Below are 144179 nucleotides of genomic sequence, written 5' to 3' on the forward strand. Positions count from 1 at the left end.
ATACGTAACAACTTTGATTATAGATATTTTAACAGTAGATATAAAAACAGTTCAATAATATTCATAATATTAACTTATCTCTAAAAATTCGACAATGGTGAATTTGATTTCTTTGCTCAAATTTTGTCGAAAAAAAGTCTGACAAAATCACAATAGAGCTCACAATATTTAGTTATTAAAAACTTATACAGACATTGGTAATACGAACTAAACAGCCTACGTTTTATATAGTGGTTCCAACGGATATTTTAAATATAATTCAGAAAAATATTAGGGCTTAATTCAAAATCATTTGTTTTTTTATTCACATTTTTCATTTGGATATCATATTTTCGTTTCATAGCCGGAAATAACGATTTATTAAAAATTGTCAGTATTTACTAGAATGGGCATTTTGACAACCGATTTGGTCAAATGTCGTACCATCGTTTTTCATGTTTTTTATTCTAAATATCCAACCAATGTCAATTTTGAGTTGCCAGTTGATAAAATTGTTTTTTGGCAAGGAATAACTGTATATTTCGAGTTGCATGACCCAGCAATATATTAGTAATTCGATTTTTGCTGGTTAGCGACGAATTCTAATTTAGTCAAAAAAAGCGTTAAGACTTTTCAGACTTGTATAAAGAATAAATATTCCATAGATATTCGGAAATTTGATTTTATTTTATAATAATATCATTTTTTTATAATTAAATCTTCCTTTTACTCGTTTAAAAGATATTTATCAACCATTTGACGCAAAATATAATTCTAGTTTTCAAACAGCAAGCTTAATTTCGTATATGTACATCGAAATAAAGAATTTCAGTTCAATTAATTACAATTGTCAAAAAGTCAATGAGATTTAAGATCTTCCTCTCCGTTTTCACAAAGATTATATCGATATTCTTACCAAACGATTATTTTTAAAAATTACATTTAGTCAATAAGCAACATTCAAGGTTAGGACAATCAAATCCAAATCCAACCGATTTCACTTGCTTGTTTTTACCATTGCCAATATGTTGTCGTTATTGGCGATTTCTTTTGGAATACAATGTAACTTGAAGTCAGCATTACGCTGTAATTAAAATTTTTCATTGTATTATTTTCAAATTGTTTTCGGATTTAGCCGTTATTCTTTTAAAATTTCAAAGTACATTCGATACTGCCGAGATGAAATTTAAGAAATCCGCTTAAATGTTATTATTCCACTGTTAAATTTCGCCAATACAATTCTGTCTCCAATAGACTTAGATCTCTCGACGATAACAACTAAATAAAATGGTGACTAATAAGGAAAGGGAGTTAAATGTGATACGTATCTTTGTGATTTCGTTAGCAGATTTTCTTTGTCCCGTTGTAGTTGTTATTGTTGTTCTTGTCAGCCAGCAATCATAAAAGTTTATCAAATCGAACGATAAAAAAAATGAATTTCATCTCTAAGAATACAAAACACGCCGATAGAAATACAAAAACATGTATAAGCATGGCCGAGCCATCGACAGTGTCGGTGAGCCATTCGTATTGAAAATCCCCGCACCACAATTGTTTTCCTTTTTTATTTTCTTGATGGTTGAAAATCCGTTTTTGTTTATGGAAAAATATTTATTACATTCAGAAGAAAGGGCGTCAAGTTTCCTTTGTGGCTGGCACCCACACCCTTCAATCGTTTTAAGAAATTCGACTGTTACTGGATGTTGTCATTCCGATGTACATAAATTATGTCATTATGGCGTTTATTTATAATTGACAGTAAAAAACAAAGTCATAAAATATGAACGGTCACCATGTCTAACCCAAAAGAGATGGGAATTGTAACAATAATAGAAACAATGGAAATGGAAATATTAAAAATATTTTTATGTATTTGTAATGACTTTTTCAATATTATTCGTATAAAGTTTGAGATTACATAAATAGAAGAAAGCTTTAACTTTGTTTTCTGTTCAATGTTGTTGCAAAGAATGTGAAGGGCAATTTTTTTTAGATCTTATATATTACCAATATGAGTTTTCCAGGTATCCATGATTTATTCGATTGCTGCAAGCAAGGCAACTTTTGTCATAAGTTATTACAATATTTAAATGCGAAACTTGAAGAAAAATCCGTTTATAATGTAGCTAAAATCATCAAAATACCGAATATAGGGGGTACCGTTATATGGGGGCTATACGAAGGCGTGGACCTACATGGCCCATTTTCTGTTTTATGCTGCAGCATCCATTACGAACTTCACATGCGAAATTTGAAACAATCCCGGTAAATAATGTCGCTAAAATCATCAAAATACGGAAAATGGGGGGCGTATAAGGGGGCTATACGAAGACGTGGACCTACATGGCCCATTTTCTGTTTTATGCTGCAGTATCTATTACGAACTTTAAATACCAAATTTGGAACGATTCCGTTTTATAATGTCGCTAAAATCATCAAGATACCGAATATGGGGGGGTACCGTTATATCGGGGCTATATGAAGACGTGGACCTACATGGCTCATTTTTTGACTTAGGATGTAGTATCCATTACGAACTTCAAATACCAAATTTGAAACGATTCGGGTAAATAATGTCGTTAAAATCATCAAAATACCGAATATCGGGGGGTACCGTTATATTGTGGCTATACGAAGACGTGGACCTGTACAGATAATTTTCTGTCTTGGGCTGTAGTATCCATTACGAACTTCAAATGCCAAATTGGAAACAATTCCGTTGAATAATGTCGCTAAAATCATCAAAATACCGAATATTGGGAGGTACCGTTATATGGGGGATATATGATAACTTGGACCTACATGGCCCATTTACGAACTTAACCTGCCTACTGGCAAAATTTGCATGTGTGCAAAATTTTAGCCTTCTATCTCAATTTATTCGAAAGATAGCGTGATTTAAACAGACAGACAGACAGACACACAGAAAGACAGACGGACATGGCTAAATCGTCTTAGAATTTTACGCTGATCAAGAATATATATACTTTGTTGTGTCTGACTTGAGTATTTCGAGGAGTTACAAACGGAATGACAAAATTAACAAACACAGGGTGGGCCGACTTTATTATACCCAATCCCTAAAGCTAGCTGTAACAAATGAACGTTGATATTCGAAATTTATGTGAATCAAAATACCAACTATAAATGTTATTGATTGTGTTTCGGTTTTAGGGCTCTTTAAATTGGCATCGAAAAGAACCAACATATGAAACTTATATCTTAATTGTTTTTCTCTAAATTTGACAGAGTTTTTTATGTATGTGACCTCTCGTGCTAGATATAGCTGTTATGGAGTCATTTCAAGAGCTGTGACATAACTATCGGAGTTTTTCGAACCCTTTTTACTAAATTTAATGTACTTTCTTCTGGGTTCAAATTGGTCGTATGTGCCAAAATTCATGCATTTTAGGCTGATATTACATTTGGTATACAACAAAATTCAAATCGGCTTTGTTAAATTTGGTGAAATTTTTTTTAGAGATAACTTCCAAATACATGCTTCATACGATTTTATATTATCCACCAAATGTAAATTAGGCGCAATCGGTTCAGGCTATAACTTTAATATATATTGTAAATTGGGATCAATTAAAAGACCAAACGTCTTTTCCGTTTGAGCGTTTGTAAGACACTGAATTTATTTATTAAAAACATTTCTTAAGAACTAGTTGTGATAATATGACTTAACCTAAATTATAACTAAGTGTAAATGAGAGAGAGAGAGAGATAGATACCAACCGTACACATGCATATGCACCATGCCACCATAAACCTTAGGGGGAGGTCATACACACGCATAGCTATCTCACATGTGGCAAGCAAACATGCTGCACTTGCTTATCAGTCTGAGTAAAGATTACATCCCATAATCTAACTCCACCATAACACATGCAGCAATTGAAAATTCTGTATTATTTATTTCTAACTCGAAGGTCTGCTCACCACATTTTCTTATCTTATTTCATGTGGACTGTATTAAGAAGATCCCAGTTTAACAAATCCCTCTCATCTACACTAGGTAGCCCCGCTATTCTCTTTTATTATAAAAACATGTTCACTTATCCGTGAACATTCTTGGCAGGGGCAAAAATACATATAAAATATAAAAATTACAAATATGAACAATAAAATAGATCTAATAGAAGTGACATTTTAAGAGAAAAGAAGTTAAGTTATAACACCCAAGTAACTCCTCCATCTTTCCAGCCTGTCTCTCTTGAACATCCCACCTCCTTTATCTGCCGGCTTCAATTTCCAAGCCGAATCCTTTTTATCTGTCGTCTTCTTTCTGTAGCCAAAGTTTCCATCCTTCTCTGGAAGCGACGTCTCACCGACCTTGGACAGTTTATCGTTCCAGCGTTCATAATTTTCTGTCACCTCGGCTTGTATTTTATTCGCTGCACCACTTCCACTAGGCATCTTCATCACAACTTGACCGTCTTCCAGCATTTTATTATTCCAGCGACGCATATTGCTTTTCTTCTTAGTTTTCATCTCGCTGGCAAACAGTTTATCTTCGACTTCTTCCAATCTCCCTGTGTCCAGTTTTCCAGAGAGCTGTTCATCTACCTTTTCCATAGTTGATTCCTTTTTGGCAATTGGGTCTTCCATATAAACCTCTTCAACCATCATTTCTTCGTTGATATTGACCACTAATTTTGCAGCCAATTCATCAGCCTCGATTTTGGATGTTTTCTGCGATATGAGCAACTCTTCCTTAAGTTGCAATATTTCAGCCTCCAGCAGAAATATCCTTCTTTCTTTTTCTTGACCAGCTTCTAAATTTGCAGCCAACCCGTCACGTTCGGTTGCAGCTGCAAGCCGTTCTCTTTTTGCACAAGACAACTCATCACTAAGTTGTCTTATTACCGTCTTCAACGCCTTGCCCTCGCGTTCTGCCTCCTGGTTAGCAGCTCGTAATTTGTCCTTAGTATCCTCGGCTACACACACAGCATTTTCAACTTCCTCCTTCAATTTGGAGACAAGTTTGAGGGCATCTTCTTTTTCATCTTTCTGTGAAATCAAGGCAAATTCCATTTCCTTAATATCACCTTCCATTTTTCTCATTACGGCTACCGCTGCTTCGCGCCCCTCTCGCTCGACGTCCAATTTGGATGTTATGCAGGCCACTTGTTTCTTCAAGCCAAGGACTTGCTCTTTGGTCTCCACATTAAGATCCTGCGTGACTTTAAGGATGATCTTAACATCTTCCAAATACAGCCTCGCTGTCCCATTCGGCTGACTTGCTCTGACAGCAGCGGCTAGTTTGGACTTCTTTAGAAGCATCTCTAAAAAGCGCCTATGAACGCATGGATGCAATATTACGTCTCTTGCCGCGTCCATAATTTTTTCTTTGGCGAAGTCAAATACGCCTTCTATGGCTTCTTCTGTCTTTAAGGTACTCATTATTTCCATAATTGTACCCATCATTTCGAGAAGAGTGGCAGCCTCTTCCTTTATTTTCATCATTGGCGGCCGTTTCACCGATTCGTCCTCCTGGGCATATGCATCACCCCTTCTGTCTGAAGATTTCAAATATGAGGCACCCTCGGTGTGCACCGCCACCACAGTCTTCTGTGCTGAAGTTTCCTTCTGACTCAGCATCCTTTTATTTGGCTTATAAATTTCTTCTGTATGGGAACAATTCCAGCTGTAGTTTTAGCTCGGTAATTTTCCACTCTTGAAGACCAATTTTAGCCTGACAGAATTTCCTCGATGTTAAGGCAAATTCTTCAACATTTATCCTCTACCGATCCGGCTCGGTGGACCAATGTAGACTGGGATCAATTAAAAGACCAAACGTCTTTTCCGTTTGAGCGTTTGTAAGACACTGAATTTATTTATTAAAAACATTTCTTAAGAACTAGTTGTGATAATATGACTTAACCTAAATTATAACTAAGTGTAAATGAGAGAGAGAGAGAGAGATAGATACCAACCGTACACATGCATATGCACCATGCCACCATAAACCTTAGGGGGAGGTCATACACACGCATAGCTATCTCACATGTGGCAAGCAAACATGCTGCACTTCCTTATCAGTCTGAGTAAAGATTACATCCCATAATCTAACTCCACCATAACACATGCAGCAATTGAAAATTCTGTATTATTTATTTCTAACTCGAAGGTCTGCTCACCACATTTTCTTATCTTATTTCATGTGGACTGTATTAAGAAGATCCCAGTTTAACAAATCCCTCTCATCTACACTAGGTAGCCCCGCTATTCTCTTTTATTATAAAAACATGTTCACTTATCCGTGAACATATATGTTAATCGCAGTTGTAATTAAGTCTTATCAAAGTCGAACTCGTACCAATGATATTTGAAACGAAAAGTCACATACTAAGTAAAAAACGAAAAAGTTAAAAAGTATCAGCCGGTTCTGCCAACAGACGCATACACTCATCCAATGTTCGATTGTTTAAATATATTTTGACTTCTGTTATGATTATTCAAACTCTTGACCCTCTATGGAGTGGATTCTGAAGGGATGGGTCAATATCGTCCATTTCATATCGGACCTAAATAAATTCGATTCGTGCCAGGTTTGGTCTGTCTGTTTGCTGGTGCGCACGATAACTCTCGAAATGAGTATCCGATTTAGTCCAAACATGGTACATCGTCATATTTTTGTCAAACATTAGTTCACTCCTTCTGGTACCTCCCCCACAAAAGTGTCATAGAACATCATTTACCACATAAGAAGAGAACGGATAATCCGATTTTGTTCAAACTTTTCCAATCGTGATGTTTGCATTGCCGCAAGATCGGGTGCGAGAATGGACAAGATCGGACTACTCCTTCTAGTACCTCCTTCACAAAGGGCCAAAATTTTGAATAACCAAAACGCTCATAAAATGCGAAATAAGTATCCGATTATTTGTGAAGATGGGATATATCGAACCTTCACCACTAAGGGTCTAAATTTTGTAGTATCTAAAATGCTCAGAAAATGCGAAATATGCATCAGATTCTCTTTAAATTTCACACATCCCAATATGTTAACCATTACAAGATAGGTCGGCCAACTCCTTCTAATACCTCCTCTACAACGGGTCAACATTTTGAATAATAATAACTATTATAAAACGTGAAATAATTGTCTTCAAAGTTTGCACATACCAATATTTCTACCAATACAAAATCAGGAATGAGGAACAGATAAAACGAATATTACCGCCTGATACCTCCCTCACAACGGATCTATATTTTGTATAAACAAACATGTGACAACTTGAAACAACTTAATGCTACACAAGATCTACTATGGGTCCTTTATATATCGGTCCTTTCATTCTGATACCTCCCCCACAAGGAGTCAAATTTTTGAATAATTATAACTCTCATAACATGCGAAATATGACAACGATTTCCTTCAAACCCTGTATATTTAAAATATTAAAAAAAAAAAACAAAATCTGATCTGAATATGAAATTTATGGTTCCACTTCCCCACTTTTTTACATCATGAATAATTATAAACCAAAGTGGGGTATGCTGACCCACTCTTTCTGTTAACTTCCCAAAAAAGTTGAGTATTTTCAAAAAGGATATACATATTATCCAACCCTTTCCCCTCCAATTATTATATGAGGCTAAGGCCAAAAGAGAAATGGAAATCCGATTTCATGTTTGAAACGCTCTAAAGCAGTAATACTCTTTCAATAACACTCATAATCGTTATGATTTTCTCTACATATATTTAAATTCTAAACTTTAATAGTAGCTTTAAAATAATATATTTGTTTTACTAATAATTGATTCAAAAGAATATCTTAATAATTGTCATTTTGGCATGAATTCAGCATTTATCAGTAAAGTTTATTGTTAATTTTATACATTTCCAAAGTTTGCAATTTTGACGGAAAGATGTTCAATTACTTGAATATCAGTGATTAATATTTTATTCGTAAACCAATAATTCATAAGACCTTGCATTGAACTTTATTTATTAATTTCCAACTTTTTGTAAGTACTACTGCTGAAGGTACGTTTATTTCATCTTAAGTTAATGAATTGGTTTAAATATCGCCTAGTATATGTAACTTCATTGAATAGTTTGTAGCTTTTGCAAACTCATTTTACAAATTTATTTATGAATCTACGCTATTTCCATCGTTTTCAAATTAATGTTTCAATAATTGTCTTCCTCATAAAAATTTAATACCACAATTTCAGAGAAATGTAATTATAATAATTATGTTCATATAAACAATAAAGTTCCCATCAGTAATGTATGGATAGTCTTGTAGTGATTTATCAATTACCAAAACTACTAATTAAAATTTATTGATCATTAAGATTAATTCAAACTAAAAGCAAGGAAAATGAAATTGTTATTACCGAAAAAGCCATCAAATGTTACGCACTCTGAATTAAACATGGGAAGTCAGTTGTGCTCAAAATAGATGTTATTCAATTTCTCAACCCCATATACTCTGATCCAGTGTCCTTTATTGAGAATAAATGTGAACGTAAGTTAAAACAAGTAAGCAAAGGGACCGACCATGTGATACCCTACAACACTATAATCTGTTGAAAGGCCCCTTATGTACAAATCCATTTTTGAAGATTTCGTTTTTAATATGATGTTTTAGAGCCCTATCTTGAGCATTTTGGCAAGAATATTTACGCACTTCGCGGTGTTTTTAGGTTTTCAAAACAATTTCATTGGATTATATTTACAGCTAAATATAATCGCATGGTCATCCAAAATGCTAGACTTCTTCCCAGTACTTAACTCTCTTCTCATTCAAAATTCCGTGTCGATTGGTTTTTAATTCTGACCTGTGACCCAAGAAAATTTTTATTTTTTGTCCATCCGAATTCTAATCCTAACATCATGCAAAATTTCGTGAGCATCGCACGTTAATTGGGACCTGAACGCCATAATTTCTTCATTTTTTTAATTTTATTGAAAGAAAGCAAAAAATGTCGAAAATAGAATCTCATTTTAGACTAAGTTTAGATTTGTTCGAATTGGAACCTTTGACACGAATTATGGCCTTCAAACGGCCAATGAAACCGTCATACGTTGCCCCAATGTTGCTCTGCGGTATTTTGGCCCATTTCCGGCGAAGCGCTTGCTTGAGGAGATCGACACTTTGGTATTTTTTTTTCCAACCTTGCTCTTCAAAATACTCCAGACACAATAGTCCAACGGATTGATATACGGAGATTTTGGTGGCCATTGTGCGCTGGGAATGAAGCGAGTAACCTCATTTTGTAACCATTCTTAGGTGGCGCGTGCTGAGTGCGATGGTGCTGAGTCCTATTGGAATGTCCAAAGTCTGCGGCCGAAATGTTTGCGTGCCCAAAGCTTTAATACACCCTTCAGAATATTTTCGCTATAATATTCGGGATTTATTCTGATGCCACCGTCGATTAATACGAGCGGAGAGCGACCATCGGCTGTTATGGCGGCCCACACCATCACCATGGCCGGCGCTTGAGTTCTGGTGGCCAACCGATGGTGCACATTTTCAGCTGACTTCTTTGGCAGGTAAACACGATCATTTCGTTTGTTTCCAAACTGCTGAACAACGAATGTTTTCTCATCGGAGAAAACCAAATTCGGCAGTTCACCAGTTTCGGCCAAGCGAAGCAACTCTTTAGCTCTTTTGAGTCTATTTTCTTTCTGTTGCGCTGTAAGTTCTTGCACTTTTTGGAATTTGTTGTGGTGGTGGTTTTTCCAGTCAGAAATCACACCATCAGACTTGAATTCCATCAAGAATTACTTTTTTTCTGGAAAATTCTCACCAGAATGCTTTATACGCTTGTAAACAATATCATGAGCTGTCACTGGAATAATTTTAACAGCAGTCGGACGAGTGGCTTAGAAATTACAGCAATCTGAAGTTGAATGCAATTTTGTTACCTCACCTTGTATAATGCGCTCAACTCATAGTGTTGCAGGGTGTAGAAATACTTTAGAAAATGTACAATTCAAAATTGTAAGTCAAATTTAAAAAAAATCGCATGCGATTCAAAATATGACAAAAATTTAAAAAATGTTAGAAAAAATATTCACTTTTTTATTGTCAATTTTTCTTAGATATTATCCTTTTCTGGCAAGAGACCATTCTGAACTGATGATAATTGTGAAAATTTGTCCAGCTGTTCTTGACTTTTAAGGAGAATAACTAAGATCTATTTACTTTACAAATATGTTGTAAATATGTTGCTACATATTCGATATGTTAGTTATTAATATTACTATGCTGGTCAGAGGTGAGCTTTTAATGTATTTGGGATTTGGCTGGGATTAAAAATATTCACGGTTTAGTGGAAGTTTTCGTATTTTTTGACATAAAAGTTATAGTTTATTTTACCCGCTAAAAATTGTCCGATTACCATCCAAATTTGTTATTATCATCTGTTCAGCCCTGGACTATGACTCCATGCAAATTTCCGCGTCGATTGGTTGACAAGCCTATAGAGCAACTGCAAAACCATTTCAATCCCTAAATATTGTGCGATCATCTCCAAAACAATAGGCTTCTATTATGACCCTAACCCCACCTCCATTTTCAATTTCTTAAGGGTCTGGCTATAATTGCGCCCTGTTGTGTGATTACAAATTAGCATCGACAGACGGACGGACGGATGGACAGCTTCACGAGATAGGAAGATCCATATATAGTTTCCTATGTGGGAAACCATTACTTCGAGGTGTTACATAACTGTTGCCCCACTCAAACTTATAATACCTCCAAACTCATAGTGTTGTAGGGTATAAACATTACCTTCAGTTTGTATCCCAGAACTTTTCTAATGTACATTAAAGTATAACTAGTGCAATTCAATGCCTACATATTCTCATACATATTTTATCCAAACAAAACATATCGATGGTTTCTTGGCACAGTTTCTTGTAACACGATGTTGTTTTTTTTTAACTTAAAAAAATTTAAGGAACCCAGAAAACTATAAATTTGATAATGTGACATGTATCGGGTAGTAATATTTAAATTTAAAATAGCTAACCAAATAAGTCTGAATTTTATCAGATGACTATTGTCGTCTAGTGTATACAGCTGGTAAAAGTGATATCTGGCTAAATTCATTAATATATTTGAGAATCGATTTGTATTCAATTTGACACATTTTATTCTACTCTAAATTTGAAAGCAAATTTCGGAAATTACTATTAATTGCGTAAAGGTATATTCGTAAATATTAAAGGTACATTTAGACCAATTGTGTAACTTTTCTGAAAGTTTTTAACTCAATTACAAAATTGTTTATGAACTTCACAATACATCGAATAGTGCGATATGGTTAGTTTCAGATTTTCGCTATTTTGAATCTTATGAACCTTCTTATAGCTGAATGCAAAAAACTTCATATTTTTATGGGCAAAGAATTATATTTTGAAAATATTTAGAAATTTGGCTGGTAATTTAGCTTTCTTATTTGAATTAGACCAAAGCCATATCTACTACTTTTCGGATATGGCGAAAAAATGGACATATTTAGAATTAATTTTGAAAATATTTTTAGAGCACTGTAGTCAATATTTACTATTTAAAATGATCGCTTTTGATAAAAAGAAAAGAAAATAATTACACTTCAAAAAACCAAGAGAAGTTTTTCCTTCTTCTTGCGAATAAGTGGGACATTTCTTAATTTTAGCATTGTGTAATTAGAAAACTAAATAATGTATTACTTTGAAATTTCCAGAACTGCAGTAGAAGTTTGTTTTCTATAATAGTTTGAAAACAGTTATTTCAATATTTATTGTTTTTCTTTTGTGTTTTCACGCCTCTATGCGACGTAATAAAATACATCAATTTCGGTTGTGACTAAATTTCTTAAAATACTAGTGTCTTGCCAAGATTTTTTATGAGTTCTACGACGTTATTTTATGGCCTTTCTATCCGTTAATTCGAATTATATCTTTCGGTGATGCTTTTATGTTGCTATTTTTTCCTAGGTAACACTTAATTTATTTATTTTTTTAATTGATTTATTTTACATTCTTTCTTAACCGTTTCTTTTTTTATGTTTTAAAATTATTGGAAAATAAAGTACACCCATTTTTTGTTACACGATCTTCTCCATTCAAATAATTTGTCAGAGCATATTCCAAGGCATATAGTTGCAAATTAATAAAAATAATAGACAAACGAAAATAGAATAAAAACAGAAATTGAATATTTAAATATCGAAATGAAATTGATTTGTATTGTGTATGGATATCGTTGTCGTTGTGGCATGACAACGAATACCGATGAACATTTATTTTTTCAGATGCTATTGCTTTCGGCAATATCGTCACTATTTTCATTTGAAATCATTATTTATGCATTTTTATTTACAATGCCGTAATTGGAATTACTGAGCTGATAATCTACAAGTGTGTAAGTAACAACTGCATCTCGGAATATGAACATACATATGCACATGCATATGCGAAAGTGGGTGTGTCATGCAAGGATGTGAGCGATATCTGATACAGACGCAAGCAAATTATTTTTCTAGATAATGGGTTTCAATTACAAATATGTTGCAAACACTCTCGAAGAAGCTTCAAATAACAAAATAAATGAAATTCTATTTTTTCACTTTCGCCTTTCTTTCTCTCTTTCATTCCATATGGCTTCGCCCGTTCGTTCACTGGATGGCTGGCTGGTTGGCAATTGTGAATTCTGTCATGGATAAATGAATGGTTGTGTGTAAATGTGGCCGCTTCTCACTAATTACATCATTTGTCACATCGAATGCATCGACGCTTTTGCTGGTGCTGCTGCTGCTGTTGTCTTCCGTGCACTGAAACTTCGTAACGATGATGCCATTATGGCAAAACAAACATCCGGTGTTTGCCTTGCACATATCTGGCTGAATGGCTTGTGGGTGTGTGATAATAATGCATGCTATGAAATAATCTGAAAATTACGTTCTTCTCCATCTCAACGCCTTCGGAATCATGCAATCATGCCATACCAAAACAAATGGTCTTTATCCTTGTCTCCGCCACATTAACATGATCGCTGACATCCCTGCTGCTGGATGCCTGATGCCTGGCTCTACCCAACAACGAACATGCTGGGGCTGTTGGGCTGATATCCCGTTGCATTCCATCATTATGCCATGGTTTATGCTGCGGTGATTACAACAACTGGCAACTTTGTCTGCACGAAAATCATCAACACCCACACATACACACACAAACATATATCCATATTTCGGTTTTAATGGGGAATAAATACAATGCGGCATGTGGATGCTTCATGAACTCATCGCTCGTTTATAATCACCGACTTTGACCTGATTTGTATGCTGCCTTTTGTCTGTCTCTTGCTTTTGGCAAATTTCTTTCTTCTCTGCATACTGATGGCAATGATGTCAAATATTGGCTATGCTGGGGCATTTTGCCTTACCACCTACCTTGGGCCACACATCCTCAATCTTGACTGACACACCTGTAACCAATCCAATGGGGAAAATGTTGTTTGTGTGCATGAATAATCCTGCATATGCATTGTGCCCACACACACTTGCATACACGTCCTTTGTTCAACGCATACGATTAAATGTCATCATCGTCTTCCGTATCGAACGACCTGACATGCTTGCTTCATTTGGAATTCACGGTCGTCGCAAATGTCGTAAACACATGGAACCGGATGTGATGTGACGTATGACAACATAAAACAGCCCTTCTGTCAGCCACACTGCGCACATATCAAAAGGCCGCCTGTGACACAGATCAAGTTGTAATTGCATGTCCACGTGGCACCAGCATATCGATTGAGTTTGCACAATATAATAAATTTATAGCCAAAGGTAAGTCTGACCACCGGAACATATGGACGGACGGACGGACGAACTGACGGGCACACTTGCACATGTATGTGTTGTGTATTTACGCGCAAATATGTTGACTGACGCTCATCCAGAGCACATACAATATTTACTACTTTTAATGCAAATAATCCAATTTCCTTTCGGTAATCGAAATTCACATTAACCGCAAAGCCGACCACTGCCCTCGGTGGATAATTCAGGGAAATCAAATTTTCAATAAAAAAAGTTTAGCGTCCAAAAGTGTAACATAAAAAACCTCAACCAATTAAACACATACACATGTACATATGATATTGTAAATATGTACAAAGGAAATGAGAAAATATGATTAGTGGCATATGCAATTTTAATGTCAGGCAACGTAAACATTTAAAGCATTTTAATTGGCTTAAAAAACGGTTCATTTGCGCAATAACATTTTTATTTGTATTTATTATTTTGTTACAAATTTAATTCATAACATATTACATTAGGACATGCTTTCTTTGGATCACTTCGAGAAAAGGCATTCAATGGAATTTAATTGTTATGGTATTGTTCAACAAAATTTAAAAAATTGGAAGATGTCTTTTGGCGTTGAAAGCGCTTGGTATGTTTATTAAAAACCTAAATTTGTAACAATTCTAACAGCAAAGAATCCTTTATGCGGAGCATATTATAAAATATTCTTTTGTAAAGCCGATTTTTTGAGCTGGATAATAAAAAACAAACAAAATTACTTGACTAAGTATATATTTTAATAAGATCAGGTAATGGATTTGTCTAATCACAAATTTAAAACATGTATATCTTAACTGGTTTTTTAATCTCAACCCATTTCCAGTAAATTTGACGGAGGTATTTTTATGGTACCAAATATAACTGCTATTGAGTGCATGTTATGCCTTTGATAAGATATAAACAAGTAAAAAACATTTTATACCCTCTACCTTAGGGTAATGGAAACATTAGAACCAATTATGACCCACAAATACCAATTTTTATACATATTCGTGGGAAAATGTGGCAAAATCATCAAAATACCGAACATCCGGAGGTGCCGCTATATGGGGGCTATACCAAAACTTGAACTTATGCATCTAATGTTTCGCCACCGGAGCTAGAACACATTGTGACCAACTTTGGTATTTGTTGGTCAAATTTAGACAAATCCACAAATAAATGTGGCAAAAATCATCAAAATACTGAATATCGGGAGGTACCGTTATATGGGGACTATACCAAAACATGGACCGATATATGTCATTTTCAATACCAACCATCCTAGATACAATACAAATTATTGTGCTAAATTTTGACGCTCTACGTCAAACAATGTGGCCTATATCGTGATTTCAACAGACAGACAGACAGACGGACATCGTTAAATCGACTTATTTTATGCTGATTATGAATACATATACATTATGGGGTCTACGACGAATATTTAGACATGTTACAAACGGAATGAAAAAGTCAATTTACCCTCCTTTTCAAGGTGGAGGGTATAACTAGAGTTTTCTGAAGCACATGTGGCTTCTACACTAAATTGGGTCGTATGTGCCAATACGCAACATTCGATGAAGATTCTTGAATAAATTCAGTTGCATTTACATTTATACATAATGGAGACCATTAAATTGAACTATGGGTACATCTCGTTTCTTTCTGCATTTTACAAACAATTACACAAAGAAATAATACGCTCAAAGATATTGTGGTATAGGATAGAGTTGAAGTTTGGTAAGGTAACTTTATTTTTATTTATTTATTTATTTTCAATTAGTACAGAAACCTAGCCAACAGGGCCATGGACGGTTCAAAAAACTTCTATACATGACTACTCTAAAATTATTATAATATCCTTAATCCTAAAAGAATTACTTAAAATTAAACACTAAAACAAATTAACAAAAAATGAATAAAATTAACAATTGATTGATGGTTCCAAGAACTCCTATACATGACTACTCAAAACTATTCATAACATCCTTAATCTTAAAAATAACATTAAAAAAATAACAAAAAAAAAGATAAGCAGAAATCACAATTCATTGAAGATTTAGATAAATCAACTATGCAAGGAAAAAAACAAATTAACACAAGAAAACTATATATTTTAAACAATATTGAAATGAGCATATAATTTACGCCTATAACATTTTAGGGAAGAATTGAATGTCTTAAGATTAGGTGGCAGATTGTTGAAAATGCGAGCAATTCTTACATAGAAGAATTTTTCCAACAGAGGAGTCAAGCGTGGTATAACAATTTGCAGGTTCCTTACAGATCTCGAAAACTTAAAAAGGTCCAAAAGAGTAGAAGATGTCCTCAATTTAAAATGTTTGTAGAAGAACAACATTGACCTTAAATTCACAAAACACTCAAACGAACAACCAAGAAACTCTTTCACAGAAGGAGATATATGATCACGACGTTTGACACAAAAAACATATCGCATTACTCTATGAAACAATAGTTTTAACTTACGAAAAACAAAACCGTAGCTACGCCCAAAAATCTCAATACAATATAAAAAGTGAGGCATTATTAATGCATGTACCAACTGAATTCTAATCTTCTTAGGCAAAACTATGTCCAAGCAGTACAACTTCTTTAAAATAAAGTTAACTTTGGACACTAAAGAATTCACATGCACATCAAACACCAAACCAGAATCAAGAAACAAACCAAGACATTTCATCGAGCTTACAACATTTATAGGCGTCCTATAAATGGAAACTCTAATTGAATCCTCTTGCAAGTTCCCAAAAAACATAACTTTAGATTTTTGAGTATTTATTGAGAGACCGTTACAGGACAACCAAGTTACCAACATATTAATATTAAAATCAATTGACGACTGCAACACATCCATAAACACATATTCTCCTTTAAACAAAATTTGAATGTCATCAGCAAATGCAAACGACATACAGTTCCTACCATTAATACAACTCAGCAAATCATTAACATACATAACGAACAATAGAGGGCCAAGAACAGATCCCTGTGGCACACCACTACTCACTGGAAGAAGATTGGAAACAACATTTTTACCAGAGACATACTGTTTTCTCCCGAACAAGTAAGAAAACATTAACTTACATGCCGAGGACGAAAAATTGAAGAGACGATGTAACTTACTAATTAAATTGGCATGATTAATCCTGTCAAATGCCTTCTCCAAATCAAGTGATAATAAAACACAGCAATCACTAGCACTGACAGAATTTCTTATATTGTCAGTCAATCCAACCAGAAGAGATGTTGTGCTACGATTACTTCTAAATCCATATTGACTCTGGTGTAATAGTGAATGCTCATTTATATATTCTAACATTTGATCTTTCAATACATATTCAACCATTTTAGAAAGAATTGGCATTATTGATATGGGTCTGTACTCATCAGAATCACCACTTTTATGAATAGGCACTATTTTAGCAATTTTCCAGAGCTCAGGAAACACAGACACTGTCAAAATCGTATTCACAACATGAAGCACAAAAGGACCAACAAATGGAAAAACAAGTTTAAGAAATTTAAGTTTAAAGCCATCGTAACCTACTGCTTTTGACTTAATTTTATTAAAGGCACTAATAACTTCATCATAACCAATGGCACGAAACGAAAAACCATCATAAGCACCTACAGGAACACAAGAAATATCACAGACATCCATAGATTGATTGGAGACAAAACAAGAATTCAATATCTCAACATCCACATTTTCAACTTCACATTCCTCATCACTCAAACCATTCTTATTTAATATCGACCACACTTCCTTTGTGGTTTTATTCATAAACAATTCCTTGTGAGCAATATACTTCAACCTCCTTATGACTTTCTTAGCACGGTTCCGACAACGACAAAAATTCCTCCATTTATCTAAAGTCCTATTTTGAAGATACGCCTTATATGCAGAATCCCTAAGGGAAACATATAACGGATGTCAGAAGATTTAAACCAATCACTATTATTCTTCTTATAAAATCTTCTTCTTATCGGAACAACTGTATGCAAACATTGAAGACCACAATTTAGTATATTTACCTGTGAATCAACATCTGTCACTGTAAACACTTCTTCAAAGTTGCATAAATCCAAAGCATCCGAAATCGCTACTGGGTCAACAGAACTGTAGTCCGCATATTCATAAAACAGACGACTACGACAAGTAGGAACATTGAGAGACAAAAATATAAACGAATGGTCAGAAATGCCAGGACAAGAGAATTGATTTGAACATGCTAACAAACTCAAATTCGACACAAAAAAATAATCCAACAAAGTAGTAGAATTGTGCGCAACATCGACATGTGTTGGCATTGAATTATGAACAACAGATAAATTCAAACGACTACAAACATCACGCACTAATACACTTCGGTTCAAATCAAACATGTTATTGTTAAAGTCCCCCATAATGATGACATTGGAATACTTTACCACAAGGTCAGAAATTTCATCTTCCAAAGCCAATATATTACCATGAGGCAAATAAACAACCCCAATTAAGAAAACAATATTATTAACAATAACCTCACAAAAAACATATTCAACATCACCATAAGAATTACCTCTACACACAAGTTTATGACTCATATCCTGTGCAACATACAAAACAACACCACCTCCTCTGCTACCAGGTCTATCACTTCTGTAAGAAATGTAATCTGGTATTCTTATGGCTTCGTTCGAAATTGTAGGTTTTAACCAAGATTCTGTCACGCCAAAAATATTAAGACCTTTCCCCTCTAAAATATTTCTCAATTCATGGATTTTAAATGAATTTTTACTTAAGTTAAAACTTCTAACATTTACATGTCCAACATTAAAATTTTCCCTAAAATTGCATAGCTGATTTAACAAAAAACTATTGTCGCTAAAAACTTCGCCTAAATTGGTTGAAAAACTCATAACGACAATGTAGCGCAAACGATCAAAAATAATGTAAAAGATAACAAAATATAACAAATACCAAGAAAATATAAAAATCAAATAAATAATGTTACATACATTACAGTACATTAAACTACTCAACAAGCACCACTTACGACCGCACATTAACATTCAGCTGTGAAACAGGAACAGCAGCATCAACACCTCCAACAAGTGCATCATCAGCTGATGAAATACCATCACCATTTAGCATGCTGACACACCGGGCAATATCAAATTCTTCCTCCCGTCCATCTGGGAGCAAAACCAGTGCCTTAGGGTTGTCCTCACTTTTTAACTTAAATCTTCGGATCTTGTTGTTTCTCCATAATTTTCGACAAAGATACATTAATTTAGAGGCTGCACGGTTATGGTGATCATTCAAGTAAACTCTACTTCTTACACCTACCCCGGTAATATCACTAAGCAACAGCGAATTACAGCGCTTTTGGTAATTAGCCATAAGTGTGTCTCTCACAAGTACAGAATTAAACTTTACAAGCACAGATTTGCCTTTCGAAATGTAACAACAGTGGTTGACATCACAAGGTTGTACATCAACACCGCACAAGGCTGCTATTCTTAGCACAGGGTCTCTTAATTGTTTAATGCCATCAGGCAAGCCACTAATAATTTTATTGGATCGATTGAGACGCCTTGTAAGAACATCACTTTCGCTTACGCTTAACAGCATCTTGGCACCGTCGGACTGACTCCTCAACTTTATGAATTTTATCATCAACCTCCGACCGTATTGTTTTCACAACCTCCTTAATTTTAAGCATAAAGCTCTCAAATTGCTTCTCAAGGCATAGCTTATATGATTCGAACTCCTTCTGCATTGTTCCAATAACATCGGCACCTATTTCCATACTGCTAGCAATCTCCATACAACCAACCGCTGAAGAAGAGGTATTTGCCTTATCATCAGAGCTCTTCTTAATACACGTAGGACACTTAAACATGAACATCAGTGACTTCCTATGTTTGTACAAAAAACTATGCTGCTCTCTTGACACATCGACACATTTTATGTGGAAAAACATTCCACAAATACCACAGCCGACACTGTTCTGGTTGCCCTTAACAACAACTGCACAGATAGGGCATGTATACGTTCTTGTCTCAGCGGGCATGACCAAAGATACAGATACCACAACAGTTTACAACAACAAGCACAGTAAAGACTTATTGTACAGAGATCATTAAACACAGCAAACACAGGAGCAAAGCACATACAGCAACTCCACCAGATCACTTCTATTGTTTACAAACAAAAGCACACAAACACAGGAACCAAAAACGCCAACCAATTTGTAAGTCTCAGTACAAGAACAGCCTTCGATGCAACAGCAATGCGCGGCAATTTTTTTTTATTTTTTATTCTTCTTCTTCCTGCTCGCGTATTTATCTTAACAGATATGGATCCAAAATAGACTACTCCAATAACGTCCGATGGCCAAGGCACAAGCTTTATTTTCAGCAACAAAACAAGACAAATAGGACTGCTTACCAGTGTTGCCGTTTTGGGCGTTTCCGTCCAAATTTGGGCGGAAAAAAGATAAATTTTGTGGTTTGGGCGGACTTTGGGCGGATTTTTTCCATATTTTTCCATATTGGGTACAAATTTATTTTTCAATGTTTATTTTTTCATATTAACTTTATTTTGGCTTAAGGTCAATTGAAAAACATCAGTGTTTTATTTTTATAATTATGATTTTTATTTTCCGATTTAGTTTATTTTTAAGTCATTTAATTTGTTTATTTCTAACTGAATTATTGGCTCGGTCCACTTTACAACGGATTATTCGCATTGATTTGCATTTGTTCCCGTACAAAATTCAATTGACGCAAAGAATGTTGCCTGCGGACAAGCCTCGTCGATTGGAATGGGCCCAAAGAGTCATGGGTCCGTCGAATATGGGCAACCCAGCATTTTGACCATGGACATTTTCCCAATATTTATGCACTCCGTCGTGCTTTTAGTTTTTGTGGTCCATTTTGCGGCTATATATATTCCAATGGTCATCCAAAATGCCAGAATTCTTCGCTGTGCTTACCTATCTTCTCAGCCGTGTCGATTGGCTTCAATTGTGTGATTAGGAATTTTTTTTCTGTTTTTGGTTCATTTAAGCCCCTAAATATTTTGCGATCATCTCCAAAAGCAAGAGGCCCCTCTGTGTCTCCAAATTTAGACTCATCTATATGATTTGCTTGTCTACGATATTTGGCTATATTCGTCAACGAAATCAGCATAACAAAGCCAGAAGTTCGCCTATTGTGTATCGCCTGTAAGTAATGTTGGCATTTATTTACACAAAAGTATTGGTCTACCCGCTGTCCTAAGCTCTAACTTCATGCGAGATTTCGTGTCCTTAGGTTTATATTTGGGATCTTTATAACGGCTGCAAAATCAGGAACATTTTGAGTTGCTGGTCCATTTCAACCCCTAAACATATTGCGGACATCTTTGAAATCAATAGGCTAAGCCCTTCTGAGCCTAACCCTTTGTGAAAAATTTCGTGAGGATCGAACGATAATTGCAATCTGTATATAAAACATAACCCTAACCTGTGTTGTAAAGTGAAAAAATATTTCAAAATAAATACTTCAATATTATAAGTCAATTTGAAAAAATCGCATGCGATAAAATATATAAGAAAAAAAAATGTCACAAAATACTACAAAATCTATAAGAATATCATTATTGGTATCTTTTTATTCGATTTTTAGTATTTATACTTTAATGCCACAAGGGCTTTCTAAATTGACAAAATTTGTTCAAATCGCTCCAGCCCTTCTGAAGATATAAGCATTCTAGCTGACATCCCCTTCCTTTGTATATATACATTGTATATATTTCGCTATATATATCCGATATTTTTACTATCGGCATCTACGTAACGGTCAGAATTGACCTGTTCGTCTATTTGTGATTTCGCCGGGATTAAAAATATTCGCGGTTCAATGGAAAATTTGACTTTTATTTAACACAAATGTTGTGGCCTATTTCACCCACTAAATATTACCCGATGACCATCAAAATTGGAAGGCTTCTGCCAAGCCCTAAGCTCTAGCCGCATGCTAACTTCCGCTTTGATTGGTCTATAATTGCGACCTGTAGAGCAACTGCAATATCAGGAATTTTTTCAGTTTTTGGTCCATTTCAACCCCTAAATATTATGCAATCATCTCCAAAAGAAATAGGGTTCTATTCTAACCTTAGCCCCACCTCCATTCTAAATTTCGTGAAGATCGGGCCATAATTGCGACCTGTAGAGTGATTACAAATTAATATGGACAGACGGACAGACGGACGGACGGACATACATAGCTAGATCGACTCAGCTCGGCGAGATAGGAAGATCCATATATACTTTCCTCTGTGGGAAACTAATATTTCGAGGTGTTACATAATTTTTGGCCCAATCAAACTTATAATACCCCTAACACATAGTGCTGTAGTGTATAAAAACCTGAATAATATTAATGACTTTAATGTATTTAATACATTGAATTTTTGTATTATGTTACTTTTTCAAATATATATATAATATATATAAAAAAACAAGTATATAAAAAAACTTGAACAACAATCAAATTTTTATTTTCTCTAATGTATTTAATATATTGAATGTAATAAAACTTGAGTACCTTTTTTATGTATAGTGTAAAATTTTCAATAAAATTTACTTGAATACAAACTACATATAAATTATTCAACTTTTTACAGTTTGGGCGGATATGGTCGATTTTGGGCGGTTTTTAGAAAAAAATTGGGCTGAAATAAAAATTTCAAACGGCAACACTGCTGCTTACATAAATTATTTATTTGATTTTATAATTTTCCAGGAACCAAAAAAATTTAATGACACATCGCTGTAGGGCTCTATAGATTGATTCAAGTAAACATGATTAAAGCTTTACAAAGTATTTGATGTTATTTGAAGGTTCCACTTTACTAATAAGTTTTCCAAAGGAAACCGAAAATTATGCAAAAATGAAGCTAAAAATCTTTAACGTAGAGAAAACCGTTTGGTAATATTATATTCCAAATTAGTGGTTTCTAATAAAACAATTAAATTGGCACTAAGGACACAAGATACCAATTTATACCTATTCAAATGACAAGCTTATATGAAAACAAGTAAAAAAGCAGTAAGTTCGGCCGGGCCGAACTTTGAATACCCTCCACCATTTGGAACGAATTAGAATATTTTCAAAAAAATTAAATCCAATAAAAATTCTTTTAAAATCTTTAAAATATCTAATATAGGAAGGTGCAGATATATGGGGGGATATACGATATTGTGGACCTATAAAGACAAATCTTTGTCTGCGTGTAAAGTACTCACAAGGAACTTCTTGTATGGATTTTCAGATAATTCCATTGAAAAATGTGGCAAAAATCATCAAAATACCGAATACCGTGGGGGTACCGTTATATGGGGGATATACGATATCGTGGACCTATAAAGATAATTCTCTGCCGAGGTATAAAGTAACCACAAGGAACTCCTTATGTGGATTTTCAGACAATTCCATTGAAAAATGTGGGTAAAATCATCAAAATACCGAATATCGGAGGGTACCGTTATATGGGGGCTATACGATATTGTGGACCTATACAGATAATTCTCTGCCGAGGTATAAAGTACCCACAAGGAACTCCTTGTGTGGATTTTTAGACAATTCCGTTGAAAAATGTGGGTAAAATCATCAAAATACTGAATATCGGGGGGTACCGTTATATGGGGGATATACGATATCGTGGACCTATATAGACAATTCTTTTTGAGGAGGTAAAATGCCCACAAGGGACTCCTTTTGTGGAATTTCAGACAATTCCATTGAACAATGTGGCAAAAATCATCAAAATACCGAATACCGTGGGGGTACCGTTACATGGGGGCTATACGATATCGTGGACCTGTATGGACAATTCTCTACCGAGGTATAAAGTACCCACAAGGTACTCCTTGTGTGGATTTTCAGACAATTCTGTTGAAAAATGTGGGTAAAATCATCAACATACCGAATATCGGGGGTACCGTTATATGGGGGATGTACGATATCGTGGACCTGTATAGACAATTCTCTCTCAGGGGGTAAATTACTCGCAAGGAACTACTTGTGTGGGTTTTAAGACAATTCCATTGAAAATGTGGCTAAAATCATCAAAATACCGAATATTGGGGGGTACCGTTATATGGAGGCTATACGATATTGTGGACCTATATAGATAATTCTCTGCCGAGGTATAAAGTACCCACAAGGAACTACTTGTGTGGATTTTCAGACAATTCCATTGAAAAATGTGGCTAACATCATCAAAATACCGAATATCGGGGGTACCGTTATATGGGGGCTATACGATATCGTGGACCGATATAGACCATCTTCGAACTTGACCTGCCTGCAGACAAAAGAGAGACCTGTGCAAAATTTTAGCTTCCTATCTTAATTCGTTTAGACTGTAGCGTGATTACAACAGACGGACAGACGGACGGACAGGGCTAAATCGTCTTAGAATTTTACGCTGATCAAGAATATATATACTTTGTTGGATCTAAAATGATTATTTCGATGAGTTACAAACGGAATGACGAACTTAATATACCCTCCATACCTTTTTTGGTGGAGGGTATAAAAATAGGAAAATTGAAATATGCTGTCAGTGCTAGGAATAAATTGTTTAACCATTATCAGAATTGCACCCACAAGAGGTTTTCATGCCGTAAAGGAATTTTCAACCCACCATCATATTTGAAAACAATCTGCATCAAATTTCAACTTTTTGCAAGAATCTCCGATAATGAAAGAAAATCTAACAAGTTAAAAAGCAGTAAGTTCGGCCGGGCCGAACTTTGGATACCCTTCACAATTTGGAACGAATTTGGAAATTTTCAATAAATAAAATCCGTTAAAATTCTGTTAAAATCTTAAAAATGCCGAATATAGCCGGTATATTGGGGTCTATCATTGTTTCTCATAAGCCATTACCATATTCAAATTCGAGACGTGAAATAAACGGTATATTGGGAGATACCGTTATATCGGAGCTTTACGAAGACCTGGACGTGCATATACAATTCACTGTCACAGGCTGTAGCATCCATTACAAACTTCAAATACGACATCTTAAACAATTTCGGTGCGCCTAAAATTGTCAAAATAGCGAATATAGGAAGGTATTGATATATGGGGCCTGTGCGAAGACCTGGACCTGCATAGAAAATGTTCTGTCACAGGCTGTGGTTCCCATTACGAACTCTAAATACGTAATTTGAAACTACTCCGGTGAATAATGGCGCTAAAATCATCAAAATACCGAATATTGGGAGGTACCGTTATATGGGGGCTATACGAAGACGTGGACCTGCACAAACAATTTTCTGTCTTAGGCTGTAGCATCCATTTGGATCTTCAAATAACAAATTTGAAACAATTCCGGTGAATAATGTCGCTGAAATAATCAAAATACCGAATATCGGGAGGTACCGTTATATGGGAGCTATATAAAAACGTGGACCCACATGGCCCATTTATGGACATAACCTGCCTACTGTCAAAATAAACATGTGGGCAAAATTGTAGTATTCTATTTCAATTCATTCGAAAGATAGCGTGATTACAACAGACAGACGGACATCGCTAAATCGACTTAGAATTTTACGCTGATCAAGAATATATATACTTTGTTGGATCTGACACGAGTAATTCGAGGAGTTAAAAACGTAATGACAAGGTTAATATACCCTCCATAGTATGGTGGAGGGTATAAAAATGTGCAAGTCTTAAGCAGCGTTCGAAAATAAAAAGTATGGTACTGTACCGTAGTATTCTGTACCGTACTGAGGTGAAGTGGACACTACGATAATGTACCGTACCGGTACACAACGCTTAACAAATATTTTATTTTAATATTTTATTTTTTTAAAATCGTAGTAAAATTAGAAACAATTTCGGACCGACATGGCCCATTTACCATTTACAAAATACACATGTGTGCCTTCTATTTAAATTCGTTCCAAAGATTACAACAGACAGACAGACATTACTATACATTGCTACATCGACCTAGAATTTTACGCCATTCCACCATAGGGTATATTAAGTTCAGCCTTCTGTAAAATTTTAGTTTTTGCTCCCAATATGTTGGAAATAGTATCCATTAAAATTCAAACACCAAATTTGAAACCATTCCGGTGAATAATGTCGCTAAATTCATCAAATTACTGAATATCGGCAGGTACTGTTATATGGGAGCTATACCAAAACGTGGACCTACATGCCCCATTTGCTGTACCAAAAGTCCTGCAGACCTAATACACATTTGAGTAAAATGTTATCAACCTATTTTATTTCGTTCGGAAGCTAGAGCTGATTTCCACAGACTGAAGCTTTTTGGGGTGTGAAATGTATCTTTCGAGGTGTTACAAATGGAATGACAAACTTTATATACCCTCCATAGTATGGTTGCGGAACATTGTATGTATAGGTCAACGTTTATGTATATTCGATATTCGCAATTGTGGTGATGTCCAACCTTGTCACAGAATAATAATAATCACGCTTACATAAGAAAATGGTATGGTGAAAATAATAATGTCCTTTATAAAATTGAAAATTCCCTACCGAATATTTCTTTCAATATGAGAGCCGGTGTATAGATGGGATACGTCGGTCGCCTCTTTTTGTACTTCCATGAGAAAATGTTTAAAAAAATCGTATGTAAAGCGAACAGAGTCCACCACCAAACTCCGAACTTTGCACATCGCTCTATCTATATTAAATTGTTGTTATAATTAAATTGTTATAACTCGAAAATCATAATATTTTATATATTTTGTCTATACTAGATCCGATATTGCGTTAAATGTCATTAGTCATAAAAAAAACAGTAGTGTGAAAAGTCACACTTCTCGTAGTTATTTCCACTATCTTGTTATTGCGCTTATGGGGTCTAAAGATTTGAGACCTTCATGTCAAACAATTTTTTTTGGTATTTGATGGTACCCACCGATATTTGTCAAAGACTATTGTTTTTATAAGAAAAGCTACAACTTTGCCTCCAATAGAAAATCAATATTCTTACCTGTTTGAAAGACATGAGCCTGAAAAAATGTTTTTAAATCTCATAATTAGGAAAGTAGAAGTGAAGGGTAAAACGATGGAAAACGTGTTATCATATTTTGTTTTTATTTCATGCTGCGGAGGTGGCATGTCGTTTTATATGGTTTTTGTGTGCGGTGTTATGTTGCACAATATCGTGTTTGAAGATGAAGTGAATATGTTTCTTTCTTCCAAATCCCAAAATTAAAATAGTTTGTAAATGTCGCATTAATTTCAGAGACATAAACGTTTTTATTTGGCAGTGTATTGACCTAATATGCGGATGGTAAATATCTGTTGCCAAATAAATTCATCATTTCAAACTTGTTCAATTCATATGTAGCATTTTTATCAAGGATTTTGTTAAAATTTGTCATTTGAAGTTCGTAAAGAGCAGCAGTTCCTATACAGAAAGTTACTATTACTTTCCCATATTTGATAGTTATCACAACATTTTTTATTAAATCTACCAAAACTTCTTGGGACATATTCTCTATATTTTCGGTTATAAGTGAATAGCTTTATTTCTTCTCATAAACAATGTTTAACATTCAAATACCCGTCAAACTAAACAAGTAAATGCAGTACAGGTCGGTGGCGGTGCAAAATGATGATACCCTCCACCCAAATAGTGGAGGACTGCATTTTACTTGTTTACTTTTTAAGTTATTTAATTTGCGCAATATATCAATGTACATCCAAACAAATGCTTCGTGCTTCTAGAGCTTTGTGTTTTATTTGAATTTTAAAATAGTTTTCCATTTTCTATTTTTCTCTATTTCAATAGATGGCATAAGTATCGAGGAGTTGTGTCCTGCCAACAGCGAAGGAACCAGTGAAAATCGTTCTAAAGCTAAACACCTCCTACGTGGCTCTACGTTTGGCTCGCCAACCCAAAAGGTACCCGCAAATCGTTATGTTAATGGCGCACATTTATCTGAATTCACGGGCGCAAGTGGCACCACAGGCAGTCTAGGTGCTTCCACGAGCACGGATGATGCTTCAGCATCCACAGCAACAACAACAAGCAGTGACAACGATGACAATACACCAGACAATTGTATGTGGCCGAATGCTTTGCAGGTATGTAGCCACTCATCGTTCATACACAATGACATTGTTGTACAGTTTACACGGTGACACAACACATGCTTGTTCACATCGACAAACATGGAATTACACATTTACATCGATCGCAGCCTTCCATCAATAACCAATCAGCAAACGTTCAGAAGAACCCTGCCGCTGTCATTCGAAATTATCGAAACACAATTTAAATCCTTTTCACTTTTGCTCAAAATGCAAATCAAGTTGCTCCCGAACACAATGTACGACATCTGTGCCGTGACTAGGGATGACAAAAACGACCAGTTTTACAAATCCCCAGATTTCGAGAGTTAAGCACCACGAAATAAATTCAAACAAACAAGCAAGCAAAAAAAAAAAAAAAACACGCTCGCAGATGATTGTAGCAACCGCAACTAAAGCGTCGAATGATGGACCATTTCATTTTTATGGACAAATTGGGATAAATAACAAAGACAAAGGAACTTAAAGGTCGGCATTTTATGATAATTTATTATTTATTCAAATCAAACGAATCCGAAATGATACACCAAATGCTGGTAGCCCTTGGGGCATTGCTCCATTTTATTTTATTTTAAACCCTAAATTATTTACATATAAATTGAAGGTAAACTCTTTTAGAATAGAACCCAACTCAGATTATTGTTTCGGCTAAGTGATTGCGTATAATTTTTGCAAGGCAGAAAATTTATTACAACCAAGCGTTTGCTGTGTGACTATTGCAGATTTAAGAACAAAAAGAAACATCACTTAACGGGGTTTTAACTTTTTGTATGCTAATATCTATTTGCTGAATCATGGGCACTATGGGTTTGAGCTTAAAAAAGAACGACGTATATATTATTAAAGAGATGCGGGATATAGAAATACTTTCTGCAATGACGTTATTTTAATCACTTGGCTCTTAACGATTCTCTAAGGACCTACCTTTTTCGAGTGGCATGGATTTATGGGTTAAAATGCGATTTGTAATAATGTTTTTTTTTTCTGAGTGGACTACCGAAATGCACTGGCGAGTTCGATTATAATCTCGCCAGAAAAGTGTATTTTGCAAAGGTTTAATAAATCAAGGAAAATTATCAGTTACGACAAGTCTTTGTAAAAGCTACAACATATCAAGTTTCAGGTTTAACGGCTTGTTAATCTAAATATGATTCATTACTTATGGCAATAGGTATGTCTGATTACTTTCCCATAAAGTTTTACTGAGGAACTTCTTGAAGCGAAGTAAGAATATTCCACAAAGTAAACAGTCGACGTTTAGTAAGAATTGACAAGAATATTTCATGTGCATATTTTATTAATGTGTATTGTTATATTAATAACATTAATAAGGTTTTGGTTGAAGAAGAAAGCTAAACTTTGTAAAATAGGGCAACATTTCAATTCCATACTTAAACAAAATTTATTTAAAAAACAAGTTAAAAAGTAAGTTCGGCCGGGACGAACTTTGAATACCCTCCACCATTTGGAATGAATTAGGAAAATTTCATAAAAATAAAATCCGTTAAAAATTATTTTAAAATCTTAAAAATACTAAATAGAGCCGTTACATTGGGGTCTCTACGACGTGAACCTATGCTTTGTTTGTCCTAAGCTATTACCATATTCAAATTCAAAAGAAATAAACGGTGAATAATGAGTTAAAAGCATCAAAATACCATATATAGGGAGGTACCGTTATATCGGAGCTATACGAAGACCTGGACCAGCATAGACAATTTTCTGTAACAGGCTGTAGCATCCATAACGAACTTCAAATGCGATATCTCAAACAATGTCGGTAAGTATTGTACCTAAAATCGTCAAAATACCAAATATAGGGAGGTACTGATATATGGGGCCTATACGAAGACCTGGACCTGAATACACAATTTTCTGTCACAGACTGTAGTTTCCATAACGAACTACAAATACCAAATTTGAAACAATTCCGGTGAATAATGTCGCTTAAATTATCAAAATACCGAATATAGCGAGGTACCGTTCTATGGGGGCTATATGAAGACGTGGACCTGCTCATCCATTTTGAACTTCAAATACCAAATTTGAAACTCTTCCGGTGAATATAGTCGCCAAATTCAAATAAACAAAATCGCTATATGGGGGCTATATAAAAACGTGGACCTACATATCCCATTTACGAACATAACCTGCCTACTGGCAAAATAAACATGTGTGCAACAGACAGACATCGTGATTACAACAGACAGACGGACATCGCTAAATCGACTTAGAATTTTACTCTGATCATGAATATATATATACTTTTTGGGTCTGACATGAGTATTTCGAGGAGTTACAAACGGAATGACAAAGTTAATATACCCTCAATAGTATGATGGAGGGTATAATAAAACAAGCCCCCTGAGTTTGAACAAATATCTCCAGAGAAATCCAGGAACTCTCTCTCTCTTTTTCCGGACTTTTGTGTATACACCAGGGATGCTAAAAACTAAAAATGAATGTGTATTGATGCGAGAGAGTGAACCTCCACTCAAAGAAATTTCAGTTAGTATTCATGAGTTGTTGGCGCCTATTAATGCTATTATTATTACAGTGTACTACCATATTATAGGGGCAAATGTTTTGTTTTGTATGAATAAAAATATATGAATTTAATTTTAATCCAACTAAAAACATAAATAAAAAATTAAATTAAAGGTAAAAAAACAATTCACTGGTTAATTTAAAAATAATCGATACAAAAGTAGTAAAATTAAAAAAGGGGATTTAAGGCTTTTAAAGCAAGGAACACATAATAAAAATATTAATATTTACATTTAAAAAATTGTTAAAATGACGTCTCAATACGTCATACCTTTTATGCATAAATACACACAACACAGACAAACCTAATGGAACCTTAAATTCGACCAAAAATTAAAGATTTTTTAAGTTTTCTCCGATCATACTCAATACGGAAGGCCCATAACTTTACCGTCCAACACGGCTTATTTTTAGAGGATTTAGTCGACTTTTCCAATATTTATGTAGTAAGTATTCAAAAGGGTACACATACAAAAAAAAAAAAAAAAAACTATTACGAATGCTCTGATTTCTGCATATTCCGAACCAAGTTTGTTAAACTGAAAACTCTACTTTCTTTTAAGATAATGAATAAAAAAGTTTAAGTTTGGATGCTATAAAAATATGACCTTTCATATTTGATTTCTTCTACTGCGAGAGAAATGTTGACTTTTGCGAGTCAGGAAATTACTAAATGTTATTGGAGAAAAAATGTCTAGTAAAATGTTATGCCTTTGATTTTATGCTGCCTTTGATTTGAGCTGCAGGGGTTTATATTATATTTTACTTAATTCACCCTTTTTCATGCGAACGTGAGAAACCTATCCTATTCTCCAAAAGCTCTTACTGGAAAATTAGAGAGAAAGACGTGTCTGTTATTTATGTTATGTTTATATTTTTATACCCTCCACCATACATACTATGGAGGGTATATTAAGTTCGTCATTCCGTTTGTAACTCATCGAAATAGTAATTTTAGACCCACCAAAGTGTTTATATTCTTGATCAGCGTAAAATTAGCGTAATCGCGCTAGAGTCAAAACGAATTGAAATAGGAAGCTAAAAATTTGCACAGATCAATCTTTTGTGTGTAGGCATGTCAATATCGGTTCACGATATCGTATAGCCCCCATATAACGGTACCCCCGATATTCAGTCTTTTGGTGATTTTAGCCACATTTTCCAATGGAATTGTCTGAAAATTCCCACAAATACCGTTTGAGTACTATCCCCCAGAAGGGAATTATTTATATAGATAACGGTACACCATATAATAGCCCCAATAATGTGAAAAATCTATATATATTTTATGCAATAATGCCGATAAAAATACCGCCTGTATACAAAAGATACTCCGCATTGGCATCTCTTTTATTCAACTTGCCTATCCCATTTCAATTTATATTAAGCTCAACTTTTTTATCGTTGTACATTTTCTCACGTTTCTTATTTAATTTACCGCTTTCGTTTGGGTAATTGAATTTATAGAATGTAAGCAAACTTCTATATTCATTTACAGTCGCTTTTACTTGTTTTTAGAAATTTCCACCTTTACCAACAATCTTTAAGAACATCAATCAGTAAAGTGGTATGATTTAATTTGGAAAACATTTTCAGAAAGATAAGTACCCAATTGTTGTTCTTCTGTTTGTTATATGTATGGTTATTATATTTATACCCCACAAAAAAATTATAAATCTCATATACAGTGAAGGGAGTATTTGAATTACGAATTTGCACATCATAATTATTATCACATTCGAATATCAAAAGCATGGGCACACTCTATGTGGTACTTCCTTCACGAGTGGTCAAAATTGTATATGTTCATAATTAAAAAAAACAGTAAAGAAAGTCTTTAAGTCGGGCGGGCCGACTTTATGATACCCTACACCACTATATTAAACTAAATGTTTTTATGGGAGAATTCAATCATACACGCTATTATTATGTATATATGCCGAAGAATTTGTATCTTTTAAATTCGGACTTGTATTGCCCATTTGGTGCACAATTAATTTGAAATCGGATAAAGATATATATGGGAGCTATATCCAAATCGGAACCGATCTCCATAAAATTTCGCAAAGATATTTCTGAGCTGTATTTGATACATATTTCCCTGAATATCGTTGTTACGGAGTGCATATTACGCCTGTGGGTAACAAATATAACAAATCGGATGAACAGTATATATGGGAGCTATAGCTATATTTGAACCGATCTTCACCAAATTTGACATACTAGCTTCTATAATTCGGTCCTAAGTGCTAAATTCCATCCCATTTGGTGCACAATATAAGGTAAATCGGACGAAGTTATATATAGGAGCTATATCCAAATCTGAACCGATCTCGATAAAATTTGGCACATGTATTTCAGGGCTGTATTTGATATATTTCCCCAAATACTGTTGTAAAAGAGTGCATATTACGGCTGCGAAGGACAAAAACAACAAATCGGATTAATAATATATATGGGAGCTATTGCTATATCTGAACCGATTTCGATCAAATTTGGCATACTTATTTTCATACCTAATTTGGTTGTATATGCAAAATGTCAAAAGGCAAATCGGGCGAAGATATATATATGGGAGCTATATTTAAATTTTGACCGATTATCTCCAATTTCAATAGGGTTCGTCCTTGGGCCAAACAAATGATTTGTGCAAAATTTCATCTGGATCGGGCAATAATTGCGAACTGTACTTTGTTTACAAAAATACATGGACAGACGGACGGACGGACATGCATAAATCGACTCAGAATGTGATTCTATGCAGATCATCAAAAGGAACTATGGGTTTATCTCGTTTCCGTTTGCCTGTTACAAACAAATGCACAAAGACATAATACGGCCGGGCCTAACTTGTAATACCTCACCAAAAGCAACATTTTATATAAAAGCAAAGCAACATTTTATATAAAAGTATCTGGATTCAAGGTATTCCACTTCAAACTACAAATACCAGTAAGACCGTTTGGATAATGGAATTAAACTTTTGAAAAAATAAATAAAGTGGCTGAAGCCGTCATATGGCTGCCATACCAAAACGGGAATCTATATAGGCAATTTTATACTACAAGGATTATTATTTATAGCGAGTCTTAAATACAAAACTTGAAACAATTTCGTGGGTAAATGTGTTTAGAATGATCTAAATACCGAATATCGGTGGGTGCCGTTGTATGTGCGCTATAGGAAAACGTGGACCTAGATATTCAATGTTCTGCCTCCGGAACCAGAACCCATTATAAACTACAGAGACAAATTTATAGAACCCATTACGAACTATAAATACCAATTTTTAGACAAATCCATGCAAAAATGTCGCAAAAATCCTCAAAATACCTAATAGCGGGTATTACTTAATATGGGGCTATACGAAGACGTGGTCATAAGTATACAGTGTTCCGCCATCGGCCATTACGAACTAAAAATACAATTTTTTAGACAAAACCGTAAAAAAATGTGGTGAAAATCATCAATATACTTAATATTGGGAGGTACCGTTTTATGGGGGCTATTCGAAAACGTGGACGATATATATCATTTTCTATACCAACCATCCTAGACACAATGCAAATTTTGAAGCTCTACTTCAAATAATATGGACTGTATGGTGATTTCAACAGCCAGACGGACATCGTTAAATGAACTTATACTATACCCTCCTTTGAGGGTGAAGGGCATAAAACACAAACATATTTCCCGATATTCCCCGTATAACTTACGTAATCTCAATATTTCAACTCATATTACATACAGTTTGAATATGACAGAGATCAATATTTTAAAATTTATAAGCTACATATAAATTAAGAGGGCACCACGATTTAGTGAAAACTGTGCACTTAGCAATGCCAGCAACCGTATGCTGATGTCATATATATGTCGGCTAACAGACTGATAAGTTCAAACTTCGTAGGCATGAAATTTATTAGCACAAAAATCGACACATTCCAATCGCTTAAAAAAGTCTCAAAAATATTAAAACCACAAAAAATATTCCCAAAACATATCAGCGTTTTTAGTGGCTTCGTTAGTTAGTTTAGCGATATTTGAGTTGGATACAATAATAATTAGATTTTTATGTTGGGTGCTGAGTTTTAATAATTATTAAACTGAAAATGTTTGTGCCAACAGTATCTAAAATACCGATTTTACCCAACTTACTCCTTTCTAAAAGCTGGCAAATATGCACAGCAACCGTAACAATCTATCCTCATTGAATGAGGTTTTGTCAGTACATGTTAGAATATTTAATTATATCATAATTTGATTCGAAATTCAATAAACACGAGTAATTTTTAAAACTATTTACAACATAGAATTTTATTTGGTGCCGGAGGTTGGTGTGCATCAGTGTTATAATTATTTTATGTTTCGATTTATTAAATTGGAATACCTAACCGTGAGCAAAACGCAATCCATCAGCATAAAAATATGATTTAATTCAGTTTACAAACCTGGCATGTTTTCGATGTCCATGTTGTGTGGTTTGCGATTTTCAATTCGTGATGTGTTACATCAACCTATTTCTGGTCATACGTCCTGCACAGGCAAAGAGTTGGCTTGTAAGGGAAATTATTCGGGGTTTCAAATTCAAAAACAATGTGTGTGAACGTCGTTGATCTCATGATATACATAGCTACAACTTTACAAAGCCCCAAAAGCCCTCAGCAACGATAGAATATATTGAGATTCTGTTCAATTTTACGGTCCCTGTTAGCGTGTATATTGTAAATGACTTTACTGAATTTTAAGTGAATTGCAATTTAATTTTGTAAATTCGTATTTTGGATAACCAATGTAACGTAATGTAATGAAAAATATTCTGAATATTGTCTACGGTTAATTTCATACCAATTAACAGCTTGAGTTAAAGGATTGCTGAGCCATTTATTTGCTGAAAATTGTTCAATTGGCCATAATTTTCCATACAAAATAAAATCAAAAGGAACTATGGGTCTATCTCGTTTCCTTTTGCCTGTTACAAACAAATACACAAATACATAATACGCTGACCACCTTGTGGTGTAGGATATAAAAAGACACAGGTTAAAAACAACATAGAACTTTAAAGTTTAACGATTTGTATCTCGAGATATCGAAATATTCACACATAATGTGAAACCAATTGTATACCATCCACCATACTATGGAGGTTATATTAACATTGTCATTCCGTTTGTAACTCCTCGAAACACTCATGTCAGACCCAACAAAGTATATATATTCTTGATCAGAATATATCGTCGAATTAATTTAGAAGACTAAAATTTTGCAGACATGTTCATTTTGCCTGTAGGCAGCTTAAGTTCGTTTTCATATAGCCCCTCATATAACGGTACCCCCTATATTCGGTATTTTTACGATTTTAGCGATATTATTCACCGGAATATAGCTCCCAAATAACGGTATTTCCCGATATTCGGTATTTTGATGATTTTAGCGATATTATTCACCGGAATTATTTAAAATTTGATATTTGAAGTTCGTAATAAATACTACAGCCCATGACAGAAAATTGTCATAGGCTGGGAACTATAGTCTGTGATAGTCTGTGACCGAAAATTGTCTATGCAGGTGCAGGTCTTCGCATCGGCCCTCCCTATATTCGGCATTTTCGCGATTTTAGGTACAATACTCACCGAAATTGGGTGAGATGTCGTATTTGAAGTTCGTTGTGGAAGCTACAGCCTGTGATGGAAAATTGTCTATGCAAGTCCAGGTCTTCGTATAGCTCGGGTACTTCCCTATATACGGTATTTTGATGATTTTGGCTACATTATTCACCGTTTATTTCAAGTTTCGAATTTGAATATGGTAATTGCTTATGACAAACAAAGCCTATGTAGGTTCACGTCATATAGACCCCAATATAACGGCTGTATTCGGTATTTTTAAGATTTAAACAGATTTTTTAACGGATTTTATTTTTTAAAAATGTCATAGTTCGTTCCAAGTGGTGGATGGTACTCAAAGTTCGGACCGGACGAACTTACTGCTTTTAACTAGTTCATTTCATTTTCTCAATAGTAAGAATAGTTTTTTTTTAAGAATTATATATAACAAGCTTCTGCAGCTTTAAAGTTTTTTTTTTTAAGTTTGCAGATGCATTTGCTATATAGGTCTCCGTTTTGGTATGACCCCCATATAACGGCCTCATCGTTGTTTTGAAAAGTTTAACAGCATTATCCAAAAGGGTGTCAGTGGTATTTGTAGTTTAAAGTGGAACTCATTTGAATTCAGAAACTTTTATATAAAAATGTCGTCGTTGCCCAATGGTGGAGGGTATTGTTTTTATTACTTTTTGTTATTTTAGTCACATTTTCTAACAAAGTGTTTTGAGAGTTGGTATTTAACGTTATTAGTTGATACCATACTCCCAGATGGTACAATGTATATATAGCTCCACGTTTTCCTTTAGCCCCTAATAACGGTACCTTAAGATATTCGGCATTTTTTCGACGCAAATTGGAATTTAAAACTCGCAATAGATTAAAACCGTTTGGCAAAAAATTATTATGGATTCACGTTTCGTATAGTCCTCATATAACCGTACCTATGGTATTTTGAGGGATGATTCGAATATTTAATACCCATACTGTTAAGTTTAATGATTTTTTTTTTCACAACATAAACTAGCTTATTCCCTTTCAAAGGTATTTTATTACTTAATGTTTTGAAAAATAGTAGGCGGAGCAATACGTGCTGTAATAATACATATTGCGGCTTGTAATTATGTGTATATAAATATACCATGTAGTTCTTATTAAAACTTAAATTCGAAGTATGTTATTAATATATAATAAACTGCATAGCTTTCTTAAAAACAAATTTTGTTCAGCCCCATTTAAATTTCTTTGAAAACTATATAATTAAAACTAGCAAGATGCAATGAATATTTATTTCCCATTGGCTTTTTTTTGCTTTATTAATTAGGTCACTTTTGTGCTCTCCCGTACCCTCGCTGAATGTATTTGTTTGACAAGTGGCGAGCATTTAAATCGGCTGTCAGTTAATAAAATTTAACTTTAAAATGTATTTAAATTGAATTATATTCACAAACAGAGAGCCTATAAAAAAAACTATGACATTTGCGTCAGCCTGTATGAGTGTGCACTGAATAACTTTGCCAACAATAAATACACTTTCATATGGTTAAATATGAATTGGGGCGGGTGGGTGTGTGGATCTGGGTAAAACAATAAAAAACACACGGCCAAACAAACAATCGGACCACACATGTGAATATTGTCTCGATTTGCAAATAAAAAACACAATCGCACTCATACACACTCACATGCATGCAGACGTATACGTACTGAACATACATGAAAGTTTTTGAAGTTGTTGTATTCATTTGCGTTTAAACAAACATTACTACCACCATGAATATGTAATGTGTCCGAGCATGTGTTTACATTCGAAACAGGGCAAAAGCAAAGATACTGTCAACAGTTTTCCCAAGGACACACACACATATATACATATACGTACAGATGTTCGAACGTTACTACCGCACAACCAAGCTGACTGACTGACTGACTGACGATTGTCATACGAATTCTATGACTTGCATCGCACAGCCGGCATTCGACGAGAAACAAGAGACCATGGCTCTTAACATTAATTGTTGTTCTTTTAATTTTTATCGTTTCATAACACACTCTTCGCCACAATCAAAGTATTCGTTGCTGCAGACCGTTGTCGAAGCATGCCAGAAGAAGAAGCATTGCAAATTCAATGCTCGGCCACAGTTCTATGGGCTGGGCGCCAGTGGCGTCGGCGAGAGTAGTGGCTCCTCCAGCACATATCACAGTACGACAGTCAGCACGAACATCATCAGCATGGATCCCTGTCCGAAGAGAAGGAAAATTGTGGAAATCGCATACAAATGCCGTCCATGTAAGTACACCAACATGCACACTCCAACACACAAACACCCCAACTAGGCTAGTTTGAAGAATTTATTATGTTCCATTCATTCGTTTTGCTTCTTATACAACAAAAGCATACACGAACGTTGCAACCCAACCAAAAGATTTCCCACACACACACACACATGCATACTACTTGCCTCATGTAACTATAACAATATTATAACCATTTTAAAGTGCCATTGGAACAGCAAGACTCATAAAAAGTTTTACTAAACAAAATATCAACTTAATTTTATACTCAACTAGTGTTGCCACTAAACACACATCGACACGGCTACGAGGAAACTTCACGCTGGCAATAGCTGTATTGTGTGGCAGCTGTAGCTGTAGCAGCAACAACAACAATTATAACAAACATAATAGAGTGCTTTATAAAATATTCTTTTGTGCAACTACTCTGAAGAACACAAACGGCAACAACATTAACAATTTATTAAGGAACATTGTTATTTGTTCCCTTAGCACCTAAATGTGTAATCTATGGAGTTGAGAAAACATAGAAGTTTTTTAAAATCCTTTTGGCCCGATGTATATTTTAAGTTTATAATGGAAAAGTTAAAAGCAAGCGCTTTAAGATAAAAACTGAATGAACAATTGGTGCATAAATACAGCTTACTGATCTAAAAGTAGTCGATTTTATATGAGGTATTTTAAAAAGCAATTCCTTTTTATTCGCTAGAGAGAGATAAAGACACATAATTCCATTTGATGATCATCATATAATCATATGTTTTGTTTTGGGTTCTGATGCAAGCTTCTTGATCAAAGTACTAAGAGTTTGTTATATAATTGTATATATCTTCGTCCGATTTGTCTTTTATTGTACCCTAAATGTGTAATACTTGACCAAATCGGATAGCATTTGCGACATTAAGCCTGGAAAGAAGTATGTCAAATTTATCAAGTCAAACGCCATAATTGTTATTTTTTTCAATTTATTGAATGAAAGCAAATAATGTCAAAAATAACATCAAATTTAAGAATAAATTTAGATTTGTTCGAATTGGTCATCTTTGGCACGAACTATGGCCTTCAAAGGTCTATGAAACAGTCACACGCCGCCCGCATATTTCTCTGAGGTATTTTAGTCAATTCCCGGCGAAGTGCTTGCTTGAGGAGATAGACAATTTAATATTTTTAGTGCCAACCCTGCTTTCCAAAATATTCACAATGGCCACCAAAATCTCCGGATTGGTATCTTGAGATTTTGGTGGCCATTGTGCGCTGGAAGTTAAGCGAGGAATCTTATTTTGTAACCATTCTTGGGTGGTGCGTGCTGAGTGCGATGGTGCTGAGTCCTGTTGGAATGTCCAAGGTCTGCGGCAAAAATGTTTGCGTGACCAAGGCCTTGGCATTTATTCTAACGAAGAGCGAAGAGCGACCATCGGTTTTTATGGCGGCCCACACCATCACCATGGCCGGCGCTTGAGTTCTGGTGGCCAACCGAATGTGCACATTTTCAGCTGACCTCTTTGGCAAGTAAACACGATCATCTTGTTTGTTAACAAACTACTGGACAACGAATGTTTTCTCATCGGAGGAACCCAAATTCAGAGTTCAGCACTTTCGTCCAAGCGAAGAAACTCTTTAGCTCTTTTGAGTCTATTTTCTTTCTGTTGCGGTGTAAGTTCTTGCACTTTTTGGAATTTCACACGAGCTCATTTTCAGTATTTGCGGAATGGAATATTGCGATATGTTCAGATCACGAGCCATTTTTCGGCCACTGGGACGCGGGTTTCGATCAAGTCGCTTCTTTACTTTTCGAACCATTTTTGCTGATGTTGCTGTTTTCTTCCGACCATGAGACATGGTACGATGGTACGAAACACAAAAGATTTATTCACACTTAAACAATGGAGTGCTCTAACGATAGCCACTTGTTTTTCCAGCCAGAGAAATCGCACTATCACGGTTGATTTCCATCACGAATAACTTTTTTTCTGGAAAATTTTCACCAAAATGCTTTTGTACGCTTGTAAACAATATAATGAGCTGTCACTGAAATAATTTGAACAGCTGTCGGAAGACAGGAAATGACAGCAGTCTAAATTTGGTTGCAGTTTTTTCATCTCACCCCATATATTGTTCATCTAATTTGTTATTTTTGTCCGCTACGGTCGTAATATGCACTCCGCAACCACGATATTCGGAAAAGATATCAAGTTAGCTCAGAAATACCTTTGCTCAATTTTATCCATATCCCTTCAACTCCTATATATATTTTTTTCCCCCATTTTCAAATTTGTTGTGCACAAAATTGTTAAAGTAAACTTAACTAAGTGGATTTTATTTAATTGATATAGGTAAATCGATTTCCACTAATTTAGACGGATGTAGTTTTTCTATTGTATGTAAACTCTTGAAACAAATATTATTGCTATAGAGTGCATGTGACTTTAAGAAGGCTCATATAAAAATCTAGTGGAACATATATGTGGAAGCTATAGCTACGTATGAATCGATTGATCCAAACTTGGCAGACTTTATTCTATTTGAATTTTGATAGCATGATCAAAAATTTTAAAAGATAGGGTGTCTCAACTAAAAGACAAAACTGGGAACAACTGATGCCCTCCACATTAAATTCTTCAATTCCAATCAAGAAAAACCTGACTATCATTTCACGATACTGTTTGCCCTTGAGCTGCTACATTTTCATAAAAAAGGTTCAATGATTCCTTCAGCCCAATACTTCACCACAGAGTGACACATTGAGGATGCACTCTACGATTTTTCACACTCCAAATGCGACAATTCTGTGTATCGACGAAACCATCAAGATGAAAATGAGCCTCGCCACTAAAGATGATTTTTATTGGCAAAATCAGCATTTTCATATTATTTCTTCAGTACCCAATAAATGAACTTTCCTTAAATTTCATAAACTGCTAGGCAAGTTAACAAGTTACGTCACTCTCGGTTGGCCAAAAATTTTTCTTGGGAGCATAAAAATCAGGTAAAGTTATAAAATGTTAGTAGTTCGCATTTTATATTTAGATTAATTTACTGTTCCCTTTTCCATACTATGGAGCGTATACAACGTCGGAGCGCTTCATTCCCAATATAGTGATTTTTCTTTCGCAATATTTTAGAAAATTGTGTGTAAACCCAAAAACGCTTTTTGTTCACCAAAATAATTTTTATCGCCTTTTTTAGTGATTTAAGTAAAGTTTCATGTAAATAAAGAATAAAAAACAAATTCTTTCCCAAGGGCAGGTTCCTTTCATCAGCAGCAATGTAATTAAAATGAAACTGTTGGATTATAATGGACAATTCCCATATCTCAACACAAGTTCACCAGATTAGCTCTTGCCCGTTTCTATATGTATTTGCATACACACACACATAAGCACATGTGTGTCTAATAGTTAGTTAAAAGTAACGATGAAAAGTGATTATCACAATTTATGCATCTAAACGAGCGCCAGAGGATTTTATTTAAAAGTTTAACGCACACACACATATACATGCACACTCGTTGTGAGTATTTCCTACAACAGATGAATTATGGGGGTCAGTCGGTAAATATGGGAGTTTGCTTTGATGGCCAAATGCCAAAAAAAGTACCCAACAAAAGTTTTCATTTATAAGACTTATAATATTATTTGAGTTAATGTCTTATTTAAAGACTTTTTAATAGCAATTATTTTTCAAAAAATATGTTACCAGTGCTGTATATATATATATAGACGGTTAACTGAAATTGATTTTATAATAATTTTAAAGCACACTATTTTAAAATATACAAGCACCCGCTTTTTGTAAGCGAAAAGTATACATTAATAAGAAACGGGCATTAATTGATTTTAATATTGGATATTTAATTGACCAATTTGTAGACTCCAGTAACACCCGTCCTATTTATTTATTTGGTGGTGTCTATCATTTCAATTAAATACAGAATTTTATCTTGGAAAGGAAGCTGTATTAAATTTATGATTCAGTTTTTAAGACCCGTAATTGTTCATCGGAGACCCCATAAAGTATATATATTCATGATGGGCATAACATTCTAAGTCGATTAAACAATATCCGTCTGTCTGCCTGTTGAAATCACAACATAGACTACATTATTGACGTAGAGATTTGAAAATTGACACAATAGATTTTGTCTAGGATGATACTAATCAAGTGAGGTATATTGGACTATATAAGCTACATTTTCTAATGGATTTAACAAAAATGTTGAATTTGTAGTACATAATGAGTTCCATCTCCGGTGGCAGAACGTTACACATATAGGCTCAAGTTTTCCTCTAGCAACCATATAACGGTACCTCCAGATTAAAATTCGGTTTTGTACTTCATAATGGGTTCTACAGCCGGTATCAAAACATTGTTCAAATTGGTCCACGCTTTACCGATAACCATCGATATTCGGTATATTAATGATTCTGCAACAATCCTTGTTTATATAGATTCCTGTTTTGGTATGACCCCCTATAATAGTTCCACCCGCTTTATTGTGTTTTGAAAACTCTAACTTTACTCACTGGTATTTGTGCAGTTTAAAGTGGAACACGTTTGAATATAGATACTTTTCTGCAAAAAAAAGTGCCTAATGGTCCTATTTTTTATACCCTCCTTCATACCAAAGTATGTATAATGAGTTTGTCATTTCATTTGTAACTTCATGTTAGACCGTACAATAAACGGTCCACACATTTTCGTACATCCTCCATATAACTGTATGGATATGACAGAATATCATATATATAGCACTACTTTTGGTTGGGTATAGCCGATCATGTTGTGATGATTTAAGCCACATTTTCTACCGGTATTGTTTTAAATTCGGTTTAAGTACATGATGATTTTAGCAATATTTTACCATTGTTGATTCTGTTTTTTAATTTTGAATTTGAAGTTTGATGTTTTGGTATTTTTTTTTTTTTTAAATTAAATTAAATTATTAAAATACTAGCTGGCCCTGACCGCGTTGTCGGTCCGTACCTTTAGTCTATAATGCATATTTTTTGAAACACATAAAATAACAGATCTGACTTTTCGTCAAAATTTAATTTAAGTTTTAATAACCCATAATAGCCGCATGTGAAAACTTGTAAAATTTGTAAAGAGCTTAGCAACATTTTCCATTTAAATTAGCTGTAATTTGGAATTTGTATTTCCAACTTTTAGAATGTTGTGCTAAGTTTTTTTTTTTCCATGAATGATTTCAGAATAGTCAAAGATAATAATAAATTGTGCGTTGGAGAACCATATTTTTCATCATAGTATAATTCAAACAAATGTTCGATCCCGTGTTACTTTCTTATATTCTTATTTTTTTATTCAGGTTTCTGCCACAATTTCCGACTGAATGAGTCCCAGTTTGACATTTCGGCGTTTATTTCATATAGACGTACATCCCAAAATCTACGTTCCTAACCAATATTCTCTTGAGGGTTACAATTTCAATAGAATACAAAATTTAGGAAAGTGAACTTGGGGTACACTTATGTGGGGACTTAAATAAATGCCTATGTGGACAATTACCTGTAAGATGGTTCTCTATCCCAGAATAGCTTAAATACAATCTTTTAGCCAAATCAATTGATGAATGTGGAAGACCATGATAGGCCCTACTCCGAAAATTAAAAATTGTATGCGAAGAGGAATTCTATGCCCTTAGAAACAAAGATGGCAAATAAGGGATAAAAAATGAAAAAGGTGGCCAAGACCCCGAAAATAGCTTAAACTATATGATGGTTATACCAAAGCGTGATCAGTTTTTGCAAGGATGGTTTAACGTAACGTTTTGTGGTCATTTTTGTTTGTTTAAATTCGCATCTTCCAGTTGAAGCACGATGTAGGTTCCGGAGTTGATGCCAATTAAAAAATAATCGTACATTATATAAAATTGACAGAAAAGAAAAACGAATTGAAAAAAATCTTTAACTCGTTCGCTGGTTTTTACAGCAAATGTTTAAAGGTCCTTACGAAGTTTATCGATAGACATATCAGATATGTGGTACCAAATATTAGTTTTATGGAGTGCATATTACGAATGTGAAGGACTTAAATTTCAAATCTGATAAAAAATAAATATGGGAGCTATAGCTATATCTGAACCGATTTTCACCAAATTTGATGTATTTGCTTATAGACTGAATTCGGTGGGCTGTACCAATATTCAGGTCATTAGGATTTATATTGGCCATTTGGTGCACAATTAACCCGAGATCGGTTGAAGATAAAGGGTGAGATGAAAAAACTGTAACACTCGTCCGACAGCTGTTAAAATTATTCCAGTGACAGCTCATTTTATTGTTTAAAAGCGTACAAAAACATTTTGGTGAGAATTTTCCAGAAAAAAGTTATTCGTGATGGATTTCAAGCGTGATAGTGTGATTTCTTTATATTTGGCTGGAAACCCACAAGTGGCTATCGTTAGAGCACTCCAGCATTTAAATATGAATAAATCTTTTATGTCTCGTACCATCGCTGATTACTGTGATACATGTAGCGTAGCCGGATGTCAAGGAAGTGGACGAAAACAAACAGCAACTTCAGCAGGAATGGTTCGGAAAGTAAAGAAGCGACTTGATCGAAACCTGCCATTGAAATTGCAACAAGTAAAAAAGCAGTAAGTTCGGCCGGGCCGAACTTTACTACCCTCCACCATTTGGAACGAATTAGAAAATTTTCGAAAAAATAAAATCCATTAAAAATTCTTTTAAAATCTTTAAAATATCTAATATAGGAAGGTGCCGATATATGGGGGGATATACGATATTGTGGACCTATAAAAACAAATCTATGTCTGCGTGTAAAGAACTCACAAGGAACTCCTTGTGTGGATTTTCAGATAATTCCATTGGAAAAAGTGGCTAAAATCATCAAAATCCCGAATAAAGGGGAGCACCGTTATATGGGGGATATACGATATTGTGGACCTATATAGACAATTCCGTTTCAGGGGTAAAGTGCTCACAAAGAACTCCGTGTGTGGATTTTCAGACAATGCGATTGGAAAATGTGGCTTAAATCATCAAAATACCGAATATCGGGGGTACCGTTATACGTTATCGTTAACCTATATAGAGAATTCTCTGTCGGGGGGTAAAGTGCTCACAAAGAACCCCTTGTGTACAAAGAACCCCTTGTGACCATTCCGTTGAAAAAAATGGCTAAAAACATCAAAATACCGAATAAAGGGGAGCACCGTTATATGGAGGATATACGATATTGTGGACCTATATAGACAATTCTCTTTCAGGGGGTAAAGTACTCACAAGGAACTACTTGTGCGGATTTTAAGACAATTCCATTGAAAAATGTGGTTAACATCATCAAAATACCGAATATCGGGGGGTACAGTTATATGGGGGCTATACGATATTGTGGACCTATATAGAGAATTCTTTTGAGGGGGTAAAATGCCCACAAGGGACTCCTTTCGTGGAATTTCAGACAATTCCATTGAAAAATGTGGCTAAAATCATCAAAATACCGAATACCGTGGGGGTACCGTTATATAGGGGCTATACGATATTGTGGACCTATATAGATAATTCTCTGCCGAGGTATAAAGTACCCACAAGGAACTACTTGTGTGGATTTTCAGACAATTTCATTGAAAAATTTGGCTAACATCATCAAAATACCGAATATCGTGGGTACCGTTATATGGGGGCTATACGATATCGTGGACCGATATAGCCCATCTTCGAACTTGACCTGCATGCAGACAAAAGAGAGATCTGTGCAAAATTTTAGCTTCCTATCTTTATTCGATTAGACTGTAGCGTGATTACAACAGACGGACAGACGGAGGGTCAGGGCTAAATCGTCTTAGAATTTTACGCTGATCAAGAATATATATACTTTGTTGGGTCTAAAATGATTATTTCGATGAGTTACAAACGGAATGACGAACTTAATATACCCTCCATACTTTTTTTGGTGGAGGGTATAAAAAGTGCAAGAACTTACACCACAACAGAAAGAAAATAGACTCAAAAGAGATAAATAGTTGCTTCGCTTGGCCGAAAGTGGTGAACTGCCGAATTTGTGTTTCTCCGATGAGAAAACATTTGTTGTCCAGCAGTTTGTAAACAAACAAAATGATCATGTTTACTTGCCAAAGAGGTCACCTGAAAATGTGCACCTTCGGTTGTCCACCAGAACTCAAGCGGCGGCCATGGTGATGGTGTGGACCGTCATAACAGCCGATGGTCGCTCTCCGGTCGTATTAATCGAGCATGGCATCAGAATAAATGCCGAATGTTATAGCGAAAATATTCTGGAGGATGTATTTAAGCCTTGGGCACGCAAACATTTTGGCCGCAGACCTTGACCATACCAACAGCGCTCAGCACCATTACCAATTTCAATAGGGTTCGTCCCTGGGCTAAACAAATAATTTTTGGAAATTTTTATCTCAATCGAATAATAAATGCGACCGGACAGACGCACTGACATGCATAAATTGACTCAGAAAGCGATTCTATGAAGATCCTCAATCGTAACTATGGGTCTATCTCGCTTCCTTTCTCCCTAACATTGTTCAAAAATTAATTATTCAATGCAAATATGCACTGTAATTATATTTATTTTTTGAAAGAAATACTTTTCAGTGGAAGTGTTTTCTAATAATAAAAGATGAAATTCGTTATTTCAAAAATATAATATTTATGCTCCTTTGTAACAAGCTCTATGATATTTTATATGAATATTTGTTTTTCTATTTATAGATGAATTTCGTAGTAAGGTGGCTTGCCATAACGATGTGGCCCAACTGGAATGTAACCCTTATTCACGAATTGCCGTTTATAGTGCAAGTTTCGGACGGACGGAATATGAAAGCATTCAGTGCCCCCAACCACAGGGCGTTCGAGAAGAAAGTAAGTTATTGTAAAATATATTTTTTTAAACTGAGTTGTTAATCGTTATCGATTTAACTTCCAATGAATGATATTTCATTTAGAGGTCATACGACAATAATATATTTGTCTTCGATCTAACATTTTTTCGTAATTTTTCAATTTTATGTAAATTTCTTGTTTTGTTTTTGTAGCAAAAGAGAAAACATGTTCCATACATTTCATTATTTTTTATTTGAACCCCACTTGAAAAACTGTGAACACAAAATAATTCACTATAAAGTGTACAGGAAAATTAATTACCTTCCACCTATCTATGACGAATTGTGTGTTTCGCTACAGTTAGTTTACACAAAAACAAGGGTGGTTAGCCCACGGCAAACCAGCCATAACCATTGATCAATTTAATTAATTCAAAATTCTTTTTTCCTTTTGTCTTTCGTTTCTTTATGCTCTTTCTAACACTCTGTTTTTCCGATGTTCAAACATTGGCATTTACTGAATCGATCGAACCGTTCAGCTTGCTTGGCGTCGTATGCCACCGAAACCGTTATGCAAATATGCCATGGACGTCGTAGATGCAATCTGGCCGCAGATGCCAATACATTCGGTTCGCCATGTCAACCCAATTCACGGATGTATCTGAAAGTTGTTTACACTTGTGGTAAGTAAATCGTGACTTGTGCCACCGAGCACCAGTTGGGACCGCTTTATGCCACACATCATGAAGTCGTCCTTGGTCCGTGGTCTGCTTGCTTATTGCTCAGCCAACATGTACGCCAACACAAATGAAACTAAAAAGGAGTTCAAGAGAATACAAGCGATACACATGTATACATGTGTTTGTTTGGATGTATAAATGTTTTTCCTGCTTGCAGTACACGCTTTAATCCATTCGAAATGAAAACACACGCACACATCCACAGACACAGGCTTGTGCATATTTTGTGCGTGAGCTATGAAGCAACGTTCAATTATACTTGAACGCTACGCACACCATCGAGAGTTGTTGCCAATGTGCCGGGCAAATCGCATGGGCCCAAAAACCGAACAAAGCAATTACGCATAACCTTGAAAGGTCATACCGTCTGATGTGAGGCGCACGGATAATACGATTTACGCCTGTTAGTCGAATCGTAGACAACTCTGAGGCGGCCCCAAACAACAAATGAACTAACATTTGAATTTAAAATAAAGGTAGTCCCATTAAGGATGATGTGAATTCATTTGGGAGGGTAGAGGCGGAGATGGTTTTATTGGTGGGATTTATTGCGCCAATAAGAAATGGTTTAAGAAATTGGTTAAAACGAATGTGGATTTTTCATTTTTGTTGGCATCAAGACCAAAGAACATTTACATTAATATGCTTGCAAGAATGGCAGAGCGTAATTTCCAATAATATTTGTTTACTTGTGTGGAATGGGAAATAGCCAAATCCGTTTGCATATTGTATGTTCCCATGATACTAATTACATTACATTGCGTGGCAAATTATGTTGCTTAATTTTGAAATTTACAAAATGTACAATTTTTCCACTCAATTAAATTTGCTGTAACTTTCAATTTGGTCTTAAAATTTATATTTTAAAATAATTTTATATTTCAAAGCTTGAGTTTCGATCTTTCCGCTTTCCATATGTTTTCATATGCTTAATAACCATTCGCATTCTCAAACACCAATATACAATACTAAGTAGTATTAGTATTTTATGATTAACCTGCCGAACGGACCAGCTTTCCTTGGCCCACCGTTTATTTACGATTTCTTTATAGCTAACTTGGTTCCTTATCGAAATCCGGCAGTATGATCTTTTCAATGAAAAACTTAATTTCTCAAACTACACTACAGATTTTATTGATAAATCCATTAGGAAAACTTAAAAATTTATACTCTTTTATCTAATATTGATTTATACAAACGCCTAATGTAAACAAACTCAGATTTCGTAATTAAGCATTTTATTTTGCCTGTATTTAGCAAAAACTTGGGATTCAAAAAATAATGAAACAATCCTTTAAAATTTTCAAAGCAATATATCTTACATTCCTCAATGCCGAGTAATGAATGAAGTCATGGGTTTGTAGGTTGATTTGTAAGTAGTTACGACGAACTATCCTTTAAAACTTACAAACAAAATAGCTTAACTTCCTCATTACCGAATAATTAAGGAAGTCATAGGTTTTGTAGGTTGATTTGTAAGCATTTACGATTGCAGTTAGCAAATTCTACTTTAAGTGCGGATATAAATCACACTGACATTTAAGGTATTTTACAAGCAGTGGCATACACTTTTCATATACAAAAATTTTCTTGGTCTAGCCGATATTTTTTAACTTCTGTGTATGGTATATATTTTTAGTTTTTGTAGAAAATTTTAAAACACTATTTACACAACCCCCGATAAACAAATTTTACAAATTTCCTATTTTCAGGGTAGAATTAAACAGTTTACCTTGAGCACTCATATGTTTTCAATTTTCACAGCCGCTTCCTTGACATTGTCTCTCATTGTGAAAATCATGAAACATAAATATTTAATACGCAAGAAAAACGAAAGTTTTCGATAAAAATGCAATACATTTTGAAGTGATCACTTTCACTGGAAGCCATAGAAACAACCCGCTTTCGTAACATGCATATCCTGCGAAAAATGAACCACTATTTATTTATTTATTTTTTTGGCATTCCATCGCCAAAAATGCCAAAACAAGAGATATGCAATAATACCCATTGCCTGTCAGTTTTCCAATAAAGCCTTTCGAGAGACCAACCTCCCGGTTATAAATGAAGCTCCTGCTTTTAATACTTCCAAATAGACAGATATTTAAGGGAATTAAGGAAATCTTTTACAACGTTTGTGATTTCCTTCAATAGAGGTACAATTAATAAGTCGAAGGAAACTGCAGGTCTCGATGTTTTTATACATAGTATGCAGGGTATTTACCGTTCGTCATTCCGTTTGTAATTCATCGAAATAATCATTTTAGACCCAAACAAAGTATATATATTCTTGATGAGCATAAAATTCTAAGACGATTTAGCCCTGTCAGTCCGTCCTTCTGTTGTAATCACGCTAGAGTCAAAACGAATTAAGATAGGAAGCTAAATTTTGCACAGATAAGTCTTTTGTCTGCAGGCAGGTCAAGTTCGAAGATTGGCTATATCGGTTCACGATATCGTATATCCCCGATTTTAGGGACATTATTCACCGGAATTGTTTAAAATTTCGTTTTAGAAGTTCCTGTGATAGTGACAGAAATTTTTATATACAGGTCCAGGTCTTCGTATAGCCCCGATATAACTGTACCTCCCTATATTCGGTATTTTGATGGTTTTAGCTACAGTACAGTAGTACAATCATTCAATGCAGCTGTATTTCACCAATGAATATTGACTTATTGGTGTAACATTTATCTTTGACGGCACCCTACAAATAATAGTTAAATGTCGCCATTGAAACAGTCACTCCTTGCTCATTATCGAAGAAAATTGCCCAATTATCCCTTTGGACCAAAATCCGCCGCAAACAGTGACTCGTTTTAGGTGCATCGGCTTATCAATTTATGCATATTTTGTAGTTTTTTTTTTGTATTTCTACAGAGGGCGGACAAAAATTAATGTTTTCTTATTAAATATAGAGTCTAAAACCAGAGCATCTCCTCCAAAGTTTAAATCAACACCCACTCAAAACTATGACAATCACACTTTTCGGTGATTCTATAAATAATATTTATAATATTTCAGTTTGCTGTCACTTTTTGAACGACGAAATAAATAGTTTAGTAAACTATGAGGACTAACAGAGCTATGCTTATTTACACAAATACTTATTTGCAGCAACATTCATTGACGCCATTCAAACTTCCACATAATTTCACAAAATTAATGAATACATTTCTAGGAAAATAGAGTGGGGTCTTCGTCAATTAGATTTCTTCTTCTACTTGAGGAGAATCGCATCAAGACGCAAAACTCTCAAGTGTTTTTCAAGTGACGCTTAATTGCCAACACATTTGAATGAAGTCTTTTAAAAGTGAGTTTCGAAGCGATTCATTGTTTCGAGAGGAATCGTAAATCTTTCCCTATGTGTATATATATCTTAGAATGCAAGCAAACAAACATAGCTTTTGAACTTTGAGCATTAAGCAGACCCGACCGCCCGCCTGCCACTCACCATTGCGACGGAGTGACAAACGACATTGGGAAATTTTCAACTGTATTTCTTGTATTTCATTTCAGTGCCGAAACAAGTGCTCATGGATCGCTACGAAACAGAAATTGAAGCAGATGAACCAGAAGACTTCGAGGGCGATGTTAATGATTTGTACGATGATGAATTGTTCTACAAGGAGTCGGAGGCAATTCCGAAGCTGTACAGTAACACCACAGTTCCGGCGGCACGCAACAATGCCAGCACAACGCTGAATGGAACCTACAATGCAGTGACAAGTGTTAATAGAGCCAATAATGCCACACTGGGCATGTTCGAGGGTGATATGGGTGGCGTTAATCCCGTAATGACACACAGTGCCGACATGACTCTGGAAGGTAATTAAACTCGGCTACTGTCCCTCAATAATGAATGGGACGGATAGTGGTGGTGGTGGTGTTGTTATTGTTGTAGAAGTACAAATACAAAACAGAACAGAAGAACAGCAGTGCAGAGTGGCAACCTGCCACCAGCCATGGCTGAACTTAACAAATGGTATTGCAATTAAGTAAAGGATTTATTGCTTTGTCCTTTCTTGCTTAGCAATTGCTTGGTATAAAATCTGAACTCTTGGGGTTCCCAGAAGGAGTATTGAGCAAAAAAGATTCTCATAACAAAAAAGCCAAAAAAACAAACAAACAAACAAAAAAGTTTGTGGTCATATTTCTTGCCATATTTTGTCTTGAACTTGCGAGCGTTTGTGTGTTAGTTCTATTTATTTCATGTCTTTTGTGTGTTTTCTGTTCTCTTTCTTTTTACCACTGGTTACTGGGCCCATATGCAGACGACCAGGAACGATTGTTTGTTTATCTTTTGACTGCTGGTTCTTTGGGTGTCATACTCTGCATAGTTGCGATTGCGGTTAGGCTGGTGGTTCTCAAACGCCATGATAGTGCAACTGACACTCATTCGACGTCGTCGGGCAAAGGAGGTCCGGTCACTGGGGCCTGCTCCGGGGGCATGGCGGGTGTTGAAGGAGTCGCCGAGACTACAATACCGAACGGTTTCAACGACACCATTTCCGAAGTAGATGCTGACATCGATTTGCAAACGCCAATTCCGGTGCCAAGTGTGTCAAAGAATGAGGTAAGCAAGTGACCAGTCAACCAACTGTGGTCATACTTTTACGTGCGTTCGTATGTATGTGCATATATACGGTCGGTTTTATTATTTGTGTTCCATTATGTTGTTTGTGTTTTCTTTTGTTTGTCGTACTTTTATGAGTTTGTCCGACATAAATTTCTTCGGTTCGATGTTAGTTTCGTAGACTTTGCGGTTGCCATAAATTTCATGAATTTTTTGGTACTTTTCTCTACATTTGTTTCTTCGTGTTCAGAATTACATTAGCTATGCGCCCACCACAAATCTTTACGGTACACTAGGACCGGGGAGTACTTTGCTGACGCACACTAACACCACGGGCACCATGGTACCCGGCATGATGAGCAATACAACAATAATGTGTGGACCACGCCAGTCACCCGATATTTTAGGCATAGCTGCTCAATCGTATGCACCCACAAGCTGTACAAATACCGGGTCAACAACTATTGGCGGCATACTTACGCCGGCAATTGTTATAGGAGCTGGCGGAGCGACAGTCGTCAGTTCCGGTAGTAATGTGATAGGTAAGTTTTATATTTGTATTTCATGCATTTTACCTAAAATGTAGAAAAAAATATATATTTTAGAAATATATCGGAATAAATTTAGATATCCGTTGAGAATAGTATAATGTCGGAAAGGCAGCATTCAGTAATGTTTATTATTATTTTCTTGTTTCAAAATAGTCTTGCTTGGGGCAAACCATGGCATTTGGTAAATGATGGCCTCCCATATAAGATGATGGGAATGTTTAAGTTGTCATTCCGACACCTAGACACCACCTAGACACCATAAAATTTATATATTTGTTCCGATTTTCGATATTTCAAAGGGTTTGGTCCCAATTGTCGACGCTTTAAGGTCCCCTCCCCAATACTACACCAAAACAGCTACAATTGGACGTTTCGTTGGGTAGTTCTACTTCCTCTGCATAATGGAACATTCACATTTTTGGGATTTATAAAATAAGCAAAGAGCTAATAATAAGTTCAGCCGAACTTAACGTATTTTTAATTTCACTTTTTTTAAAAAATCAACATGCCTAACGGATATAAAAAAAAAAATAATAATATTGAAACAATAAAATACTTGCGGTTTCTGGAAAATATCTAAATAATTGAATAATTTATATTGCTCAAGGCTTTTTCACCGGAATTATTTAAAATTTAGTATTTGGAGTTCGTAATAGGTACTACTTCCTATGATAGAAGATTTCCTTAACAGATCCACGCCTTCGTATAGCCCCCATGTAATTGTACCTCCCAATTTTCGATATTTTGATGATTTTAGCTACATTTTCCTCCGGAATTGTATAAAACTGGTTTTGAGTTCGTAAAAGAAACCATATTCTCTGGAAAAAAATTGGAAGTAAAGGTCCAGGTTTTTGTATAACTTCAACAACTGTAAAATTACAGTGACATTTTTAAACGGATTTTATTTACATATTGCTAGTTCATTTTAAATGGTGGAGGGTATTTAATGTTTGGACCTGTAGAGATTAAAATCTTTTTTAATTGTTTATATTTTTCAAGAATTAACATCTATTTCAAATGAGTACTCATTTTGGTACGATTGAAATCTTTTTGATTTATGTGTTTGTTTTCTCTTTTTGGTTACAAATTTTCGAAATGTCCTTCAATTTTAAGTTCCTCGAGCAATACAAGTAATAGTTTAAAAGAAAATCAAGATTTTATGTTCTCAAAAACGGATGGCACCAAAGATATTGCCATTTATTACCCAGTATGTATTGTTTTAAGTAAAAAATTATTAACCACATTCCGAAACAACGATATGAAAAAAAAAAACTGAGAGGGGCATGATACGCGTTTCGCCGCTTTTCTCTATATCATCAACGCTATTAGGCCCCAACCTTTGGGACCTCGATATCCATGACTCATATCTTGCAAACAGTTTAGAATTTTGATTTTCTCTCTGAGACAAAGTTATAGCTATTCTCATACAGAAAAAGAAAGTGTGAACACATAAAATCAATAAAATGTCAGTTCCAAAGCCATATGAGTAAAAGGCAGCTATTATAAATTTTTCTCCGGTTCATGTCTAAATATATACATTATAATAAATGACCAACTTGGAAATAAACGTAATATCTCAATAAACCACTCTCAAGGATATATACATTTTCTAGGAAGGGTTCTCAATGGTCAAATAGTAAAAGAATAAGTACACAAACTCTACATTTTCATCCATTTTTAGCGGTTCTGGTCTTTTGTTCAACTAGTTCCATTATCGTGTTCATCGTATTTCTGATCGGATAAAAAGTGACTTTTATAGTTTTATTGCAACTTTAACTTTTAAGGACTTTTCCTAGAAGGTTGCTTATTGAGATCTCGGATAAACTATAGTAGTTGGCAGTTTGCTTAAATTTGTATCAGACACTGAGAAAAACTTTAAAATATTTAATGTCAGACAATTTTGACCTTGAATTTGACGTTCAGTTTATTTTATTTGTTCACATTTGTTGTGTTGTATGACAATAACTATGACTTTATTTCAGACAAAAAATGTCCCAAAGGTCTCAAAACTTTGGGGCCCACAACAGTAAAAGTTAAGTCGGTAACATAGAAAAAAACAGTAAAGAAGGTCTTAAAGTCGGGCTGGCCTACTTTATGATACCCTACACCACTATGCACATTTAGTAGAGCTTCACATATCAATTAAAAGTTTTTATTAGAGAATTAAATCATACAAGCTATGATTATAATTTAAAGTTAAAAGGACTAAATATGCCGAAGTATGTGTATCTTTTCAATTCGAGCTTGTATTCCCAATTTGGTGCAAAATTAACTTGAAATCGGATAAAGATATATATGGGAGCTACATCCAAATCACGAACAGGCGGACAGATTCACGGACGGACATGCATAAATCGACTCAGAATGTGATTCTATGCAGATCATCAAAAGGAACTATGGGTCTATCTCGTTTCCTTTTGCTTGTTACAAACAAATGCACAAAGACATAATACCTGACCACCGTAAGGTGTAGAGTATAAAAACGGCGTTGACTTTTGGAATTCTATCATACTGCGGATTCAGAACATAGTTATCAATTTTCGTATTGCAAATATAAAGTAAAAATTCCCAAAATTAACTCCTGATTGCAACATACTCACGAATAACGAATCCAATACTAAAATAATAACAGCAATTTAAAAATTTATTATAATTTCGGTAATTAACGAAATAGGTCGGTAAGATAGCGTCAGAATATAAAGTAGACGCTAAGACCTATCGATAGAAACAATGTTGTTGTGTTCAATAGATACCGGCTTTTGTCGGTAACGACAAAAACAATTAGGAAATTCCACTACAGTTCAATCAATACAGAATTATAATATTTAGCATCATTTCAATGTCCCGTTACTGTTATATTTTCGAAACGATCCCCTTTCCGATTTCCAAATTCCATTGAATTTCTAAAACTTCTTTACGCGGTCAATTTCAAAGATATATTTTTAACCTAATATTCTATAGCAATAGTGAATTTTGCGGATCTCTCTTGGACTTTTTTTAAAATACTTAGCCCTACCGCACCTCTACATATAAATAGTGCCAAAATTCCAAATTTTGAAATGAGGCGATGTAACGCATTCATTTAAGACCATATAATAATATTAAGTACTTCGTACCATAAATCTCGGTGTTCATCCGTTCGTTATACCACCGTGAAAAACTTTATCTGCACATTAACATTAGCCTTATACCTTCTTGAAATACTGATACCCTTCTCTTTTCAAGAATTCTATCTTTACAATTCAGATGTCAGATTCTATTTTTACAATTTCCTGAGTATCATGCATCAGTTTTCTTTTTGTTCTGTTCTCTGCTGTCCCGCATTTTCTGAAATTGTGCCGTATAACACCTCTACACACCAAAGGTGACTGAGAGTGGCTAGGTCAATCAGTCCGCAATATATAAATATTGTCGTCCAAAATTGTAACAAGCAAACAAATTACAATTCGGTAGAGCGACTATAATATCAAACAAGTTCCGTTGGACATGGTTTGGAGAAACTTGTTAAAGTCGTAAAAATGTTATAAAGTGGATGGGACTGTTGTATGGGCATCTTACCAAAACATGAGCCTATACAAATGCCCTTCTACAGGCGTTGGTATCGTAATAGGTTGCTTTGGTTTGGACGCTATCCGTTTTTTATACCCTCCACCATACTATGGAGGGTATATTAACTTTGTCATTCCGTTTGTAACTCCTCGAAATACTCATGTAAGACCCAAAAAAGTATATATATTCCTGATTAGCGTAAAATTATATAATAAAATTCTATTTCGAATTAGCGATGTCCTTCTGTTTGTCTGTCTGTCCATCTGTCTGTTGTAATCACGCTATCTTTCGAACGAATCGAGATAGAAGGCTAAAATTTCGCAGACATATTTATTTTGCCAGTAGACAGGTTAAGTTCGTAAATGGCCATGTAGGTCCACGTTTTCATATAGCTCCCATATAAGGTACCTCCTGATATTCGGTATTTTGATGATTTTAACGATATTATTCACCGGAATTGTTTAAAATTTGGTATTTGAAGTTCCAAAGGAATACTACAGCCTAAGACAGAAAATTCTCTGTGCAGGTCCACGTCTTCGTATAGCCCCCATATAACGGTAACTCCCAATCACCGAAATTGTTTGAGATGTCGTATTTGAAGTTCGTAATGCATGCTCCAGACTGTAACAGAAAATTGTCTATGCAAGTATGTACGGTATTTTGAAGATTTCAGCTGCATTATTCACCGTTTATTTCACGTTTCGAATTTGAATATGGTAATGGCTTATGACAACAATGAAGGCCCACGTCGTATAAACCCAAATATAAGAGCTATATTCGGTATTTTTAAGATTTTAACAGAATTTTTTACAGTTTTTATTTTTTGAAAATTTCTAAATTCGTTGAAAAGTTTGGCCCGGCCGAACTAACTGCTTTTAAACTTGTTTTTCTTCAGCAAGAATTTAGCTTGAATACCATAATGTTCTTTAAAATACACACCTTGAAATGAATCACAAATGAGTTTCGAGTAAATTGAAAAACACACTATTCTGCATGCTATTTTAATTATTTCTGTGGAATGTTTCAATTTATTCCAGAAAATCACTGAAATTAATTAAATTCTCATATTTTATTTTTCATTAAATTAGATTTTTTTGTTTTGCAAATCATGGATTAATTAATTACTCGTTTTTGTTTGTCTAATGAACTAACTTCCAAGAAAATACTGTATTTTATTTTTAAAAAAAAGATTCATTTACATTTGAACTCAATAATTTATTCATATTTCCTAATTTGTTTTGCCAAAATTTTGTTTTACAATCTCAAGAAGGTATTTTTGTTGTGTTTTGAATAAATTTAAATGTGTGAGAAATTCTAGCGAAAAACAAATAAAAAAGCAGTTAGTTCGGCCGGGCCGAACTTTGAATATCCACCATTTGAAAATTTTCGAAAAAGATAACATTAGCCAAAAATTCTGTTAACATTTTAAAAATACGGAATATAGCAGTTATATTAGGGCCTGTACGACGTGCACCTACATAGGCATTGTTTGTCACAAGCCATTACCATATTCAAATTCGAAAATTGAAATAAACGGTGAATAATGCAGCCAAATGTGGACCTGCATAGGCAATTTTCTGTCACAGACTATAGTTCCCATTACGAACTCTAAATACGTAATTTGAAACTACTACGGTGAATAATGACGCTAAAATCATCAAAATACCGAATATAGGTACCTTTATATGGGGGCCATACAAAGACGTGGACTGGCACAGACGCTTGCACAGACGCTGATCAAGAATATCATTTTTTCAATGAGTTACAAACAGAATGACAAAATGAATATACCCTCCATAGTATCGTGGAGGGTATAAAAAAGAAAATTTATACATGTTACTCTTTACTATTACTGTTTGAATACGATTTTCTATATTTCTGTTTGAAATATGCATCACTTAATTTCTTAAAAATTGAAATTAAAGATGTCAATTTTAAGAACTCTCAATGATTTCGTTGGAAGGAGCTTTCTGGTGAAATCAATTAGAGATTGCATATTACCATAGCATGGTCTGTAATGTTATATGGATACAGCACCAAAACGAGAAACTACATAGGCAATTTTCTGCTATAGAAGTTTTTTTTTTTTGTATATTTCGAATTCCAAATACAAAATTTCAAACAATTTTGTAGAAATATGTGGTCATATGGGATATATAAGAAAACAATTCCCAATTCCGGCAAACTACTGCCTAAGGAAATTGATCTAAACTAAAACTCTAGGTAACGGATATTGACAATATTCTGACAGAGAATGTAGAATCCATTACGACCTCTAAGTACCGAGTTTGATAACCTTCAGTTTGGCCATATTTTTCAGCTACAATCCCTTCAGTTTGATACTTAGAAACATTGTAGGCATAGCACATCTATCAAAATAATATAATATCTGTTGATAACACTTAGTCAAAAAAGATATAAAAAAGACCTGAAATTTTACAAAATCTCCCGCAAGCTGAATTGTGGTATGAAGCTAAATTTTACCATTACTAACAAATTATCCAAAATTCCCATAAAAGCCATTTACAGCTTAATTATCTCGAAAACTTTGTTTGAACAAAAGTTGTAGCTCTTAAAATTTTCATAGCAACTAAACAGTTGATATTCCTAAGAAATCGCAAGTCACACAATACATAATATGCTCATATTTATAATATCGCTCATATTTAATCTGCTTTCCATACAGATATATTTTATCTATTGTTCTGACAAGTCTAACAGAATTTAATGGAACGAAAAACATTAAGTTATTATTTTTGTTGGCTATTATATTGATTTCACGCGATATATACAAAATAATCCGACTTTTATGATGAGACAACATGTTTAGAAAACTTGGCTTTTTTGACCCCGAATAACATTTTTGCACTCATATAATTTATGGGGACTTTTAACACTTTGTTTGTAATGATAAAATCTTGCTCCACTTCAGCTTTGTTAGAATTTAAGCAATTTTAAGCCTTTTTTGACTGAACAAAGTCCTTGTGTAAGAACTCATTTATTAGTATTGTAAGGTACATAAAAACATTTTCCAATGGGCTGTTATTTAGAAATTTGAATTAGTTTTTATACATTTTAGTATGTTTTCCTGATAGGAATTAAACTCCACATCGATTATATTACTTAGACGGCGATATATTTATGATTTGTCTTTGAAACTTAACACAGACCTTTATATTATTCCTGGGGTAAATGGTATTATATATTGGTAAACGTTTGGGTATAGATTATAAACAATGTTATCTGGTAAAATTCTTCGACCAAATGAGTCCTATTTGATATTGTCGAGAATTGGGCTCTCGTGGTACAAAGGATGTAGGTTTACGATTCGATATAAGCATCATATGACTGTACCGGCTGTTATAGTTACTTTGAATGTCTTAATGACTTCTTTCAACTAAAGAGACTAAAATTCATATTCTTATTGTAGGTCTAGGTGTTGAACTCAATTCTTGCCACAATTTAGGAAAGAACACAATTTCAGATTAAAGTCTCAACTAACTTCATACTGTGTCCTCATTTGATTTTGCACACTATTTTAATAAAAAATCAAGGTTAGTGAGAGATCCTTCTGACTTGGTGTGAGTTTTCCAGCCGTTCTTTGTGTACAACTTCTAAAATTGAATATAACATTTTTACTTAATTTCATTTATAATTAAAACTGCTGCAAATTTAAACTGCACACCTCATCAGATCTTAGATATAAATCATGGAAGGGTTAGTTTATCCAACAGATTTTTTTTTTCAAAAGAAATCCATTCCAATTAGTTTATTGCTTTTAAAGGCCTTAACTTTAGCCAATCAATAGCTAAACCCTTTTCGCATCGTTTATATTTTCTAGTTCGAATAAAGAATACAGAGCTTAAAGAATATTGTAGTAGTGGCGAATAACACATTTCCCTCGATTGAACACGTTCACACAATACGCCCTACAGCAACCACATCCATCCAAGCCATATTCCTTGTGTTTACACTTCTGCTGCTAAACGACGGCATAATGGTCGCTTTAGGGGCGCACTCCCCACCCGCCACATTTGATTTCAAAACAATTAAGTTAATAACTCCCGTTTAACGGTTCCCAGCTGTAAAATATGGCGCTAGTCCATTGTTGTTCTATAGTTTACCCTTGAATGCTTTTCAGGAGTCAGCGGTTTCACTTTTTTGTTCGCACTATTTATGCCTCTGCACTGTATTTGTGTAATCAACACATTTTCTTTTAATTATTTTTGTTTGTTCTTTTGTTTCTCTTACAGGCACCGTGGTTCCCATAACTTCACTGGCACAGTATACAACTGCCCCAACATTCCGTTCGGGTTATATCCTGAACAGCGACAATGTGCTGCAGAGACCAGCCAACATTGCGACACCACCAACGTCGTTAGCAGGTGGCGAACCAACATACCTAGGACATCAGTATCAGCAACAACAACAACAGCAGCCTCCATTGTCAATGCAAACAACCAGTGGTAGTGTTCTAACGCCAGCGACAGCCACACTGAGACGAATGAAACAAACAACGCCTGCAGCTGCGGCCACCGCCTCACCTCCGCATGTCCTCCAACAAGCTATGGTCTCTGGCTCAATATCAACGTACGATGGCATCCCACCCCGTACCCTCTCGACCGGAATGGCAGTGAATTCACAATTCTATTACGAATGACAGAACGACCTAGAACAACCAAACGAAAACAACAGCTCCGAGTATACCACCACCGCCAGCAGCAGCACCAACAGTAACACGAACACATCTGGGGCGAAGACATCATCTACAGCCTCAGCGGAGACCAGCTCCACCCCGACTACCAAAAGCAAAACATCAGAGCCATTGTAAAAGACGGCGAGATTGTGAAAACCATGCATAGCAATAAAATGTCGATTGAATTGATAATGGAGTGGTGCGGACACGACGAACAAACCTATCTAAAATTCTTACGAACTGAACGGGACTGTTGTTTTAGTTAATGGAGCAGTGGAGTGTGGACTGTAAGCATGAAGAGACAATATTTTGAAATTACAAAGTAAGCAAGAAGTAAGTCAATCGAACCCGCACCGATGTGTCCTGTTTTCATCGTCTTCCACACAAATCAACTACAAAAGCAGTCGCACACTACGAAGCAATGGGGCCCGACAAATGCCCATTGGAAAGTACATCCTTTGCTGGCTGGCGTCGGGATGCTCTGCGAGATGTTAACAATTTGAGAGTGAACATATTGCTTTCCAATAAGGACGAGCTTCCGGTAATGTAAATAGATATCAAGTCAGCTACTTCTAAGTAAATACAACCAATAGAGAGGCCAACACAAAGCCAAAAGCACAAACAGAATAATATACAGTGAACTGAAATAGAAAAACATTCATATGTACATACATAAATGAATAGGTGGATACGTACACATGCAGAATGCAACGTGAATAAATGGTAGACGTTTCAGACATTTATTCTGTTCTAAATTCGTATTGATTTGATGAATGCAAACAACAATAGTTGAAACAATTATGTGTAGTTGTTAAATCATTAAAATATATATGTATATATTTAATTTCATTAACATAATGTGGATTCTTGCCGGTCATACATTCTAGGAGTGCATATTATCGATTACAGCAAAATCTATTGGAAATATTTAAGACATTTGTTCAATATCCACCACAAGATGGAGGGTAGGTGCACACGATAACTTCTTAGTTGAAAATAAGTCAGTAGCTTGAACTGAGAGAATTTTCTACTTCACGTTTTTGAACAATATTCAGTAAAATCCTGATTTTTTACAAAATTCACGAGAAAACAAAACCAATATTACAAGTTTTTTTGTCTGAAACCTTTGAACATTTTTTTACATCAGGCAGAAAACTGCAATCTGCTGATAAAACTGTCAAAGTTGCTTCCTTCTCTTCTTCTAATTTACTGTATTTCTGACATGCAGTTCGTAATGGATACGTTCGTAATACTACAACCTATGGCAGAAAATTGTCTGAGAGGTCCACGTTTTATAAGCCCCATGGTACCTCCCTATATTCGGTATTTTGATGATTTTAGCTACTTTATAAACAGAACTTTTTTTCAAGTTTTGCATTTGAATACTGTAATAGCTTATGACAAAAGTTGCATATGTAGGCCCACGTCGTCGTATAGACCCTAATTTACGGCTACATTCAATATTTTTAAGATTTCAACATAATTTTTAACGGATTTTATTTATTTATTTATTTTTTTTTTTTTTTTTTTTTGAAAAATGCAAAATTTGTACCAAATGGTGGAAGGTATTCAAAGTTCGATCCGGCCGAACTTACAGCTTTTTTACTTGTTTCACTTTACAACACAATGTGTTAGAATGATTATATTCAGGTTACAATTATCTTCACTTCAATTATCCTTACGCAATTTTGAATGGGAGTAGGGTAAGGTTTAGAATTGAATCCTGTTGTTTTTAAAGATGTATATTAAAATTTTTCTGATTTTGCAGTTACTTGTTGACAGGTCACAATCAAAAATCAATCGACAAGGAATTTTGCATGGTGTTAGGGCTTAGGACAGGGCAGATGTCTACCATTTTGGATGACTATCTGATAATAGGTAAGTGCGCCTAAGGTCAGCATGTCCCAGTAGTCGGCAGTTTTGAAATTTAAACTTAAATAACTAAGAATAGAATTGACCTAATAATGAAATAATTGCAAAAAAACGTCAACAGTGTTCTCTGATCTCTTTCTGTACAATACAAAACAAGTAAGCAAAGGCTACAGTCGAGCGGTGCCGACCGTTGAATACCCTACAACACTATAATAAACGATACATTTGATATTGGCGAGATACTCGAAAGAATTCCACAAGACAATGTGACAAATAATAAAAGAAAACCATCAGGTTCCGTTCTCTAATTTTCGAATAATAGCAACTTAAACTAATTTAAATGGTCTTCCTAGATCTGGAACCAATATTTCCCAAAGACCTATAATCTCTCAGAAGTGGCAAAAGATTAACATTTTTTATTGGTTTTTGACTGAAACGCATCTATATGAGATACAGCCATTTGACTATATTCTTCAACGAAATCAGCGATAACGAAATAGTCAGAAGTGCGTCTTTCCTGTATTTGTGAATTCTCCAAAAAATCACTGGAATGGAAATTTTCGTATTTTATCTACAAAAGTTGACAAATTATTTCACACAATGAATATTTTTGGATGGCCATCCAAAACTGCTTGGCTTTTGCAATGTCCGGTAACCCCCATTCAAATGTGCGTGAGGATCGGGCGATAATTACGACCTGCTGACAATTTTGCCGTTTTTTGGTCCAGTTCAACCCCGATCATCTCCAAAAAGATTAGGCTACAATTCTGACCCTCATCTTATCCCCATGCGAAATTTCGTAAGGATCGGGCCATAAATGCGATCTGTATATGATATACTGAAATCCTAACTACTTAGTTTTGTTAGCTGTAGAAATATTACCAAATGTTTAATTCGAAATGAAAATATGCCAAAAATATGACAAAATTGAAAAAATATGAGAAAATGTTACAAAATCAATATTTTCATCTATAGATAGATATTTTTATGCGATTTTTTTAGACGTTTTTTCTTTCCTGCCAAGAGGCCATTCTGAATTAATGGGAACTGTCGAAATCAGTTCAGCCGTTCTCGACATATAGGAGATCTTTCAAGCATATCTTCTTTGATAGACATATATATCGGACATATTTTGCTATGTATCCGATTTGTTGGATGTTAACATCAATGTAAAGATCAGAAGTAACCATGCCATGGCTTTGTGATTTCGCCGGTATTTAAAATATTCGCGGTTTAATGAAAAATTTTGAATTTTTTCAACACAAAATATATGGTCTATTTTACCCGCTAAATATTATCCGATGACCACCCAAATTGGTAGGCTCTTCCCTGCTAAACTAAACTCTAGCTACATGCGAAATTCCGCGTCGATTGGTCTATAATTGCGACCTGTATAGCTACTGCAAAATCCGACATTTTTTCAGTATTTGGTCCATTTCAACCCATAAATACTATGCGATTATCTCCAAAAGAAATAGGGTTCTATTCTGACCTAAGCCCCACCTCCATTCTAAATTTCGTGAAGATCGGGTCATAATTGCGACCTGTAGAGTGATTACAAATTAACATGGACAGACGGACAGACGGACGGACGGACATACATAGCTAGATCGACTCAGCACGGCGAGCTAGGAAGATCCATATATACTTTCCTATATGGGAAACCAATATTTCGAGGTGTTACATAAATTCTGGCCCAATCAAACTTATAATACCCCCAACACATAGTGTTGTGGGGTATAAAAAAAAACAATGACCTCCGATCATTTATTAAGAGAGAATAACGGTTTTCGTCAGTGAATGTCTTCCAACGATAGTTAGCGATAGTTCTTGTTTGTAAAGAAAACAAGTAAGCAAAGGCTACAGTTGAGCGGGGCCGATCGTTGAGTACCCTACAACACTATAATAAACCATACAGTTTATATAGGCGAGATACTCCAACTCCACAAGATATTATGACAAATAATAAAAGAAAACCATCATGTTTCGTTCTCTAATTTTCGAATAATAGCAATTTAAACGAATTTGCTCATTTCCAATTTATTGGTAGATGTTGCACGTAAATGGTCTTCTTAGATCTGGAACCTATAATCTCTCAGAAGTGGCAAAAGATTAACATTTATTATTGGTTTTTGACTGAAACGCATCTATATGAGATACAGACATTTGACTATATTCTTTAACGAAATCAGCGTTAACGAAATAGTCAGAAGTGCGTCTTTTCTGTATTTGTGAATTCTCCAAAAAGTCGCTGGAATGGACATTTTCGTATTTAGTCTACAAAAGTTGGCAAACTATTTCACACATTGAATATTTTTGGATGGCCATCAGAAACTGCTTGGCTTTTGCAATGTGCGGTGACCCCCATTCAAATGTGCATGAGGATCGGGCGATAATTACGACCTGCTGACAATTTTGCAGTTTTTTGGACCATTTCAACCCATAAATATATAGCGATCATCTCCAAAAAGAGTAGGCATCTATTCTGACCCTCATATTATCCCCATGCAAAATTTCGAAAGGATCGGGCCATAAATGCGATCTGTATATGATATCCTGATATCCTAACTACTTACTTTTGATAGCTGTAGAAATATTACCAAATGTTTAATTCAAATGTTACAAAACCAATATTTTCATCTTTAGAGAGATATTTTTATGCGATTTTTAGACGTTTTTCTGCCAAGAGGCCATTCTGAATTAATGAGAACTGTCGAAATCAGTTCAGCCGTTCTCGACATATATGAGACCTTTCAAGCATATCTTCTTTGATAGACATATATATCGCATATATTTTGCTATATATCCGATTTGTTGGATGTTAACATCAATGTAAAGGTCAGAAGTAACCTTGTCATGACTTTGTGATTTCGCTGGGATTTAAAAAATTCACGTTTAAATGAAAAATTTTGAATTTTTTCAAAACAAAAGATATGGTCTATTTTACCCGATGACCAAATATTATCCGATGACCACCCAAATTGGTAGGCTTCTTCCCCGCCCTAAACTCTAGCTACATGTGAAATTCCGCGTCGATTGGTCTATAATTGCGACCTGTATACCTACTGTAAAATCCGACATTTTTTCAGTATTTGGTCCATTTCAACCCCTAAACATTTGGCGATCATCTCCAAAAGAAATAGGCTTCTATTCTGAACCTAACCCCACCTTCGTGCAAAATTTCGTATGGATCGAGCCATAATTGCGATCTGTAGCGTGATTACAAATTAAAATGGACAGACGGACAGACGGACGGACGGACATACATAGCTAGATCGACTCAGCTCGGCGAGCTAGGAAGATCCATATATACTTTCCTATATGGGAAACCAATATTTCGAGGTGTTACATAAACTCTGGCCCAATCAAACTTATAATACCCCCAACACATAGTGTTGTAGGGTATAAAAATAGTTGTGGTGTCAACTTAATATTCGATTTAAGTAAATTAAATTTATTACTTTTTGAATCAGAAATATTTTATTAAAGTAAATAACAGTCTAACGATCATTTTATAACTTAAAAAATTTACAAATCAAGCATTTATCTGTTATAATATTTAATGCCGACATTAGGAACAGAAAAAAAAAGAGATTTGCCAGTAGTCGGCAGGGGATGCCGATTACTAGAAAATATAATTTTTGACCCATTTCACCAAAACTTGAGAAAACAATTAAAAAATTATCCAAAAACTACACAAATAAAAAAATATTTTTGTGTCGGCAGTTGTTTTTATTTGAGCTTTTTGGCCAACTCTAAATAAAGTAGGTTTTTTAAATCAGCATGCCGAGCATTGGAAAATGGTGCCGACTACTGGCAAAAACTACTATTTTAGTAAAATTGCCAATTTTGCCAATTTAATAAAAACAAATTCAATTGTTGTTTATTATTTCGAAAAATTTGAAATCTGAACAACTTTATTTTTCTGCAATTGAAAGATTTCACTCAAAATGTTGAAAGATTGAAACATTGAAAATTCCAAAAGTGCCGACTACTGGTACACTTACCCTATGTGGATGTTCATCCGATAAAACGACAGAGGGCGTAAATATAGGGCAAATGCCACCTAATTATTACAACCTAAATTATTTTCCTATTTGTTTCCTTTAAGGGCTTTAAACACATTCTTTTGCAATAACTGTCTATTATGTTGAAACAGATTTTGGCATTGAAAACACCCTTTCAGAAACCCGCACGTGTTATTTGTACATTTGGAATTATTAAATGTTTGTCTGTAACAGTTGTTTAAATAGAGAGCTTTGGGTTGTTTAAAAGTTTGGAACATTGTACACTATTATAAGGAAACATACACTGTATTTGAAAATATTCACTCATTATTATAGCAGAAATATGTTTGTCTATATTCATATGAAATACTATTTTTGGCTTATAAATGCTAATCATTTAGTTTACGTGACAAAAATATTGAAATTTTCTTTGAGAGCAATGCTGATGATGACAGCCGAAGGAATATGTTGCAAAACAATAATAATGTTGAGTCAATATATTTTAAAATCATTAATTCAATAACATACGCTCTGTATACAAATTACCATGTTACATAGATAACACTGCAAGTTCTAGACACATATGTACATATGTAACTGGAGGAACGGAAGCATAATGTACCTGTCTGCAGAAAATACAACACATTCTCTCTGGGGAAAAGATAACGAGATTGACATTGTTAATGTATGAAGTTAATTTAATTAATGCCTAAATATAAAATATATAATGTGATGAATGGAGTGTGTGAAAATTTACCAAGAACTGGTTGATGAATCCAGTAAAAAGAGGATATTTTGATAAAAAGGCATATTATAATTTTCCTAGCAACTATTCATTGGTAATTTTAAATTGAGATATATTCAAATGCTTTCATGACTGCCCTTCAGCGCTGGGTTGTTTCCGAAATCCATGCTGGTGATGATAAGAGTCAAGTGTCACGGGGCTTTGCCCCTTTTGCTGAAATTTCGGGTGCATATATTTACTTACCCAGGGACATGTCACTTGGGACATTACCTTGAACGGAGTGCCATCATTTATGAGAAGCATTAAAATTCCCTACCATCTATTGAAATAAAGTTAGGCGTATATAATTTTCGGGTTTCGATCCCGGCTCGGACAAAAAGGATGATCACGAACCTTTAGTTGCCCTTGGTTAAAGAATTGGTAATCTTAGACAATTCATAGCAGCCCTCGCTTATCGTTGTATTTTTTTATTGCAAATAAAATTTTACATTTTGCATATGAAAGCAAAACTTTCTTTAAAATATAGGGAAATCAAAAACCAAAATTGCAGCTTGGAACGTGTTCCGTACACTGCATTATATTCTTTTACGTTTTTCACGTTCTTTTGCTCATTATAACTTAAAACTTTTTACTTATCATTTTAAACAACTATGAAAATTAAAAAACTTATTACAAATTCTGACCTTGTTCTTGTTCAGTCTTTTCCCTAAATCAATCTTAATGTATATGTTTACGTTCGGAACTATTCATTTTATTACTGTATTACACAGTATTTACACTAGCAATACATGCCTTGGGACTTTCCTTTTCACATATGCTTGAGGAAATGAATAATTCATTTTAATGGGTATTAGCATAATTGATTTTGCTTGTTACTAATAGTTTGTTCGCAAATACCTCCGAGAAATTACAGAGTAAATTAAATAATTATTATCGCAACACCATATCATAAAAACCATAAATCCGTAGTTAATGGGTGGTTGTGTGGTAGTTTTCCGGAAAAGAGACCAGCAAATATATGTATATACATGTGAGAGTCTCGGTATAGCTTCATCAAAGTAATATTTTATGTTTTTATTTATTGCAAAGAAATATCAATATTATGTATCTAAAGAAACTAAATGTAATTGTTTTATTATTATGTTTACACAATTTACAGCGTCATCTTCAATAGCCGGTTTAGATTTTGTCACCCATATAGTCACATTTATCTATCCTCCACCTTGGAGAGGAGGGTATATTAGATTTGTCATTCCGTTTGTAACACCTCTAATATGTCATTTTAACGATGGCCAATCTGTCTGTGTGTTGAAATCACGATACGATTTAAAATTTGTCATTTGGTTGGTATTGAAAATAAGTCCACATTTTGCGATAGCCGCCATATGACGGTTGTGGTTCCAGCCACATGTTTTCATTTTTTCTAAAAATAGATATCCTGCGATGCGCATTTTCCCTTGAAGCCCTGAAAGACGAATTATTCACACACTTATGTTTTGTTTTTACAACTGAGTTACCAGAATAGACCGTCCTATTCAGGGTTCCAAATTTTTTATATCTATATGGGGCATTATCTCTACCAAAATTAATTCCCAAGTAGAGAACTACCATTGAATTGAACTTTTACCACAGGGTAATTTTATTTTTAATTTCCTATTGCTCCTTACCTAAAATATATTTGTATTCTCTCCATTCAAATGCTTTCTCATATTAATAAGTATTTATTCAAATTTTTAAATTTTTTATTACCTCGCCACCTTTTGTGATTTTGGACAACCTATTAAATATAGAAATGACAATTTTTAGTTGCGAGTTAAATATTTCACAGAAATGATTCATTTTCCAACAGACAAGCAAATATAATTGTATTGAAATTACTACGATTGTGAAAAAATTGATCAACGTTGCTCCATTTAGCCCGAAATACAAATTTTCCTTTATGCACAGCAGGTCGGTAATAAATTTAATTAATTTAGTATTTTTTATATTAAATTGATTTATGAAATTTGTAATTAATTCTAAGAATCACGACAATTGTATTAACAAGTAATAAAAAACTCAAAAAATAAAAGATACAAAAAAAGGCCGTCTTTTCCGCAAAAATAGGAAATGTTAAAATCACTAAGTTTTTAAGTAAATCGCTGGATAATTTAGTTTCAATAATGATAACCGAGATTGATTGATGATCAGAATAAATATTGAAGTTGAAAAAGCAATAAATTAGAAAGTATAAGCGACTTACTGACAAATAAATAACCTCAGCATATGACAATTCATAATTGTATATAAAGGGGTAAACTGATTCTTTCCAATTTCACACTAGATCTTATAATTGATTTCATATTCCACAAGAGTTACTGATTATTTGTGTAGGAGGTACGAGAAGAAGAAAGCTGTTAAAAAACTAATTTTTTCATACAGGGCCGCCCCTTTGCGTACGTTCCTGCACTAGCGGTATGAGAAATATGCAATTTTTAAACACTTTGAATTATCGTGTGAAAGGTACTAAGAGAGTGGATGGATATTGTCACACTTTAAATACGAGCTTAGATTGTAAATTTCTTTTTACGAGAAACAAAATTTGAATTAAATCAGATACATCTCACAAAAATTGTTATATTTAGCCAAAGAGAATGCCGGACATGGCTAGATCCACTTTCAATGTCTTCAAACCGATTTCGTCGTGGGATCTAAATCTTTTAATTTGAGAGAAAACAACAAAATATGGCTATGAATTAGTTATTAAAATAACCTTTTTTCTAGACAAATTTGGACGAAAATGATAAAATAATACAGACGATAAAAATACATTTTTTGTAACGAAAAACTAATGCATTGCATTTTGACAAAAAAATATCCTCAATTCCAAATTAATTGTGCGGTGTTTTCTGGAATTAACTTAGATCTTTATTTTATTTTGTAATAGCCTGTGGATAATTGTGGAGACTAATAGAATATTCACAGTTGAATTCAGTGCATGTAGTATGTATGTTTATATTTTACAATATATACTGCAGAGTTAACCGACGTGAACAACGCAACCATTTTCGCTTGTATATTCATGCACAACAAAGAGATCTCAATTGCCAAACGTTTAGGGCACATGCAAATTTAATAATTTTTGCTCAAAGCCTCTGCAATGGCCTTGAAACATTTCAAAGTTTTATCAAGGATTAATTGATGATAACCATTTGTGTTGCATAATAAAATTGCATAAATATTTATGTATGTACATGGGAGTTGTTTTGTTGAGAGAAATTTACAATTCCTACAGATACCACAGAAATGCATTCGTGTGCCGGTCGTTCAGTCGGTCGGTCGGTCCGTCGGTCGATTCGATGTGTTTGGTTGTTCATTATATCCAAAAATATGTGTGTTACAATACTAATAATAACAACAACCTCATATAAGTTGTGTTTTAAACAAAATCTATAAATATTTGATACACTCAGCCGAACGCACATGTTGGTGTGCTTGTGTGTATGTATGTGTATTCTATATATTAGTAACTATAAATACCAAAAAATGTAAGAACACAAAATTGTACGTAACATACATTCATGCCACATGATCTGGAACATTTTTATAGACGAACGTATGTATGCATGTTCGTACCCAAGTGGATGATGATTCTGTAAATACATACATGTGTATGTATGTCCATATATTACATATATGCCTACATACAAGACAAAACCTACACAAAAATAAACACCTATGGTAGTTCATACTAGTGTATATTTCTAGTTCCATAGAATTTAAGGTATTAGAATGGATTTTACTTAAGGATATAATAGGATCGAAATCTTATTAAAGTGTAAATAGGTTCAACCCCAATATATATACATACATACATATATAAATACATAAATGATTAACACATACTCGAAGATAAACATAAAAAATTTATACATACACATACATATAATAAATAGTATATGGAGAAGGGCCGAACGCCGGACAGACACATATTACTCTGATAACTAAGTACCGTGTACATACAAACAACCATTCATACGTAGATATTTAAAGAATTCTTTCCCTCCTAATCCGTTGTGTGTCGCTGTGTGTACGGTCGTAAGTCTGCTGCAAGGTAATCTTTTCACCTACACACACTTGTGCATACATATAAATAATTTTTTGTACATATACGATATAGAGTTATTAATTTAGGTCTAGTAAATATGTATTAGTGTTATAATATCGAAATACAATTAAGAGAAAATGTTTTTATCCAAATGGTTGAAATGATAGATTAAATTACTAAAACAGGAATAATGTATTCAATGATAATAATAATAATGAAATCGGACAGATGGATGAGGGTCAGCGGGGAAGGTACCTGTGTATCGTCCCACTCATCATCAACATGTATGTATTAGTTTCGAGTTTGAATTTTGAAAATAATGTACCTTTTGTAAATTTAAATTCTTTAGTAAATGATAAACAAAACCAAAACATAAACGTAAAAACAATTAATAAAAATTGATAATAAAATTTCATGGATTTTACAAAGCACTTCTTTCATTACGGCCAGGTAATTCTCAAACCAATTGAGCGACAAGGTAAGTTTCCATTCAGCAAATACGCACTTCGAAATGTTTTTATGCCTGCGTATTGTACTGAAATGTTTCGTATCTTTACACAATTATCAACGTTTGTAGGTCATTCCTGGTAGTTAAGCGAAATAATCCCTCCCACCTCCTTTCTCCCTGTCGGGAATAAGCAATGGGGAAATTGCTGAAATAGCTAAGAATACGAAAAAAAAAAATTCAACGAATTTGTAATCCCTTGAGAATTTCTTTCGTGTTTTTCCTATTTTCATTATTGTGTAAGTGCCATGGTAAATACTTTATCCATCTCTTCCATGGAAATAAAAGGTAAAGGTATGTCCAAGTCACTAAATTGTTATTGCCTTTAAGTACAGTGGATCCAAAAGTATGGGCTGGGAAATATTTATATTCACAGAAGGGTGTTATTTCTCGCTCAAACTTAAAAAACGAAGCAAATATTTTCACAGAAAACTAATTAAGATGTTTTTCCGCCGAATGTAAACAAACTAACTTAGTGATTATAATTATGATTTTTTCTCATCCTCATGAATTTTGTATAGGTGTGTAAGTTTATTAGAATTTTAAATTCATTTCATACCTTTTCTAAGTGAAATATTTCTTGAATTTGGTGTGGTTTATCGGTATTTAATCATAACAAATTGCTGTTGTTTACATAAATGTTTTTCTTGTTGTGCCGCACACCACTGTTTATTTTATGAGTCGAATACCGTGTTGAATAAGTGACGTTAAACGTACCATAGATTTTAAGGTACACATCAACGGCATGCTTATAGGACCGGATTTCTATCACATATTTAAATAGAATTCTGCGAAATTTGGTATTTGAGGTTCGTAATGGGAACCAACGCCTCTAGTTCAAAAATAAACTATATATGTACAAGCATAATACATTAATTGCAAGGTAGGGTAGATTGGTTAAATGTGAAAACTAAAACTCTGAAGCTAAAGTCTTGTAACTTCAATTTTACTACTAATCAATTAAAAAGGTTGTTTTATTTATTTGGCACTTTTCTCACAATATTTTTATTAAAGCGAAAATCGTGAAAAACGTCTTGGATTTTTTTCCAATATTGAATTATAAATGAACTGTAAATTAGAATTTTAACATTTTTTGAATTATTTTGAATATAGTTTGAAACAAGACATACACATAAAAAACTGTTTTTATATAACAAGACTAAAATAAGATAAAATTGTATTCAGGTGATTTTATGTCCTACCGTTTAAGTTATTGTACGAGCGGATAGCGACCATCGGGTGTTATGGCAGCCCACATCATCACCATGGCCGGTGCTTGAGTTCTGGTGGCCAACCTAAGGTGCACATTTTTGGCAAGTAAACACGATCATTTTGTTTGTTTACAAACTGCTGGACAACGAATGTTTTCTAATCGGAGAAAACCAAATTCGGTAGTTCACCACTTTTGGCCAAGCGAAGTAACTCTTTAGCTCTTTTGAGTCTATTTTCTTTCGGTTGCGGTATAAGTTCTTGCACTTTTTGGGATTTCAACGGCTTTACCCCGAGCTCATTTTCAATATTTGCCGAATGGAATATTGCGATATATTCAGCTCACGAGTCATTTTTCGGCCACTACGACGTGGGTTTCGATCAAGTCGCTTCTTTACTCTCCGAACCATTTCTGCTAACGTTGCTGTTATCTTCCGTCCACTTCCTTGTCGTTGGGCTACGCTACCAGTATCATGGTAACGAGCGAGACACAAAAGGTTTATTCACATTTAAATGCTGGAGTACTCTTACGATAGCCACTTGTGGTTTTCCAGCCAAATATAAGGAAATCACACTTGAATTCCATCACGAACAACTTTTTTTCTGAAAAATTCTCACATTTTGTACGCTTGTAAACAATATAATGAACTGTCACTGAAATAATTTTAACATCTGTCGGACGAGTGGCTTGGAAATGACAGAAGTCTGAATTTGGTTGCAGATTTTTCATCTCACCCTGTATGGGAGTATTTTTAGGGTCTGCCCAATATTTTGTAAAAGAAATTCTTGTTATGGAGTGTATAATACGGAATTGGTTGATTTGGATATAAGATCGGATGAAACGTATATATGGGAGCTAAAGCTATACATTAACCGGTTTTCGACAAACACACTTGATGCTAGGGTAAAATTGGTAGTCTCTGCCAAAATTCATCTCATTCGGGCCAATATTATACATTTTGCAATCTAGAGGATCGAACAAAAATGTATGTGGGAGCTATATCTTAATCTGAACCGATCTCGATAAATTTTGGCAGAGGTATTTCTGCGCTATATCTGATATCTGATACCAAATATCAGAATTGGATGTGCGGGTTCAATGCCAGCTAAAACCTCATATTTTATTTATTTGTCGAGTAGTGTGGTGGTCAATACTCATTTCGGGTAGAAATAATTAAAAATAGGCGTTAGAAGATTCATTAATAAGTAATTCCGACTGCCAAATATTTATTTGAAAATTAGTTAAATAGCAGATTTGGAAATGCAAGTGCAAAACAAAACATTAATAAAAGAATTAAGAGTTCAAATTTCTATCTACAGTAAAATGCAATATAAAGTTATTTATTTATTTAACAGTCATACCGGTTCAAAAACTCAGTTACGTTGAAATCCAAGTTTGTTCTGCCGCCCAAATCAAAGCAATTTAATTTAAAAAGAAATCTGAATGTCACCAGTATATCTTCCATTTTCTTCTGTGAGCTCAAGAATACAATTCCCATTCCCTGTCGCCCATTTAAATCAAAGTCACAGCATCAAGGCTAATCCAAACAAAAAGAATATTTGTTTTATGTGTTCCCTTCCCTTCCTCTCTCCTTTGTTTTGTTCTGTTCTGTTCCGCTTTGACGTTATACCCCAGTTACTATCTATAAAAATAAATGTTAAATGCAGAATGAATTCGTTTCCCTTCAGAAATACGAATTCAAAGGAATTCAATGGTTATTGTTGCATGAAAAATATTTTTGAGATAAAATTTTACCACGCAATATGAATACACCTTCTGTGTGTTACGCCGTGAGGTTATCCCCTCCTCCATCGGTACAAACAGGCTGATATTTGAAGATGCGTATATGGGTGAGTGTGTATCGGCACGCTAGTCGAACTTCAACGAGAATTTTCTTGGCATCGGGAGTTCCGCATCGTATCGTCAATTCGAAAATGTAACAATATTAATGTCTACGTTAATGTCCGTCTGGCAAAACTCATTAAGGGTTTCCTGAGCGAAGAGAAGAGAAAGAGTGGGGAATATTATGTCTTATGGTCGGAGTATTCTTTTTTTCTTTTGTGACTGCTTTAATGTCGTTTATATAAATTTGATTATAAAAGGCAATTTTACGTTAAAAGCCAAACTTATCTTTCCATAAAATCAGTTTCTTTGTTTGCGTTTTATTTTGATGGCATTTGCTGAATATTGTAGCTTCAGCTGAGTACTTATTAAAATGGAGTCACTTGTAAGGAGGAAAAACATTGGCATAGGGAGCGACTTGCTAAAATATGCACATAAAAAATGTCAGGATTTTACCTGGTCCACCATTTTCATGAATTAAATGTTATATTTTAAATAGGTTAGAGAGTTTAAGACGTTGTTCCGACAGATATATTTATTTTTGGGCACTTATTTATGTATATCCTTTTCAATGTAGCTAATGCTAACATTGCAATGTTCGAAGTTTGAAGAGAGCTGGGAATAATCTTACATTTTATGAAAGATAATAATTTTTAAAAACTTTGAACCTATGTGGAAAGGTATCAAAAGAACAACAATTTTAATGATGACAATAAAATCAAGAACTGATTTAATATTTTACGAGACTTATTTTTCAAAATTTCCAGGTACTCGATTTGTTTCATATGAATGATTTTCCTTCGAATTTTGTTAAATTTTGGGGAGAGGTACCGGAAAAGTGAACCGGTATATTCCATTTACACATAGGCAAAAATATTAGGTTATGCTAAATTTCATGGAAATTGAACAGTGATTTTCCACTTCAAGATAATAATTTTTGAGAATATTGATCCTTTATGGGGTATGTCTCAGCTAAAAATACTCATGTTCAGTCAAATTGTAGGATAGCCTCCAATTATTCAGACTTTGAAGGTGAAAGCTACAGTTTTCAACTGAATTGGAAAGGATTTGGCTCTTTCCTTTTACCTCCTAAATTGCAGGGGTTAAGAGGCCAAATGAATCATAAATTTGTAATACTTTATTTGGTAACTGAAGTACTTACAAAGCCGTCGTCAAAAGGCAATAAATGCAACAAAAAATTTTTGTTAATTTTAACTCTAGGTCGAATTTGTCTTTAATTCCGCAAAATTGCATTTTTATGCCCTAAACCACATATTACTAAGGGTATTATCTCTTGTGCATTTGTTTCCAACATGGATAAAATCAGTTTCTGAGTCGATGCAATGCAATTCCAACTGAATTCATATTAATAACAAGTACGTCAAATTTGATGAAAATCGGTTCAGATATAGCTTTATCTCCCTTATATATGTTTCATCCGATTTGGGGCTTAAAGTCCCTCACATGCGTTGTATAAAATCCACAAAAATTATATTTGGTACCAAATAATTTAAGGAGCTCAAAAATACCTTTGCAAATTTTATCGGATTAGGACTTAGCTTCCATACATATATTTATTCGATATCATGTTTATTGTGCATATACAGGGTGAGATAAAAAAAACTGCAACAAAGTCAAGCCCCATAATTTTCATAGCAGAAATAGCATCAACTTTTAGAATAAGTTTAGATTTGCTCGAATTGATCACCTTTGGCACAGATGATGGCCTTCAATGGTCAATGGTCAATGAAACCGTCACATGCTGCCCGAATGTTGCTCTATGGTGGCCCACTCCCGGCGAAGCGCTTGCTTGAAGTGATCGACACTTTGGTATTTTTTAGTGCCAACCTTGCTTTCCAAAATACTCCAGACACAATAACTACAGAATTCTAAGCAATTCCGTTAAAGATATGGCTTAAATCGATAAAATACTGAATATCGGGAGGTACAACTCTTTGTTCTAAAAATAGAAAAACTATGTTGAAATTATAAAATAAAGGATTATGATAGTGCTTTGTAAGTAACTACAGGCTACATCGAAGAAATTTTAATTCGTCGCATATTTGATTGAAAAGGTAGGAAGATATGAGTGTGACTCTCGTTGACTTGAGAATGCTTGACTTTCATTACGAAAAGCTGAAGAAGCCAAGCGACCTTCTCTTCGCCGGGATGAAATCATGATACTGGTAGCAATTAGAGTTTTGCGTTGAACGAACTACATAGTTACTTATTTAGTTCCGTGGACAAATACAAAATTAACGTTTGTATTAAAACTCTACGTATGAGGGATATGAAATCACTCATACGTTTAGGAACTAGTGTATGAACTACATAGACGCAAATATTGTGTATTGCAAATTGTCAGTTTCCTTTTGAATGATATTTATTCTCTAGTAATAAAAAGTTAAGCCAATGGGGAGAATACTCCAGACCTGAGAAATCAAGTGATAAATAACTATAGAACACAAAACATTTTGAAGTGCCTTTACTCAGGGTGCTATATTAAAGTGGAACGAACTTGGTCTAAGTTCAAAAAATATATGCATGTGATAAAATCTTTAAATTGTATTTCAATTTCCTTCTGGTTTCCGGGTCTAACAATACGAACAGTTTTATAGTTATTTGTAAACATAGGCCAAAACTTCGTTTGAAATAATTACGACGAAAATATTAATCCCAATTCAATGACCACAAATTTCTGATGTTCTTTTACAATACATCAATTGCCTGACAGATACACAAATCTTTGCTGTAATGACAAAAGAATATTTCTTGGCATTCCCATGTCTTATGCAACCGCTCAAGAACGACACACCCTAGTTCAGTATGGTTAAATTTCGAATCAATGATAAATTATCTACCACATTCAATAGGTTTCAGGAAGAACAGAGTCAAAATGACAAGTACCCCTGATACTCCGCCGTCGCCCGGAAAAAATAACACACGTTCTCTTCATGTCATGTCTATGTCATAAACGATGAGTCCCATTAAGTGGCCAACATTTATTTCTAGAAAAAAGTTGGTATGACAGAATATGATCCATGTCTGTTTATAATGACTTACTAATAGTATGGGGTCTATGAAAGTTTGTTTTCCTTCCCAGCTTTGCAAAATCTGAAGAAAAACTCAGATTAAAAGTTTTACTTTTGTAAGACAATAAAAACTAAAAGTTCCTTTTTAAGTATTCTGTCCCAATAGACTTTTTGTACATTAAAAGTAAAGTTGACATTTGCAAAATGATTCCTTTTAATCCGTCAATTGTTGAATCATTTTACAAATTGGAAGTTTCAACCATATTTGAACTATTTCATTTTCCCCTTTTTTCTTTTTTTTCCCCAAAGGGGTTGGGGATTTCAGGGTCAAGCCTGTGACATAGAAACAATTCCACACACAGCATACCCGTTTTCGCAGTAAAACTTACATACACACATTCAGCTACATGTGTGACTGTGGTCTACAACAAGCTAACGTGCATGGCATATTCTTCGATGTCAGTTCCACAGAGGACAGCAGAGGATTTTCTTGCTCTACCCACAAAGCGGCATACATCAATGGCCTCCTTTGTAGTTAATAATGGTGTGGGTTCAAACAAAAGGGCAGCAACAAACAATAAAGGACTTTTTTGGACCATTTTCTGTCATTTACTTACATTGATAAGGATTGGCGATATTGAAAATCCTATCGTTGCCAACTGACCCCAAGGAGGTTGACGAAAGAAAGAACTGCAGGGAGCTTTCCACTGAAATGTCAGCAAAATTTAATCTGAATAACAGGGGAATTTGACTGAATTTTCCCACATCGTATCGAAATGAAATTAATGACAAAATCGAAACTATGATTGAAAACATCAAATAACGGACCAATATGTCGGTTGTACAGTTGCCATATGAATATTTTAGACTGTCACCCATGTCGACTTTCGGATCCAATACAAGGCGCAATATTAATTTAAACGATGACAAATGATACAAGGAATGCGAATGTCATCAATGCCGAAAGTATACAAGAACCACATAAAAAGCATTCCAGAAGGATCAAATTCATTAATCTAATCGGCAACAGTACTTGGAACACTTGCCGGAGTGGGATGTTGACCCTAATCATTGATAAATGGAGTTTGTGTTGATGTAACGCGAAAACAAGTGGAATGCAAAGCGAAGACTGTGAGATGGCACTACAACAGCAGCAGCAACAATGATAGATCATGTTATGGCGTTAATTAATGAATATGATATTCTTTTCTATCCCCGCCCTTAGACAATTTTATTTAATTTCAAATTAAAAAAAAAAAAAAAAACGAAACTGAGAAGTAATTTAAAAAATATTTTAAGTGTGAATGTAAGGACGTAAGGTGTATAAAAATTCATCAGATGTATTACTTAGAATACTTGTGGAAGGTATGGAAAAATTTCAAGACCTAAAGAAATCGAAGAGACTTGTGAATAATTAAAAATAAAGTAGTGCCAAATTTTCAACTTTTAGAAGTTACACATATCGTGTAATACAATCATGTGTACTTTTTAGATCACAGCGTAAAAAACAAGTAAAAAGCCCCTTAATACCCTCCAATATTTGGATAGAACTTGCAAAATGTAAAAAAATTGTTGAAAAATTCCGCTCTTATAACAGTTAATTGGGTTATACGAAAATATGGACCTCTTCATCCAATTATATACAAGAGAATATAGTACCTATTCGGAACTCCAAAGCACATGTTTACGATACTTCTCTTGAAAAAAGTAGCTACAATCATTAAAATTTGCGAATATTGAAACAATTTTAGTGAAGAGTGTGGCTAAAATAACCAAAATACTGAATATAGGAAAGTACCGTTGCATTTACCGTTTATACGAAATTGTGGTCCTCTATAGCCCAGTTGTGATAATTCTTTTGAAAAATGTAGCTAAAATCTTTAAAATACCGAATATTGGGAAGTATATTTTCTGGGGACTCATCTGTAAAAAAATAGTGGTATCCATTACGGACTCTGAACACAAAAATATAAGTAATTCCGGTGAAAAGTGTGGCACAAATATTCAAAATACTTAACATCTGGAAGTATAGTTATACGAAAACTTGGATCTACATGCACTATTCTATGAAAGGTAATTTCCTATTCCTGGGTTGAAATTGTGACTAATATATGGGGGCTCTTCAAACCCTGAACTTATATGGCCCATTTTCCATAACAAAAATTCTGCATATCTAAGATACATTTGAGAAAAATGTCATCAACAATTCGTTCGGAGTTTAGATTTCCACAGACGGAAAGACATCGCTAAATCGACATAGCATTTTATGATAATCAAGAATCAATGCTGTCTAAAATATATATTTCGAGGTGTTACAAACGGAATAGGGTATAGATACACATGCAAGTATGTGATTCAAAAGTTATGAGTGGTATGTAAAATGGAAATTTTGGCATACACAAATGGACAATAAAATTGACTGCACAAGCTGCAAAGGAAGCGGGTCCAAAATTCAATCCTGATACTTTCACTTTAAAACTTGTTATGATTTGCAATGGAAATAGAGATTTATTTTCTTTGACGACTCCTAATAAAATTTGAAGGGGGATTTATTTAATGTGTTTTTATTATACACAAATTTCAGGCGTTTAGTTACGATTTCGACTTTTGCTTCTTCTTGGCTCTGTCATAGAATTTTATGAAAAATAATTGTGTAGAATATTTTGACTTGCTACGAAAACGAAAGCATAGCAAGTGGAGAAAGATGAAAATGTTTATAAATGCGGTTATAAGATTTAGAAGATTTTCCAAAAGAATTTTAGTTTTATCTAATTCTTTGGTTCCTCTGCTATTGAGCTTACGATCTCGTCACTTGGGTAAAAAAAGATTTTGTCATAGAAGTTATTTTTAAAATAACTTCTGGGGAGAATATCCAAGACAAAAAACCAGTAAAGAAAGTCTTGAAGTCGGGCGGGGACGACTTTATGGTACCCTACACCACTTTGCTAATTTAGTAGAGCTCCACATAACTATCAAAAGTTTTTATGGGAGAATTCAATCATACACGCTATGATTATAATTATAATTTAAAGTTCAAAAGACTAAATATGTCGAAGCATTTGTATCTTTTAAATTCGGTCTTGTATTGCCCATTTGATATATATGGGAGCTATATCCAAATCTGAACCGATCTCGATAAAACTTAGCAAAGGTATTTCTGAGCTGCATTTGATATATTTCCCCAAATATTGTTGTTACAGAGTGCATATTACGGCTTCGGAGGACAAAAATAACAAATCGGATGAACAATATATATGGGACCTATACCTATATCTGAGCCGATTTCGATTTGACATACTTATGTTCAGTCCTAATTTGGTTGTATGTGCAAAATTTCATACCGTTCGGGCTGATATTACACGTTTGGTGCACGATAAAATAAATCGGACGAAGATATATATGGGATCTATATCTAATTTTTTACCGATTATCTCCTATTCCAATGGAGTTCGTGCTTGGGCCAAATTTGGAGTACTTATGTTCAGGCCTAATTTGGTTGTATGTGCAAAATTTCATACCGTTCGGGCTGATATTACGCCTTTGGTGCACGATAAAACAAATCGGACGAAAATATATATGGGATCTATATCTAATTTTTTACCGATTATCTCCTATTTCAATAGAGTTCGTGCTTGGGCCAATGAAATGATTTGTGCAAAATTTCATCTGGATCGGGTAATAAATGCGAACTGTACTTTGTTATACCCTGACCACCTTGTGGTGAAGGGTATAACAAGAGAACTGATTAGGATTGGTGGCGCTTTCCGAAACCTAGGTATTCCCTGCCTTACCCCTTGTAAACATTACCATCGTTTTCGACTAATAAACAAATGTTTTTTTATAAAAATATCAATAAATGGATTAAGCCTGACCATTTTGCAACAACAAAATACTTTGGTATCCCGAACAAACAAGCCCACATTGTTCTAAAATATTATTCCTCACATTTGTATCTACAACATTGCCAAAGACACCATATATACAAATTACGGTTTGCGGTAAACTTTAAAACTCCAATACACGTGTTGCACAGAGTTATTTGTGTTATAAAATCTATGAAACATTTTCTAATTAGAATTCTTTTTAGAATATGGGTTTAGGTTCATTATTTCAAATATCACTTTCCAAAACAAAGCGAAGTAGATGTTGTAATTGTAACTTTTGCAATATTTGATAATTTCTCGGGGACAGAAAAACCAAATCCTAATATAATTCAACAGATTGTACACATGAATAGATATGGTATTTTTCAGTATGTGAAAATTTCAGTATGTGAGTACACTTTGACATTTGAGAAATTCGAAAATTTTTAGTACTGAGAATTCATTACTTCTAAGCTTAATATTTTCCATCGTTTAACAATGTTTGTTGCAACATTTAACGTTTTTGGTAACGAGTAATGGTACGAGACACAAAAGATTTGTTCACATTTAAATGCTGGAGTGCTTTAACGATAGTCACTTGTGGTTTTCCAGCCAAATATAAAGAAATCACACTATCACGCTTGAATTCCATCACGAATAGCTTTTTTTCTAGAAAAATCTCACCAAATTGCTTTTGTACGCTTTTAAGCAATATAATAAGGAATGATATTGAGACGAGTGGCTTAGAAAATCTTACCCTGTATTAAAACCTGGCTATAAATATTAAAATAAAAATGGGCTTTGATACAATTGAACAAATTTTACTCTAAACTTGTATACCTTTAACGGAAAACACGTTAAATAGTATCAGCCGGTTTTTGCTTGCAGATGCATACCCTCAATGTTGCGTTATGATTATACAAACTGTTAACCCTTTATGGGGGTAGTTTGTCCAGTTCGTATCTGACCTAAGTGTGATACAAATATTATTACGTGCCAGATTTGGGATATATGGACTAATTTCTTCACATTTTATGATATGTGATCATTTTTGGAAAGTGATGAAAAATGCGTGGACCGAAATATTATACTTTATCTAATTCTAATAAAAAATATTGCTATGTGCAAAATTTGTTTTGCATGTTATGAGTGATATAAATTCTGACAATTGTGATCCTTTGTTAGCGAGGCACCAGAAGGGTTAGGCTAACATCTATCATCTTCACAACAGATCTTGTGCTAGCAGAAATGTTTAAATGAATCAGATGTTTATTTCGCATTTGATGCTATAATCTAATAATATTTAAATATTTCACAAATATTCAAAATTTTGACCTGTTGTGGGAGAGGTCCCGGGGGAGTGGAGCGATACATTTCATCATCAGAACAAATATTTTGTTTACAAAAATAATTGGATATCTAACATTTGAAGAGAATCGGATGATTATTTTGCACTTTCTCCAAGATATGTTTATTCAAAATTTTGACCCTTTGTGGGAGAGGTACCAGAATGAGTAGATCTATACATCCCATTTTCACACCAAATCTTTTGTCCATAAAAATATTATGATGAGTGAAATATGAAGAGAATCAGGTGTCTAATTCGCATTTTAAGAAAGATAAAATTATTCAAATGTTTGACCCTTTGTTGGGGGAGAAGGAGTGGTCCGATGTATATCACATTTATACCAGATCTTGTGTTGGTAAAAGAAGAAAGGGTAGCAATTTTCGTTACTTATATCCTTCTTAACTTGCTATATATGGTATCTCATGCATATTTCCACATTTTACCAAAATTATCACAAATGTGAGGGAATTATACATCGAATTACAAATCGAATGATTCGAATAACAAATAGAGTTCTCAAATAATAATTAAAATATTTTGAATTACTTCTCAAAAATGTGTGGTGTGAACTTCGATACGATGTTCTTGAAAATTAAAAATATTTAAAAAAGTAAATTGAGTCAACTAAAACCACACAAACATTTTTGTTTAATTTCATTAATTTAATAAACAATTCATTTCAATGCATTGTGGATAAATTTTCCATATAATAGAAATATTGTAATACTTTACAAAACGCTAACGTTGATTGTTCAGAAACGTTATCCACGCTAAAAATATATAGTTTATATCGTCATATAGTTAATATTGTCTTAAATTGAAAAATATTTGAATTTTGATTCCTATTTGAGAAGGATGTTTCCTTTCACGATTTTCTAAAAATTTCCTGAAGATTTCTACAGCTGACAACTATAGGTAAGAGTAGTGATATGAAAGCATCTAAATCAAACGTTTCATGAATTTGTATTCTGCATTTTCCATGAATGATTCAAAATCAAAATTGTACATTTTCAAAATGAAAATGGTCTATCGGAATTTCATTTTGGACATATAACAACTAGCATTAGTTACAATAACAAATTTGTACGTGGTTGTTGTTGAAATGTATTTGTTGCATGTTTGCTTTTTTTCTTCTAATAATTCTACTAAGATTTATACCAACCATCTTTTACTTTTATATCAACCACATTCAAAATTAAAGAAAAACAAAATAAAAAAATCAAATATTAATAGAGATATACATTAAGGTCCATTGTTGTTGTCTTCAGTTTTAACCAGAAAAGTTTGAATTTTGTCGTATGCTTTATTGGTGAGATGGAAATAATTAAGAAACCAAATAAAACTACGAATGGAAAAACTTTCATTTTTATAAATACATGCATCATACATTTATGTTCTTCCAGATGCCAAAATAACTAAGTCATTTTTTGATAAAAAAAAGCTTTACTGTACACATATGTAACATTTCCCAACTGCTTTCAGTTACATAAATCAGTTTAAAGACAATGCCATAAATGGAAAAATTTAGATAATCGACATAACTTGTCCATGATTGGGAATGAATAACATTTTAAATTCTTTCTTTCGAAAATTTTGAGTTTTGAAATATCTGTGAAAATAATTGGTATAACAAAAATATTACAATTGTCCTCGTGGTGTGTGATAGTCTCACTTAGTATGTACATTAGGATGTATATTATCTTTAGTGCAACGGCTGCATGCTTGCCCGTTAGACAATAAGAATGAAAACATGAGAATAATTGAAAAAATTATTTCATTAACGTTGAAATTTTGAAATAAGGAGAACTAAACTTCTCGACCTAAGAGAAATTGAAATTCATAAAAAAATATCCGACTCTCTTCTTATATCGCCGAGTAAAGTTGATGTAGCTATGTATGTCCGTCGGTCTATGTTAATTTGTAATCACGCTACAGGTCGGAGTAATGGGCCGATTCTCACGAAATCGAAAATGTAGGAGATTTGGAGATGATGGCAAAATATTTAGGGTTTGAAATAGACTAAAAACTGAAAAATCCTGATTTTGCAGTTGCTCTACAGGTCGTAATTATTGACCAATCGACGGAAGCTGGTATGGGGCTAGAGCTTCGAATTGAGATGGCCATCGGGTAATATTTAGTGGGTGAAACAGACCATAACATTTGTGATAAATAAAAGTAAAATTTTCCATTAAATTGCGAATATTTTTAATCCCGCCGAAATCACAAATAGACAAAAAAGTCAATTCTGACCGTTATCTAGAGATTTTCTAGTATTTTATATTTTTTTTATTACTTTTATATTTTTTATAGCATGCGATTTTTACAATTTGACTTATAATATTGAAATGTACATTTTGTAATATTTTTTCATCGTACAACACATGTTGGAGTTTTGGTGTACAGATTGCAATTATCGTCCGATCTTCACGAAAATTTTTAGGAGTAGGGTTAGGCTCAGAAGAGCTAGGCCTGCTATTTTTAAAGATGTCCGCAATATATTTAGGGGTTGAAATGGACCAACACCTAAACATGTTCCTGATTTTGCAGCCGCTATAAAGGTAACAAATAGAAACCAAATGCCACATTAGAGAGTTTAGGATAACAGATAGAATTGACTTCTACTTTTGTGTGAAAAACAGTAGGGAAAAGTCAAAAGTCGGGCTGACTTTATGATATCCTACACCACTATGCATATTTAGTAGAGCTCCCGTAAAAAAGGAATTCATTCAATTTTTGTCATAGGCGGCAGCACCGATTACGAAGTTCAAATACGAAATTTGAAATAAGTCCGGTAAATGAAGTTGCCAATATCATGAAAATATCGAATATCAGGGGCTATATGAAGACGTGTTACAAAAATATTTGTCATAGGCTGTAGTACCCACGAACTTTAAATATGAAATTTGAAATAAATCCGGTAAATACTGTCGCTAAAATCATGAAAATTCCGAATATCGGTAGGTACCGTGGATTGACATGTCCCATTTAGTTTACCTGCATACTGGTAAACTATGCATGTGTACAAAATGTTAGCCTTCTATCTCAATTCGTTCGAAAGATAACAACAGACAGACGAACGGACAGACAGGCGGACATCGCTAGACCGTCTTAGAATTTTACGCTGATCCGGAATATATATACTTTGTAGGGTCTATTATAAATATTTCGAGGAATTACAAACGGAATGACAAAGTTAATAGATTGGTGGAGGGTATGAAAATATATATCGGAGTCGAGTTCAACGAAATGGAAACGTACGTTCCGAAATTCAATCCATTTGGGCAAATATTAGCGATTATTTGCACAATAAACTTGAAATCGGATTAAGGATATATACGGGAGCTATATCCAAATCATAGCTGTTCTCGATAAAATTTGACAAAGGTATTTCCGATCTCCATAAGATATCTGGTACCAAATGCCTTTGTTGTCGAATCATATTACGAATGTGAGGGACATAAACACCAAATCGGATGAAACATATATATGGGAGCTATAGCTATAACTGAACCTATTTTGGTGTACTTGGATGAATCAAAATTCCGGACTTTTGTACTGATATTGGCAATTTGGTGCACAATTAACTCGAAATCGGTTGTAGATATATATGGGACCTATATCCTATTTTGATGCGATCTTGATAAAATTTGGCAGAGGTATTTCTGGACTGTATCTGATATATGGTTCCAAATATCATTGTTGCCGAATGCATATTACGACTGTGTGGGACTTAAGCACCAAATCGGATGAAACATATATATGACAGCTATATCTGAACCGATTTTCACCAAACTTAATGTACTTCCATCTAGACAGTATTTATGTATTATCAGAGCTGTATCTCATATCTGGTACCAAAGATCATTGTAGTATAATGCATATTACGCTTGTGAGGGACATAAACATCAAATCGGATGAAATGTATATGGGAGCTATGGCTATATCTGAACCGATTTTGGTGTACTTGGTTCCAGACTAAATTCGGTTGGATGAACCAAAATTCAGGACTTTTGGACTTGTATTGCCAATTTGGCGCATAATTAATTTGATATCGGATAAAGATATATATGGGAGCTATATTCAAATCTAAACAGATCTTGACAAAATTTGATACACTTATTTCAGAGCTGTATCGGACGCCCGATACCAAATATCATATTACGCATGTGAGGGACTTAAAGCCCAAAATCGGATGAAATATATACATATGTGGGAAATATAACCGATTTTCAAAATTTGATTTGCTTGCTTCTAAATTGAATTTGGTGGGTTGTACCAAAATTCAGATCATTTGGACTTATATTGACCATTTGGGGCACAATTAACCCGAAATCAATTTCAAAAGTGTTCGTCCTTGGGCCAAACAAATGTTGTTTGGAAAATTTCATCTCAATCGAATAATAAATGCGACCTGCATTTTGTTCACAAGAATACATGGACGGACGGACTGATTGACATTCATAAATCGACTCTATGAATGATTCTATGAGGATTCTCAAAAGTAACTAAGGGTCTATCTCGCTTCCTTCTCCATGTTACAAACAAATGCACAAAGACATAATACCCTTTACTACTATGTGGTGTAGGGTATAAATGCCATTATTTCCATTCTACCGAAACCATGAAAATAACTTTCAGGCGAAATCCAAAATACACAAAAGGCGAACTTCTGGCTTTTTTATGCTTATTTCGTTGACGAATATAGCCAAATATTTGTAGAAGATTGAAATATATTTAGGGGTTCAAATGAACCAAAAACAGAAAAGTTTTCCTGATCACACAATTGAAATCAATCGATACGAGAAGAGAGTTAAGGACAACGAAGAAGCCTAGCATTTTGGATGACCATTATACATAGCTGTAAAGTGGTCCACAATAACGAAATCTCCCAAAATAGATTTGGACATAAGGGGGCTTCCAACATATTGTAGTGTTGTAGGTTATCACATGGTCGGCCCCGCACGGCTATTGCCTTTGCTTACTTTTTAGATATATATTTTTTTTCATTTTTAATTCGAATTATTTGATACCGAATTCAAATAATTTTATTTGCAATTCTAAGGGTGCAAGTATTTACATAAAAGGCTTGAAGTCAAGGCTAGGCATATTAATGTCAAGTTATAATGGATAACGACGGCAGGATTTTAGTAAGGCTCTGTACTCCCTTTATGAAATGTTACAAAATATGCCTAGCCATGACTTCAAGCTTCTTATGTACTTGCAGCTTAAGTCAATTTATCGACGTTCGTGTCTATATGTTCATATGTTCTATATGTCCATTTATCAGAATGTCTGTTGTAATCACGCAATCAACCAAGATTAAACCTTATATGATCTTCTACATAAATGGGCGTTTCACAATACGGGCTTTAATTTTTTGCAAAGTGTAGTGAGTATCATATCAATTTTTGAACTTTCTTTACTGGTTTTGGGTGTATATATTTTTAAACCCTCCACCATTCTACCGTTTGTAATTCCTGGAAATATTCATGTTAGTACAACAAAGTCAAACGACATAATTTTAACATTTTTTTTTTTATAAATTTTATTGAATGAAAGCAAAACGTGTCGGAATTAGCATAAAATTTTAGAATAAACTAGACTTGTTCGAATTGGTCACCTTTGGCACGAATTATGGCCTTCAAACGGCCAATGAAAGCGTCACACGCTGCCCGAATGTTGCTCTGCGGTATTTTGGCCCATTGCCGGCGAAGCGCTTGCTTGAGGTGTTCGTCACTTTGGTATTTGATAGTGTCAACATTGCTTTCCAAAATACTCCAGACGTAATAGTCCAACTGATTGGTATCCGGAGATTTTGGTGGCCATTGTGCGCTGGAAATGAAGCAAGGAACCTCATTTTGTAACCATTCGTCGGTGGCGCGTGCTGAGTGCGATGGTGCTGAGTCCTGTTGGAATGTTCTAGGTCTGCGGCCAAAATGTTTGCATGTCCAAGGCTTTAATACACCCTCCAGAATATTTTCGCGATAATATTCGGCATTTATTCTGATGCCACGGTCGACTAATACGAGCGGAGAGCGATCATCGGCTGTTATTGCGACCCACACCATCACCATGGCCGGCGCTTGAGTTCTGGTGGCCAACCGAAGGTGTACATTTTCAGGTGACCTCTTTGACAAGTAAACATGATCATTTTGTTTGTTTACAAACTGCTGGACAACAAATGTTTTCTCATCGGAGAAAAACAAATTCGGAGAAAAACAAACCACTTTCGGCCAAGCGAAGCAACTCTTTAGCTCTTTTGAGTCTATTTTCTTTCGGTTGCGGTGTAAGTTCTTGCACTTTTTAGAATTTCAATGGCTTTACCCCGAGCTCATTTTTCAATATTTGCCGAATGGAATATTGCGATATGTTCAGCTCACGAGCTATGTTTCGCCAACTGCGACGCGGGTTTCCATCAAGTCCCTTTTTTACTTTTCGAACCATTTCTGCTGATGTTGCTGTTTTCTTCCGTCCACTTCCTTGACACTTCCTTGAGGAGCGATGGTACGAGACACAGAAGATTTATTCACATTTAAATGCTGGTGTGCTCTAACGATAGCCACTTGTGGTTTTCCGCCAAATATAAAGAAATCACGCTTGAATTCCATCACTAATAACTTCTTTTCTGGAAAAGTCTCATCAAAAAGCTTTTGTACGGTTGTAAACAATATATAAGCTGTCATTGGAATAATTTTAACAACTGTTGGACCAGTGGCATAGAAATGATAGCAGTCAAAATTTGGCTGCAGTTTTTTCATCTTACCCTGTACTCTGTACCATAGTGCGGCGAAGGGTATAAAAACAGAAAGGGCATGGGGCTTTGTGCATTTGTAGCATGCAGAAGGAAAAGAAATAGATGCTTTGATCACTTTGATGATCTTCATAGAATTACATTCTGAATCGATTTATACATGCCGTTTGTCTATCCGTCCGTCTGTCCATGAATTTTTGTAAACAAAGTAAGGGCGTATTTATTGTGTGATTGGTATGAAATCATTTGTTTATCCCAGGGACGAACTGTATTGGTATTTGGTGATAATCGGAGCAGATTTTAATATTGTGTACCAAATGCGAAATATCACTCCGAATCAAATGATTTTGTACTTTGGTGAATATCAGTTAAGATTTAAATAAACTTTCAATATATATTTTCGTCCGATTTCAATTTTATTGTTCGCCATGTGCTTAAAATTCTCCAAATGGAATGGATTTCGGCACATCCGATTGAATTCAGCCCAGAAGCAAATACTTCAAATTTGGTGAAAATCGGTTCAGATAATAATATACCTTCCATAAATACGTTTTATCCGATTTGGGGTTTAAGTCGCTCACATTCTTAGTATCTACTCCACAAATAGTACCAGATATCAGACGCGGCTCAGAAATAACTCCGATAAATTCTATCGATATCGGTTCAGATTTGGATTTAGCATCCATATACATCTTCATCCAATTTCACTGTTATTGTGCACCAAATATGTAATATCAACCCAAAGTTGATGGATTTTTGCACATTCAACTAAATTGTATCTTGGAAGGAAATGGGGCATTTGTTGAAACTCGGTTCATATATATCCATTGCTCCGACATATATTTTTTAATATAATCTTTCTCGAAGTCATATTATGCACTCTATGGAAATGTTATTTTGTACGAGAGGTATAAATGCATCAGTTAAAATCTGTTGCAAATCGATTCAGATTTTTTTTTCATTTTTCTCTGCACCTTAATGTTGTCCTGCAACGAAATATTTAAATAAAATTTGCCAACTCACAGACATACATTTTATGTATGTATGCTATGCATATTTGTGTTGGGATATTTATGTGGACATTAATGAAGAACTCACAAAGTCATAGCTTCAAAGTTTTTGCACTGCGTAAGCATTTGTAAAGCATGGTGACGTGCAATAACGAGACAGCCTGACAGTCAAGAAATGTTGCATAAAATGTTGCAGAAGTATTATTTATATCTTTGTGAATGGTGAAGAAAATAAGTTGGATATTTCCTTTTCAGCGAAAAGAAGAGAAAGAGAACTTTATTTCTATTTGAAATGTATTTGAATTATATGGGTTCTTATTTGTGAACTAGGTCGATATCGGAAAGGCAAATAGGAGAGCGTCATACATATATGCGTCCCCTTATATTTTATTTCCTTTAAAATAGATCGACCACAAGAACGTATGATGCAAAATTTTGAATCGGCTATGATCGGGGGCAGCTGTCTATATAATACTCTACACCGCCTTCAATGGAAATGATCTTGCAGCAAAAAATTATTTAAATTTATACATTTAAACTCGTATGTCAAATGTTAGACGGAACTTGTTAGAAATGTGAAAACGGTGTCCAAAATTGTATCTGAATAATGTTATTAGGCTAAGGGTAACTAGTCCAAAATACACTTACATTTTATAATTTAGTGTCTGGCGACTGCTAATTTGAGAAAATTTGAGACAACAACCACATAAATTTATCACCGGTTGTAATTGTCTAATGGATGCAGACTTGAAAGTTTGTAAAGTATGCAGATAATATGCTGTTTGCAAAATTATTCGTTTTCAAATATTGATTGCCCACCATTTTAGATTTGCTCAGAATTGATATTTACGCCAAATTTATTGCTATCTGTTAACGCTATCATAAAAGAAGAATGATGACTGGCATTTTTTGTTATTCCTTTTTTTACAATAAAGTCCACATTGTCGGATTTTTATTATTACTTCTTCTATATCTATAAAAGAGGAAAATGTTTGTATGTTTGTTTGTTTGTTTGTTTGTAATTTATGGACTCGAAAACCGCTGAATAGATTTTCCTGAAAATTTCCATATATACTGCAACATCGCCTGAAAGTAACATAGGTTATATACATTTTTGAATTTCCACTTGGAACTGGATATACAGCATCAGAAGCGGAGGTACCTCCCAAAAATTTAGATTTTATATGCACATATCTATTGATTGGTTGAAGATACAGTCTCCAAATTTGGAATACGTAACGGAATTTGGAACAAAAATAAGTTTGGATATAGCTCCCATATATATTTTCGGCCGATTTCGTTCATTTGATGCCTCAAACACAATATGAATGTTCGATTCCAATGAAATTTGGAATGTGTGACGGGATTTAATCCGAAAATAAATTTGTCAAATTATATTGAAATCGGTTCAGATTTGGATATAGCTCCCATATAGATTTTCGGCCGATTTCAAGCATTTGATGCACCAAACACGCTATGTATCCCCAATTTCAATGAAATTTGAAACGTGTGATAGATTTTATCTAAAAAATTGATTTCCCAAATTATATTGAAATCGGTTCAGATTTGGATATAGCTCCCATATACATTTGAAATTAAATTGAAATCGGTTCAGATTTGGATATAGCTCCCATAAATATTTTCGACCGATTTCATGTATTTGGTGGAACAAACACGCTATATATCTCTAATTTCAATGAAATTTGGAATGTGTAGCGGAAATTAAAACAAATATACATTTGTCAAATTATATTAAAATCGCTTCAGATTTGGATATAGCTCTCATATATATTTTCGACCGATTTCATGTATTTTATGCACCATACACGACATGTATGTTCGATTCCAAAGAAATTTGGTATATGTAACGGGATTTTGATTAGAAAATAAATTAGTCAAATTATATTAAAATCGGTTCAGATTTGGATATAGCTCCCATATATATTTTCCGCCGATTTCACATATTTGATGTACAAAACACGATACGTATTTCCGATTCCAACGAAATTCGGCATGAGTGGCTAAATTTGGTACAAAAATAAATTTGACAAATTATATTCAAATACGCTCAGATGTGATTATAGCTCCCTATATATACTCAGCCGATTTCACATATTTGATGCACCCAAAGCGAGAGTGACAAAATCTGGCACCAGCAAAAATAGCCAAATTATATTGAAATCAGTTGAGGTTTGGATATAGCTAACATATATATTTCGGCCGATTTCATACATGTTATGCACCAAACACGATATATATGACCGATTCCAACGAAATTCAGAATGTGTGGCGGAATTTGGTTATAATAATAAATTAGTTAAAATTTGGATATAGCTCCCATATATTTATATTCTCGGCCGATTTCACATATTTGACGCACCAATTTCAATTAAATATGAAAGGTGTGGCGGAGTTTGGTGTAAAAGTAATTTTTTTTTAAATTATATTTAAATCAGATCAGATTGGGATATGAGTTTAATAAGAACCATTGACCCACAACGCCTTAGGCTAACAGTAAAAAACAACACAACAATTTATTTGAAATACGCTTATTACGGCGAAGTATGTTGCTATCTCGAATTCACTAATTGCAGTAGAAATGCCACTCTACTTAAAAAAATTGCAGTTTCCTGCACGCTTGGTATTTGCTATGAAATAAATAAATCCAAAGGACAAACTCTTCGTGTATGCATGTCAAGTTACTGCTTTTGTAATGATTTTTTTTATTAACGCATTAAATTAGTGCAATATTTTTTTTTTTAATTTTTAAATTTGTTTTTCTTTATCCAACATATATTCGTAAATAAAATTTTGAATGCATATAAAATCAAAAGGGGTAGCGAAGCGCACCGGGTTCAGCTAGTATACCTATAAAAGAAGAAAATGTTTGTACGTTTCCTGAAAATTTCCAAATATATTATAGCATTGCCTGAAAGTAACATAGGCCATATAAATTTTTGTAATTCAGCTTGGAACTGGAGATACAGCATAAGAATCGGAGGTACCTACAAAAATTAGTTTTTGTAGGTAAATGTCTACTGATCGCTTCCATTCCAATTTGAAATATATAACGGGGCTTGGTACAAATTTCGATGTAGATTTTTTCAGTGACTTCGTTTCCCACTGGGCTAGTTGCATTACACAATCAAAACTACGAGTACATGTGTGCTTACAATATCCTTTATTTGTCAAAATAACATAACCACTTTTGTGTTCAATATTAAGATCCAATGACATTTTGTGGTCCAATATAGTTTTTGCGGTAGTATTGGTTTGATTTCAAATTGTGTAATAAAGTTGCCTAAGATGAATTTAATTTGTACAACTATTAATTATGCAAATGAATAGTTATATTGTTCTTATACTATTTATCTACCGCTTTTACTGTTACGTGGAATACATAAATCTATAAGTTTGAAAAGAGTCGAAGTTAATTCAGAATATGAATTTTAAGCCGATTAAAACTATACCTACTGAATTATCAACGTGGAAAGTTTATTTGTATTTCGTAAAATACAATATAATTGAAACTACCTATTATAACTTACATTAGTATTTAAATATACGATAACAACAGCAATAAAAATATAAATAAATTAGCTAGCCCGGTCCGCGTTGCCGGCCCGTACTTTTAGTCTTTAATGCATTTCTTTTTATGTAAGCGAACAATTATTATTATAAGTAATGACTTCATAGTAATTTCTAAATAGAAATAAATATTCATGGCAAAAATTATAATAGATGTTCACCTACCGTCAATTTTAGATATTTTGAATAGCTTGATTTTATTTTTTAGCCATAGTTTTTAACTTGAGTGTTAAAAACCTTAACCTATATGAAAAATCAGCTCAATTTTTGGTATTGTAAAGAGCTTAACAACACTTTCCACTAAATGAGCAGTAATTTAGAATTTGTATTTCCAACATTTAGAAAACCGTGGTGCGTGGGTAGAATGATTTCAGAATAGTCAAAAATAATTACTCTTTTGCACCCATTACCGTAAGATGGGAATTATATTCCATATTTTTCATCATAATATAGTTCAATAACGATTAAACAAATGTTCGGTCCCGTGCTACTTTCTCAAATTCATTATATTTTTCATGTTTCTGCCACAATATCCGACTGAATGAGTCCCAGTGTGACATTTCGGAGTTTATTTCATATAGACGTACATCCATAATCTACCATAATCTACCAACATTCTCTTGCGGTTACAAATTAAACATATTCTTTTCTGTCCACATATTTGTTGTGACCATTGAAAAAGTGACCAAATCCCCGAAAATATCTTATATCATACGATGGTTATATAAATATGGTTAAAATGTAATATATACTTGAAATTGGGTTGCACCCTTATTCGCGAGTTATGCTCTATATCAAGACCTGCATAAGCGGTATAAGGAATCTTGAATGTTTGGGAAAAATTTCTATGAGGATAGAAATCCTTTTCTTACTAAATGTCCAATCCGCTCTACTATTCTGGACTATTTATATTCGGTATTTTGCAGTCCCAAAGAATTTTGCATTTTGAGCTCTCATTGGACGGATTATTGTCATATGAAAGAAGTAGACCCACGTTTTGAAGTTAAGTCCAATAGGTTTTGTTGGTCATTTTTATTTGCTTAAATGTGTTCGCATCTTTCAGCTGAAGCACGATGTAGACCCTGGAGTTTAAAGCTAGATGTCAATTTTAGATATGAAAGATGGCCATTATTGCGCACTTATTTCATTTTTTGGGTTAAACATTTTCTGTGGTGAAAAATTATTCTTTATTTTGTTCACAAAAAATCCATTGAATTCAACATGATAAGCTAAATTGAAAAAATCGTACATCATATAAAATTGACAAAAGAAGAAAAACGAATTGAAAAAATCTTCTAGTTCTTCGCTGATTTTTTACAGCAAGTGTTTAAAGGTCCTCACAAAGTTTGGCAATATAATGTACTATTATTTTGAAATACGATTCCACTAATGATAATGAATGAGTCTTTTTTTCGTGATTTTTTTTTTGCGGTTTTAGAAGAGGAATTATCCTTTAACTTTGGTTAGACCGCGTTAAATTATTTTGAAATAGTCTATTCAGTTTCGCCACCACATAATTCAATACTACACTTCAATATAACCCGCCTGCAATTTCAGCGTTCAAGGAATCGAGCAAATTAATTGAAATTAATCAAATTGAAGAAGGGGTTTGTACATGGTAAAATATTGATTTTTTGCTCATAGCTTGTCATCTTCTAAAATGATATTATCGTATAGTTCCACTTTCAAAATAAATACATAAAATCTATACATAAAAGTTTTGTCCATTGTCGCTTAAAAAAACACTACAAATGTACCTTCGATATAAAACATTGCTATTGTACATTTCAAAATGAAAATGTTCAAATATCACATTTTTACCAGACTTTTTTGTATTTTATGCTTTTCTGCCAAGAGACAATTCCGAATTTGTCTAAATCGTCAGATCTGTGATTTATTGTGCTTCAAAAAATATGTGTTCAAGGTTAAAAGTACGGGACGGCAACGCGGACCGGGCCAGCTAGTACAATTGAAACCAGATGATTTTTTTCCATTTTGACTTTATTTATACCCTACACCACAAGGTAGTCAGGGTATTATGCCTTTGTGTATTTGTTTGTAATAGGCAAAAGGAAACGAGATAGAACAATAGTTCCTTTTGATGGTGTGCATAGAATCACATTCTGAGTCGATTTATGCATGTCCGTCCGTTCGTCCGTCTGTCCATGTATTTTTGTAAACAAAGTGGAGTTCGCATTTATTGCCCTATCCAGATGAAATTTGGCACAAATCATTTGTTTGGCCCAAGGACGAACCCTATTGAAATTGGAGATAATAGGTCAAAATTTAGATATAGCTCCCATATATATCTTCGTCCGATTTGCCTTTTATTGTGCACCAAACGTGTAATATCAGTCCGAATAATAATTTTGCACGTTTGATCAGATTGGACCTGAAAATACGTATGCCAAATTTAATCGAAATCGGTTCACATATAGCTATAGCTCCCATATATATTGTTCATCCGATTTGTTATTTTTGTCCTCCGCAGCCGTAATATGCACTCCGTAACAAATTTTATCAAGATCGGTTCAGATTTGGATATAGCTCCCATATATATCATATGGGCAATACAAGTCCGAATTTAAAAGATACAAATGCTTCGGCATATTTAGTCCTTTGAAATTTAAATTACAATTATAATTATAGCGTGTATGATTAAATTCTCCCATAAAATCTTTTATTGTTATGTGGAGCTCTAAAAACTTAGCAGAGTGGTGTAGGGTATCATAAAGTCGGCCCTGCCCGACTTTAGGACTTTCTTTACTGGTTTCTAATTGCATTTGTAGTGTTTCTTGTATTTTATTTTTGAATTCGAATATTAATACCAATTTATTTAATTGACTTGATTTCTTGAGAACTGAAATTGATGTCGGGTTACATGGAAGTGTAGTACCGAATTATGTGGTGGCGAAACGGAATAGATGATATCGAAATAATTTAACACGGTCACACCAAAGTTAAAAGATAATTACTTTTTCAAAATCGCTAAAAAATCACGAAAAAAGAGATCTCCTTGCAAAAATTCTCAAATTGGGAAAAAATCGAGAATAAATTTCAATGGAATCGATTTTTAAAATAATAGTACATTCTATTGACAAACTTTGTAAGTATATTTAAAGATTTGCTGTAAAAAATTAGCGAAGAGTTGAAATTTTTTTCAATTTGTTATCCTTTTTTGTCATTTTTTTTCAATTTGTATCATCATATTGAATTCAGTGGATTTTTTGTGAACAATATAAAGAATATCTTTTCACTACATAAAATTTTTCACAAAAAAAATGAAATAAGTGCGAAATACGATGTTAACTGACATCTACCTTTCAACTCCAGGGCCGACATCGTGGTTCAGCTGGAAGATGTGAACACATTTAAACAAACAAAAGTTACCGAAAGAGCCTAATGGGGCTCATACCAAAGTGTAATGTACACGGTTTAAATTTTCTGATCTAATGCATTAAAAACTTTTAAGCCTTAGAGCCTTTGGTTATGAGGACTACGGGAGCCATTGAGTTGGTAGCTACAGTCGGAATGGGGGGGGGGGGGTGTTGTCCTACTAAACTCAAAGGCATGTCTGTTTACAGCTATTAATATAGACTCCCTAAATAAAATAAATATTAAACTGAAATATGGAATAATTTAAAATAAATTAACATAATTTAATCAAAACCCCATAACAAAAATTAAAATTGAAATAGATCGTTAAAAGTAGTTGTTTTAATCTGTCACCTATATAGAATTTAAAGTTCTCCGATGTTATGAGAATTGGCCTCTAAACCCTCGCCAACCATTGTCCAAAAATGGCAATGTTTTCTTTGGACCCCAAATTTAAAAAACCTTCAAACTATATAGCCATCCCTATTAAGATAACGTCTTCTTAGAAATTTAGAAATTCATATTGAATTCATATTGAATTTATTCACATTATATACAAAGATGATTAAACTTAAACGTATTTAAAATATACAGAATAATACTAAACGCATAAAGTTACAATATCATAATTTCTTTTCTGCCCCTGAATGGGATAATTCATGTTGTATAAATAAGAAATACAATTTTCACCACAAGGGAGAATTTGAATAAATGTAAGAGAATTGAACTTCGAGAAATTAATATCAGAGTGTACTCTCAACAAACAAAGAGAATACATTAAATTAGATCTCACTTAATTATTCAACTTTACCACAAACAATACAACAAATTTATCAATGATGTTCTCAATCACTTACCACGCTCTCCTGTATTGTTGAAGGCCTTCTCCAATAGCTGGATGCTGGTTCATTTTGATCTGTGAAATTAGTGTGTTTGTTGTTGGTGGTAATGATGTTATCTCATGCGATAAAAATAAAAAATATGATGATAATGAATATAGGTACTAAATATTTTGCAGCATGATATACACTCAAAGACTAAATTGTGTTAATTTAAAAAGAAAAATTATTTTTACCATAGTAATAGATTTTGATATGAAAAAAAAAAACAATTTATATCTTTGAATACATGTCATGTGCGTATATATAGATAGATTGAGGGAATTATCAATTATACTTATTTTATATCATTTGGGTAAATTGTAATTATATTTTTAAATAAATCCGGTTATTGTTGATATGAATCTATGTAGATCCCATGATTTCCAAAAATGTGGTTATGGCGTATATTCTGTATTGCTGGTCGATCATTCGTTTTGGACGACTGCATGTGTTGAAGCAGGTGAATTCTGACCACAAAGAGGGATGTCAGGATGTAAAACAAAATATCCTCAGAATTCCACTATCAGATTGGGAATAGTTTCAGACACCCAAAACGTAATCTTAGGATATAGCGGGTTTTCAGAACTTCACAAGAACTTCGAGTCAGCAAGAAATCGTAATAGCGTTATATGTCTTGTTTGGTTACGTTCAGGCAATATATATATTTATTGGTTACTGTCAGAGTTAACCTCGATGGGCTTATTTACAGAAAGGTTTCTTGTTCCAACAGATGTTATGTTATGTGTCGATGGTCTTAGTTAAAGGCAGGGTTTTTGTTCACAACATCCACGATGAAGCTATATTTGATCTTCAGCAGACGTCTGCCAGTCGGGTTACGGAATTGGAATAATTGTGCACGAGAGGTTTGTTGATGTTTATGGCACGCCAATAACCCTGTGGCCAATATGGTCCGTTTATAACCTGGTTATTTGTATCGTCAGAAATCACCAATTTGGAGTTATTTAGGGTTTCCACAATATATTTTAAAAAAAGGGAGGATACTGATTCCAGTGGCCAGGTCACGTTGTGTTGTCGCAGAGCCAATTAATATTTTTTTTCAAAAATCACGTAGGAGCAACGCGAAATATATTTTTTGAAGAAAATTTTATCACTTTAAAGTTGATTTAACAACGGGATGCAAATGATAAATGTCGATTTTTTATAAGGATTTTTCGTCTGCTCACGTTCAAGATTTTAATAGCAAAGAAAGATTATTTTACTTGAAAGGCTTAAGCTATTAAGTTAGCAGCAGAAAAATGTCAACAAAGAGAAGAATAAAGTTTTGTAGTTATCGTTTTTGGTAATGTTGCCAGCTTCGAATAAGGTCTAATCGATGTATATACCACATTTAAAAGAAACAAAATGTATTATTTTGATGAAAATAAAGCTGTAGATTACGAATAACCACATCAGAAAATTGTTTTGAGTGTATTTCTAGTTAATAGAAGTGAATTAAATTGTGATCGGTAGTGTAATTTTATTACTAGTGGAGACTCAAACCATTACTATACTACTGAGGTGAGTATAGTAAGTGGGTTATCAATGAAGAGAAAAATGAAATTTATGAATGAAATGTCAATGCGAATCAAAACAAAAACTATATTGATAGAAGAATAGACTGACATAGAGAAAATACGCATTTGTGGAATTTGGGCGTGAAATGTCTCTCAAAATTTTTATGAATTAACTGAATAGTAATGTGAAATAAAGTGGACAATCGAGTATTTAGTTTGGTTTCAGACACCAAAGAATGGAAGGTGTACGGAATGTCGGATAAAACTTAGAAGCAAAGCTCTGGCCGATTGTGGAGTTATCCTAAATCCGAGTGTGTGAAAGACGTGTATAAGAAATAAGAAGAATAAGATTATCAAAACAAAAAAGATTTATATTGGGTAAAATTCAATTGTGAAATATATTATTTTAAATGGCTAACTGAGACTGATTTTGTCCAAATAAAAATGTGAGGATTTAAATTAAATATTTAATTTTAAGTGCCTTTTAATAATGCTAGCATTTCCAATCCAGATTTGGTATCTTATTTTAATAATTTTATTTTCAGTAAAAAAATTATATTGCCCACTTTGTAAGGGGATTGTGGATAATAGATGTAATAAAAATTATTTAATAATCTTTTGGCTGTTTGTATAAAACGTCCCTTACAAACCGGATAATTGGCTAAGATTTTCGAAAGCCAATTAGATGGAATAGACGTTTTTAGGATCTCATATCTTTACCGTGAAAGGTACCAATTAGTTTGCCTTCCATGTCTTCGAGAATATAGTACTGTTGGCCTAATTTTTCTCTGATTTTGGCTTTTAAAAACATTGGTGCCAGTTTGGCATTAAAGGCTTTTTCTTGGGAACTTTGAGCGAAGTTTCGCCTATAAACAATTTGACCAACTGAGAAATTTTGTGGTCTCGCTCTGAGGTTGTAAGTCGCTTGGTTCCTATCATAAGCTTGCTTGATGTGCTTAACTATATCCTGCCGTATGATTTGAAGTTCATCGTCATTAGACAAAGATACAGAAGGTTCATTTAATAGTTTTAATTTTCTTAGTAAGTCGTACGATGAAGCATGGGTGATCATGTCAAAGCCATATAGAGCATGATATGGCGAGCACTTAGTGGATTGGTGGATAGAATTCCTCAGAGCGCAACTAATATGGCTCAGTTTCTCATCCCACTGGCGTTGGTCCTGTTTAAGATACGCTCTTATTCCTGCTATCAACGAACGATTGACTCGTTCCGATGCATTGGATTGAGGTGAATATAATGCGGTGTAGGTGTGACTGATTCCATAGGATGTGAGAAAAGCATTTAGTTCGTTTGAGCGAAATTGGCTGCCATTATCGCTTACAATAGTCTCGGGAACCCCGTAAACATGGAAAATTTGTTTTTGAAGGAAATCTTGTATAGCTGAGGCCGAGAACTTCCGAAGAGGACATAACCAATGGAATTTTGACAAGTGGTCTAGGACAATAAAAATTCCAATATTTCCAGATTTACTTCGGGGATAGGGTCCCAATATATCTACGTACAATCGCTGGAAAGGACGTACGGATTGGTTTTGCTGACCCATGGGAGGCTTCATAATAGTGTTCGGGGCTTTAACGGTTTTACATATGTCGCAGTTACGGACATACCCCCTGACATCCAAAACCATGCCAGGCCAAAAGAATGTACGTCTCAACAGTTCAAGGGTCTTTGTCATGCCTCCATGAGCTGCTTCAGGGGAATCGTGAAATCGGGCTATAATCTGTTTGCGTAAATTTTGGGGAATCCATAACTTCCAACTTTGTTGCTCTTGAGACGGATCGCCAGAATAATGCTCCGCCCGAAAGTAGACATACTTGTCAACGAGTTTTATGTCGGGGTATTTATTAGGGTTCTGGGAAACAAGTTGTTTAAGCTCAACATAGTCCTTGTCCTCGAAGCACGGGGAATCTAAGTCAATAACTGGATCATCCTCTAGACCTGAAACTTCAGCCTGTGGAATTCTGGATAAAGAGTCTGGCACAACATGGTCTTTGCCCTTACGATGGCTGATGGAAAACCTATAGGGCTGTAGTTTAAAGACCCAACGAGCCAACCTTCCGCTGAGATCTTGCTGACGCATGAGCCAAAGAAGGCTGGAGTGATCCGTTATGACTTCAAATTCCTGAAGTTCCAGGTAGCACCTGAACTTCTTTATTGCTTCGACTGCTGCGAGGCATTCACGCTCCGTAACACTATAGTTACGTTGAGCTGTGTTGAGCTTTTTGCTCATAAAAGCAATGGGTCTCTCATTTTTTTCGTCATCCAATTGGACGAGAACGGCTCCTATACCAAAATCACTGGCGTCACAGTGAAGGTAGAACTTTTTACCAAAATCTGGGTTCGCCAATACTGGAGCTGTGGTAAGTAAGGACTTAACCTTTTCAAATGCCTTCTGTGCTTCTTCAGACCAATGAAACTTCTTTTTGGTAGACAGTACCTCCGTTATTGGAAAAGTTTCTGACGCAAAATCCTTTAAAAAACGTCTATACCAACCAGCCAGACCTAGAAAGCCCCTAACTTGTTTCAAGTTTTTGGGTACTGGCCAGTTGGAAATAGCAATAATTTTGTCGGGATCGGTTGTAATGCCACCGTTGCCGATAACGTAGCCAAGGTAGTTGACCTTGGTTACGCAAAATTTGCTCTTAGATACATTAAGAGACAAATTAGCCTTCCTAAACTCTGATGAAAGACGAATTAAGATCTCAAGATGCGTTTTAAAATCTTCGGATATAATAATTAGGTCATCAAGATAACCGAAAACGTAGTGGCGAAGATCAGGTGGGATTAGTTCGTCCATAAGTCTACACATAGTCTGAGGGGCGTTGCACAGCCCGAACGGCATCACTACGAATTGATAAAGAGGCCGCCCAGGGACTGTGAACGCCGTCAGGTGCTTAGACTTATGGTCGAGACTAATCTGCCATAATGCATCTTTGAGATCTAATTTCGTGATAATATTCGCTTTTGGCAGGCGTGAGAATATCCCTTCGATGTTCGGAAGCGGATATGCGTCCTTTTTCGTCACGCTATTCAGTTTACGAGCATCGAGACATAGTCGAACCTTATTAGGCTTAATGACTAATCTCATTGGAGAGCTCCATGGGGAATTGGATGGTTCGATAACCCCTAACTTCAACATCCGGTCAATTTCATCAAACATTAACTTTTCCACTGCCGGTGAGACAGGGTAGAAGCGTTGTTTGATCGGAGTAGCATCTCCAACATCGATGACGTGTTTTATAATTTCAGTCCTGCCTAGGCCCTGTTTCTCGAAATTTGGAAAAAGGTCGATAACGGTATTTAATTGTTTTACCTCCTGGTCATTTAAGGGGTAAAAAATTTCGTCCGTAGCTTTTGCACTTTCTACGTCCGGGGGTATATCAAGAGAGGATATATCGGAAGTACAAATGCCATTATGGTTAGAAGCTAATATGTCAGTTGACCCTAATATATTTTCTAAAAGATTAAAAGTCTTCCAAAAATCTATCCCAAGGATTAACCTTTGGGAGATTGTCGGAATAATATAAAGTTTTATATTTTTTATCTTACTCATAAAGGACACGCTTACATCAATCCATCCCAGAACCTTTTGCCGATTGCCGTCAGCGGTTTTGACGAAGGATTTACATCCGAAGAAGTTGGGGAATTTTGAAAAGTCTTTGTTTGCCAGATCTTCACCTATACAACTTACATTGGCCCCAGTATCGAGAAGACCGTATTCCGTGAGATCTAGAAACGACACTTTAGCGTAATATCTTCTGTCATTTGGGTTCGATACTATGGTTGAAATATTAATTTTTGAGCATACTTTCCTAAGTTTGAAAAATTTTCGCTGACGAAGTGTTGACCGTTTTGGTTGTTTAAGCGAATGAATAGATGAAACATTGAATATTTCATTTCTCCGTTTCAAATATAACTCTAAACGCTTATGATACGGAAGTGTGGGATATATTATTTTGGAGTTATCATTGTCATTACTTGTATGTTCAAAGGCTGGCCTTTTAAGGATAGAAATATTTGTACTAAAAGTACCAGAATGGTTGGATTTATTAGTAATATAATCAGATTTATTATCGTTAGACTTGAAACTGGAATTGTTATGTTCTGTATTACGTTCATCATTTGTTTTCTGGGAAATATTTGGGTTCGAATTATTTGAAGGTACCTCCGTCAAACTTAGTCCTTTGGAGGCCCCATTGGTCTCAAGTTTTTTGGATTGGTCGCATTACGTCCAATGCATTTAGCGCATTGTGGCTTATATACGTTTTTAGAACCGCAGCCGTAGCAAAATATAGTTCGACTTTCCAAACAATCTTGCCAGTGGTGTCCCGATTTATCGCAGTTCCAGCATTTATAGGTGAAATCGTTATTTTTCTGAGTAACCTCGAAAAGGTATTCCGCTTCCGTATTTCTGAGCGGATCTTCGTGTTCAACTTCAGCAACCGTTCTACGAGGATACGACTGCGGAATTTGGTTACGCTGGCCCAATGCCTTTCGTACATAATCATCATTTAAAAAATTCTCGCGCATTTGCACAAGTTTTCTTAAATGAGATAGGGATTCGATGGGAACATAAAGCAAATCCTGACGTATCTCAGGTCGCAAATTCCGAGCAATAATACCTATAAGCTCCTCTTCAACTATTGGTCTTGGTAGTCTGTCTGCTATCATAGATAGGGCGTCAAAGAAATTATCATATGTTTCACCAGGCCTTTGTTTTCGATTTCTTAATTCTTCTCGGATGTCAAATGAAGATTTCATATCTTTATATTGGCTTCGTATAGCCTTGCAAAAGTCTTCCCACGATATTACATCTACTGTCTTTCGGTACCGCCAGTACCATTCGCGTGCTTTGCCTGCCAAAAGAGTATTAAAATTTTTGCATATGACAGAGAAGTCTCCGTCAAAAGTCTCATTAGTAAGGGTCTTCACTCTATACAGGAATTCGTTTATAGTAAGGCCATTGGTGGAACCATCAAATTTTAGATTCCAATTGTTTATAATTGAAGTAACTTTGTCAGCATGTATATTACTATGATTAGTTGTGTGTGAAGTTGAATTTGAGTTTTGAGAATAGCCAGAAAATTGAACACATTGTGGAACAGTGCCATGAGCATTAGTATCGGAATTGGGTATGGAATTCGGATTTATAGATCTGTTTTGATTGGGGAAATTGCCGTTAGAATGTGATATATTGTAAAGGGTATTATTTTCTCTTAAATTATTTGTATTGATAGGTTGTGAATTAGAATTATTATATGATGTTATTGGAATTTGAGGCAAATTATTATTATTGTACGACATCATTGGAATTTGAGACAAATTAAGGTTTTGAAGAATACGGGTGATATTTGATTCAATCATGCGATTAATTTCAGCGTAATCCACTGTAGCAGAGTTTGTACTTGCTGGTCTCGTATTAGTTGTAAATGGAGATATACGAAAATTATCATTATTTATAGAATTATTTATCTGAGATTCACCTTGTTGTGGATCAGGTAGGGGATTAATCTCATTATTAAATGACACGTTTTGCATGTCTTGAAATAAATTACGGCTGGCACTTCTTGTATTATACCCTCGGGCCATTGCACCTCTTCCTTTGCCTCGTTTTGCTTGCTTGGACACAGGTTGTCTTTTAGGCGTGACGACATAGGACCTTAACTCGTTAAGTTCACAAGGGTGCTGACATACCGGGCATTGACCGGATGTAGACAAATGAGACTCTATGCATTCTCTATGGAATGAGTGTTGACAATGGCTTATGAGTAGACAATCTTGGCCTTCGTTCATAGACTCATTGCAAACTAGACACGTAGAAGATGTGACATTAGTCGAAGCTGAAGACTGATCTTCACTCAAAGGAGCGGCTTGTTCAGCCATTTTTACAAGTTAAATTTCAATATATTAATACACTTAGAGAAGATTCTGAAGTAAATATATATAATAACTATACGAAATTGTATAAAACAAAAAGCTATTATTTGTATTTATGGGATATTTCTATATGGAACACGACTTGCGATAAAAATATCATTAAACTATAATAATATTTTATTTATTCACAATTTTTAAGAGTAACCAAAAATTTTCATATGTATAAAATGACGTTTCTTATAAGGTGATGATCTATAGTAGTTTGAAGAGATATAAAGCTTTAGATTAAAACAACTGAATACAAAATCTGGTCTATAGCGTTTTGCATGTTTTCTAAAATACCAACACGTCTAACACACCAGCCCTGAGATTCAAAAATTTACATGTTAAACTCTTATCCTTTTGACGGAGGTCATTAAACCGCAAAAAGCAGTTCTAACGAAATTCCATCCGTTAAAAGGTTGCTGATAGCTAAATTAGAGATAAAAGACAATTTAGAAATCATACTAAAACATCGGAAAGTTCAAAATTTAACCTTAATACAGGACTTTATTGTAAAAGAAACGATTGTAGTTTTATTTTCGGTCATCTAAATTGAAGTTAACTTCATATTGATGAAAATCCAGAAAACGCTGCCAATTATTCTTATACCAAAAAAATCATGCACTATAACCAAATTTATAACTTTCGAAATAATGAAATCTATATATGAAAAATCGGAAAGAGCCAAAATCCATGTAGGATCTTCAGGCCCCACGTTGGGCGCCAAATACTGTAATGTACACGGTTTAAATTTTCTGATCTAATGCATTAAAAACTTTTAAGCCTTAGAGCCTTTGGTTATGAGGACTACGGGAGCCATTGAGTTGGTAGCTACAGTCGGAATGGGGGGGGGGGTGTTGTCCTACTAAACTCAAAGGCATGTCTGTTTACAGCTATTAATATAGACTCCCTAAATAAAATAAATATTAAACTGAAATATGGAATAATTTAAAATAAATTAACATAATTTAATCAAAACCCCATAACAAAAATTAAAATTGAAATAGATCGTTAAAAGTAGTTGTTTTAATCTGTCACCTATATAGAATTTAAAGTTCTCCGATGTTATGAGAATTGGCCTCTAAACCCTCGCCAACCATTGTCCAAAAATGGCAATGTTTTCTTTGGACCCCAAATTTAAAAAACCTTCAAACTATATAGCCATCCCTATTAAGATAACGTCTTCTTAGAAATTTAGAAATTCATATTGAATTCATATTGAATTTATTCACATTATATACAAAGATGATTAAACTTAAACGTATTTAAAATATACAGAATAATACTAAACGCATAAAGTTACAATATCATAATTTCTTTTCTGCCCCTGAATGGGATAATTCATGTTGTATAAATAAGAAATACAATTTTCACCACAAGGGAGAATTTGAATAAATGTAAGAGAATTGAACTTCGAGAAATTAATATCAGAGTGTACTCTCAACAAACAAAGAGAATACATTAAATTAGATCTCACTTAATTATTCAACTTTACCACAAACAATACAACAAATTTATCAATGATGTTCTCAATCACTTACCACGCTCTCCTGTATTGTTGAAGGCCTTCTCCAATAGCTGGATGCTGGTTCATTTTGATCTGTGAAATTAGTGTGTTTGTTGTTGGTGGTAATGATGTTATCTCATGCGATAAAAATAAAAAATATGATGATAATGAATATAGGTACTAAATATTTTGCAGCATGATATACACTCAAAGACTAAATTGTGTTAATTTAAAAAGAAAAATTATTTTTACCATAGTAATAGATTTTGATATGAAAAAAAAAAAAACAATTTATATCTTTGAATACATGTCATGTGCGTATATATAGATAGATTGAGGGAATTATCAATTATACTTATTTTATATCATTTGGGTAAATTGTAATTATATTTTTAAATAAATCCGGTTATTGTTGATATGAATCTATGTAGATCCCATGATTTCCAAAAATGTGGTTATGGCGTATATTCTGTATTGCTGGTCGATCATTCGTTTTGGACGACTGCATGTGTTGAAGCAGGTGAATTCTGACCACAAAGAGGGATGTCAGGATGTAAAACAAAATATCCTCAGAATTCCACTATCAGATTGGGAATAGTTTCAGACACCCAAAACGTAATCTTAGGATATAGCGGGTTTTCAGAACTTCACAAGAACTTCGAGTCAGCAAGAAATCGTAATAGCGTTATATGTCTTGTTTGGTTACGTTCAGGCAATATATATATTTATTGGTTACTGTCAGAGTTAACCTCGATGGGCTTATTTACAGAAAGGTTTCTTGTTCCAACAGATGTTATGTTATGTGTCGATGGTCTTAGTTAAAGGCAGGGTTTTTGTTCACAACATCCACGATGAAGCTATATTTGATCTTCAGCAGACGTCTGCCAGTCGGGTTACGGAATTGGAATAATTGTGCACGAGAGGTTTGTTGATGTTTATGGCACGCCAATAACCCTGTGGCCAATATGGTCCGTTTATAGCCTGGTTATTTGTATCGTCAGAAATCACCAATTTGGAGTTATTTAGGGTTTCCACAATATATTTTAAAAAAAGGGAGGATACTGATTCCAGTGGCCAGGTCACGTTGTGTTGTCGCAGAGCCAATTAATATTTTTTTTCAAAAATCACGTAGGAGCAACGCGAAATATATTTTTTGAAGAAAATTTTATCACTTTAAAGTTGATTTAACAACGGGATGCAAATGATAAATGTCGATTTTTTATAAGGATTTTTCGTCTGCTCACGTTCAAGATTTTAATAGCAAAGAAAGATTATTTTACTTGAAAGGCTTAAGCTATTAAGTTAGCAGCAGAAAAATGTCAACAAAGAGAAGAATAAAGTTTTGTAGTTATCGTTTTTGGTAATGTTGCCAGCTTCGAATAAGGTCTAATCGATGTATATACCACATTTAAAAGAAACAAAATGTATTATTTTGATGAAAATAAAGCTGTAGATTACGAATAACCACATCAGAAAATTGTTTTGAGTGTATTTCTAGTTAATAGAAGTGAATTAAATTGTGATCGGTAGTGTAATTTTATTACTAGTGGAGACTCAAACCATTACTATACTACTGAGGTGAGTATAGTAAGTGGGTTATCAATGAAGAGAAAAATGAAATTTATGAATGAAATGTCAATGCGAATCAAAACAAAAACTGTATTGATAGAAGAATAGACTGACATAGAGAAAATACGCATTTGTGGAATTTGGGCGTGAAATGTCTCTCAAAATTTTTATGAATTAACTGAATAGTAATGTGAAATAAAGTGGACAATCGAGTATTTAGTTTGGTTTCAGACACCAAAGAATGGAAGGTGTACGGAATGTCGGATAAAACTTAGAAGCAAAGCTCTGGCCGATTGTGGAGTTATCCTAAATCCGAGTGTGTGAAAGACGTGTATAAGAAATAAGAAGAATAAGATTATCAAAACAAAAAAGATTTATATTGGGTAAAATTCAATTGTGAAATATATTATTTTAAATGGCTAACTGAGACTGATTTTGTCCAAATAAAAATGTGAGGATTTAAATTAAATATTTAATTTTAAGTGCCTTTTAATAATGCTAGCATTTCCAATCCAGATTTGGTATCTTATTTTAATAATTTTATTTTCAGTAAAAAAATTATATTGCCCACTTTGTAAGGGGATTGTGGATAATAGATGTAATAAAAATTATTTAATAATCTTTTGGCTGTTTGTATAAAACGTCCCTTACAAAAGCGTGGACCTACTTCTTTCAAGTGACAATAATCCGTCCAATGAGAGCTCAAAATGTAAAATTCTTTGGGAGTACAATCAGTAAAATACCAAATATGAAGGATGGAGAATAGTAGAACAAATGGAACTCTTAGTAAGAAAGGATTTCTATCCCTCCAGAAATTCTTCGAAAACATTCAAGATACCTTAAATCGCTTTTGCAGGTCATGATATCGATCATAACTCACGGATAAGGGTACAACCCGATTTCATATTTATATAACCATCGTATGATTTAAGCTATTATTGGGCCACTATTTTCATTTTTTGGCCCTTATTTGGCATCCTTGTTTCTAAGGGGGTAAAGAACATTTTCTCAAAAAATTTGAATTTTTCAGAGTAGGGCCCATATTGGTCTTGACCACATTCATCAATTGATTTGGCTAAAAAATTGTATATATGCTACCTTGGGGTAGGGAACCATCATACAGATAAATGCCCCATAAGAATTTATTTAAGAAAAGTCCCCTTTGGAGTATCCCCAAGTTCACTTTCACATCTAATGTGTGTCAGAAAAGAAAATGTTGTATTTTATTGAATTTGTAACCCCCAAAAGAATATTGGTTGAGAACGTAGATTTGGGATGTACATCTATATGAAATAAATGAACAAATTACAAATTTAAGAAAGTAGCACGGGCTCGAATATGTGTTGAATCGTCATTGAATTACGCTATGATGAAAAATATGGACTTTATGGGGTCTCAAACATACAATTTATATGGGAATTAAAATTAATTTCCATCTTACGGTAATGGGTGTAAATTAGGTATATGTTTGATTTGACCTCTATTTGGATTATAAGGGGTGGGAGAAAGTTTTCAATGTAGGTCGATGTTTCGGAGTAGTGCCCATATAAAGGTACCATAAAGGTAAAGGTGATTTTACCATATTTCAAAAGATTTGGCTAAAAATGTATATTTGGGGTGGAAATGTGACATTTCATCAAGGGATTACAGAGCCGCACTAAAATCCTGCCGTCGTTTTCCATTATAATTTGACATTAATATGCCTAGCCATGACTTCAAGCTTGTTATGTACTTGCACCTTAAGTCTTGTCTTGCTTTCAACAGTTTTTTTTTGCGTCATCATAACGGAATAAAATACTAAAATTTGCAAAAGAAGAGAACAGCTGGCCTTACGTGTCCTCTCTAAAAAACCTTGAGATTAACATTAATTATTTTAGTCGCATCTTACAGGACAATTTTCTCGACATTATTAAATTTTATTTTAATTTTTTATAAATTTTGGCTATTTATCAAAATTTGTAATCAGACGAAGTAAGAACCAAATTTCAAATCGAATTGAGATAATCCCAGATAATCACAATTTGTCAAATAGAGCAAACAACGAAAAGCAATAAGAATATTCAGAAAAATACAATTTCCTAAAATTCCATCAAGGAATGCGCTTGACCGCAGTTCTCATGGCCGCAATAAGCTATCTGGAAAACAAGGACTTGTATAGTCATGATCATCCGCTTTATAACCGGGACTATGCCAATTTTAACTCTAATAATGAAGCTTCTTTTTTCTTTCCCGACAATGGAAAGAAGCAGAGTAAAGGACTAGTTCAATTTTCTTTTGCTGAGTACAAATTTAAGAAAATCAATTACTTATTATAACTAATCACATGACTAATTTTCATAATAAATAATTAAGAGGTTTCATCTTCGGCCTAACAAAATATTTTACACTTCATATCGTATAATATGATTAAGGCACCAAAAATCCTTGTCATGCATACAATACTCATACGTTACTACACATATAATATCCTCAACCAACACCGGCCCACTCCCAAGCACATACATTCGTTATATGATAAACCAACTGAGTAAGTGATATGCACAACAATTTTCGCCAACTCCTTGTTTTTAACAACTTTATCCGTTTCACTAAATTAAGTCTATCGCGAGCGTTGTAAATCGTCTGTCATTCACCCGCAAAGAAACAACAAACAAGTTACCAACTCCTCTAGTTACTGCTGCGAAAGGCTCTTCCAAAGCTGTGTAAATCCCATGAGGCCATAAATTAAACCCGCACACCCACAAACATACGCCTAACGACATTTGTAATAGAAAACAAATAGCAGATTGTCGGCTCTGTCACAGCGATGTCTTTGATGCCACAGAGCAGCTGATTTTGCTCCACAGCCCACCCATCGCATTCCAGCGAGTCTGACGCGAAACGAGGTGTGAACACATGATTCCCACAGGAGTACACTAGCATGGGGGAGGAAGTGAAAAAAATGTCACTATATCACAAAACGTTTTGCGGGGAATGGTTAGCAGTGAGAAAGGTAATGGCTTCCTTCCTGAGCGGTGTATTTCGTTGGTGTCAAGTTTAAAACAGCCAGCAAAAGTTTTATTTAACGTTTAATTAAATAATGAATATGAATACGCCCTATCAGTGGGACTTGTTGCATGTATTCAATGGGTACAATGGGAATAGTTAATAGGGTCAAGCGCGGAGAAACTAGATATCAAATTGAATCGTATTCATTCATGTGAAGTTCTCTTTACCGACACAATACAAGAGTCAAGTTTTTCTAATTGGGTTTTATTTATAGACGACTAATCTTTTTCAAAGTGCTGTCATGGCATAAAAATATACGAATGGACATCTAAAGTAAGAAAACTGCGAATTTCCTTCATTTCATTGAAAACGATAGCCCAAAATCCGGCACCAGAAATCCATATCAATCGTTTGGCTAGTGTTATGGTCTCAGTTAACAGAAATAATAAAATTAATATATTGACTAATTTAATTATCAATTGCAATTAAAAATCTACTTTTTTATATAGAGACAACCATGTAAATATATTCGTTCGATGTCGTAAATGACCTCTTTGATACAACGTAGCCTGATGGATCTGTTGCATGAATTCCGGAAATTAGTTTGCTTTAGGATGTGGAATTAATCTGAAGCGCTCAGAGATGACTACAGAGAAACAGCATATGCTTCAACGAGACAGGATTCAGGTTAATCAATATTTAGAGCAAAGGAACTTTGAAGTCTTGTATTAAATCCTGTGGATCGTTATAGAACTTCTGTCTTAGTTAAGTAAGCAAAAAATCGTTCCAAGATATAGAACTAGAAACAAGTAAAAAAACATTAAGTTCGGCAGGGCCGAACTTTTAATACCCTCCACCTTAGTGTAAAAGAAACATTAGAAGAAATGTGGCAAAAACCATTAAAATGCCGAATATCGGGAGGTACCGTTATATGGGGGCTACACCAAAACGTGGACCTATAATAACAATGTTTCGCCACACGAACTAGGACCCATTATGACCCACAAATACCAATTTTTAGACAAATCAGTGAAAAAATGTGGCAAAACCCATCTAAATACCGAATATCGGGAAGTACCGTTATATGGGGGCTATACCAAATCATGGACCCATACATGCAATGTTTCGCCACCGGAGCTGGAAACCATTATGACCCACAAATACCAATTTCCAGACAAATCCGTGAAAAAATGTGGCAGAAATTATCAAAATACCGAATATCGGGAGGTACCGTTATATGGGGACTATACCAGAACGTGGACTGATATATCTCATTTTCAATACCAACCATCCTAGACACAATGCAAATAGCTCTGCTATATTTTGGCGCTCTACGTCAAATAATGTGGGCTGTATCGTGATTTCAACAGACAGACAGACAGACGGACAGACAGGCGGACATCGTTAAATCGACTTAGAATTTTATGCTGATTATGAATATATATACTTTATAGGGTCTAAAACGAATATTTAAGGATGCTACAAACGGAATGACAAAGTTAATATACCCTCCTTTCCAAGGTGGAGGGTATAAAAATATAGTAATTGGTTAAATAACTCTAATGGACTTTATGATACCCTACACTCATTTGCATATTTTGTAGAGATTCACACAAAAATAAAAGTTTTTATGGGAAATTTGTGAGAATTAAATCACACCAGCTGTGATTATAGTTACAATTTAAAGCTCCTCCTCTGAATCGATTTCTACTAAATTTGCCGTGATATTTGTGCCTTTTCAATTCGGGCGTATATGTTAATAATATTTGGTGCACAATTAACATGAAATTGGAAAATGATATGTATATGGGAGCTATAATTAAATCTGAACCGTTATTAATAAAATTTGTCGAAGGTATTTCTGAGCTGTGTTTTATATATTTCCCCAAATATTGTCAATACAGAATGCATATTACGGCTGCGGAGGACAAAAATAACAAATCGGATGTGCAATATATATGTGGAAGCTATAGCTATCTCAACCGATTTCGACTATATTTTGCATACTTATTTCCAGGCTTAATTTGGTCGTATGTGCAAAATTCCATACTATTTGACATGGCATTACAAGTATGGTGCACAACAAAAAAGACATCGGATGAAGATATATATGGGAGCTATATCTAAATTTTGATCGATCATCTTGCATTTCCATAGGGCAATAAATACCAGTACTTTGTTTACAAAAATGCATGAACAGACCGATGGACGAGAATGCATAAATCGACTCAGAATGTGATTCTATGCAGAACTATTGGTCTATCATGTTTCATTTTGCCTGTTACAAACAAATGTATAAAGACATAATACCCTGACCACCTTGTGTTGTAGGGTATAAATGTTGAAAGCAACAAAAGAAGTCAAAAATAAAAAGGGGATACTTAATTTATACGTCTTCAGGTCCACACAGCATTCTACACAAATTCCATTTGGGCTAATATTACAAATTTGGCGATCAATATAATCGAACGAACATATATATGGTAGCTATATCTAAATCATCAGGGCATTTCTCGCTTGAATCTGATATCTTGTACCGAATATCATTGTTAAGGACTTAATATTAAAAATGTGGAAGACTTAAATTTAAAATCGGAATCGGATTAAGCATATATATGGGAGGTGTATATAAGTCTGAACCGATTTTCACCAAGTTGTACTTACTTACAGGCTAAACTTGATCCTATGTTCAAAAATCCGTCCTATTTGGGCTGTTATTACACATTTAATGTACAATAAATCTGAAATTACGTGACTATATATCTGGGAGCTATATTCAAATCTGGAACGATTGTCGCCAATTTCAATAGCGTTCGTCCTAGAGATAAACAAATGATCTAAGCAAAAGTACATCACAAACTAAGAATAAATGCAACCTGCAATTTGATTACAAAAATGTATGGACGGACATGCATAGATCGTTTCAGAATGCTAAATGGAAATAGGGTCTACCTCGTTTCCGTTTGTATGTTAGAAACAAATGCACAAAAACATGATACCCTGTACAACAGAGTGGTGTCGGATATAAAGAGTGAAAGCCACAACTTAGCTTAAAAATGGCAATTCTCCCATAGATTCGAAAATAGCGAAATTTTATGAGGTTTCTAAGAAGTTTTAACGTCACAAATGATTACAAGTCGAGAACAATTTAGCACAATTCTTTTTTTTATTTTAAAACTGTAGTTCAATCAAATTTATAGAATTTTTGTTCCTTTTTAATTTCATAAAAAAAGTTCATCACAATCAGACATCAAATTAGCAAAATTCAGCACAATTTTCCTTTTTGCAATTCCAATAGTCAAATCATACCTATTTTTAGAGATAATATTTTTGTATATATGAATAAAATTTTGATATATGTTAACATTGTTTATGACTACATTTCAGAATGAATTTGTCTGAATTTCGATTCATAATGAGTATCTGTCCTTTATAAAAATTGGTCCATAAAGTTAATGGTTTGACATATTCCGCTACATTTTACTGGCACCACCAATATTGAATTTGTCTTGTAGATTTACATAATATTTTTCTATGCTGAAGATATTCAAAGCTCCAATAATAGCTAGCAATTTTTGGTTATTTCAATTTACAAACTCTCATGAAAACCAAATAAACATAACTATATGTAGACGTTTTTCATCGCTCAATGATAAAAATGCTTATTTTTAATTGCACACGTAAAGTACAAAGCGTAGTTTACATTCTATTTGTGTGTTTGCTCTGTGCTATTGACCAAAGTAAACTGTTTCTGCCATCCAGCTAAACACTTCTAGCCACATGTGCACGTCACGTGCCAATGCAGATTGTTTACGTAGTGACAATTAGTTTTTAATTCCCCTACATTCGGAAATGATAGCAAACATGCAAACTGAATACGAGTAGTATCGAATGAATATTTGTGCAGAAATACTGCATGTGCTCATCAAATAATAGAAAATGCAAAAATTCGGAAACTCAAATGAGACGAGTTAGAGTATACAAGTGGCAATGCTCGATTCGATCGAAACTTTTTTAGATGAAGAAAAAAAAAACGATTAACAAAACAAAAGTAAAATATAAAAAAATAAAATGTATATTTACTAGGTATAATTTATACCCTGTGTCATAGTTACATAGATGAGTTTTTACCTAACATTATATAACATTTTAGTGTTGAGGCGATTCAATAAAAATACAGCATAATGAAAAAATGGTTTAAAAAATGTATACTAACTCATTAATTGAGAACGACTGGGCCGATTTGAGTCGAATTTGTTTGTTTGTTATTGCAGTGAGAAGGTTTTTAGAAAAGAAAATATTGAGAAAGGCTTCAGTGAAACGAAAATCAAAAGTAGTATTCTGATATGGAATTTTGTGTGGAATTGTTCCAGAATGGCTTATTGATTGAAAATAATGAATATTCTAAGTGGAAAAATCTGAAAATTCCAATAATAACGCGACAATTTGCATGCTCTTAGTTACACGCATATAAGTAAGGAACGGCTAAACTGATCGTGACTATTTGCCCCATTTTTGAATGGCCTATTGGCAAAGAAGGATAAATCGGAAAAAATCGTATAAAAATATGCCAATAAAAATGTGTGTTGAGAATTTTTATTATATTTTGTGTGATATTTTTTTTTCTGTAACACTACACAAGAATCTAGATTAAAACATGGGCTTCCATTGTTGTATGGCTAAACTTCATCCAATAAAAAACTTCATCAAATATCCAATAAAAAACCAAAAATGCTAAATTGCAGCCCATTTTGGTTGAAAAACTGGATTAGTGAATTTCCGGAAAGCACAAGATATACCACTATATGACGGTCATAACAAACAGTGCTTTTATATCATCTAAGAACCTTTACCGCTAAACTACTAATTTTATTGAAAAATGGTCACAAAGCTTCACAATACTTAAATACTTTTTCTGAACAGCTGGGTCATGGAAGGCATTACAGGCTAGGTCGGTGCACCAAGGTTATACAATCATTGCGGAAAAAGATATCAATAAACTGGATATTAGAGCTCAATCGATCGGAAATTGTAACAGAAACATGCAAAATCACGAGTACTTAAAAAAAGGGGTAAGAATTATGTATACGCATGTTCTAGTTTAAAAGATCTATCTTAGATATTAGGACCTCTTTCTTAATCTCAAGCGATGGGCGGTCATAGCTTTTTCGATGTAGAATTTTAAATTCTGTCTCCCAAAGAATATTTTGTGATATTATAAACTAACAGCAAACTAATTTATCCCATCTTTTACATTTTTCTATAGATAAAGCGCTTAAAACAGACAGGTATCCTAAATGTTTGCAGTATATGTCGGAGAACGAAACCTTCTAACTAAGGAACATATATACTCATAAAGAAACTTTACTAGATATAGAATGTGTGATAGAGTTTTTCATTCAAAAATGTTTTGATTTTTTTTTAATAGGCAAATTTTGGTTCAACTAACTCCAACACAAGCAAAACGAAATGCCAAAGTATACAATCAAAAAATATCAAATTTAAACAAAGTAAAATATTGTGTTTGAAAATAGATACATTTGGGTGTTAAGTGCCGGGCATACCCTGAGGAGAAAGTCTTTGGACATACCCATTATTATGGGAGTTATGTGCACTATTTTCTGAATTTTATGACCTTTTTTGGACATAATCCTCATTCCATTATGGGGTTTAGTCATAATCCCCCGAAAGTTTGCGGACCCAGTTTCAACAATAATGGGTATGCTTAAAACGATTGGATGTGCGAAAAAATTGAGATTTTCTCCTCTGGCCGGCCAAATCCGGCTACTTAAAAAAATTATGAAATTTACGTGTGTATATCCTGGCTTTGGCCGGGGCTTGAAATTTTCTCCTCTGAGTATGCCCCGCACAGGCTACAGCGAATCAAAAATTTTTAAAATTATTTTTTTTTTACTCTGACACATTTTTGAATGTACATTTGTATTGTCTTTTTTTCTTTAATTCTAATATGATGTGTAGTCTTTTTGGGTACTCTCTAAACGACAAGGGACAAAACTGTTATTTAATGATTTTATGTATAAGGTGGAACTATACGAATAATATCATTATTTTACCATGATTAACTTTATTTAATTGACTCGATTGTTTGAAAACTTAAATTTCAGGCGCCGACATTGGAATGTAGTATCGAATTATGTGGTGGCGAAACTGAAAAGATGATGTCGAAATAATTTAACGCGGTCACACCAAACTTAAAAGATAATTAATTTTTTAAAATCGCTAAAAAATCACAAAAAAAAATCTCACTGCAAACATTCTAAAGTCGGGAAGAAATCGAGACAAATTTTCCAATGGAATCGTATTGCAAAATAATAGTACATTCTATTGACAAACTTCGTAAGGACCTTTAAACATTTGCTATAAAAACAGCGAACAAGTTGACATTTTTTTCTTTTTTTTTAATTTGTTTTTCATCTTTTGTCAATCTATGTATATAAAAATCAATTGTTGTTCGTTGGTAATTAAATCAGTTGAGAACGGCTGGAATGATTTGGATAATTTTGTTTTAAATGTTTGTTCTGCCCCCAGTTAGAAGAACTGACCACACCTACTTCTTTAAATTTATGTTTATAAAAATTTAAGAAGTATAGTAACACATCAGTTGAGAACAGTTGGACCGATTTGACTTTTTTTGGTTATTTGTAATTGATTCAGAATGCCTTTTGAAATTGAAAATTATTTTTGAAAAAATAGAAAGAAATCGAGAAGTTGCGTATTTTGTATACATGCCGTTATATGTTTGGGATATCAAATATTTCAATTTTGGATCAGTCTTCAACACAACGTCGTCGGAGCAACAAGTGAAAAACAGTGAAAAGTGGAGAAAGTGACATTTACCATGGAGGAGCTAGGACAAGCGCAAGAGGCGTGAACGGAAGAAGAGTGACTGCGGTTGCTTGGATGAAAGCGACTACCGTGCTTTCCGTTTGGAAAACACAATCGCCAATATCCAAGGCGACATCGAGCGGCTGGAATCACAGCTGAAGACGTTGGCTGAGGATAATGCCAGGCTGTCGGCGCAAATCGAAAGTCGTCGCATTAAGGGTACCGTCAAGGCAGCCGAAGTCCTTGGCCGCACCGATGAAGGATGCTGCTCGGCCTGCAAGATCCTCGCAAAGGTTTGACGGTCCTTCTCCGAAGGCCGTGACGAAGCCTGGGTCCAAGGCTTCAGCAGCCAAGGCTGCTTCCCTCAAGCCCGTGCTGGCAAATCGCTCGCCAGCAGCATCGGCCACCCCCACGAAGGACGGCCAATCGAAGAAGAGCGCGTCCCCCCATCACCATCTATGAGGCTGGAGTCAAAGAAATAAGGACCGTGTTGGCATCGTCGCTCAACCCCCGCGACTTCACCATCAATATGGTCAGGAAGGGAGTTATTTCCCTTAGATTAAGCAGCCTAAGTACCTATGATAAGGTTAGGGCTTTGCTAGATCAGAGGGCGTATAAATTTTATACGCAAACTCCAAAGGACAGGATGCCGTATACCGTAGTGGTAGACGATTCCACCGCCGATGAAATTAGGAAAGAGCTCTGCACCCTAGACTTCACAGTCTTCGTGCAGAGCCTAGTCAATATCGTGCCAGATAAATTGCTCGTTAGGGTTGACAGAAAGGCCGACATACACAAGCTGTATAAAGTCAATAGGCTGTTCAGCCTAAGTGTCTTGATCCGAAAGGATAGGGCGATAAAGACAACGCGGTGCTATAAATGACTCATGGACACATCGCAGCAAACTGTGGTATGCCTCCAAACTGCGAAAAGTGCAGTGAAGGACACCCAACCCATCTATGCCCCACGTTTGGAGCGGGCAAGGAGACTGATGCAATTCCTAAGTGCGTCAACTACAAAGTGGAAGGCCACTCTGCGGGTTCCCCTTCCAGCCCTAAACGGAAAGCAATACTGGCGGACCGGATCCAAAGGGGGAATGAAGCCGAGGCGAAACAAAACGCCAGGTCTGGCCGCATCTCAGCGGAGAAGAAGAAACTCGACTATGCTGTCGTTACTGGAGGAAAAACTGCAGAGCCCCAGTTACCCCCAAGACAGCTACCACCCCAAAGCTCCTGCTGCCGCTGCTCGCCCATCCGGACTCACCCAAGACATTGGAGGACTGATGAGCAGCATGCCTAAGGAGTTTGGAGATTTGTCGACCTTAACTAAGGTTAGGTCGTTTGGTTTTAGTGTAGTTTTAGGCGTATCCGCGTTGGCTTTAGATTAGGGATGTTGAAGTGGGTTTTTCTAAACGTCAGCTCCATAGTTTCAAAAACTAGGAGGCACTTCTTGCGTAATTTTGTCCTAGAGCATCAGCCGGACATTATTCTGCTGGAAGAAACTTGGCTCTCTCCCAGGCAAAAGTTTTACTGCTATGGATTTAAAACCTATAGGCGGGATAGACTGACAGGCCCAAAAGGGAGCACTGCAGTCTTAGTCAAAAATAGCCTTCGCTCAAAAAAATCGCCATTTTCTCAGGGGATATAGAATCTTGTGTCGCTAGGGTTTGGAGGGAAGATCGCTAGGATCGCGAGTTTTATTAGGCAGCGTATACGGCTTTGTCGAGTGTTGCGTAGATCTATTGATCCTGAGCGACGACTAGTCCTCACTGCCGATATCCGCAACCTCGACCAGATTATAGAAGCCAATATTCGGCTATTGGAAAACGATAGGTACAAAAGCTTTCTCGAGGGAATTGCGGTCAATTCCAAGAACTATGGCATGGTCAAGCGAATGGCTGGCCTTGCCTCTCGAGATCCAGTCAGTCCCCTTGAAGACTCCACTGGTGTTAGGATCAGATCAGATGAACTTAGGGCAGAGATGTTGGCGGACCAGGTGCAAGGAACGCTTCGACATGAGGGAGCTTCGGTCGACGATCCTTTTCAGCGTCAAGTCAACATCTTCCTTTGGGAATATAGCGGGTTTGTCTATCCCAGGAAGGTTGGTTTTGCGCTTTCACGCCGACCAGCCCGTAAATCCTGCGATATGGACCAAATTCCCGATGTAGCTTTGAAAAGAGCAGGAAATGTAATTCTGTCTTTTTTGACAATCCTCTTCAACCATTGTCTAAATCTAGGATACTTTCCCACGGCTTGGGAGGTGGCCAATATGGTTCCTATTCTGAACCGGTGTTCTGATCCCTCTCAGTGTGTTAAATATAGGCCTATTTCCCTTCTATCGCCGTTTGGAAAGTTATTTGAATCCTTTATTCTGGAAAGGATTAGAGGAACCGCAGACGAAAGGAAAATTCTGCGGGATTGTCAGTTCGGGTTTGGGTCTGGTCTCTCTACGACCCATGCCTTAACGGCTTTTAGCAACTTTGTTGGAAAAGGTTTCGACAGGAAGTACGGAACTATAGCCGTCTCCTTAGATATTGCCAGGGTTATTGACACTGTCCGGTACGATAGAATTTTGTATAAATTCCAATCGTTTGGCTTTGGATCGATTCTTCAGAATTAAGGTAGGCGAGCGACTCTCTAGTCGCCGCCCTGTGTTGACAGGGGTTCCTCAAGGTTCCCTTCTTGGCCCGATGTTATACAACATCATTTCCTGCGACATCCCGGCTCCTCCCTCTGGTGTTCTTCTCCTGACCTATTCCGATGATGTCTTATTAGCTTTTTCCGGTCCGCTTTCTAGATTGGTCAATAGTATAGTATATCCTAATTTTAGAAGGTTTCAGTCGGTTCTGAAAATAGGCTCGGAGCAGGTTTCTGTTTCAGACAAGATGAAATACTTGAGGGTAGTATTGCATTAGACCATATTCGCCATATAGACTAAGTCTTTTATAGGGCTAAGGGTCTGTATTTCGAATATAGTCGAATCTTTAGTATCAGGGATGGTCTTTCCCACGACGTTAGGCTTTTGATCTACCGGCAGGTGATCAGACCTATCGTCGCCTATGCCTTCTCCGTCTGGTTTGACATTTCGCCTCACCAGATGGAAAGGCTAAGGGTGCGGGAAAGAAAAATACTCTCCTTTTGTCTGGGTCTACGCCCCTTCCGTAGGGCTGACGGTTCCTATAGAGCCTATACTTGTAGGGCGATCAACGATAGGGGGCAAATAGATAGGATAGATATCTTCATGATGAAGACTGGACTGGCATTCTTAGGCAAATGTCAGTTCTTAGATAATAGCATCGTTGAGGGAATGTTTAGGTGCTTCGAGGATGCGGACCAGCTTCGAGCTCGGAAGCATTTGCCTCCTGCTGCCCTTACCAGGCTGAACGAGCTGGACCTGCTCCACGGGGTTGAAGGTCTTCTATTCTTTCATAGGAGATTTTTAGACCCGGATTGGAGTAGACTGACTAGACTATTTAAGTAGTAGCCTTAAGGCATAAAGTAGCGTGTTGTGTCCACAAATATGTTGTGGCACTTTTAGTTAAAGTAAAGTAGTCGTTGTATAAATGCATGTTTATTTATAGAAATTTTACCTATGTTAGTTGTAAGTTTTGAATAAATAAAACGGCCATAGGCTAAAACTGAAACTAACTTTCAATTTTGATTAAATAGTACTTCTCAAAGCATCAAAACATTTAAAATCTCAACGTACTTTTAAAATGAGGCTATGCCTAATGGGGAACCAAGAGTAAACAGTTATTACCGATATTTATTCCAAAACTGAAAACTTTGATTACAGTTCATCCGATAGAAATTGTATCAAAAACATGCAAAAGGACGAATGTTTATTATTATTATACCTAAACGAAATGGATATATTCTAACTTCCTAGGATTATTGTATAAAAGTTTAAAGAATAACCGATTATTATTATTGCGATTTTAAATTTAAGAATTCAAAATTACTTTTGATTTGGAAAATATTGTAAAGACCTTTATAATACTGATTATTGAGGTTTTAAAATGTAATTAAATACGATGATATAACAAATTTAAAGAAGTACTGGTGAATAGGAAATAAATCGTGAAGTGGACTTTCGTTGTAATTTTTTGACAAATGATTTATAACCGCGAAAATGCTTTTGAGTCCTTCAAAATACCTCAAATAGGCAGGTTTTGTGGAAAATCAGTATTAAAGGACTAGATTTTACTGTATTGAAATCATCAAATGCCTAATAAGAGCTCATTTGGCCGACGAATATTAGGAGATACTATTATATGAGGGCTATATCTAAATGAGAACAAATATATACCTTTTATAACATCAATTATCCTAAGAATAATATACTCGTAATAGTCTGTGCAATGTTTGAAAGACGTATATTAAATGTGTGAATGGAGATGCTCACGGACATTATCGATCAAAACTTCTACTCTTCCCTAACTTTTATAAACCGACGTCAAATTATTTATCATAGTTAAATTAAAGTCATGTTGCCAGGACTTCAATTTAGAAATTACTATCGATTCTGACGATGAAAACTCCAAAAATTGAATTCATTTTTTTTTTTTTTTTTTTGTAAACAAAATAAAGAATTATTTTCCCCATTTAAAAGAATTTTATGTTAGTTACTACGCTTACAACTCAAGAACGGCTTGACGGATTTTAACAATGCACATAATCTTGGAATGGTATTTTGGCAAACAAAAAATCGCGTGAAAATATTTTATTGCCAATGTGAATAAAAAAAATTGTTGGCTTCATTTTTTTCAATTTGACATACTATATTGAAGTGTACATTTTTTATTGTTTTGAATTGGGAATGAATAATATCAAAAATGAAGTGAGTGCGCAATACGATGTTAAATAGCGATCTTTTATGTCTAAAATTGGTATCTAGCTTTCAAATCCAAGATCTACATCGTGCTTCAGCTGAAAGATGCGAACACAAACAAACAAAAATGACCGACAAAACGTTATAGGGCTCATTTAAAAACGGGAACCTACTTCGTTCATATAACAATAATCCGTCCCATGAGAACTCAAAATGCAAAATTCAGTTTGACTACAGTTAGTGAAATATGGAATATAAAGGGCGCAAAATAGTAGAACGAATTGGACATTTAGTAAGAAAAAGATTTCTATATTTCTAAGGGTACAACCCGATTTCAAGTATATTTTATAATTGAACCATATTTTACATACTTATTTCGGCAAATGATGGTCATTTGAAAAGAAACCATCCTTGCAAAAAATTATCACGTTTTGGTGTAACCATCCACCACAATTTTTTAATTTGGCATCTTTGTTTCTTATGGAGTAGAAAACCTCTTCGCATAAAATTATGAGGAGGACAAAACTAAATGCAACGCAGCACGTGAGAAATACAAATTCCAAATTACAGCTCATTTGAATGGAAAATGTTGCTAAGCTCTTTACAATACCAACAATTGGGCTGAGTTTTCATGTGGGGCTATTATAGATGTTCTATATCATATAGGTCAAATTAAAGCCTATGGCTGAAAATAAGATCAGGCTATTCAACATATCTAAAACCGACGGCAGGTTTAATTTTTGCCATGAATATTTATTTCTATTTAGAAATTACTATGAAGTCAGTACTTATAATAAACATTTTACCGCTTACACATCCTCATCCCTGATTTATTGTGCTTTAAAAATATGCATTAAATAATAAAAGTACGAAAGCGGCAACGCTAGTATTTTAATAAATAAGATGAATTTAAAACAGGAAGTTAATATGCTTGGTACTCTGTTTTCTAGAGATTATCACATACCATAACGGAATGAACATCGCACTATGAGTGTTACTATTTTTGTGTCAGAAATATTTATTCCAACTTTGACTGTAAACTATCATCCCAGACACACTGGTCCCTAATAGTCGGACTCTCAACTCTATGCGAAATTTCAGGAAAACTATATTGTTTTATCAAATATTTTGAGCAATATTTTAATAATATGGGGCAAAACAAAATCTATGGGCCTTATTTTCGTTTTGTTAATTCACAGGTCAGGTTCGTACTATTCAATTAATACAACTCCGCAAGCTAAAATTCTTTAAAAATTATTTTGTGATATTATTTTTAAATAAATTTTCCTAATCGGTATCGTTTTTTTAAGTATTTCTTTAACAGCTATGTCCTATTTTGAATACTTCAACCGCAAAACATATTTTGGATATTCACTTTGTAAACATTTGGTTTAATTCATATTTTAGCCACTCATGTCACGTCTGGTGGCAAAACCAACATTGTTAGCCAACTGTTGTGTATATATGCGTCACACCAAAAAGACCGCCATTTGAAATTTTGTCACACTCATTCTATGTGTTTTTACTTTTTCCAGGAAATTTGAAAAGATTCGATACATCTGCAGCGCGATATAGAGAGAATTTTTAATTAATAGAGAAAGGTGAGGGAAATATGGATTCAAAAAAAAATTATTCTTGTGGGAGACATTATATATCTACCGAAAAAGCTGGAAAATAACTTTATGTTGTGGTTAGGAACATTGTATACGATAAGTCAGGGGGGAGTTTAAGATGTAATTAGTTAATCTCATTTAGTCAATCACCATTTTCCACAACCTTGTGGCATTTTAGTTGTATCAAATTGTACAGTAAATATAGAAATCTAACCACATACGATATGTTTCGTGGGAAAATGAATGAAGTGATATAAGTGATAAAAGGTACAATTTATTAATAAAAAAAGAGATATGACTAAAGTTTAAATGAACGCCCAAATTTCATTCACATCATATATTATGTTCGTTTAAATTACAATTTATTAATATTTTTTTTTATATTTTTTAATGATTATAGGGACATTGTTTACCGGAATTGTTTCAAATTTGGTATTTGAATTTCGCAATAGATACTACATCGTAAGACAGAAAATTATCTGTGCAGGTAAACGTCTACGTATAGCTCCCATATAACGGTACCTCCCGATATTCGGTATTTTCATTATTTTAGTGAATTTATTCGCTGAAATTGTTTCAAATCTGGTATTTGAAGTTCGTAATGGATACTACAGCCTAAGACAGAAAATTGTCTGTGCAGGTCTTCGTATAGCCCCCATATAACGGTACCCCACGATTTTCGGTATTATGATGATTTTAGCGAGATTATTTACCGGAATTATTTCAAATTTTGTATTTGAAGATCGTAATACAGCGTATGCCAGAAAATTGTCTGTGCAGGTCCACGTTTTATAACCCCCATTGTACTTCCCTATATACGGTATTTTGATGATTTTAGCTACATTAAAACAGATTTTTTTTCAAGATTCGCATTTGAATAATGTTATAGTTTATGACAAAAGTTGCCCATTCAGGCCCACGTCGTCGTATAGACCCTAATATACGGCTACATTCGGTATTTTTAAGACTTTAACAGGATTTTTAACGGATTTTTTGTTTTTTGGAAATTGCCAAATTTGTACCAATTGGTGGAGTGTATACAAAGTTCTGCCCGGCCGGACTTACACCATACATAGTATGGGGGGTATATTAAGTTCGTCATTCCGTTAGTAACTCATCGAAATAATCATTTTAGACATATCACCGTAAAATTCTAAGACGATTTAGCCCTGTCCGTCCGTCTGTCCGTCCGTATATATATATATATATATATATATATATATATATATATATATATGTCTCTTCGAAATAATGGTTTAAGATTTAGGGTCTCTTTAGAAGATATCCGTGTCAGAACATTAGGAGATGAACTAATATCCATCAGTCCGCCCCTTTGTCAGTGACCACTATAACTCTCGAAGGAAACCCCCGAATTCGCCCAAAGATGAAATTTAAAATGACCTGTGAATTTAGTGGACGTGTTGCATTGTTCGCAGTTAATTTTATGAAAGTTACAAATTTTGGCTTGTAAAAATAATGACTAATACAAAGACAGAAGAAAATCACTGTCTTCATTCGCTTGTTACATATTTATTCGAATTTGTACTTTTTGTTGGGGAGGTACCTATCTTCATACAAGACCTATAATTAATAGAAATATTGTTATATGCGAAATCTGCAAAACATCGAAGTCTTATTTTTCATTTTATACGAGTTCTAATCATTCAAAATGTTAACTATTTGTGGTGGAGGTACAAAAGGGAGTTGGCCGATATTGTACACTTTTGCAAAAAATTCAGCACTGATTCAAATTTAGGATTTGCAAAGTTTAAATAAAATTGGACGATTCAGTTCTCTTTCTTTGAGGTGAAGTATTTTCTTTGAAAATGTTGACATTTGTGGGAAGGTATTAGAAAGAGTGGCAAATAAGTTTGCTAATAATATCACGATGTACCAAGTTCGGCTGAAGTCGGATGCTTCCTTCGAAAGTTCTCGTGTGCACTAGCCAATCAGGCTGATGGACGGACGAACATTTCATTTAGGTCTTATCAAATCATATACACCCCCTGTACCTATATGGCTGAGGATATAGCACTTTGCATTATAAAAAGCAAGGGGGTATTTGATATATCGTGCCCATTTTAAAAATTAAATCAGTCATTAGTCAGTTGAGAAAATTGGTGAAGTAGCTTCACTGGTTGTAGTATATCCCTCAGATTGGGTCAATATTTTGATGTAATATGAAAAAAAAAATAACTGATTTATTTTTGAATAATGCAAAAATCAGATCTATTGTGAATAGGTTTCTTATCGGTCCACTCCTTAGGCACCGCCCCATTTTTAATAATCAATGCATAAGCTGAGGGTAAACTTATGTCGGCTAATCCAGCCGATATGCCCAATCTTGTTATACCCTATAACACTATGTGTTGGGGGTATTATAAGTTTAATGGGGCAAAAATTATGTAACACCTCGAAATATTGAACAAATAATGTTACGTATGGATCTTCCTATCTCGACGAGCTGAGTCGATCTAGCTATGTATGTCCGTCCGTATGTCTGTCCATGTTAAATTGTAATCACGCTGTAGGTCCCAATTATCGTCTGATTCTCACGATATTTAGCATGGAGTTGGGGGGGGGGTTTGACTTCCTGGTTTTTGTAAAAATTGGTTCCAGATCTTTAGCATTTGTTTTTATTATGTAGTAGATATGGGGAGGTTTCTTAGTGGAATCGTCATTCTAGTCAAAGGATTTCATATCTGCAGAAATTTTACCATAAATTATAGTTTTGTAGGATGTTTATTTGTTATTGATACATTTTAGAAACTACTATCTGCAGTCTACCAGAAGTAACAGTCATTGTTAATCCTGATTCGTTCAACTTTAATAATATGGTATGTATGTATGTTTGAATTTAACGATATGCACATACAAGTGCCACATGCTCAAATCAGGGATTTGCGAACAAATAGTAAATATGGTTTAAATTTCAAGAAAACTTTATATACATATCTATATGTATGCAACATACATAATTTTTCATATATTCTATCTGAACGTTTCAAGGAACTAAAACAAAATATAGGTTACCCTAATTATCTTTTCGTAAGAGTGAACCTACTTTTGTCACCTTCTTCTTGGAAATAAGTGCTGTAAGAATTATCTTAATGCAAGTGTCAAGGACTATAAATGAAAATGACTGAATGCTTGGATGGCTTCATATCTGCAGCATTTACATCCGAGAGATACTTTACAATTAGCATAATTAGTGTCGTGTAACCAAGTTTAGGAAATGTTTTTTACACCACCAATTCATAGTTTGCTAGGAGGAAAACTCTTTCTCAGCGTGAAATTCAAACTTTGAGTATAGCTAGTTGTCGCCTTTGTAATACAATAAAAAAAATAAAATTTTTAAAACATAAAATGCAACCTTAGAGAGACAACATCCGTTCGCATAATACGAAAATATTATTAAGTGCAAGCACATTTCATACACTTTTTCTTAAATGTGACAATTTTTTTATTATTTTAAATCATTTTCGGTAAAAACTGCTAGAACACAAAGACAAGAGAAACCTGTACTTATAAATATAGTGAAGTAATACATATTTTCTTTAGGTCTCTACTACTCTACTACTTTGTATCTGCAAATGAATTCTGATAAAGATATAACACCCATATATAAGTTTTATTACTTCCATCTGTTTATGCCTTTGTCGCACTATGTCGCAAGTTCATATTACCGGTGGCCAAAAATGAAAGGAGTATTTTCTATTTGAATAGTTTCATATTCGCTATTCGATGTTTGTAATAGATACCAATCACTGTAGCAAACAATTGTGTACGATTTCGTCCACGATTACGTATAGTCCCCACATAAAAGTACCTCCATATATTCGGTATTTAAACAATTTTAATCAAATTTTCTAAAAAAAAATATATACAAATATACTTATTTACTTTACTTAGCTGGCTCGCACCAGAACATTTGTTCCATATGCCAAGTTTAGAAAAGATTTAAAGGCGCGTCGATCTTGTGCGCAGTTTTTATACCCTCCACAAAAAAAGTATGGAGGGTATATTAAGTTCGTTATTCCGTTTGTAACTCATCGAAATAATCATTTTAGACCCAACAAAGTATATATATATTTGAAATCGTATAGCCCCCATATAATGGTACCCCGATATTCGGTATTTTAATGATGTTAACCACATTTTTCAATGGTGCCACATTTTTTCAATGTCTGAAAATCCACACAAGTAGTTCCTTGTGGGTACTTGATACCTCGGCAGAGAATTATCTATATAGGTCCACAATATCGTATAGCCCCCATATAACGGTAACCCCACGGTATTCGGTATTTTGATGATTTTAGCCACATTTTTCAATGGAATTGTCTGACATTCAACAAAAGGAGTCCTGTATGAAGATTTTACCCCCTCAAAAAGAATTGTCTATATAGGTCCACGATATCGTATATCCCCCATATAACTGTACCCCCCGATATTCGGTATTTTGATGATGTTAGCCACATTTTTCAATGGAATTGTCTTAAAGTCCACACAAGTAGTTCCTTGGAATCATGTATGTCCGATTCAAAAGAAATTCGGAGAGAGAGACGAAATCAGGTACCAAAAAATATTGTCAAATTATATTGAAATCGGTTGGGGTTTCGGTATAGCTCCTATATATATATATATATATATATATATATATATATATATATATATATATATATATCGGCGATTTCATGTATGTTATGCACCAAACACGATTGGGTGCATGAACTATGTAAAATCGCCGAAAATATATATGGGAGCTATATCCAAATCTGAACCAATTTCAATAAAATTTGACAAATTTATTTTCTGATCAAAATCCCGTCACACATTCCAAATTTTGTTAGAATTGTACATACATATCGTGTTTGCTGCATCTAATAAACGAAATCGGTCGAAAATATATATGGGAGCTATATCCAAAATTATACCGATTTCAATATAATTTGGCAGATTTATTTGTGTACTAAATTTAGACACTCATGCCGAATTTGATTGGACTCGGACATACGTATCGTGTTTTGTGCATCAAATATTTGAAATCGGCCGAAAATATTTATGGGAGCTATGTCTAAATCTTAACCGATTTCAATATATTTGACAAATTCATTTTTGTACAAAAGTCACTCATGTCGAATTTCAATTGAAGCGGACATACGTATCGTGTTTGGTGTATGAAATATATTAAATCGGTCGAAAATATATATGGGAGATATATCCAAATATGAACCGATTTCGATATAATTTGACACTTTTTTTTGGTACCTGATTTCGTCTCTCTCTCCGAATTTCTTTTGAATCGGACATACATGGATCCAAAGAAATTCGGAGAGAGATATTTATTTATTTTTAGATCAAAATCCCATCACACATTCCAAATTTCATTGCAATCAAAAATACATAACGTGTTTGGTGCATAAAATAAACGAATTTGGTCAAAAATTATATGGGAGCCATCCAAATCGGAACCGATTTCAAAATAATTTGGCAAATTTATTTTTGTTTCAATTTCCGTTACGCATTCTAAATTTGGGCATTATATCTGTAATCGATCAATAGATATGTGCATATAAAATCTGCGGAGATGCTTCCGATTCTGATGATATATCTCCAGTTCCAAGTGGAATTTCAAAAATTTATATAGCCTATGTTACTTTCAGGCGAAAGTACTTGAAAATTTTCAAGAAAATCTGTTTAGCGGTTTTCAAGTCCATAAATTACAAACAAACAAACATACAAACAAACATTTTCCTCTTTTATAGATACAGTTGCAAAATTTCAATATTTCTTCGGATTTTTAACAAAAATTTTCAAATTCAAATGCATTCTGAAACAATTCTACACAACATTCCATATCAAAAAACAACTTTAGATTTTTTCAGCTTCGCGACTTTTCAAGAAATTCGGTTCCTAAAACCATTTTTTTATAATTACAAATAACCGAATGAAATTTGAGTCAAATCGGTCCAGCCGTTCTCAATTGATGTGTAACTATACTTTTTTATACTATTTTTATCCATATGGATTTAAAAAAATAGTCGTAGCCAGTTCCTCTGACTCTAAATAGATACTTTGGAGGGAGAGTCAACAGTACCACGTGTACTAACTTTCAAACAGATACCTTCATTATTTTGGCAAATATAAGGATTTTAAGTAAATCGAAAAAAATGGGAGTAAAAGTGCGGACAAGGTCTGCTATATATGCAGCGTGATCATCATTGGCATTATATATTTGGTCCATTGCCTTACAAGTTCAGAAATCGCTAATAATAAAATTGGGGTTAACAAAGAATGCACAATCCCTGTGTAATGGGTGTTGTACACCGATGTTTTGTATTTACCTGCCACAAATTATAAAGAAAATACGAGCATTATTATGCTATCCATTCCATTGCCGAGAATACAACAAGCTTATTTCATTTACATATCCCACACACAAACACTCACACTTTCCATGTTATCTAATTGCATTTAAATTAATGTTTAAAAATTAATCAAATTAGTAGCCGCCGGTTAATGTTTGATTGATTGGACAATCTCAAACTCTGACATTTTTGACACATGACATTGATATGTACATACACTTGGAAAACAATACCCGGAATTGTACGTCAGCAGATTTGAAAACACTCAATGAAATTATTACAAATATTATGATCTGTATACAGCACCTCTGAAATTATCGTTAAATATTCAGTATTTAATAGTCATAATTTTATATTTTACGGACATCACTCGACATGTTTCCCATTCTCGCTCCTAATTAAACTGACTAATGACTGACAACAAAATACGAACTTGTTCGAATCGATAATAAATTATTGACCTAAGTCCATAACATTAATATTCGCTGCCAAGTCTACTGAATGTAGGTCGCTTGCCAGCAACTATTAGTTGATACAAGAGGATGCCCGCACAAATTTATATAAGTTATGTCGCTAATAAATTTTGTTGCTGTTATAAAAACGGAACCACAATCTGTATCGATTAAAATATTTCATAGCAGGCAGCATTAAACGCCGCCATCTTCACTAATTCATAACTCATATTACTGGCTGGCTTTTATACCGGACGATTGTTGTTGAACGTTGCGGCGGAATTAACGACGGCGAGTGCGGTGTTGTATCAGTGCCATCAGAATAATGACAAAACATTTACTGTTATGGATTTCCACGAATATTTACATCTACTTTGTTGTTATTTGTTGTATTTTGTTGGTTGTGGATGAGGCGAACAGGAAAGCTTGGGCTTAATATCATTGCTTTCGCTAAATACTAGAACACTCAAATGTTATTACATGGACAAAGTCCAACTTTTGAAAAACATTTATTTTTATACGCTCTACCATGAGGTAGGTATATTAAAATTGACATTACATTTGCAACGCCTCGAAACGTATATAATTAGCATAAATATAATAGCATAATAATTGATTATGATATGTCGGACTGTCGATAGACATTTAGATAGGGTAATTTATGCAGAGCTTCGAAATTTGGGACAAATATTTTTATTATTTCTGGGATAATTGAAAATGGGTCTTATCGGTCCACGTTTATCCAGAAAAAAATCCATTACCAAAAATAAGTATCCTGACCCATTTTGCCATTCGTAACTATTTATAAGCCAATCTATTTATCCATTATTTTTACAATGGCAGGTCGCCCGAAAGACATAGTTTTTATTTGGATACCAAAAGTCGCCAGATAATACTTTACGTCCTATCACCCAGTGTTTTAACATGTCCACGCTCGATGTAAACCTTATATTACGTTACCACCTTTAAAGTTGGCATTTTGATTATTTTAAAGAATGTTCACAACCGATTTAGCCGTCAGAAAATGAATAGCTGTCTGGCAAAAATAAATTGAAAATCGGGCGTTAATATGTATTTTAAAATACTTTAATTCCTCCTGGCAGAGAATTTCAAGAGTTATGCCCGACACATTACTTCTTTTAGACTATCCTGAAATTATTTCCACGACTTTGATTTGCGACGAATAAATAACATGACAATAAAAACCAGTAAGGAAAGCTCAAAAGTCGGGCGGGGCCGACTATATGATACCCTACACCACTATGCATATTTAGTAGAGCTCTCGTAAAAAGGTTTATACAGGGCATTTCAGAGCTCTATGAGATATTTGGTACAAAATCAAAATCTATTAGCTTCTAGACTGGTGATTTGGGCTGATATTGACCATTTAGTGCACATTTAACCCGAAATCGGATGAAGATATATATGAGAGCTATATCCAAATCTGAACCGATTTCGATAAAATTTAAAACAGCTATTCCTGTGCTCCATCTAATACCTGGTACCAAATATCAGGGTTGTGGAGTGAATATTACGAATGTATGGGACTAAAACTCTAAATCGGATGAAACATATATATATGGTTGCTATATCTATATCTGAACCGATTTTCACTAAATTTGATATACTTGCTTCTAGGCTGAATTTGGTCCGATGTACTAAAATTCAGTCCATTTGGACTTATATCGGCCATTTGGTGCACAATTAACCCGAAATCGGATGAAGATATATATGGGAGCTATATCCAAATCTGATCCGATTTCGATAAAATAACAAACAGCTATTTCTGGGTTGTATCTTATATCTGGTACCAAATATCATTCTTGTGGAGTGCATATTACGAATGTGAGAGGCTTAAACACCAAATCGGATGAAAGATATATATGGGAGCTATAGCTATATCTGAACCGATTTTCTCCAAATTTGATATACTTGCTTCTAGGCCGAACTCGGTTGGGTGTGCCAAAATTCAGGTAATTTGGACTGATAGTGGATATTTGGTGCACATTTAACCCGAAATCGGATGAAGATATATATGGGAGCTATATCTAAATTTGATCCGATTCTCACCAATTTCAATAGGGTTCGTCCTTGGGCCAAAAAAATATTGTTTGGAAAATTTCATCTCAATCGGATAATAAATGCGACCTGCATTTTGTTCACAAGAATACATGGACAGACGGACGGACGGACGGACTAACATGCATAAATCGACTCAGAAAGTGATTCTATGAAGGTTCCAAAAGTAACTATGGGTCTATCTCGTTTCCTTCTCCATGTTACAAACAAATGCACAAAGACATAATACCCTTACCACTATGTGGTGTAGGGTATAAAAACAAAATCTGTACGGAAATATATGTGAATAGTTTCAAAATGATTTCTGGAGTACGAATAATATACAAATAATTACAACAAGTCTCAAACACTGGTAAGAAACGGCTACTTCGTCCATTGATCCGATTCTTTTAAATTATTATTAATTAATTATGGAAACATTATGTATATATGCCCGACAGTTTGTTGCAATCACGTTCTATCCCCAATACATTAAAGTTTTGATTACAGTTTCATACCAATCGATTGCCATTCTAGTAACCAGCGGATAGTTTTAGTCCGATTGGTTTCATACAAATAAGAGGTACTCTCAAATCATTTGATGATATCGACATAGTGAGATATATATTCATATGTGGTGAACAGATGGAGCTTGAAATCTGAAATTTGTTATTAGGGTCGCTGTTCATGTGAGATATATGGAGATGGTTTCGGAATGTGGTGAGAAAAGTACTGAATTGTGCTATACTTGGTATTGCGTGAAGGGGTAGAGATCAAATTCTGAAATTTAATTTTTAGGTTACTGATGGTATCTGTGTTTGAGATTTGGCGGTGGTTTGGAAATGTGTCCTATAATTGTATAATTAAGTGGAACTAAATTGGGTATTGGGTGGAGGGTGGAATTGGGTGGAATGGAATCAAATTTAATTGAAATGTGAAAGTGGTTTTGGAAATGTGTTCTATAATCGTACGAAAAGTACTAAATACTACTAAATTCGGTATTGGGTGAAGGAATAGAGCTGAAATTCAGAATTTTGATATAGATGCTTCTGTTGGTGTCTGTGGTTAAGATGTGGAGGTGGTATTGCATGTATGTACTATAATTGTTTGCAAGGATAATGCTGAAATCGCTTCATTTGATATGGATGTCATTGATGTATATAATAGAGAGAAGGAGCTGGTTTTGCCAATGCGTACTATAATTGTACTTAATGGTACTAAATTTGGCAATGTGGGAAATTACAGAGCTGCAATCATGAATGCGTACTTTTAATGTGCAAAAAGGGCTAAATGTTACTAAATTGGGCGAAGGAATTAAACTGAAATCTTGAAATTTGATATAGATGTCAATGGTGGTGCGCTTGAGTGAATTAATAAAGCTTAAATCCTAAAACTTTTTATTGAGGTCAATGTTAGTTTCTTAGACTTAGTTATGAAATTACGTTGAAATAGTTTTGACCGGAAAAATTGGATGTGGAACCATTGTGCCAGGATTTAACTAATATACTCTTCGGTAATCTTCAAAGAGAAAAATTTTGTAGATTCGATTATCCTTTTCCATAAATTAAAAATATTGTCGAAATGGTGCAGTTGAGAAATTAGTACGATTTATTATTTATTTATTTAAGTTTTGTTTGAAAGTTTGAACAAATTGGGCTTTTGATTACGAAAGTAAACTATGGTTAAAATTTTTAAATCTTTGCTGTTTGTACAAATATTGCAATGTTCGAAGTACAGAATCGGGGGATAAATTCTCATTCAATGAAGGAAATAGGCCACTAATTTTACACATTACTAGAGTTATTAATGTTAATTTCCCCCTTTTGGTGGAGTTTAAACAAGTAGCAGAACAACATTTTCTAACATCGCTCCGTCTGTCTGACTGTCCGTTTTTACTGAATGTCTTCTAAATACATTGGAGGTTAGGTATTTCATTGATCAATATAACCTGGAAATCGTTTAATCGAGTGGTTTAAAATTTTATATTCCCCCTTTAGGTCGTTGTCTGGGTTTTCACAAAATCAAATTTTTAACATGATTTATAAATTATTTCAACTCAAAACTTATAAATTGTTCCTATAAATATTGTAGGTATACATTTTATTTCAAATGAATTCTAAATTAAATATCTTAGTTTGTACAAATAGTGAGGTCTTACATATTTATACCCTACAACACTATGTGTTGGGGGTATTATAAGTTTGATTGGGCCAGAATTTATGTAACACCTCGAAATATTGGTTTCCCATATAGGAAAGTATATATGGATCTTCCTAGCTCGTCGAGCTGAGTCGATTTAGCTATGTATGTCCGTCCGTCCGTCTGTCCGTCTGTCCATGTTAATTTGTAATCACTCTACAGGTCGCAATTATGGCCCGATCTTCACGAAATTTAGAATGTATTTCTTTTGGAGATGATCGCCAAATGTTTAGGGGTTGAAATGGACCAAAAACTGAAAAAAATCCTGATTTTGCAGTCGCTCTACAGGTCGCAATTATAGACCAATCGACGCGGAATTGCGCATGTAGCTAGAGTTTAGGGCGGGTAAGAAGCCTTCCAATTTGGGTGGTCATCGGATAACATGTAGCGGGTAAAATAGACCATATCTTTTGTGTTGAAAATAATCAAAATTTTTCATTAAACCGCGAATATTTTAAATCCCGGCGAAATCAAAAGCCATGACAAGGTTACCTCTGATCTTTACATTGATGTTAACATCCATCAAATCGGATATATAGCAAAATATGTGCGATATATATGTCTATCAAAGAAGATATGCTTGAAAGATCTCTTATATGTCGAGAATGGCTGAACTGATTTCGACAGTTCTCATTAATTCAGAATGGCCTCTTGGCAGGAAAGAAAAAACGCCTAAAAAATCGCATAAAAATATCTCTCTAAAGATGAAAATATTGATTTTGTAATATTTTCTCATATTTTTTCAATTTTGTCATATTTTTGGCATATTTTCATTTTGAATTAAACATTTGGTAATATTTCTACAGCTAACAAAACTAAGTAGTTAGGATATCCGGATATCATATACAGATCGCATTTATGGCCCGATCCTTATGAAATGTTGCATGGGGATAAGATGAGGGTCAGAATAGAAGCCTACTCTTTCTGGAGATAATCGCCATATATATAGGGGTTGAAATGGACAAAAAAACTGCAAAATTTTCAGCAAGTCGTAATTATCGCCCGATCGCATTTGAATGGAGGTTACCGGACATTGCAAAAGCTAAATAGTTTTGGATGGCCATCCAAAAATATTCAATGTGTGAAATAGTTTGCCAACTTTTGTAGACAAAATACGAAAATATCCATTCCAGTGTCTTTTTGGAGAATTCACAAATACAGGAAAGACGCACTTCTGACTATTTCGTTAAGGCTGATTTCGTTGAAGAATATAGTCAAATGTCTGTATCTCACATAGATGCGTTTAAGTCAAAAACTAATAATAAATGTTAATCTTTTGCCACTTTTGAGAGATCATAGGTTTTTGGGAAATATTGGTTCCAGATCTAGGAAGACCATTTACGTGCAACATCTACCAATAAATTGGAAATGAGCAAATTAGTTTAAGTTGCTATTATTCGAAAATTAGAGAACGAAACCTGATGGTTTTCTTTAATTATTTGTCACAATATCTTGTGAAATTCTTTCGAGTATATGGCCTATATAAACTGTATAATTTATTATAGTGTTGTAGGGTATTCAACAGTCGGCCCCGCTCGACTGTAGCCTTTGCTTACTTGTCTTCAATCTAAAAACAAGTAAATATACAAATATTGAACTCATTTTCTTAATTTTTTTGTTTATTCCATACACCATTTGTCTTTGAGCATTTGTTTGTAACATGGTGAAGGAAGCGAAATAGACCCATAGTTACTTTTGAGGATCTTCATAGAATCACTTTCTGAGTTGATTTATGCATGTCAGTCTGTCCGTCCGTCCGTCGATGTATTCTTGTGAAAAAAATGCTGGTCGCATTTATTATTTTATTTTTTTTATTTTAGTTTCCAAAACATATTTGTTTGGCCCAAAGGACGAAACCTATTGAAGTTGGTGAGAATCCATTCAAATATAGATATAGCTCCCATATATATCTTCAACTGATTTCGGGTTAATTGTGCACCAAGTCGCCAATATCAGTCCAAATGACCTGCATTTTGGCACATCCGACCGAATTAAGTTTAGAAGCAAGTACTAGAAATTTTGGTGAAAATCCGTTCAGATATAGCTATAGTTCCCATATATATATGCTTCATCCGATTTTGTGTTAAAGTCCCTCACATTCGTAATATGTGCCCCACAAAAATGATATTTGCTACAAGATATCTTATAGAGTTTGGAAACACCTTTGCCAAATTTTATTGAGATCGGCTAAGATGTGGATATAGCTTCCATATACATGCTTAATCCGATTTAAGGTTTATTATGCAAATAATGGCTAATATCAGCCCAAAATGGAGTGAATTTCGAGATGTACGTTTCCATTTGGTGGAATTCGGCTCCGATATATATATATTTCAATATAATCCTAATATCATGCAGAATTGGACATGCCTCAAGTATATTAATTCCCTCTGAAACCAAATTATAACTGCTCTAACGTCAAATGTTGATAGGTGTTTTGATCTATTTCCACTAAATTCTTTTTTACGGGAGCTCTACTAAATATGCATAGTGGTATATGGTATCATAAAGTCGGCCCGCCCCACTTTTGACTTTTCCTTACTGGTTTAATATTGCCCAAAATTTGGGAGCTCTACGGCTGACTTCACACATTTTTTCCATTTATTGAGTTAAGAGGGACTACCTGAACCTTGTTTAAGATTGTGTGTAATATCGAACTAAGGTGTGATCCATAACAATTATTGCTATTGTTATGTATTGTTAACCACTGTGCTTTCTGAACTATATTATGACATTGATGTACCAACAACATTACCTAAATTATAACATCAGGAAAATTGTGTAATTCCATTCGATATCTTAATAAAAAAAATGAAATTTCATCCCTGTTTTAAAGCATTCTCAAAGTCAAGTGTCAGGGTATACACACAAACGTACATAAATAAATTGTTTTTCATTCCCATAGAAACGCAGTTTTGCTCTTTATTTTTCTGTGAAATTTTCACAAAACTTTTCAGTGTTTATATTTACTTGTAACTTTTGTTCAACAAGTCACTACAGAGAACACGAAACAAATACAAATCCATGACGGCTACAGAGGACACTATAGAACAACAATGGAACACCGATTTCATTGTTAAAGAAGAAAAACTTATGGACTGGTTTTTAATGTAAATTAAATTTGGCGTAACTTAATAACAAATTGGCTCCCCTATATCCTCCATGGTCTCAGAAATTTCATCTTTCAGGTTTTGAATCGATTCTGACGTAGATCTTAACTTTTACCTATAAGAGGTTGGTTTGAGTTGTTTTATTATAACACGATGTAATGACGCTTGTAGATTGTCAAATTTCAAATAATAGGAGGTTAATCCTGGGTTTTCTTTCACAGTCTATGCTACAGTATCAATATTCTCAGTTTTTTCTTGAGAAAAGTTGTTTTATTCTTCACATATTTTTGTGCTTTTTATGTAACGGTAATTCCTTATATTCGATATTGGTAGTTGTTACTCGCACTGGGTTCTAGCTTCCGTGGTAGCACATTAGGTATGTACGTAAACGTTTTCGTATACCTCCTATATAATGGCACATTTGTCCACGCAATCGTTCCAAAATAGATATTAAGGGTTTGTAACGGTTTTACCTCTGGTGGCAGAAAGAATTGTGTATGAAGGTCCACTTTTTCTATTGCCCCATATAACGATACCGTAGGATATTCAGAATTTTGATGATTTAAGCAACACGGTTAGCGTAGAATTTGGTATTTGTGGTTCATAATGGGTACTACATGATGTATTAGAACATTGTCCATATTGGTCCAAGGTTTACGTATAACAGTACCAGCCGATATTCAATATTTTGATGATCCAAGCCACATTTTGCCACAGAATTATTTAAAATTTGGAATTGAATACTTTAACTGCATTCTATCACCGATCTCACTGGTATTTTTAATTTAAAGTGGAACAGGTTTGAATCCAGATACTTTTATTTAAAAACGTTTTCTCTACCAAATTGTGGAGGTACTGTGTGTAATGGTTTTTCCTGTCTTTTTGGTATTAGTCGAAATAAATCAAAAGCCTTCACCTTTTGCATGGTAGAAGCTACCCTCTAGTTCTGCATTTTCTGTATTTTACCTTGCCAAATTTAACTGAAACTCTGATTTATCAGCAAAAATTTTGCCAATGAAATGTTTTCAAATGCATAATTAATAACAATTTAAGAACATACATATGATTGCTCTGGTTTACCTTCTTAATTCTACTATGTCATTTTCGAACATTTGTAAATTGTTTTACTTTTGACAGAGATAATGAAAAATATTTGGAATTGTCTTTCCAAAGGCTGCAGGTTCGTATTCTAGTCTTAAAGATCTTGTTGTCCACCCGGAATAGTGCATTCACTACGTCGTCAAAGTTCGGATTTTTTGAAGAAATAAAAATATATAAATTATGAAATTTTAAAAAAACAAATCTAACAAGTAAGCAAAGGCTACAGTCGAGCGGGGCCGACTGTTGAATACCCTACAACACCATAATAAATGATACAGTTTATATAGGCCATATACTCGAAAGAATTCCACAAGATATTGTGACAAATAATTAAAGAAAACCATCAGGTTTCGTTCTCTAATTTTCGAATAATAGCAACTTAAACTAATTTGCTCATTTCTAATTTATTGGTAGATGTTGCACGTAAATGGTCTTCCTAGATCTGGAACCAATATTTCCCAAAAACCTATGATCCCTCAAAAGTGGCAAAAGATTAACATTTATTATTAGTTTTTGACTTAAACGCATCTATGTGAGATACAGACATTTGACTATATTCTTCAACGAAATCAGCCTTAACGAAATAGTCAGAAGTGCGTCTTTCCTGTATTTGTGAATTCTCCAAAAAGACACTGGAATGGATATTTTCGTATTTTGTCTACAAAAGTTGGCAAACTATTTCACACATTGAATATTTTTGGATGGCCATCCAAAACTATTTGGCTTTTGCAATGTGCGGTAACCTCCATTCAAATGCGATCGGGCGATAATTACGACTTGCTGAAAATTTTGCAGTTTTTTTGTCCATTTCAACCCCTATATATATGGCGATTATCTCCAGAAAGAGTAGGCTTCTATTCTGACCCTCATCTTATCCCCATGCAACATTTCATAAGGATCGGGCCATAAATGCGATCTGTATATGATATCCGGATATCCTAACTACTTAGTTTTGTTAGCTGTAGAAATATTACCAAATGTTTAATTCAAAATGAAAATATGCCAAAAATATGACAAAATTGAAAAAATATGAGAAAATATTACAAAATCAATATTTTCATCTTTAGAGAGATATTTTTATGCGATTTTTTAGGCGTTTTTTCTTTCCTGCCAAGAGGCCATTCTGAATTAATGAGAACTGTCGAAATCAGTTCAGCCATTCTCGACATGTAAGAGATCTTTCAAGCATATCTTCTTTGATAGACATATATATCGCACATATTTTGCTATATATCCGATTTGATGGATGTTAACATCAATGTAAAGATCAGAGGTAACCTTGTCATGGCTTTTGATTTCGCCGGGATTTGAAATATTCGCGGTTTAATGAAAAATTTTGATTATTTTCAACACAAAAGATATGGTCTATTTTACCCGCTACATGTTATCCGATGACCACCCAAATTGGTAGGCTTCTTACCCGCCCTAAACTCTAGCTACATGCGCAATTCCGCGTCGATTGGTCTATAATTGCGACCTGTAGAGCGACTGCAAAATCAGGATTTTTTCGGTTTTTGGTCCATTTCAACCCCTAAACATTTGGCGATCATCTCCAAAAGAAATAGGCTTCTATTCTGACCTTAACCCCACCTACATTCTAAATTTCGTGAAGATCGGGCCATAATGTAGAGTGATTACAAATTAACATGGACAGACGGACAGACGGACAGACGGACAGACATACATAGCTAAATCGACTCAGCTCGGCGAGCTAGGAAGATCCATATATACTTTCCTATATGGGAAACCAATATTTCGAGGTGTTACATAAATTCTGGCCCAATCAAACTTATAATACCCCCAACACATAGTGTTGTAGGGTATAAAAATATGATTTTTTAGAGAGTGTAAAGTAAGTTAGAGACTTTGTTTTCGATGCACCTAGAAGACGGTCTTCTTTAAAAACAACAAGTAAAAAAGCAGTAAGTTCGGCCGGGCCGAACTTTGAATACCCTCCACCATTTGGAACGAATTAGAAAATTTTCAAAAAAATAAAATCCAATAAAAATTCTTTTAAAATCTTTAAAATATCTAATATAGGAAGGTGCCGATATATGGGGGGATATACGATATTGTGGACCTATAAAGACAAATCTATATCTGCGTGTAAAGTACTCACAAGGAACTCCGTGTGTGGATTTTCAGACAATACGATTGGAAAATGTGGCTAAAATCATCAAAATACCGAATATCGCGGGGTACCGTTATATGGGAGCTATACGTTATCGTTAACCTATATAGAGAATTCTCTGTCGGTGGGTAAAGTGATCACAAAGAACCCCTTCTGTACAAAGAACCCCTTGTGACCATTCCGTTGAAAAATATGGCTAAAAACATCAAAATACCGAACATCGGGGGTACCGTTATATGAGGGCTATACAATATCGTGGATCTATATAAATAATTCTCTGCCGAGGTATAAAGTACCCACAAGGAACTCCTTGTGTGGATTTTCAGACAATTCCGATGAAAAATGTGGGTCAAATCATAAAATACCGAATATCGGGAGGTACCGTTATATGGGGGATATACGATATCGTAGACCTGTATAGACAACTCTCTCTCAGGGGGTGAAGTACTCACAAGGAACTACTTGTGTTGATTTTAAGACAATTCCATTGAAAAGCGTGGCTAACATCATC

General features: G+C 34.4%; 1 protein-coding gene across 1 annotated transcript; it reads left to right on the forward strand.

Moving 5' to 3' along the window:
• Window positions 1-8372: 8372 nt before the first annotated feature.
• Window positions 8373-62032, forward strand: LOC101891618 (uncharacterized). Its single transcript, XM_059122653.1, has 11 exons — window positions 8373-8379; window positions 8439-8465; window positions 13651-13779; window positions 27629-27924; window positions 38154-38373; window positions 47105-47254; window positions 47754-47897; window positions 51474-51782; window positions 52229-52530; window positions 52781-53072; window positions 60884-62032. The coding sequence occupies exons 1-11, from the start codon at window positions 8373-8375 to the stop codon at window positions 61288-61290; spliced, it is 2283 nt and encodes a 760-aa protein (XP_058978636.1). The 3' UTR covers window positions 61291-62032.
• The last annotated feature ends 82147 nt before the right edge of the window (window positions 62033-144179 follow it).

Source organism: Musca domestica, unplaced genomic scaffold (assembly GCF_030504385.1).
Source record: "Musca domestica strain aabys unplaced genomic scaffold, Musca_domestica.polishedcontigs.V.1.1 21, whole genome shotgun sequence".
Lineage (NCBI taxonomy): Eukaryota > Metazoa > Arthropoda > Insecta > Diptera > Muscidae > Musca > Musca domestica.

Coding starts and splice junctions, on each gene's coding strand:
- LOC101891618 (XM_059122653.1), top strand. Junction 38,374..47,104: donor CGCATACAAATGCCGTCCAT/GTAAGTACACCA, acceptor TTCTATTTATAG/ATGAATTTCGTAGTAAGGTG. Junction 47,898..51,473: donor GAAAGTTGTTTACACTTGTG/GTAAGTAAATCG, acceptor ATTTCATTTCAG/TGCCGAAACAAGTGCTCATG.